This window comes from Engystomops pustulosus, unplaced genomic scaffold, assembly GCF_040894005.1.
Source record: "Engystomops pustulosus unplaced genomic scaffold, aEngPut4.maternal MAT_SCAFFOLD_94, whole genome shotgun sequence".
Lineage (NCBI taxonomy): Eukaryota > Metazoa > Chordata > Amphibia > Anura > Leptodactylidae > Engystomops > Engystomops pustulosus.
This window is the reverse complement of record NW_027284980.1, coordinates 290,138-403,786: the sequence shown is the minus strand read 5'-3', so window position 1 is coordinate 403,786 and position 113,649 is coordinate 290,138. Positions and strand designations below refer to the sequence as shown.

At 49.9% G+C, this 113,649-nt stretch overlaps 1 protein-coding gene across 3 annotated transcripts; it reads right to left on the bottom strand.

Moving 5' to 3' along the window:
- Positions 1–20,086: 20,086 nt before the first annotated feature.
- LOC140106988 (V-type proton ATPase catalytic subunit A-like) lies at positions 20,087–94,571 on the bottom strand. Of its 3 annotated transcripts, none has more exons than XM_072131580.1 (15): positions 94,497–94,571; positions 51,037–51,122; positions 48,616–48,744; positions 48,188–48,402; positions 47,898–48,035; positions 47,647–47,798; positions 44,223–44,385; positions 43,960–44,068; positions 43,716–43,838; positions 43,379–43,493; positions 42,944–43,007; positions 42,569–42,772; positions 42,138–42,232; positions 29,657–29,828; positions 20,087–21,620 (listed from the first exon to the last, which is right to left on the bottom strand). In XM_072131580.1, the coding sequence occupies exons 2-15, from the start codon at positions 51,116–51,118 to the stop codon at positions 21,528–21,530; spliced, it is 1,854 nt and encodes a 617-aa protein (XP_071987681.1). In that variant the 5' UTR covers positions 51,119–51,122; positions 94,497–94,571; the 3' UTR covers positions 20,087–21,527. The 3 variants fall into 3 exon arrangements, with proteins under 3 accessions (XP_071987681.1, XP_071987679.1, XP_071987680.1); XM_072131578.1 differs by lacking the exon at positions 94,497–94,571 and adding an exon at positions 88,396–88,476 and having other exon boundaries at positions 51,037–51,119; XM_072131579.1 differs by lacking the exon at positions 94,497–94,571 and adding an exon at positions 88,396–88,413.
- Between the last annotated feature and the right edge of the window lie 19,078 nt (positions 94,572–113,649).

Here is a 113,649-nt window from a genome sequence, read left to right as displayed (position 1 = left end):
TTGTGCCCCCATGTGATGTGTGGACGTGCCGGTGCAGTTCTCTTTCTCTCCCCGTGTTGGTCTCTTTATCTTGTGCCACCATGTGATGTGTGGACGTGCGGTGCAGTTCTCTTTCTCTCCCCGTGTTGGTCTCTTTATCTTGTGCCACCATGTGATGTGTGGACGTGCGGTGCAGTTCTCTTTCTCTCCCCGTGTTGGTCTCTTTATCTTGTGCCACCATGTGATGTGTGGACGTGCGGTGCAGTTCTCTTTCTCTCCCCGTGTTTGTCTCTTTATCTTGTGCCACCATGTGATGTGTGGACGTGCGGTGCAGTTCTCTTTCTCTCCCCGTGTTGGTCTCTTTATCTTGTGCCCCCATGTGATGTGTGGACGTGCGGTGCAGTTCTCTTTCTCTCCTCGTGTTGGTCTCTTTTATCTTGTGCCCCCATGTGATGTGTGGACGTGCGGTGCAGTTCTCTTTCTCTCCTCGTGTTGGTCTCTTTTATCTTGTGCCCCCATGTGATGTGTGGACGTGCGGTGCAGTTCTCTTTCTCTCCCCGTGTTGGTCTTTTTATCTTGTGCCCCCATGTGATGTGTGGACGTGCGGTGCAGTTCTCTTTCTCTCCCCGTGTTGGTCTTTTATCTTGTGCCCCCATGTGATGTGTGGACGTGCGGTGCAGTTCTCTTTCTCTCCCCGTGTTGGTCTTTTTATCTTGTGCCACCATGTGATGTGTGGACGTGCGGTGCAGTTCTCTTTCTCTCCCTCGTGTTGGTCTCTTTATCTTGTGCCCCCATGTGATGTGTGGACGTGCGGTGCAGTTCTCTTTCTCTCCTCGTGTTGGTCTTTTTATCTTGTGCCCCCATGTGATGTGTGGACGTGCGGTGCAGTTCTCTTTCTCTCCCCGTGTTGGTCTTTTTATCTTGTGCCACCATGTGATGTGTGGACGTGCGGTGCAGTTCTCTTTCTCTCTTCGTGTTGGTCTCTTTATCTTGTGCCACCATGTGATGTGTGGACGTGCGGTGCAGTTCTCTTTCTCTCCCCGTGTTGGTCTTTTTATCTTGTGCCCCCATGTGATGTGTGGACGTGCGGTGCAGTTCTCTTTCTCTCCTCGTGTTGGTCTCTTTATCTTGTGCCACCATGTGATGTGTGGACGTGCGGTGCAGTTCTCTTTCTCTCCCCGTGTTGGTCTTTTTATCTTGTGCCCCCATGTGATGTGTGGACGTGCGGTGCAGTTCTCTTTCTCTCCCCGTGTTGGTCTCTTTATCTTGTGCCACCATGTGATGTGTGGACGTGCGGTGCAGTTCTCTTTCTCTCCTCGTGTTGGTCTTTTTATCTTGTGCCCCCATGTGATGTGTGGACGTGCGGTGCAGTTCTCTTTCTCTCCTCGTGTTGGTCTTTTTATCTTGTGCCACCATGTGATGTGTGGACGTGCGGTGCAGTTCTCTTTCTCTCCCCGTGTTGGTCTCTTTATCTTGTGCCCCCATGTGATGTGTGGACGTGCGGTGCAGTTCTCTTTCTCTCCCCGTGTTGGTCTTTTTATCTTGTGCCACCATGTGATGTGTGGACGTGCGGTGCAGTTCTCTTTCTCTCCCCGTGTTGGTCTCTTTATCTTGTGCCACCATGTGATGTGTGGACGTGCGGTGCAGTTCTCTTTCTCTCCCCGTGTTGGTCTCTTTATCTTGTGCCACCATGTGATGTGTGGACGTGCGGTGCAGTTCTCTTTCTCTCCTCGTGTTGGTCTCTTTATCTTGTGCCCCCATGTGATGTGTGGACGTGCGGTGCAGTTCTCTTTCTCTCCTCGTGTTGGTCTCTTTATCTTGTGCCACCATGTGATGTGTGGACGTGCGGTGCAGTTCTCTTTCTCTCCTCGTGTTGGTCTCTTTATCTTGTGCCCCCATGTGATGTGTGGACGTGCGGTGCAGTTCTCTTTCTCTCCCCGTGTCGGTCTTTTTATCTTGTGCCACCATGTGATGTGTGGACGTGCGGTGCAGTTCTCTTTCTCTCCCCGTGTTGGTCTCTTTATCTTGTGCCCCCATGTGATGTGTGGACGTGCGGTGCAGTTCTCTTTCTCTCCCCGTGTTGGTCTCTTTATCTTGTGCCACCATGTGATGTGTGGACGTGCGGTGCAGTTCTCTTTCTCTCCCCGTGTTGGTCTCTTTATCTTGTGCCCCCATGTGATGTGTGGACGTGCGGTGCAGTTCTCTTTCTCTCCCCGTGTTGGTCTCTTTATCTTGTGCCACCATGTGATGTGTGGACGTGCGGTGCAGTTCTCTTTCTCTCCCCGTGTTGGTCTCTTTATCTTGTGCCACCATGTGATGTGTGGACGTGCGGTGCAGTTCTCTTTCTCTCTCCTCGTGTTGGTCTCTTTATCTTGTGCCACCATGTGATGTGTGGACGTGCGGTGCAGTTCTCTTTCTCTCCCCGTGTTGGTCTTTTTATCTTGTGCCCCCATGTGATGTGTGGACGTGCGGTGCAGTTCTCTTTCTCTCCCCGTGTTGGTCTCTTTATCTTGTGCCCCCATGTGATGTGTGGACGTGCGGTGCAGTTCTCTTTCTCTCCCCGTGTTGGTCTTTTTATCTTGTGCCACCATGTGATGTGTGGACGTGCGGTGCAGTTCTCTTTCTCTCCCCGTGTTGGTCTCTTTATCTTGTGCCACCATGTGATGTGTGGACGTGCGGTGCAGTTCTCTTTCTCTCCCCGTGTTGGTCTCTTTATCTTGTGCCCCATGTGATGTGTGGACGTGCGGTGCAGTTCTCTTTCTCTCCTCGTGTTGGTCTTTTTATCTTGTGCCCCATGTGATGTGTGGACGTGCGGTGCAGTTCTCTTTCTCTCCCCGTGTTGGTCTTTTTATCTTGTGCCACCATGTGATGTGTGGACGTGCGGTGCAGTTCTCTTTCTCTCCCCGTGTTGGTCTCTTTATCTTGTGCCACCATGTGATGTGTGGACGTGCGGTGCAGTTCTCTTTCTCTCCCCGTGTTGGTCTCTTTATCTTGTGCCCCATGTGATGTGTGGACGTGCGGTGCAGTTCTCTTTCTCTCCCCGTGTTGGTCTCTTTATCTTGTGCCCCATGTGATGTGTGGACGTGCGGTGCAGTTCTCTTTCTCTCCCCGTGTTGGTCTCTTTATCTTGTGCCACCATGTGATGTGTGGACGTGCGGTGCAGTTCTCTTTCTCTCCTCGTGTTGGTCTCTTTATCTTGTGCCACCATGTGATGTGTGGACGTGCGGTGCAGTTCTCTTTCTCTCCTCGTGTTGGTCTCTTTATCTTGTACCACCATGTGATGTGTGGACGTGCGGTGCAGTTCTCTTTCTCTCCCCGTGTCGGTCTTTTTATCTTGTGCCCCCATGTGATGTGTGGACGTGCGGTGCAGTTCTCTTTCTCTCTCCTCGTGTTGGTCTCTTTATCTTGTGCCCCCATGTGATGTGTGGACGTGCGGTGCAGTTCTCTCTCTCTCCCCGTGTTGGTCTCTTTATCTTGTGCCACCATGTGATGTGTGGACGTGCGGTGCAGTTCTCTTTCTCTCCCCGTGTTGGTCTCTTTATCTTGTGCCACCATGTGATGTGTGGACGTGCGGTGCAGTTCTCTTTCTCTCCTCGTGTTGGTCTTTTTATCTTGTGCCCCCATGTGATGTGTGGACGTGCGGTGCAGTTCTCTTTCTCTCCCCGTGTTGGTCTTTTTATCTTGTGCCCCCATGTGATGTGTGGACGTGCGGTGCAGTTCTCTTTCTCTCCCCGTGTTGGTCTTTTATCTTGTGCCCCCATGTGATGTGTGGACGTGCGGTGCCGTTCTTTCTCTCCCCGTGTTGGTCTCTTTATCTTGTGCCCCCATGTGATGTGTGGACGTGCGGTGCAGTTCTCTTTCTCTCCCCGTGTTGGTCTTTTTATCTTGTGCCCCCATGTGATGTGTGGACGTGCGGTGCAGTTCTCTTTCTCTCCCCGTGTTGGTCTTTTTATCTTGTGCCCCCATGTGATGTGTGGACGTGCGGTGCCGTTCTTTCTCTCCCCGTGTTGGTCTCTTTATCTTGTGCCACCATGTGATGTGTGGACGTGCGGTGCAGTTCTCTTTCTCTCCTCGTGTTGGTCTTTTTATCTTGTGCCCCCATGTGATGTGTGGACGTGCGGTGCAGTTCTCTTTCTCTCCCCGTGTTGGTCTTTTTATCTTGTGCCACCATGTGATGTGTGGACGTGCGGTGCAGTTCTCTTTCTCTCCCCGTGTTGGTCTTTTTATCTTGTGCCACCATGTGATGTGTGGACGTGCGGTGCAGTTCTCTTTCTCTCCTCGTGTTGGTCTCTTTATCTTGTGCCCCCATGTGATGTGTGGACGTGCGGTGCAGTTCTCTTTCTCTCCCCGTGTTGGTCTCTTTATCTTGTGCCCCCATGTGATGTGTGGACGTGCGGTGCAGTTCTCTTTCTCTCTTCGTGTTGGTCTCTTTATCTTGTGCCACCATGTGATGTGTGGACGTGCGGTGCAGTTCTCTTTCTCTCCTCGTGTTGGTCTTTTTATCTTGTGCCCCCATGTGATGTGTGGACGTGCGGTGCAGTTCTCTTTCTCTCCTCGTGTTGGTCTTTTTATCTTGTGCCACCATGTGATGTGTGGACGTGCGGTGCAGTTCTCTTTCTCTCCCCGTGTTGGTCTCTTTATCTTGTGCCCCCATGTGATGTGTGGACGTGCGGTGCAGTTCTCTTTCTCTCCCCGTGTTGGTCTCTTTATCTTGTGCCACCATGTGATGTGTGGACGTGCGGTGCAGTTCTCTTTCTCTCCCCGTGTTGGTCTTTTTATCTTGTGCCACCATGTGATGTGTGGACGTGCGGTGCAGTTCTCTTTCTCTCCCCGTGTTGGTCTCTTTATCTTGTGCCACCATGTGATGTGTGGACGTGCGGTGCAGTTCTCTCTCTCTCCCCGTGTTGGTCTTTTTATCTTGTGCCACCATGTGATGTGTGGACGTGCGGTGCAGTTCTCTTTCTCTCCCCGTGTTGGTCTCTTTATCTTGTGCCACCATGTGATGTGTGGACGTGCGGTGCAGTTCTCTTTCTCTCCTCGTGTTGGTCTCTTTATCTTGTGCCCCCATGTGATGTGTGGACGTGCGGTGCAGTTCTCTTTCTCTCCTCGTGTTGGTCTTTTTATCTTGTGCCCCCATGTGATGTGTGGACGTGCGGTGCAGTTCTCTTTCTCTCCCCGTGTTGGTCTTTTTATCTTGTGCCACCATGTGATGTGTGGACGTGCGGTGCAGTTCTCTTTCTCTCCCCGTGTTGGTCTCTTTATCTTGTGCCACCATGTGATGTGTGGACGTGCGGTGCAGTTCTCTTTCTCTCCCCGTGTTGGTCTCTTTATCTTGTGCCACCATGTGATGTGTGGACGTGCGGTGCAGTTCTCTTTCTCTCCCCGTGTTGGTCTCTTTATCTTGTGCCACCATGTGATGTGTGGACGTGCGGTGCAGTTCTCTTTCTCTCCCCGTGTTGGTCTCTTTATCTTGTGCCACCATGTGATGTGTGGACGTGCGGTGCAGTTCTCTTTCTCTCCTCGTGTTGGTCTTTTTATCTTGTGCCCCATGTGATGTGTGGACGTGCGGTGCAGTTCTCTTTCTCTCCTCGTGTTGGTCTTTTTATCTTGTGCCCCCATGTGATGTGTGGACGTGCGGTGCAGTTCTTTCTCTCCCCGTGTTGGTCTTTTTATCTTGTGCCCCATGTGATGTGTGGACGTGCGGTGCAGTTCTCTTTCTCTCCCCGTGTTGGTCTTTTTATCTTGTGCCCCCATGTGATGTGTGGACGTGCGGTGCAGTTCTTTCTCTCCCCGTGTTGGTCTTTTTATCTTGTGCCCCATGTGATGTGTGGACGTGCGGTGCAGTTCTCTTTCTCTCCTCGTGTTGGTCTTTTTATCTTCTGCCACCATGTGATGTGTGGACGTGCGGTGCAGTTCTCTTTCTCTCCTCGTGTTGGTCTTTTTATCTTGTGCCACCATGTGATGTGTGGACGTGCGGTGCAGTTCTCTTTCTCTCCCCGTGTTGGTCTCTTTATCTTGTGCCCCCATGTGATGTGTGGACGTGCGGTGCAGTTCTCTTTCTCTCCCCGTGTTGGTCTCTTTATCTTGTGCCCCCATGTGATGTGTGGACGTGCGGTGCAGTTCTCTCTCTCTCCCCGTGTTGGTCTTTTTATCTTGTGCCACCATGTGATGTGTGGACGTGCGGTGCAGTTCTCTTTCTCTCTCCCCGTGTTGGTCTCTTTATCTTGTGCCACCATGTGATGTGTGGACGTGCGGTGCAGTTCTCTTTCTCTCCTCGTGTTGGTCTTTTTATCTTGTGCCCCCATGTGATGTGTGGACGTGCGGTGCAGTTCTTTCTCTCCCCGTGTTGGTCTCTTTATCTTGTGCCACCATGTGATGTGTGGACGTGCGGTGCAGTTCTCTTTCTCTCCTCGTGTTGGTCTTTTTATCTTGTGCCACCATGTGATGTGTGGACGTGCGGTGCAGTTCTCTTTCTCTCCCCGTGTTGGTCTTTTTATCTTGTGCCCCATGTGATGTGTGGACGTGCGGTGCAGTTCTCTTTCTCTCCTCGTGTTGGTCTTTTTATCTTGTGCCACCATGTGATGTGTGGACGTGCGGTGCAGTTCTCTTTCTCTCCCCGTGTTGGTCTTTTTATCTTGTGCCACCATGTGATGTGTGGACGTGCGGTGCAGTTCTCTTTCTCTCCCCGTGTTGGTCTCTTTATCTTGTGCCACCATGTGATGTGTGGACGTGCGGTGCAGTTCTCTTTCTCTCCCCGTGTTGGTCTCTTTATCTTGTACCACCATGTGATGTGTGGACGTGCGGTGCAGTTCTCTCTCTCTCCCCGTGTTGGTCTTTTTATCTTGTGCCACCATGTGATGTGTGGACGTGCGGTGCAGTTCTCTTTCTCTCCCCGTGTTGGTCTCTTTATCTTGTGCCACCATGTGATGTGTGGACGTGCGGTGCAGTTCTCTTTCTCTCCTCGTGTTGGTCTCTTTATCTTGTGCCCCCATGTGATGTGTGGACGTGCGGTGCAGTTCTCTTTCTCTCCTCGTGTTGGTCTTTTTATCTTGTGCCCCCATGTGATGTGTGGACGTGCGGTGCAGTTCTCTTTCTCTCCTCGTGTTGGTCTCTTTATCTTGTGCCACCATGTGATGTGTGGACGTGCGGTGCAGTTCTCTTTCTCTCCCCGTGTTGGTCTCTTTATCTTGTGCCACCATGTGATGTGTGGACGTGCGGTGCAGTTCTCTTTCTCTCCCCGTGTTGGTCTCTTTATCTTGTGCCACCATGTGATGTGTGGACGTGCGGTGCAGTTCTCTTTCTCTCCCCGTGTTGGTCTTTTTATCTTGTGCCACCATGTGATGTGTGGACGTGCGGTGCAGTTCTCTTTCTCTCCCCGTGTTGGTCTCTTTATCTTGTGCCACCATGTGATGTGTGGACGTGCGGTGCAGTTCTCTTTCTCTCCCCGTGTTGGTCTCTTTATCTTGTGCCACCATGTGATGTGTGGACGTGCGGTGCAGTTCTCTTTCTCTCCCCGTGTTGGTCTCTTTATCTTGTGCCACCATGTGATGTGTGGACGTGCGGTGCAGTTCTCTTTCTCTCCCCGTGTTGGTCTTTTTATCTTGTGCCACCATGTGATGTGTGGACGTGCGGTGCAGTTCTCTTTCTCTCCTCGTGTTGGTCTTTTTATCTTGTGCCACCATGTGATGTGTGGACGTGCGGTGCAGTTCTCTTTCTCTCCCCGTGTTGGTCTCTTTATCTTGTGCCCCCATGTGATGTGTGGACGTGCGGTGCAGTTCTCTTTCTCTCCTCGTGTTGGTCTTTTTATCTTGTGCCACCATGTGATGTGTGGACGTGCGGTGCAGTTCTCTTTCTCTCCTCGTGTTGGTCTCTTTATCTTGTGCCACCATGTGATGTGTGGACGTGCGGTGCAGTTCTCTTTCTCTCCTCGTGTTGGTCTTTTTATCTTGTGCCACCATGTGATGTGTGGACGTGCGGTGCAGTTCTCTTTCTCTCCTCGTGTTGGTCTTTTTATCTTGTGTCACCATGTGATGTGTGGACGTGCGGTGCAGTTCTCTTTCTCTCCTCGTGTTGGTCTCTTTATCTTGTGCCACCATGTGATGTGTGGACGTGCGGTGCAGTTCTCTTTCTCTCCCCGTGTTGGTCTTTTTATCTTGTGCCACCATGTGATGTGTGGACGTGCGGTGCAGTTCTTTCTCTCCCCGTGTTGGTCTTTTTATCTTGTGCCCCCATGTGATGTGTGGACGTGCGGTGCAGTTCTTTCTCTCCCCGTGTTGGTCTCTTTATCTTGTGCCCCCATGTGATGTGTGGACGTGCGGTGCAGTTCTTTCTCTCCCCGTGTTGGTCTTTTTATCTTGTGCCACCATGTGATGTGTGGACGTGCGGTGCAGTTCTCTTTCTCTCCTCGTGTTGGTCTCTTTATCTTGTGCCACCATGTGATGTGTGGACGTGCGGTGCAGTTCTCTTTCTCTCCTCGTGTTGGTCTTTTTATCTTGTGTCACCATGTGATGTGTGGACGTGCGGTGCAGTTCTCTCTCTCTCCTCGTGTTGGTCTTTTTATCTTGTGCCCCCATGTGATGTGTGGACGTGCGGTGCAGTTCTCTTTCTCTCCCCGTGTTGGTCTCTTTATCTTGTGCCACCATGTGATGTGTGGACGTGCGGTGCAGTTCTTTCTCTCCCCGTGTTGGTCTTTTTATCTTGTGCCCCATGTGATGTGTGGACGTGCGGTGCAGTTCTCTTTCTCTCCTCGTGTTGGTCTCTTTATCTTGTGCCACCATGTGATGTGTGGACGTGCGGTGCAGTTCTCTTTCTCTCCTCGTGTTGGTCTCTTTATCTTGTGCCACCATGTGATGTGTGGACGTGCGGTGCAGTTCTCTTTCTCTCCTCGTGTTGGTCTTTTTATCTTGTGTCACCATGTGATGTGTGGACGTGCGGTGCAGTTCTCTCTCTCTCCTCGTGTTGGTCTTTTTATCTTGTGCCCCCATGTGATGTGTGGACGTGCGGTGCAGTTCTCTTTCTCTCCTCGTGTTGGTCTTTTTATCTTGTGCCCCCATGTGATGTGTGGACGTGCGGTGCAGTTCTCTTTCTCTCCTCGTGTTGGTCTCTTTATCTTGTGCCCCCATGTGATGTGTGGACGTGCGGTGCAGTTCTCTTTCTCTCCCCGTGTTGGTCTTTTTATCTTGTGCCACCATGTGATGTGTGGACGTGCGGTGCAGTTCTCTTTCTCTCCCCGTGTTGGTCTCTTTATCTTGTGCCCCCATGTGATGTGTGGACGTGCGGTGCAGTTCTCTTTCTCTCCCCGTGTTGGTCTTTTTATCTTCTGCCTTGTCATTATTTGTGTCTTTAATATTACGTTGATTATACATCATATTATGGGGCAGATTTATCAAGGTGTCTGAAAGTCAGAATATTTCTAGTTGCCAATGGCAACCAATCACAGCTCAGCTTTCATTTTACCAGTGCTCATGAATATTTTAAAGGGAAGCTGTGATTGGTTGCCATGGGCAACTGGAAATATTCTGACTTTCAGACTGCTTGATAAATCTGCCCCATTATGTGTCATGGGAGTGGCTTGTTACAGTACCTACGTACCAGAGGCGTCTTACTCATAATCCCGGATGGACCAACTGTTGGCCGCAGGGATACAAGGGTTAATTGTTTAATTCTTTCCTCGCCGTTTATCTAGAGCGCCGCACTGGCTACGAGCATTCGGCCTCCGCTGTGCAATTCATCGCCTTACACGTGGTTTTTATGCCTGGTACTTATTTCCTTCTTAAATAATATTTTCTCCTTGGCGCTATAGACAGATGGTTTGTGTCGGGTCCGGAGCGCTCATCGCGTCTGTGTTGGTTTCCGTAAAATATGCAAAGTTTTCCAGGATGGGATAAGGAAAACCGCGCCTCTTTTAGCTCCTTGTAAGGCAGCTCCCTTGACATCAAGGTTTCCGTAAGGATTTCCCTTGGTAACGCGGCCGGACACCTGTCATGGGCCGTACACTAGTACTTGGCTTGTGTTCTGCTCATGCGGGTGCAGGTAAGCGCGTGTAGTAGTACCCCCCTATGTGTCTATGTACTAGTACTTCGATATTTCATATGTATTGCATCATCTTGCACCAATTGATGCATTTAGATTCTTAAAACCCCTGTATAATGATATTATGACGTAATATGTTAATTAGGGGGTGGGAATTACATGACCATGTGATCACTTACTTTTGAGATATATATGCTGTTCACCCACATCACTTGGCTTGAAAAAGGCTCCTTGGAGCCGAAACGTCGCGGTTGTACCTTATTGTACCTCTGAACATGGAATAAAGAACCTCACTTATTTACCACTTACATCGGATGTCTCGGAATACTGCTTACCTTATATATATTTATAGTTATGTGTGTAGATGGATAGTGATGTGTGTGTAGATGGATAGTGGTGTGTGTGTAGATGGATAGTGATGGGTGTGTAGATGGATAGTGATGTGTGTGTGTGTAGATGGATAGTGATGTGTGTGTAGATGGATAGTGGTGTGTGTGTGTGTAGATGGATAGTGGTGTGTGTAGATGGATAGTGATGTGTGTGTGTAGATGGATAGTGGTGTGTGTAGATGGATAGTGATGTGTGTAGATGGATAGTGATGTGTGTGTAGATGGATAGTGGTGTGTGTGTGTGTAGATGGATAGTGGTGTGTGTAGATGGATAGTGGTGTGTGTAGATGGATAGTGATGTGTGTGTGTGTGTGTGTAGATGGATAGTGGTGTGTGTAGGTGGATAGTGATGTGTGTGTGTGTAGATGGATAGTGGTGTGTGTAGATGGATAGTGATGTGTGTGTGTGTGTGTGTAGATGGATAGTGGTGTGTGTAGATGGATAGTGATGTGTGTGTGTGTGTAGATGGATAGTGATGTGTGTGTAGATGGATAGTGATGTGTGTGTGTGTGTGTGTAGATGGATAGTGGTGTGTGTAGATGGATAGTGATGTGTGTGTAGATGGATAGTGATGTGTGTGTGTAGATGGATAGTGATGTGTGTGTGTAGATGGATAGTGATGTGTGTGTGTGTGTGTAGATGGATAGTGATGTGTGTGTGTAGATGGATAGTGATGTGTGTGTGTGTAGATGGATAGTGATGTGTGTGTGTAGATGGATAGTGATGTGTGTGTGTGTAGATGGATAGTGATGTGTGTGTGTGTAGATGGATAGTGATGTGTGTGTGTGTAGATGGATAGTGATGTGTGTGTGTGTGTAGATGGATAGTGATGTGTGTGTGTAGATGGATAGTGATGTGTGTGTGTGTAGATGGATAGTGATGTGTGTGTGTGTAGATGGATAGTGATGTGTGTGTGTGTAGATGGATAGTGATGTGTGTGTGTGTGTAGATGGATAGTGATGTGTGTGTGTGTGTAGATGGATAGTGATGTGTGTGTGTGTAGATGGATAGTGATGTGTGTGTGTGTAGATGGATAGTGATGTGTGTGTGTGTAGATGGATAGTGATGTGTGTGTGTGTGTGTAGATGGATAGTGATGTCTGTGTGTGTGTGTAGATGGATAGTGATGTGTGTGTGTGTAGATGGATAGTGATGTGTGTGTGTGTGTGTGTAGATGGATAGTGATGTGTGTGTGTGTAGATGGATAGTGATGTGTGTGTGTGTAGATGGATAGTGATGTGTGTGTGTGTAGATGGATAGTGATGTGTGTGTGTGTAGATGGATAGTGATTAGAGATGAGCGAACATGCTCGTCCGAGCTTGATGCTCGGTCGAGCATTAGGGTACTCGAAACTGCTCGTTACTCGGACGAATACTTCGCCCGCTCGAGAAAATGGCAGCTCCCGCCGTTTTGCTTTTTGGCGGCCAGAAACAGAGCCAATCACAAGCCAGGAGACTCTGCACTCCACCCAGCATGACGTGGTACCCTTACACGTCGATAGCAGTGGTTGGCTGGCCAGATCAGGTGACCCTGGGATAGACTAGCCGCTGGCCGCGCTGCTCGGATCATTCTGTGTCTGGATGCCGCTAGGGAGAGAGCTGCTGCTGGTCAGGGAAAGCGTTAGGGTGTTCTATTAGCTTACTGTTAGGCAGGAGTGATTCTACAACAACCCAACAGCCCTTCTTAGGGCTACAATAACGTTATACTTTTTTTATTTTAATTTGCATCTTTTACCATTTTGTGAGGAATTAGCAGGGGGACTTGCTACCGTTGTGTTTAGCTCTTAGTGGCACACATATCCATAGCAAAGACCGAAGTGGGAAAATTCAGTAGGGGTTGGATTTCTATTAGGCAATAACTCAGTGTCATCTCATCTGGCATAGTAGTGTGCTTCCTTTGATACTTGGCTAGAAAATAGCCATAGGAGAATACAAACAGCTTCTTGAAGCCTACAGTAGCGTTCTATATATTTGATTTCTGGTTGATCTGCTGGTGGCTGTACTTTCTGCAGTGCATGTACTTGCCAATTCTGAGCAATTTGTAGTGAGACTTGCGACCGCTGTGTTCTGCGCTTAGTGGCGCACATATCCATAGCAAAGGCCGAAGTGGCAAAATTCAGTAGGGGTTGGATTTCTATTAGGCAATAACTCAGTGTCATCTCATCTGGCATAGTACTGTGCTTCCTTTGATACTTGGCTAGAAAATAGCCATAGCAATAGGATAGCATTGTTTGGTTTTAAAAACTCAAAAAAAAACAAAAAACACAAAAAAAAATAAAAAAACACAAAAAAAAACAAAAAAAAGTAAAAAAAAAAATAAAGTTATAACTCTCATTTTAAAAATGTTTAACCCGAGGGCTAGGGGTAGAGGACGAGGGCGGGGACGTGGGCGTCCAACTACTGCAGGGGTCAGAGGCCGTGGTCCTGGGCGGGGTGAGACACCACCTGCTGATGAGGGAGCAGGGGAACGCCGCAGAGCTACACTCCCTAGGTTCATGTCTGAAGTTACTGGGACTCGTGGTAGAGCACTGTTGAGGCCAGAACAGTGCGAACAGGTGATGTCGTGGATTGCCGACAATGCTTCGAGCAATTTGTCCACCAGTCAGTCTTCCACGCAGTCCACCCATGTCACCGAAATCGGCACTCCTCCAGCTCCTGCACCTCAGCCTCCTCCCCCCCAGTCTGCCCCCTCCCAGCAAAATTTGCCATTTGAACCGGCATACTCTGAGGAACTGTTTTCTGGACCCTTCCCACAGTCACAAACCACTTGTCCGGTTGCTGATGAGCAATTTTCCGATGCCCAGGTTTTCCACCAGTCACAGTCTGTGGGTGATGATGACCTTCTTGACGTAGTGGAAGTGTGTAAAGAGGTGTCCGACGATGAGGAGACACGGTTGTCAGACAGTGGGGAAGTTGTTGTCAGGGCAGGAAGTCCGAGGGGGGAGCAGACTGAGGGATCGGAGGATGATGAGGTGACAGACCCAAGCTGGGTTGAGAGGCCGGGTGAACACAGTGCTTCTGAGACGGAGGAGAGTCCTCGACCTGAACAGGTTGGAAGAGGCAGTGGTGGGGCCAGACGGAGAGGCAGGGCCAGAGCTGGTGCATCAGCGCCACTGTCAACTAGTGAAGCTCCCGTGGTGAGGGCTCTTGCGGCGAGGGCTAGATCTTCAGAAGTGTGGAGGTTCTTTAAGGAAACACCGGATGACCGACGGACTGTGGTGTGCAACATTTGCCAAACCAGGCTCAGCAGGGGTTCCACCACTACTAGCTTAACTACCACCAGTATGCGCAGGCATATGAATGCTAAGCACCCCACTCAGTGGCAACAAGCCCGTTCACCTCCGGCCGTGCACACCACTGCTCCTTCCCCTGTGTCAGCTGCTAGTCAGCCCCCTGCCCAGGACCCTGGCACAAAAACCCCATCGTCGCCTCCACGATCCTCCACAGCATCCACCAGCGTTCAGCTCTCCATACCCCAGACGCTGGAGCGGAAACGCAAATATAGTGCAACCCACCCGCACGCCCAAGCCCTTAATGTGCACATCTCCAGATTGCTTAGCCTGGAGATGCTGCCCTATAGGCTAGTAGAGACCGAGGCCTTTCGCAACCTCATGGCGGCGGCCGCCCCTCGGTATTCGGTCCCCAGCCGCCACTACTTTTCCCGATGTGCCGTCCCAGCCCTGCACCAGCACGTGTCAGACAACATCATCCGTGCCCTGACCAACGCCGTTTCTGACAAGGTCCACCTGACCACGGACACGTGGACGAGTGCTGCCGGGCAGGGCCACTATATATCGCTGACGGCACATTGGGTTAACTTGGTGGAGGCTGGGACCGAGTCTGACCCTGGGGCTGCTCATATACTGCCGACGCCGAGGATTGCGGGGCCTACCTCGGTCCAGGTGTTTCAGGCCTACTATGCCTCCTCCTCCTCCCACCCCTCCTCCACCTCCTCCTCCGAACTACCATCCGTGGGCACGGCGCCATCAGTCGGTAGCTCTAGGCACAGCAGCAGTGCCGTCGCTAAGCGACAGCAGGCGGTGCTCAAACTGCTGAGCCTAGGCGACAAAAGGCACACCGCCCAAGAGCTATTACAGGGCATCACGGCGCAGACTGATCTGTGGCTGGCACCGCTGAACCTCAAGCCGGGAATGGTTGTGTGTGACAACGGCCGTAACCTGGTGGCGGCTCTGCAACTCGGCAGACTGACACATGTGCCATGCCTGGCCCATGTGTTAAATCTGATAGTGCAGCGTTTCCTCAAGACATACCCCAATCTGTCTGATTTGCTCACGAAGGTGCGCCGCATCTGTGCGCATTTCAGGAAGTCCAGCCCAGATGCTGCCACTCTCAGGGCAGCGCAGCGCCGCCTCCAACTGCCCGCTCACCGACTGTTGTGCGACGTGCCCACGAGGTGGAATTCAACACTGACCATGTTATCCAGAGTTTACCAGCAGCGCAGAGCGATTGTAGACTGCCAGATGTCAACTTCCACCAGAACTGGTAGTCAGGTCAGTCAGCTTCCTCAAGTCTACAATGAGGAGTGGACGTGGATGTCTGATATCTGTCAGGTGCTGAGTAACTTTGAGGAGTCAACACAGATGGTCAGTGGCGATGCCGCCATCATCAGCCTCACCATCCCGCTGCTTGGCCTGTTGAAAAACTCTCTGGTCAGCATGAAGTCGGAAGCTTTGCGCTCGTCACAAGAGACGGGGGAAGAATATTCCCTTGTTGATAGCCAAAGCACCCTGAGGTCTGTTTCTCAGCGCATATCGGAGGAGGTGGAGGAGGATGAGGAGGAAGAGGAGGAGAATGTTGGCGAGACACAAGAGGGGACCATTGTTGAGTCCTTCACTGTTCAGCGTGTATGGGCAGAAGAAGAGGAGTTGGAGGAGTTGGAGGAGGAGGAAATGGACAGTCAGGCCAGTGAGGGGAGTGAATTCTTACGCGTTGGTACTCTGGCGCATATGGCAGATTTCATGCTAGGCTGCCTATCCCGTGACCCTCGCGTTCAAAGAATTTATTCCAGCACCGATTACTGGGTGTTCACTCTCCTGGACCCACGGTACAAGCAAAATCTTTCCACTCTCATCCCTGCAGAGGAAAGGAGTGTGAGAATGCATGAATACCAGCAGGCCCTGGTGCACAAGCTGAAACAGTATTTCCCTTCTGACAGCGCTAGCGGCAGAGTGCGTAGTTCTGCGGGACAAGTAGCGAGGGAGAGTAGGCGACCAGGCAGCTTGTCCAGCACTGGCAAGGGTACGCTTTACAAGGCTTTTGCCAGCTTTATGTCACCCCAGCAAGACACTGTCACCTGTCCCCAGTCTCGGCAGAGTAGGGCTGATCTTTACAGAAAGATGGTGAGGGAGTACGTAGCTGACCATACCATCGTCCTAAATGATCACACAGCTCCCTACAACTACTGGGTTTCAAAGCTGGACATGTGGCACGAACTGGCGCTGTACGCCTTGGAGGTTCTTGCCTGCCCTGCCGCTAGCGTCTTGTCTGAGCGGGTTTTCAGTGCAGCTGGTGGCATCATCACCGATAAGCGTACACGCCTGTCGACTGACAGCGCTGACAGGCTGACGCTTATTAAAATGAATAAAGGCTGGATTTCTCAGAATTTCCAATCTCCACCAGGTGAAGGAAGCTCAACCTGAATAATTGATCCACTCCTCCTCCTCCTCCTCATTTTCCTCCTTCTCCTCCTCTTTGTACAGTAAAGCAGAGGAAAATGGCTATTTTTTGACAGGGCCCACTGGCTCTTGCTATAGTACTTCATGCATTTAATTTTTCTGGAGGGCCACCTACCCGGTCCTCTGTTTGAACAATTTTTGTGAGTGCCACATACAGGCACTCAATCTATTCCATTTTTCTGGAGGGCCACCTACCCGGTCCTCTGTTTTAAAAAATTTTTGGGACTGCCACATACAGGCACTCAATCTATTCCATTTTACTGCAGGGCCACCTACCTGCTCCTCTGGTTTGAACAATTTTTGGGACTGCCACATACAGGCACTCAATCTATTCCATTTTACTGGAGGGCCACCTACCTGCTCCTCTGGTTTGAAACATTTTTGGGACTGCCACATACAGGCACTCAATCTATTCCATTTTACTGCAGGGCCACCTACCTGCTCCTCTGGTTTGAACAATTTTTGGGACTGCCACATACAGGCACTCAATCTATTCCATTTTACTGCAGGGCCACCTACCTGCTCCTCTGGTTTGAAAAATGTTTGGGACTGCCACATACAGGCACTATCCAAATTAAATTGTCTCCATAGCAGCCTCCACACGTTGTCTCCATTGCTACCTCCAAAAGTCGTCCATATAGCTGCCTCCATACATCGTCCCTTTATCAAACGAGGTGTGTCAGGCAGAAATTTGGGTTGTTTTCATGGATTCCACATCAAAGTTGTTAACTTTGTCGCCACCCTGCTGTGTTATCCACAAAATATACTGGCAAACTTTTACCATTTAGGGATATTATTTCAGCGCTTCTTGCGCATCTGTTTACATTCCCCTCACCCGGCATATCCTAAACTTATAAGAACGCTACTACACTTAACTTGGTGCAGGCTGGGACCGAGTCTGACCCTGGGGCTGGTCATATACTGCGGACGCAGAGAATTGCGGGGCCTACCTCGGTCCAGGTCTCAAAGGCCTACTATACCTCCTCCTCCTCCTACCCCTCCTCCACCTCCTCCTCCTCCGAATTACCATCCGTGGGCATGGCGCCATCAGTCGGTAGCTCTAGGCACAGCAGCAGTGCCGTCGCTAAGCGACAGCAGGCGGTGCTGAAACTGCTGAGCCTAGGCGATAAAAGGCACACCGCCCAAGAGCTATTACAGGGCATTCCACATCAAAGTTGTTAACTTTGTCGCCACCCTGCTGTGTAATCCCCAAAATATACTGGCAAACTTTTACCATTTAGGGATATTATTTCAGCGCTTCTTGCGCATCTGTTTACATTCCCCTCACCCGCCATATCCTAAACTTATAAGAACGCTACTACACTTGATCTTATACAAAAGGTTCTTAGAATTGCTGTTTGGGGAGTAGCCTAGAGACACGGGCTTGGATTGGCGAAAGCTCGCCTGGCAGCGGAGCGCCAGCTCCATGCCAAGATCCAACTAACATAGTTTTAACTGCAGCACCTTTAATCTACTACTAGTTCACTGCCTCCATACATGGTCCCCTTATCAAACGAGCTGTGTCAGGCAGAATTTTGGGTTGTTTTCATGGCTTCCATGTTAACTTTGTCGCCACCCTGCTGTGTAATCCACAAAATATACTGGCAAACTTTTATCATGTACCGATATTATTTGAGCGCTTCTTGCTCACCTCCTTTGGTTCCTCTCTGCCACCCATTGGTTTGAAGCCTGAGTCCATTTAGGGTATGTCGCCATGACACTCTCTAGCCTGCCGCTGCTGCCGCTGCCTCTGCATGCCGTCCCCTATAGTGTCAGGGTCAATTATTGCATGTTTTAGATGCTATCTAGCCTCATTCGGTCACTCTGTCATGGCCATGCTGTTGCCCATAATTTTGGCATAATGGTGCGATTATGCAGCCTCAGAGGCATCCATGCATGCTGCCCCTGCTGTTTCCTGTCCATTTCCGTGGTGTTTCCATCCTTTTCTGAGGTTCCCAGGTGTTTGGCCAAGCTTCCCTGTGCAGAGCCTTGGTCCCCTTGAAAAATGCTCGAGTCTCCCATTGACTTCAATGGGGTTCGTTATTCGAGACGAGCACTCGAGCATCGGGAAAAGTTCGTCTCGAATAACGAGTACCCGAGCATTTTAGTGTTCGCTCATCTCTAATAGTGATGTGTGTGTGTGTAGATGGATAGTGATGTGTGTGTGTGTAGATGGATAGTGATGTGTGTGTGTGTAGATGGATAGTGATGTGTGTGTGTGTAGATGGATAGTGATGTGTGTGTGTGTAGATGGATAGTGATGTGTGTGTGTGTGTGTGTAGATGGATAGTGATGTGTGTGTGTGTGTGTGTAGATGGATAGTGATGTGTGTGTGTGTGTGTGTAGATGGATAGTGATGTGTGTGTGTGTGTAGATGGATAGTGATGTGTGTGTGTGTAGATGGATAGTGATGTGTGTGTGTGTAGATGGATAGTGATGTGTGTGTGTGTAGATGGATAGTGATGTGTGTGTGTGTGTGTAGATGGATAGTGATGTGTGTGTGTGTAGATGGATAGTGATGTGTGTGTGTGTAGATGGATAGTGGTGTGTGTGTGTGTAGATGGATAGTGATGTGTGTGTAGAAGGATAGTGGTGTGTGTGTAGATGGATAGTGGTGTGTGTGTAGATGGATAGTGGTGTGTGTGTAGATGGATAGTGGTGTGTGTGTAGATGATAGTGGTGTGTGTGTAGATGGATAGTGGTATGTGTGTAGATGGATAGTGATGTGTGTGTGTGTAGATGGATAGTGATGTGTGTGTGTGTGTGTAGATGGATAGTGATGTGTGTGTGTGTGTAGATGGATAGTGATGTGTGTGTGTAGATGGATAGTGATGTGTGTGTGTGTGTGTGTAGATGGATAGTGATGTGTGTGTGTGTGTGTAGATGGATAGTGATGTGTGTGTGTGTAGATGGATAGTGATGTGTGTGTGTGTAGATGGATAGTGATGTGTGTGTGTGTAGATGGATAGTGATGTGTGTGTGTGTAGATGGATAGTGATGTGTGTGTGTGTAGATGGATAGTGATGTGTGTGTGTGTGTGTAGATGGATAGTTGTGCTAGAGTAAAAACATCCAGTCTGGTGGTACACATAAAACAAACAGCGGAGGACCATGAAGTTTTGGTAGAAATGTTTGTTCTTCATAGTAGTAACCACATATATATATATATATATTCATCATTCTGCTGAAGGTTTTGGGTTCCTTTTCCCTTCTGTCCTTACCAGAGACATTGGGGGTCATTTACTAAGGGCCCGATTCGCGTTTTCCCGACGTGTTACCCGAATATTTCCGATTTGCGCCGCTTGTACATGAATTGCCCCGGGTTTTTGGCGCACGCGATCGGATTGTGGCGCATCGGGGCCGGCATGCGCGCGACAGAAATCGGGGGGGCGTGGCCGAACGAAAACCCGACGTATTCGGAAAAACCGCCGCATTTAAAAACCGCAAATGTGTCGCTTGGGGAGCGCTCACCTTCACCTTCTATGGGATGGTGCATTCCGGGGCGTTAAGATTATTTTCGGCGCTGCAGCGCCACCTGGTGGACGGCGGAGGAACTACCATCTTAAATCCCAGCCGGACCCGAATCCTGTGCAGAGAACGCGCCGCTGGATCGCGAATGGGCCGGGTAAGTAAATGTGCCCCATTGGGCCCATTGTGCCCATTGGGGCACATTTACTTACCCGGCCCATTCGCGATCCAGCGGCGCGTTCTCTGCACAGGATTCGGGTCCGGCTGGGATTTAAGATGGTAGTTCCTCCGCCGTCCACCAGGTGGCGCTGCAGCGCCGAAAATAATCTTAACGCCCCGGAATGCACCATCCCATAGAAGGTGAAGGTGAGCGCTCCCCAAGCGACACATTTGCGGTTTTTAAATGCGGCGGTTTTTCCGAATACGTCGGGTTTTCGTTCGGCCACGCCCCCCCGATTTCTGTCGCGCGCATGCCGGCCCCGATGCGCCACAATCCGATTGCGTGCGCCAAAAACCCAGGGCAATTCATGTACAAGCGGCGCAAATCGGAAATATTCGGGTAACACGTCGGGAAAACGCGAATCGGGCCCTTAGTAAATGACCCCCATTCTCTCTTGTCTCAAATATCCATCTCATTAATGGGGGTCTCCTCTAGTGGAGACCCTGGAAGAGATCTCTGATGGGGTCTTCTACAGTGAAACCATAAATGATTGTTAGGTTGGGGTCTTAAATGAGGTCTTCTACAGTGGAACCATACATGAGTGAGGGTGGAGGTCTCAGTTGGGGACATCTAGAGTGGTACCATATATAAGAGTGGGGGTGGAGGTCTCATTTGTTGACTTCTACAGTGGAACCATATATGAGGGTGAAGTTCTCAGTTGGGGACTTCTACAGTGGAACAATACATGAGTGAGGGTGAAGATCTCAGATGGGGTCTTCTACAGTGGTACCATATATGAGAGTGGGGGTGAAGGTCTCAGACTGGGTCTTTCAAAGTGGTACCATATATGAGAGTGGGGGTGGAGGTCTCATTTGTTGACTTCTACAGTGGTACCATGTATGAGGGTGGAGGTCTCAGTTGGGGACTTCTACAGTAGAACAATACATGAGAGTGGGGGTGAAGGTCTCAGATGGGGTCTTCTAGAGTGGTACCATATATGAGAGTGGGGTTGAAGGTCTCAGACTGGGTCTTTCAAAGTGGTACCATATATGAGAGTGGGGGTGGAGGTCTCAGTTGGGGACTTCTACAGTGGTACCATGTATGAGGGTGGAGGTCTCAGTTGGGGACTTCTACAGTAGAACAATACATGAGAGTGAGGGTGAAGATCTCAGATGGGGTCTTCTAGAGTGGTACCATATATAAGAGTGGGGGTGGAGGTCTCATTTGTTGACTTCTACAGTGGTACCATGTATGAGGGTGAAGGTCTCAGTTGGGGACTTCTACAGTAGAACAATACATGAGAGTGAGGGTGAAGATCTCAGATGGGGTCTTCTAGAGTGGTACCATATATAAGAGTGGGGGTGGAGGTCTCATTTGTTGACTTCTACAGTGGTACCATGTATGAGGGTGGAGGTCTCAGTTGGGGACTTCTACAGTAGAACAATACATGAGAGTGGGGGTGAAGGTCTCAGATGGGGTCTTCTAGAGTGGTACCATATATAAGAGTGGGGGTGGAGGTCTCAGTTGGGGACTTCTAGAGTGGTAGCATATATGAGGGTGGAGGTCTCAGACTGGGTCTTCCAATGTGGTACCATATATGAAAGTGAGGATGAAGGTCTCAGATAAGATCCCCTCAGCTTTTCAGCCTTTAGAGTCCAGGGCAGATTCAGGGCTGTCCACCGCCGGCCTGCCTCCTATAACCCCAGTACATGAAGAGAGTCCTCTACGGAGAGCCCGTCACAGTCTATACTTCAGGGAAATGTTGCATTAAATAATCTGTACATAGAGGGTCCCAGCAGCCTCTTCTTAGTCCTCCAGGCTGCGGAAAGCCGTCTGCATCTCCTCGTACAGCTGGGCATAATCGGTCTTGATCTTGGCTTCTCCATCCTTCACGGGGTCCTAAGTGGATGTGAATATAGAAACTTGGTCATGACTGGAATCAACCAACCAGGGTACAGGATCATAGTGATGCCACCTGTGGTCCCTACTGGATCCATCATGTTTCTGTGGTGCTCTGTGTATAGCGCCCAACACGGCGCTGCCCTCTATAATATTCTCAGTTCCCACATTGACCTCTTACTGCAATGCCTTCCACCTACTACCCACGACCTCCTCCATGATACCCAACATGTTGCCAACATTACCTCCTATTTCATAGTCCTCAATTTAGTACCCACCACATTTCCACATTAGCCTCCTGCTGCAGTACTTTCCAAATACAACCCACCATCAATGTTCCTTCTATAACCTCCTGCTGCAGTGCCCTCCTTACAGTGCCCCCATGTTCCTCTATGACCTCCTGCTGTAGTGCCCTCCTTATGGTGCCCCCATGTTCCCTCTATGACCTCCTGCTGTGGTGCCCTCCTTATGGTGCCTCCATGTTCCCTCTATGACCTCCTTCTCCAGTGCCCTCCTTATGGTGCCCCCATGTTCCCTCTATGACCTCCTGCTCCAGTGCCCTCCTTATGGTGCCCCCATGTTCCCTCTATGACCTCCTGCTGTAGTGCCCTCCTTATGGTGCCCCCATGTTCCCTCTATGACCTCCTGCTGTAGTGCCCTCCTTATGGTGCCCCCATGTTCCTAAAATGACCTCCTGCTGCAGTACTTTCCAAAATACCCACCATCAATGTTCCGTCTATGACCTCCTGCTGTGGTGCACTCCTTATGGTACCCCCATGGTTCCTCTATGACCCCGTGCTGCAGTGCCCTCCTTATGGTGCCCCCATGTTCCCTCTATGACCTCCTGCTCCAGTGCCCTCCTTATGGTGCCCCCATGTTCCCTCTATGACCTCCTGCTCCAGTGCCCTCCTTATGGTGCCCCCATGTACCCTCTATGACCTCCTGCTGTAGTGCCCTCCTTATGGTGCCCCCATGTTTCCTCTATGACCTCCTGCTGTAGTGCCCTCCTTATGGTGCCCCCATGTTCCCTCTATGACCTCCTGCTGTAGTGCCCTCCTTATGGTGCCCCCATGTTCCTAAAATGACCTCCTGCTGCAGTACTTTCCAAAATACCCACCATCAATGTTCCGTCTATGACCTCCTGCTGTGGTGCACTCCTTATGGTACCCCCATGGTTCCTCTATGACCCCGTGCTGCAGTGCCCTCCTTATGGTGCCCCCATGTTCCCTCTATGACCTCCTGCTCCAGTGCCCTCCTTATGGTGCCCCCATGTTCCCTCTATGACCTCCTGCTCCAGTGCCCTCCTTATGGTGCCCCCATGTACCCTCTATGACCTCCTGCTGTAGTGCCCTCCTTATGGTGCCCCCATGTTTCCTCTATGACCTCCTGCTGTAGTGCCCTCCTTATGGTGTCCCCATGTTCCCTCTATGACCTCCTGCTGTGGTGCCCTCCTTATTGTGCCTCCATGTTCCCTCTATGACCTCCTGCTCCAGTGCCCTCCTTATGGTGCTCCCATGTTCCCTCTATGACCTCCTGCTCCAGTGCCCTCCTTATGGTGCCCCCATGTTCCCTCTATGACCTCCTGCTCCAGTGCCCTCCTTATGGTGCCCCCATGTTCCTAAAATGACCTCCTGCTGCAGTACTTTCCAAAATACCCACCATCAATGTTCTGTCTATGACCTCCTGCTGCAGTGCCCTCCTTATGGTGCCCCCATGTTCCCTCTATGACCTCCTGCTCCAGTGCCCTCCTTATGGTGCCCCCATGTTCCCTCTATGACCTCCTGCTCCAGTGCCCTCCTTATGGTGCCCCCATGTTCCTAAAATGACCTCCTGCTGTGGTGCCCTCCTTATGGTACCCCCATGGTCCCTAAATGACCTCCTGCTGCAGTGCCCTCCTTATGGTGCCCCGATGTTCCCTCTATGACCTCCTGCTGCAGTGCCCTCCTTATGGTGCCCCCATGTTCCCTCTATGACCTCCTGCTCCAGTGCCCTCCTTATGGTGCCCCCATGTTCCCTCTATGACCTCGTGCTCCAGTGCCCTCCTTATGGTGTCCACATGTTCCCTCTATGACCTCCTGCTCCAGTGCCCTCCTTATGGTACCCCCATGGTCCCTCTATGACCTCCTGCTGCAGTGCCCTCCTTATGGTGCCCCCTTATTTCTTCTATGACCTCCTGCTGTAGTGCCCTCCTTATGGTGCCCCCATGTTTCCTCTATGACCTCCTGCTGTGGTGCCCTCCTTATGGTGCCCCCATGTTTCCGCTATGACCTCCTGCTGTAGTGCCCTCCTTATGGTGCCCCCTTATTTCCTCTATGACCTCCTGCTGTAGTGTCATCCTTATGGTGCCCCCATGTTTCCTCTATGACCTCCTGCTGCAGTGCCCTCCTTATGGTGCCCCCTTATTTCCTCTATGACCTCCTGCTGTGGTGCCCTCCTTATGGTGCCCCCATGTTCCCTCTATGACCTCCTGCTGCAGTGCCCTCCTTATGGTGCCCCATGTTTCCACTATGACCTCCTGCTGTGGTTCCCTCCTTATGGTGCCCCCATGTTCCTCTATGACCTTCTGCTGTAGTGCCCTCCTTATGGTGCCCCCATGTTTCCTCTATGACCTCCTGCTGCAATGCCCTCCTTATGGTGCCCCCATGTTCCCACTATGACCTCCTGCTGCAGTGCCCTCCTTATGGTGCCCCCATGTTTCCTCTATGACCTCCTGCTGTAGTGCCCTCCTTATGGTGCCCCCATGTTCCTCTATGACCTCCTGCTGCAGTGCCCTCCTTATGGTGCCCCCATGTTTCCTCTATGACCTCCTGCTGCAGTGCCCTCCTTATGGTGCCCCCATGTTTCCTCTATGACCTCCTGCTGTAGTGCCCTCCTTATGGTGCCCCCATGTTTCCTCTATGACCTCCTGCTGCAGTGCCCTCCTTATGGTGCCCCCATGTTTCCTCTATGACCGCCTGCTGCAGTGTCCTCCTTATGGTGCCCCCATGTTCCCTCTTTGATCTCCTGCTGTGGTCCCCTCCTTATGGTGCCCCCATGTTCCCTCTATGATCTCCTGCTGTGGTCCCCTCCTTATGGTGCCCCCATGTTCCCTCTATGACCTCCTGCTGCAGTGCCTTTCTTATGGTGCCCCCATGTTTCCTCTATGACCTCCTGCTGTAGTGCCCTCCTTATGGTGCCCCCATGTTTCCTCTATGACCTCCTGCTGCAGTGCCCTCCTTATGGTGCCCCCATGTTCCCTCTATGACCTCCTGCTGTAGTGCCATCCTTATGGTGCCCCCATGTTTCCTCTATGACCGCCTGCTGCAGTGCCCTCCTTATGGTGCCCCCATGTTTCCTCTATGACCTCCTGCTGTAGTGCCCTCCTTATGGTGCCCCCATGTTCCCTCTATGACCTCCTGCTGCAGTGCCCTCCTTATGGTGCCCTCATGTTTCCTCTATGACCGCCTGCTGCAGTGCCCTCCTTATGGTGTCCCCATGTTTCCTCTATGACCTCCTGCTGTAGTGCCCTCCTTATGGTGCCCCCATTTTCCCCCTATGACCTCCTGCTGTAGTGCCCTCCTTACGGTGCCCCCTTATTACCTGTGACCTCCTGCTGCAGTGCCCTCCTTATGGTGCCCCCATGTTCCCTCTATGACCTCCTGTTGCAGTGCCCTCCTTATGGTGCCCCCATGTTTCCTCTATGACCTCCTGCTGTAGTGCCTTCCTTATAGTGCCCCCATGTTTCCTCTATGACCTCCTGCTGTGGTGCCCTCCTTACGGTGCCCCCTTATTTCTTCTATGACCTCCTGCTGTAGTGCCCTCCTTATGGTGCCCCCATGTTCCCTCTATGACCTCCTGCTCCAGTGCCCTCCTTATGGTGCCCCCATGTTCCCTCTATGACCTCCTGCTCCAGTGCCCTCCTTATGGTGCCCCCATGTTCCTAAAATGACCTCCTGCTGCAGTACTTTCCAAAATACCCACCATCAATGTTCTGTCTATGACCTCCTGCTGTGGTGCCCTCCTTATGGTACCCCCATGGTTCCTCTATGACCCCGTGCTGCAGTGCCCTCCTTATGGTGCCCCCATGTTCCCTCTATGAACTCCTGCTCCAGTGCCCTCCTTATGGTGCCCCCATGTTCCCTCTATGACCTCCTGCTCCAGTGCCCTCCTTATGGTGCCCCCATGTTCCTAAAATGACCTCCTGCTGTGGTGCCCTCCTTATGGTACCCCCATGGTCCCTAAATGACCTCCTGCTGCAGTGCCCTCCTTATGGTGCCCCGATGTTCCCTCTATGACCTCCTGCTGCAGTGCCCTTCTTATGGTGCCCCCATGTTCCCTCTATGACCTCCTGCTCCAGTGCCCTCCTTATGGTGCCCCCATGTTCCCTCTATGACCTCCTGCTCCAGTGCCCTCCTTATGGTGTCCACATGTTCCCTCTATGACCTCCTGCTCCAGTGCCCTCCTTATGGTACCCCCATGGTCCCTCTATGACCTCCTGCTGCAGTGCCCTCCTTATGGTGCCCCCTTATTTCTTCTATGACCTCCTGCTGTAGTGCCCTCCTTATGGTGCCCCCATGTTTCCTCTATGACCTCCTGCTGTGGTGCCCTCCTTATGGTGCCCCCATGTTTCCGCTATGACCTCCTGCTGTAGTGCCCTCCTTATGGTGCCCCCTTATTTCCTCTATGACCTCCTGCTGTAGTGTCATCCTTATGGTGCCCCCATGTTTCCTCTATGACCTCCTGCTGCAGTGCCCTCCTTATGGTGCCCCCTTATTTCCTCTATGACCTCCTGCTGTGGTGCCCTCCTTATGGTGCCCCCATGTTCCCTCTATGACCTCCTGCTGCAGTGCCCTCCTTATGGTGCCCCCATGTTCCCTCTATGACCTCCTGCTGTGGTGCCCTCCTTATGGTGCCTCCATGTTCCTTCTATAACCTCCTGCTGCAGTGCCTTCCTTATGGTGCCCCCATGTTTCCTCTATGACCTCCTGCTGCAGTGCCCTCATTATGGTGCCCCCATGTTTCCTCTATGACCTCCTGCTGTAGTGCCCTCCTTATGGTGCCCCCATGTTTCCTCTATGACCTCCTGCTGCAGTGCCCTCCTTATGGTGCCCCCATGTTTCCTCTATGACCGCCTGCTGCAGTGTCCTCCTTATGGTGCCCCCATGTTCCCTCTTTGATCTCCTGCTGTGGTCCCCTCCTTATTGTGCCCCCATGTTCCCTCTATGATCTCCTGCTGTGGTCCCCTCCTTTTGGTGCCCCCATGTTCCCTCTATGACCTCCTGCTGCAGTGCCTTCCTTATGGTGCCCCCATGTTTCCTCTATGACCTCCTGCTGTAGTGCCCTCCTTATGGTGCCCCCATGTTTCCTCTATGACCTCCTGCTGCAGTGCCCTCCTTATGGTGCCCCCATGTTCCCTCTATGACCTCCTGCTGTAGTGCCATCCTTATGGTGCCCCCATGTTTCCTCTATGACCGCCTGCTGCAGTGCCCTCCTTATGGTGCCCCCATGTTTCCTCTATGACCTCCTGCTGTAGTGCCCTCCTTATGGTGCCCCCATGTTCCCTCTATGACCTCCTGCTGCAGTGCCCTCCTTATGGTGCCCTCATGTTTCCTCTATGACCGCCTGCTGCAGTGCCCTCCTTATGGTGCCCCCATGTTTCCTCTATGACCTCCTGCTGTAGTGCCCTCCTTATGGTGCCCCCATGTTTCCTCTATGACCTCCTGCTGCAGTGCCCTCCTTATGGTGCCCCCATGTTCCCTCTATGACCTCCTGTTGCAGTGCCCTCCTTATGGTGCCCCCATGTTTCCTCTATGACCTCCTGCTGTAGTGCCTTCCTTATAGTGCCCCCATGTTTCCTCTATGACCTCCTGCTGTGGTGCCCTCCTTACGGTGCCCCCTTATTTCTTCTATGACCTCCTGCTGTAGTGCCCTCCTTATGGTGCCCTATGTTCCCTCTATGATCTCCTGCTGTGGTGCCTTCCTTATGGTGCCCCCATGTTTCCTCTATGACCTCCTGCTGCAATGCCCTCCTTATGGTGCCCCCATGTTTCCTCTATGACCTCCTGCTGCAATGCCCTCCTTATGGTGCCCCCATGTTTCCTCTATGACCTCCTGCTGCAATGCCCTCCTTATGGTGCCCTCATGTTCCCTCTATGACCTCCTGCTGCAGTGCCCTCCTTATGGTGCCCCCATGTTTCCTCTATGACCTCCTGCTGCAGTGCCCTCCTTATGGTGCCCCCATGTTTCCTCTATGACCTCCTGCTGCAGTGCCCTCCTTATGGTGCCCTATGTTCCTTCTATGACCTCCGTAGTGCCCTCCTTATAGTGCCCCCATGTTTCCTCTATGACCTCCTGCTGTAGTGCCCTCCTTATGGTGCCCCCATGTTCCTCTTTGACCTCCTGCTGTAGTGCACTCCTTATGGTGCCCCCATGTTCCTCTTTGACCTCCTGCTATAGTGCCCTCCTTATGGTGCCCCCATGTTTCCTCTATGACCTCCTGCTGCAGTGCCCTCCTTATGGTGCCCCCATGTTCCCTCTATGACCTCCTGCTGTAGTGCACTCCTTATGGTGCCCCCATGTTCCTCTTTGACCTCCTGCTGTAGTGCCCTCCTTATGGTGCCCCCTTATTTCCTCTATGACCTCCTGCTGCAGTACCCTCCTTATGGTGCCCCCTTATTCCCTCTATGACCTCCTGCTGCAGTGCCCTCCTTATGGTGCCCCCATGTTCCCTCTATGACCTCCTGCTGTAGTGCCCTCCTTATGGTGCCCCCATATTCCTCTTTGACCTCCTGCTGTAGTGCACTCCTTATGGTGCCCCCATGTTCCTCTATGACCTCCTGCTGTGGTGCCCTCCTTATGGTGCCCCCATGTTCCCTCTATGACCTCCTGCTGTAGTGCCCTCCTTATGGTGCCCCCATGTTTCCTCTATGACCTCCTGCTGCAATGCCCTCCTTATGGTGCCCCCATGTTTCCTCTATGACCTCCTGCTGCAATGCCCTCCTTATGGTGCCCTCATGTTCCCTCTATGACCTCCTGCTGTAGTGCCCTCCTTATGGTGCCCCCATATTCCTCTTTGACCTCCTGCTGTAGTGCACTCCTTATGGTGCCCCCATGTTCCTCTATGACCTCCTGCTGTGGTGCCCTCCTTATGGTGCCCCCATGTTCCCTCTATGACCTCCTGCTGTAGTGCCCTCCTTATGGTGCCCCCATGTTTCCTCTATGACCTCCTGCTGTAGTGCCCTCCTTATGGTGCCTCCATGTTCCTCTATGACCTCCTGCTGTGGTGCCCTCCTTATGGTGCCCCCATGTTCCCTCTATGACCTCCTGCTGTAGTGCCCTCCTTATGGTGCCCCCATGTTCCCTCTATGACCTCCTGCTGTAGTGCCCTCCTTATGGTGCCCCCATATTCCTCTTTGACCTCCTGCTGTAGTGCCCTCCTTATGGTGCCCCCATGTTTCTTCTATGACCTCCTGCTGTGGTGCCCTCCTTATGGTGCCCCCATGTTCCCTCTATGACCTCCTGCTGTAGTGCCCTCCTTATGGTGCCCCCATATTCCTCCTTGACCTCCTGCTGTAGTGCCCTCCTTATGGTGCCCCCTTATTTCTTCTATGACCTCCTGCTGTGGTGCCCTCCTCATAGTGCAGTGATGGGCAACCTTTTGAGCTTGGTGTGCCAAAATTCGCCAAAAAACCTAGCATAACTCGGGTGGTGTGTCACCATGACAAAAAAAAGCATGATTTTGTTATATTTATAGTTTAAATAACTATATGTATGTAATATGTATAATTATTTAACTTCTAGGGTACTTTAACCCTAGGTTGTCTGCAATCTCTCAGCCTCCCGGCTACTGCACCGCTACTCAGCTGTTATAGTGCCTCCTAGGTAACTCCTATGTGAGCAGGGTCAGGGCCTCTTCTCGCTACTTTCTTCTTTGATTTCTCTCATTTTGGGAGTCGCAGCTTATTTACACTGTTGAGTATTGACTAAGACATCTCACCCCCTACTCATCTGTGTTCTGCAGCAGCTGAGGCCTATGTAGCATCTTTCCTGGCACTCACCTTGAACTTCATGGAGCTGAGTTTGTAAAGGATGTCTCCAAGGTTCTCCCGGATGATGGACCATGTGATCTTATTCTCCGCCTGTGCGGTTGCCTCTACCGCGTGCCGGGCCATGTCGTAGAAGGCGATCATGTTCTGTAGCATCCCCACCGTCTTATAGAAGGGACAGTACCTGCCGAGGAGGAACATCATCCTAGGTACATCATACGGATACAGCGACACTCCACCGCAGACCTAGCACCCTCCAGGAATCCACCTGATACAGGGTCAATACTGTCCTACTTCCCATCACGTGCCTCCCTTGGTGCTCAGCTCCTCCAGATATGGAAGCTTTGGTATAACAGAGGGTCTCCACCACAAAATCCCCAATAATCAATCTCTCTTCTAGGACTCTTTGCTAGACATTTATGGTGGCACAATCCAGAGATTAGACCTTCCCAGAGTCTGGAGGATGATCCCAATCTAGGGGGGCTAGGAGTCTTTACATATGAGAAGTCTTAGTACTATGACCCCCAGGACTGATGTATATACGGATCTGGGACTACTTACAGCACACATTACAATATGACTGCTCTTCGGGGGTCGGATTCATATATTACAGTAAAACCCCGGGACAAGGGTGGAAACGTGGTGGTCCTTCATACAGATCCCACTCTCCGGTATAATGGTGGCCTTGGAGAATGGTCTCATCTTGGACCTGCCTCACTACGATAGTGACATTCTATACCCTGGGCCCATTGTATCGGGGGTTAACTCATTGTGTCATAGGACTTTATTATCAGTGCTAAGACCTTTTGTTCTTGCTTTCCATCCTATATTAAAGACTCAATGAATTGAAGGTATCTAAGGGGATGATGAGGGCACCGCAATGGGTGGTCCTTCAGCTCCCACCTGGACTGATGGGGGTGATAATCCACCTGAAGGACTGGATGGGGGGCTTATCCCGAGGTGTATTTATGACATATTCGTCTTGTGGATGCAGAGTCTTTCTGTTCCTTGGACCGGATTGGGTTCCGTTTTACGTGTGAGGCTCATCATGACCAACTACTAATGATTAAAAGGGCCCCACAAGGTCTGGTCCAAACATCGGTCTATAGAGAACCCTGCAATCCAAAGGGGCAACTTCTAAGACTGACAACAACAAAGACTTTAAGAGATTTCTAATGATCTTCCATGTAGGTTTAAGGAAAGAGGTCACAGGGTACGGGAAGTGTTTCCGCAGGAATCCCTGAGATCCAGCATAAAACAATGACTACAAGACTTGATAATGGTGCGGAGGTGGCCAGAGGCTTCCACGGGCCGGTGTGGACCCAGACCAACGTATCTGTGATGTTCAGACGAGGAAGATCTATACATGACAGGGCGGTTCATATCACCTTCCCAAATTCCCCAGGGATGTTGCTGGACCCAATGGCTGCTTTGAGTGCATTGCCTGCCCCTGGGAGTGATTATTAAGGCAATGTGCATCTGTGGGGCTAAAACCATACAAGAATTGGGGATGAATTGGTGATCATCTAGGGTGACGGTCTCCCACCGCCAGGCGGTGCCCCAAGACTGGACCATGGAACGCCTCTCCAGTGCTCCTCTTCATCCCACAGCTCCTCATGTTCTCCCCTCAGGTCCTGGGTAGAGGCGCGTCTCTGCCGTCTGATTACATCATAGAGGGTGCTCGCCAGCGGACGGGTGAGACGCACCTCTACCCAGAACCTGAGGGGAGCTCCAGAGGTAAGTGTTGTCTTTATTATTTTTATTGGGCCAGTGCTGTGGACATATAATTGGGGGGGACATTACTGGGGGCATTATATGGGGCCACTGCTGTGGACATTTTGTTGGGGAGGTGGAAGCACTGCTGGGGGCATTTTATGTGGGAAGAGCACTGCTAGGGGCACTATATGGGGGTAGGGGCACTGTTTGGTGCACTATACGGGGGTCAGAGCACTGCCAGGGACATATTATGTGGCCATAGCTGTGGACATAATATTGGGGAGAAGGAAGCACTGCTAGGGGGCATTTTATTACGGGGAGCACTGCTAGGGGCACTATATGGGGGTAGGGGCACTGTTGGGTGCACTATACGGGGGTCAGAGCACTCCAGGGACTTTATATGGGGGGGGCACTGCTTGGAGCATTATATGGGGGGCATTATATGGGGGACATTGCTGGGACCATTATATGGGGGGGTCGCTGCTTGGGGCGTTATATGGGGCCACTGCTGAGGGCTATTCATTTGGACGTAGCACTGCTGGGGACATTGGGGCTCATTTACTAAGGTTCCGAACGCAGCACTTTTGTCGGGTTTCCCGAATATTTCTCTTTTGCCCTGAATTGCCAAGGGTTTTTGTCGCACGCGATTGGATTGTGGAGCATCGGCATGCGACAGAAATGGGGCGCGTGGCCGTCCAGACAATCCGACGGATTCAGACAAACCTCACATGCACCAGCACTCACATGCACCAGGAAGAAGAAGGTGACGGGGCAGAAGCGACACAAGCAGGAACTCCGACGCATGATCTTAGTGAATCGCGCCGGACCCAAATCCTCGTCGCACTGGTGGGGGCATTGCATTAGGGGTGGGAAGCACTGGTGGGGGCCATTGCATTAGGGGTGGGAAGCGATGGTGGGGGGCATTGCATTAGGGGTGGGAAGCGCTGGTGGGGGGCATTGCATTAGGGGTGGGAAGCGCTGGTGGGGGGCATTGCATTAGGGGTGGGAAGCGCTGGTGGGGGGCATTGCATTAGGGGTGGGAAGCGCTGGTGGGGGGCATTGCATTAGGGGTGGGAAGCGCTGGTGGGGGGCATTGCATTAGGGGTGGGAAGCGCTGGTGGGGGGCATTGCATTAGGGGTGGGAAGCACTGGTGGGGGGCATTGCATTAGGGGTGGGAAGCACTGGTGGGGGCATTTGACACTGTTGGGAAACTTATAATTTATAGATGCAGCTGGTCCTCAGATACAAAAAGGTTGGGGAACACTGATCTAGGGGACATTGAAAATGTTCAGGATACCCCCATATCCCGACATATGCCAATATATATTCATGGACAAGCACAATTCTGAAATTTACTGGGATTGAACTGGTGGCTTTCCCACCTAGCGGAGTGGACAAGGATTGGGGGAGGGGTTCTTTACTTATTGAACACAAAGACCCAATGGGCCTGCACTTTGCTTATTTTGCATAATTTCTCTTGTTCTTCCCCTCTTTTGTGTTATGTAAGTGACGTTTTTCTGGTTCAGAATGTAAATATCTACTAGTCCATGTCACACTGTGGACCTTAATGTTAATGTCATGTTACGTACATCCTGCACCCCCTTTGGTTTGACTCTTTTGGGTCTTAACTGTGTATGTGGCATATTTCTATATGACCCAATTCCTAGATGCCGTATGGTTCCTGAAATCACACTTATGTGGAGTCTGGCACGCTTGCCCAGGGTTAAGTAATAACAGCGTTTATGCTCCACCTCGCTAGGCTCTAATACCTATGCTGTGGCTATGCCCCCTACTTTAGATGCTGTGAGCGTCTGCAGAACAGACAACGCACACCCATAGGTCGCCCATATGGTAACTTGTGCCGCCGCGCCCCAATGTGGTGACTGATAACTTCCAGGTCACATGTGAACGCCTTTACACACCAAATCATGAGCATCCTGCAGCCTAGTGGACCGGACGTCTTTCATAAAGTACATCACCGGCTTGGAAGGACTCAAGAGTATTTATTCATAGCTCAAGCCAAAGTATGGCGGCACACGCCGGGAAACAACTTGTGTGGGGTAGGGGGCATGGAGCCTAGACCTAGATGCTGAAGAGGGGGAGGACATGGGGTAGGGGGCATGAAGGATCCCCATCCCGGGTGTATACTGGACCTAGATGCTAAAGAGGGGGAGGACATGGGGTAGGGGACATGGAGGATCCCCATCCCGGGTAAATACTGGACCTAGATGCTGAAGATGGGAAAGACATGGGGTAGGAGACATGGAGGATCCAGTCCCGGGTGTATACTGGACCTAGATGCTGAAGAGGTAAAAGACATGAGGCAGGGGACATGGAGGATCCCATCCCGGGTGTATACTGGACCTAGATGCTGAATAGGGGGAGGACATGGGATAGGGGACATTGAGGATCCCATCCCGGGTATATACTGGTCCTAGATGCTGAAGAGGGGGAGGACATGGGGTAGGGGACATGGAGGATCCCATCCCGGTTGTGTGCTAGGCCTTGATGCTAAAGAGGGGGAGGATATGTGGTAGGGGACATGGAGGATCCCATCCCCGGTGTATACTGGACCTAGATGCTGAAGAGGGGGAGGACATGGGGTAGGGGACATGGAGGATCCCCATCCCAGATGTGTGCTGGGCCTAGATGCTGAAGATGGGGAGGACATGGTGTAGGGGACATGGAGGATCCCCATCCCGGGTGTATACTGGTCCTAGATGCTGAAGAGGGGGAGGACATGGGGTAGGGGACATGGAGGATCCCATCCCAGGTGTGTGCTGGACCTAGATGCTAAAAAGGGGGAGGACACGGGGTATGGGACATGGAGGATCCCATCTCAGGTGTATACTGGACCTAGATGCTGAAGAGGTGGAGCACATGGGGTAGGGGACATGGAGGTTCCCATCCCAGGTGTGTGCTTGGCCTAGATGCTGAATAGGGGGATGACATGGGATAGGGGACATTGAGGATCCCATCCTGGGTGTATACTGGACCTAGATGCCGAATAGGGTGAGGACATGGGGTAGGGGACATGGAGGATCCCATCCCCGGTGTATACTGGTCCTAGATGCTGAAGAGGGGGAGGACATGGGGTAGGGGACATGGAGGATCCCATCCCAGGTGTGTGCTGGACCTAGATGCTGAAGAGGGGGAGGACATGGGGTAGGGGACATGGAGAATCCCATCCCAGGTGTATACTGGACCTAGATGCTGAATAGGGGGAGGACAAGGGGTAGGGTACATGGAGGAACCCATCCCGAGTTTGTGCTGGGCCTAGATGCTGAAGATGGGGAGAACATGGTGTAGGGGACATGGAGGATCCCCATCCCGGGTGTGTGCTGGGCCTAAATGCTGAAGATGGGGAGGACATGGGGTAGGGGACATGGAGGCCCCCATCCCAGGTGTGTGCTGGACCTAGATGCTGAAGAGGGGGAGGACATGGGGTAGGGGACATGGAGAATCCCATCCCAGGTGTATACTGGACCTAGATGCTGAATAGGAGGAGGACAAGGGGTAGGGTACATGGAGGAACCCATCCCGAGTGTGTGCTGGGCCTAGATGCTGAAGATGGGGAGGACATGGTGTAGGGGACATGGAGGATCCCCATCCCGGGTGTGTGCTGGGCCTAGATGCTGAAGAGGGGGAGGACATGGGGTAGGGGACATGGAGGCCCCCATCCCAGGTGTGTGCTGGACCTAGATGCTAAAAAGGGGGAGGACACGGGGTATGGGACATGGAGGATCCCATCTCAGGTGTATACTGGACCTAGATGCTGAAGAGGTGGAGCACATGGGGTAGGGGACATGGAGGATCCCATCCCAGGTGTGTGCTTGGCCTAGATGCTGAATAGGGGGAGGACATGGGATATCGGACATTGAGGATCCCATCCTGGGTGTATACTGGACCTAGATGCCGAATAGGGGGAGGACATGGGGTAGGGGACATGGAGGATCCCATCCCGGGTGTATACTGGTCCTAGATGCTGAAGAGGGGGAGGACATGGGGTAGGGGACATGGAGGATCCCATCCCAGGTGTGTGCTGGACCTAGATGCTGAAGAGGGGGAGGACATGGGGTAGGGGACATGGAGAATCCCATCCCAGGTGTATACTGGACCTAGATGCTGAATAGGGGGAGGACAAGGGGTATGGTACATGGAGGAACCCATCCCGAGTGTGTGCTGGGCCTAGATGCTGAAGATGGGGAGGACATGGTGTAGGGGACATGGAGGATCCCCATCCCGGGTGTGTGCTGGGCCTAGATGCTGAAAAGTGGGAGGACATGGGGTAGGGGACATGGAGGCCCCTATCCCAGGTGTGTGCTGGACCTAGATGCTGAAGAGGGGCAGGACATAGGGTAGGGGACATGGAGAATCCCATCCCAGGTGTATACTGGACCTAGATGCTGAATAGTGGGAGGACAAGGGGTAAGGTACATGGAGGAACCCATCCCGAGTGTGTGCTGGGCCTAGATGCTGAAGATGGGGAGGACATGGTGTAGGGGACATGGAGGATCCCCATCCCGGGTGTGTGCTGGGCCTAGATGCTGAAGAGGGGGAGGACATGGGGTAGGGGACATGGAGGCCCCCATCCCAGGTGTGTGCTGGACCTAGATGCTAAAAAGGGGGAGGACACGGGGTATGGGACATGGAGGATCCCATCCTGGTTGTATAATGGACCTAGATGCTGAACAGGGGGAGGACATGGGGTAGGTGACATGAAGGATCCCATCCTGGGTGTGTGCTGGACCTAGATGCTGAAGAGGGGGAGGACATGGGGTAGGGGACATGGAGGATCCCATCCCGGGTGTATACTGGACCTAGATGCTGAAGAGGGGCAGGACATGGGGCAGAGGACACGGAGGATCCCATCCAGGGTGTATACAGGACCTAGATGCTGAAGAGAGGGAGGACATGGGGTAGGGGACATGGAGGATCCCTATCACAGGTGTGTGCTGGACCTAGATGCTGAGTAGGGGGAGGACATGGGATAGGGGACATGGAGGATCCCATCCCAGGTGTATACTGGACCTAGATGCTGAATAGGGGGAGGACATGGGGTAGGGACATGGGGGATCCCATCCCAGGTGCGTGCTGGACCTAGATGCTGAAGAGGGGGAGGACATGGGGTAGGGGACATGGAGGATCCCATCGCGGTTGTGTGCTGGACCTAGATGCTGAAGAGGGGGAGGACATGGAGGATTATGGAGGATCCCATCCCGGGTGTGTGCTGGGCCTAGATGCTGAATAGGGGGAGGGCATGGGGCAGAGGAAATGGAGGATCCCATCCCAGGTGTGTGCTAGGCCTAGATGCTGAAGAGGGGGAGGACATGGGGGAGGGGCATGGAGGATCCCCATCCCGGATGTATACTGGACCTAGATGCTGAATAGGGGGAGGACATGGGGTAGGGGACATGGAGGATCCCATCCCAGGTGTATACTGGACCTAGATGCTGAAGAGAGGGAGGACATGGGGTAGGGGACATGGAGGATCCCATCCCGAGTGTGTGCTGGGCCTAGATGCTGAAGAGGGGGAGGACATGGGGTAGGGGACATGGAGGATCCCCATCCCGGGTGTGTGCTGTGCCTAGATGCTGAAGATGGGGAGGACATGGGGTATGGGACATGGAGGATCCCATCCTGGGTGTATACTGGACCTAGATGCTGAAGAGGGGAGGACATGGGGTAGGGGACAAAGAGAATCCCCATCCCAGGTGTATACTGGACCTAGATGCTGAAGAGGGGGAGGACATGGAGTAGTGGACATGGATGATCCCATCCCGGGTGTATACTGGACCTAGATGCTGAAGAGGGGGAAGACATGGGGTAGGGGACATGGTGAATAACTTCCTGGGTGTATACTGGACCTAGATGCTAAAGAGGGAGAGGACATGGGGTAGGGGACATGGAGAATCCCATACTGGGTGTATACTGGACCTAGATGCTGAATAGGGGGAGTACACGGGGTAGGGGACATGGAGGATCCCATCTCAGGTGTATACTGGACCTAGATGCTGAATAGGGGGAGTAAACGGGGTAGGGGACATGGATGATCCCATCCCAGGTGTATACGGGACCTAGATGCTGAAGAGGGCGAGAACATGTGGTAGAAGACATGGAGGATCCGATCCTGGGTGTATACTGGACCTAGATGCTGAAGAGGGGGAGGACATGGGGTAGGGGACATGGATGATCCCATCCCGGGTGTATACTGGACCTAGATGCTGAAGAGGGGGAGGACATGGGGTAGGGGACATGGAGGATCCCATCCCGGGTGTACACTGGACCTAGATGCTGAAGAGTGTGAGCACATTGGGTAGAAGACATGGAGGATCCCATCCTGGGTGTATACTGGACCTAGATGCTGAAGAGGGAGAGGACATGGGGCAGGGGACATGGAGGATCCCGTCCCGGGTGTGTGCTAGGCCTAGATGCTGAAGAGGGGGAGGACATGGAGTAGGGGACATGGAGGATCCCATCTCGGGTGTATACTGGACCTAGATGCTGAAGAGAGGAAGGACATGGTAGGGGACATGGAGAATCCCCATCCCTGGTGTATCTTGGACCTAGATGCTGAATAGGGGGAGGACATGGGGTAGGGGCATGGAGGATCCCATCCCGGTTGTGTGCTGGACCTAGATGCTGAAGAGGGGGAGAAAAGGGGTAGGGTACATGGAGGATCCCCATCCCGGGTGTATACTGGACCTAGATGCTGAAGAGGGGGAGGACATGGGGTAGGGGACATGGAGGATCCAATCCCGGGTGTGTGCTGGGCCTAGATGCTGAAGAGAGGGAGGACATGGGGTAGGGGACACGGAGGATCCCATCCCGGGTGTGTTCTGGTCCTAGATGCTAAAGAGGGGGAGGGCATGGGATAGGGGCATGCAGCATCCCCATCCCGGGTGTGTACTAGACCTAGATGCTGAAGAGGGGGAGGACATGGGGTAGGGAAAATGAAGGATCCCATCCCAGGTGTATACTGGGCCTAGATGCTGAAGAGGGGGAGGACATGGGTAAGGGACATGGAGTATCCCATCCCGGGTGCGTGCTGTGTCTAGATGCTGAAGAGGGGGAGGAAATGGAGTAGTGGAAATGGATGATCCCATCCCGGGTGTATACTGGACCTAGATGCTGAAGAGGGGGAGGACATGGGGTAGGAGACATGGTGGATCCCTTCCCGGGTGTATACTGGACCTAGATGCTGAAGAGGGGGAGGACATGGGGTAGGTGACATGGAGGATCCTATCCCAGGTGTGTGCTAGGCCTAGATGCTGAATAGGGGAAGGACACGGGGTAGGGGACATGGAGGATCCCATCTCAGGTGTGTGCTGGGCCTAGATGCTGAAGAGGGGGAGGACATAGGGTATGGTACATGGAGGATCCCATCCCGGGTGTATACTGGACCTAGAAGCTGAAGAGGGGGAGGACATGGGGTAGAAGACATGGAGGATCCCATCCTGGGTGTATACTGGACCTAGATGCTGAAGAGGGGGAGGACATGGGGTAGGGGACATGGAGGATCCTATCCCAGGTGTGTGCTAGGCCTAGATGCTGAAGAGGCGGAGGACATGGGGTAGGGGACATGGAGGATCCCATCCCGGGTGTATACTGGACCTAGATGCTAAAAAGGGGGAGGACATGGGGTAGGGGACATGGAGGATCCCATCCCGGGTGTATACTGGACCTAGATGCTGAATAGGGGGAGGACACGGGGTAGGGGACATGGAGGATCCCATCTCAGGTGTATACTGGACCTAGATGCTGAAGAGGTGGAGCACATGGGGTAGAAGACATGGAGGATCCCATCCTGGGTGTATACTGGACCTAGATGCTGAAGAGGGGGAGGACATGGGGTAGGGGACATGGAGGATCCCATCTCGGGTGTATGCTGGACCTAGATACTGAAGAGGGGGAGGACATGGGGTAGGAGACATGGAGGATCCCATCCTAGGTGTGTGGTGGGCCTAGATGCTGAAGAGGGGGAGGACATGGGGTAGGGGACATGGAGGATCCAATCCCGGGTGTATACTGGACCTAGATGCTGAAGAGAGGGAGTACATGGGGTAGGGGACATGGAGGATCCCATCCCAGGTGTATACTGGACCTAGATGCTGAAGAGGGGGAGGACATGGGGTAGGGGACATGGAGGATCCCATCCCAGGTGTGTGCTAGGCCTAGATGCTAAAGAGGGGGAGGACATGGGGTAGGGGCATGGAGCATCCTCATCCCAGGTGTATACTGGACCTATATGCTGAAGAGTGGGAGGACAAGGTGTAGGGTACATGGAGGATCCCATCCCAGCTGTGTGCTGGACCTAGATGCTGAAGAGGGGGATGACATGGGGTATGGGCCATGGAGGATCCCATCCTAAGTGTGTGCTGGGCCTAGATGCTGAAGAGGGGAGGACATGGGGTAGGGTACATAGAGGATCCCCATCCCGGGTGTGTGCTGGGCCTAGATGTTGTACAGGGGGAGGACAATGGGTAGGTGACATGGAGGCCCCCATCCCGGGTGTGTGCTGGACCTAGATGTTGAAGAGGGGGAGGACAAGGGGTATGGGACATGGAGGATACCATCCCGGGTGTATACTGGACCTAGATGCTGAATAGGGGGAGGACATGGGGTGGGGCCATGGAGGATCCCTATCCCAGGTGTGTGCTGAACCTAGATGCTGAATAGGGGGAGGACATGGAGTAAGGACATGGAGGATCCCCATCCCAGGTGTGTGCTGGACCTAGATGGTGAAGAGGGGGAGGACATGGGGTCGGGGACATGGAGGATCCTATCCCAGGTGTATACTGGACCTAGATGCTGAATAGGGGGAAGACATGAGGTAGGGGCATGGAGGATCCTATCCCGGTTGTATACTGGACCTAGATGCTGAAGAGGGGGAGAACAAGAGGTAGGGTACATGGAGGATCCCCATCACGGGTGTATACTGGACCTAGATGCTGAAGAGGGGAGGACATGGGGTAGGGGACATGGAGGATCCCATCCCCGGTGTATACTGGACCTAGATGCTGAAGAGGCGGAGGACATGGTGTAGGGCACATGGAGGATCCCATCCCGGTTGTATACTGGTCCTAGATGCTGAAGATGGGGAGGACATGGGGTAGGGGACATGGAGGATCTCATCCCGGGTGTGTGCTGGGTCTAGATGCTGAAGAGGGGGAGGACATGGGGTAGGGGACATGGAGGATCCTATCCCAGGTGTATACTGGACCTAGATGCTGAATAGGGGGAAAACATGGGGTAGGGGCATGGAGGATCCCATCCCGGTTGTGTGCTTGACATAGATGCTGAAGAGGGGGAGAACAAGAGGTAGGGTACATGGAGGATCCCCATCACGGGTGTATACTGGACCTAGATCCTTAAGAGGGGGAGGACATGGGTAGGGGACATGGAGAATCCCCATCCCAGGTGTATACTGGACCTAGATGCTGAAGAGGGGAGGACATGGGGTAGGGGCATGGAGCAACCCCATCCCAGGTGTATACTGGACCTAGATGCTGAAGAGGGGAGGACATGGGGTAGGGGACATCGAGGATCCCATCCCCGGTGTATACTGGACCTAGATGCTGAAGAGGCGGAGGACATGGGGTAGGGGACATGGAGGATCCCATCCCGATTGTGTGTTGTGCCTAGATGCTAAAGATAGGGAGGACATGGGGTATGGGACATGGAGGATCCCATCCCGGGTGTGTGCTGGACCTAGATGCTGAAGAAGGAAGGACATGGGGTAGGGGACATGGAGGATCCCATCCCGATTGTATACTGGTCCTAGATGCTGAAGAGGGGGAGGACATGGGGTAGGGGACATGGAGAATCCCCATCCCAGGTGTATACTGGACCTAGATGCTGAAGAGGGGAGGACATGGGGTAGGGGACATGGAGGATCCCATCCCCGGTGTATACTGGACCTAGATGCTGAAGAGGCGGAGGACATGGGGTAGGGGACATGGAGGATCGCCATCCCGGGTGTATACTGGACCTAGATCCTAAATAGGGGGGGACATGGGGTAGGGGACATGGAGGATCCCCATCCCGGGTGTGTGCTGTGCCTAGATGCTGAAGATGTGGAGGACATGGGGTATGGGACATGGAGGATCCCATCCCCGGTGTATACTGGACCTGGATGCTGAAGAGGGGGAGGACATGGGTAGGGGACATGGAGGATCCCATCCCGGTTGTGTGCTGGACCAAGATGCTGAAGACAGGGAGAACAAGGGGTAGGGTACATGGAGGATCCCCATCCCGGGTGCATACTGGACCTAGATGCTGAAGAGGGGGAGGGCATGGGGTAGGGGACATGGAGGATCCCATCCCGGGTGTGTGCTGGGCCTAGATGCTGAATACAGAGCGGACATTGGGCAAGAGACATGGAGGAACCTCTTATTTTCCTTTATTACAGAAGCCTTTGTCACATCATCTACTGTAACTGTGTTGTAAGGTCCATGGAATTGTGTCATAGAGAAACCTCAGAGGCCTCCACGAGTCGCTTTGCCTGGGCTGGATTTCGCCATGGCACATGTTACACAACACAATAGTGAGATGGGTTCAGCTTGACTGGTTGATAACATAACATCTGATTCAGGGAAGAGCTGAAGAGCTTGGTGATGGCCTCATCCTCGTGTGGTATCAGCCCTCTACAATGAGTTCTCGTTACTGCTCCTGGTCGCATAATGCTTATACACAAGGGGTGCCAAAGAGCAACAAGACCCCACCCAGGTGACACAGGACTGACCTCCAGCTACTTCACAAGTTACAAGCACTTACCTGTCATAGGGAGAGTAACCATTCTGCTGCAGAAAGTCATCCTTTATCAATTTGGCCACTTCCAATGTGATTTTATCTGCTTCTGCCAGGGAACCCTGTGATGGGGTGAGAGAGGACAATGGATGTCAAGGACTTCTCACATAGTACTATCTGGACTGACACTTGGTTATAGATGGTGGGGGTAACAGGGGTTTATGTGTGAGAGGATATAAGTGTATGAGAAATGTGCCACCACAAAGGACTAACCTAATGCCAGAGAACCAAGAGCAGGACCAGCCTTACCCAGGCTTTGTACATCACCACTCCAACCCCACCCTTACCCCATAGGATTATATGTTTTCCTATGGATTCAGGGTAGAGCCAATGAGCACGGCACTATGGGTGTCCTCACAAACCATCACCAACCCAACACAAACCAGAAGTCTGCTCACCTTGCCGACCAGTTGGACAATCTCAGCCAAGTCCTCTTCTTCTTGCAGGATTTCCTTGGCCTTGGTCCTGAGAGGCACAAGTTCCTGGAAGTTCCTCTCATAGTACTCATCCAGGGCCCGCATGTACTTGCTGTAGCTGATGAGCCAGTTCACAGAGGGGAAATGTTTTCTCTGTGCCAACTTCTTGTCTAATCCCCAGAAGACCTGTGACAAGATAACAATGATGAGCTCCTCAGTTGTTCTTCCACCACTCTAGCACTGAGACCACAACCATATTCGGTGCCTCCTGGCAGCCATGACAGCACTGACGCATCATAGTGTGCCTCAATATCCTCTGCATGATGCCACAGCAAGGACTGGTGCTCAGGGCCTCACCTGTACGATTCCCAGAGTGGCCGATGTAACTGGGTCAGAAAAGTCGCCTCCTGGTGGTGATACTCTGTGAATGTAGAGAAGAGCCAGTCGTTACAGAGAACATTCATGGACAATTGTCTCCAGCTTTCCTTTTCTATGATCCTCAGTCGGAGGGTTTAGCCATTTTCTGGGTGTACTAGTTCCTTAAATCATGGTCTTCCTTCATGTACAAACCCAGTACAAAACTACTGAGCCATGTCTGTCTAAGTGTTGGGCATCTATGGGCCAAGGTGAGGGGTGTGTGACCCATGACAGGACGATGCGTGATGTGACACACTCTGGAGGACAACGCTATGCAATACTAATAATTATCACTTGTCTCCATCATTCCCTGGCTACAGCATCTTCCACAATCCAGTAATATGAGATACGCATTGGCCAAAAAGCAGAACTCACGCTCCAACAATGCTGACACTTCCTTCTCTGTCTGGGCTTCCGAGACACCGGACTCTTCCTGCCCGCTCGTAGAAGGAAGCCAACCGGGCACCAAGGTAGGCAGGATAGCCACTGTCTGTGAAATATCAGCCATGGTTAGGAGTCTGAACATTACCTGATTGTGATCAAGGACACAGGGATTCAAAAGGGAATAGCCAGCAATTCAAAGCCACAATAAAAATGATTCAAAATGGTGTCAAAGCTCCAGAACAGACAGAAGAGGCTGCACCCATCTACACACAATCATCTATGTGTCTGTCCTGTGGTGGACTCCAGTGAGATGTCACATGAATCTTACCAGCAGGCATTTCCGCCAGACGACCAGAGATTTCTCTCAAGGCTTCCGCCCATCGAGATGTAGAGTCAGCCATCATACTGACGTTGTAGCCCATGTCTCGGAAGTACTCTGAAAGGGTGATGCCTAGAGACGGGGAAACAACCCATGCAGTTATTAGAGGGTTAGCGGTCATGTGTTATAACACAGTGGACATAAGACAATATAGTCCTAATGGACAGACAGGACTGGACTTATGTCAGCTCACCTGTATAGATGGATGCCTCACGGGCAGCCACTGGCATGTTTGATGTGTTGGCCACCAAGGTTGTCCTCTTCATGATAGTCTCTGTTTTGCCATCCACCTCCATAGTAAGCTTGAAAAAATAATCACACAATCAGATCTTAGAATCAACAGTATGAAAAGCCAAAGTAACCGAGCCATCCGTATACAGCACGGGTGCAGATATACCAGCAGATGCCACCACCACATGGGCTTCTGGTGCAGCAAAGGACCTTGTACTGCCTTACCTCAGGGAAGTCTCTCAACACCTCAGACATTTCATTGCCTCGTTCTCCACATCCCACATACACTATGACATCACTGTTGGAGTATTTGGAAAGAGCCTGGGAGATTACAGTTTTCCCACAACCGAAGGCTCCTGGTATGGCGGTGGTCCCACCTTGAACACATCTATAACATATAGATATAATACACCCTACATGAATATCAAAGAACTATCAACATCCTCATTATGTCCATGACAGTTCATGGATGACATATGGACGGCTTGAGTTCTGATGGATCACTAGTGACGGTTTACATCCTCATTCACAGTTACTGATTGTCACCATGTGGGGGAGGGTGAGTAAGGAAACTCCTCACCAGCCAACACATTTTTCTGTGATTGCTATGGCCCATTAATGGCTTTATTTTATTTATCAGAATCCCCAGAACTGCACAAAGATGATGAATACTGCTGCCAATACAAGCCATGGATAAGAACGCCAAGAAGCGGCCCCAGGTAAACATGTATGTGAGATACAGGTACTACATGATATCATTATGGAGACTAATAGGACATCTTGCATGGAACGGCTTCTAGTAAATGGTAGATCGGGTATGTTATCAGCTTCACTAGCGCTACCCATAGTCAATCTGAAGCTATTAAAGGGCCATCTACTCAAGTGTACACTGCATAGTGCTGAGGAATATAATGCCCCTAGAATTTATCCCTCATTGGAATGATACCCCTAGACTTTATCCCTCGTTGGGATGACACTCCTAGACTTTATCCCTCGTTGGGATGACACCCCTAGACTTTATCCCTCATTGGGATGATACCCCTAGACTTTATCCCTCGTTGGGATGACACTCCTAGACTTTATCCCTCGTTTGGGTGACACCCCTAGTCTTTATCCCTTGTTGGGGTGATACCCATGGTCTTTATCCCTCATTGGGATGACACCCCTAGTCTTTATCCCTCGTTTGGGTGACACCCCTAGTCTTTATCCCTCGTTGGGGTGACACCACTAGTCTTTATCCCTCGTTGGGATGACACCTCTAGTCTTTATCCCTCGTTGGGGTGATACCTCTAGTCTTTATCCCTCGTTGGGGTGATACCTCTAGTCTTTATCCCTCGTTGGGATGACACTCCTAGTCTTTATCCCTTGTTGGGGTGATACCCATGGTCTTTATCCCTCATTGGGATGACACCCCTAGTCTTTATCCCTCGTTTGGGTGACACCCCTAGTCTTTATCCCTCGTTGGGGTGACACCCCTAGTCTTTATCCCTCTTTGGGATGATACCCCTAGTCTTTATCCCTCGTTGGGATGACACCCCTAGTCTTTATCCCTCGTTGGGGTGATACCTCTAGTCTTTATCCCTCGTTGGGGTGATACCTCTAGTCTTTATCCCTCGTTGGGATGACACCTCTAGTCTTTATCCCTCTTTGGGATGATACCCCTAGTCTTTATCCCTCGTTGGGATGACACCTCTAGTCTTTATCCCTCTTTGGGATGATACCCCTAGTCTTTATCCCTCGTTGGGATGACACCCCTAGTCGTTATCCCTCGTTGGGGTGATACCCCTAGTCTTTATCCCTCGTTGGGGTGATACCTCTAGTCTTTATCCCTCGTTGGGGTGATACCTCTAGTCTTTATCCCTCGTTGGGGGTGATACCTCTAGTCTTTATCCCTCGTTGGGGTGATACCTCTAGTCATTATCCCTCGTTGGGGTGATACCTCTAGTCTTTATCCCTCATTGGGATGACACCCCTAGTCTTTATCCCTCGTTGGGGTGATACCCCTAGTCTTTATCCCTCGTTTGGGTGATACCTCTAGTCTTTATCCCTCATTGGGGTGATACCCCTAGTCTTTATCCCTCGTTGGGATGACACCCCTGGTCTTTATCCCTCATTGGGGTGACATCCCTAGTCTTTATCCCTCGTTGGGGTGACACCCCTAGTCTTTATCCCTCGTTGGGATGACACCCCTAGTCTTTATCCCTCATTGGGATGACACCCCTAGTCTTTATCCCTCGTTGGGATGACACCCCTAGTCTTTATCCCTCGTTGGGGTGATACCTCTAGTCTTTATCCCTCGTTGGGGTGATAGCTCTAGTCTTTATCCCTCGTTGGGATGACACCCCTGGTCTTTGTCCCTCGTTGGGATGACAGCCCTAGTCTTTATCCCTCGTTGGGATGACACCCCAGGTCTTTATCCCTCATTAGGGTGACACCCCTAGTCTTTATCCCTCGTTGCGATGACACCCCTAGTCTTTATACCTCGTTGGGGTGATACCTCTAGTCTTTATCCCTCGTTGGGATGACACCCCTAGTCTTTATCCCTCGTTGTGATGACACCCCTAGTCTTTATACCTCGTTGGGGTGATACCTCTAGTCTTTATCCCTCGTTGGGATGACACCCCTAGTCTTTATCCCTCGTTGGGGTGATACCTCTAGTCTTTATCCCTCGTTGGGGTGATACCTCTAGTCTTTATCCCTCATTGGGGGTGATACCTCTAGTCTTTATCCCTCGTTGGGGTGATACCTCTAGTCTTTATCCCTCGTTGGGGTGATAGCTCTAGTCTTTATCCCTCGTTGGGGTGATACCCCTAGTCTTTATCCCTCGTTGGGATGACACCCCTGGTCTTTATCCCTCGTTGGGGTGACATCCCTAGTCTTTATCCCTTGTTGGGGTGACACCCCTAGTCTTTATCCCTCGTTGGGATGACACCCCTGGTCTTTGTCCCTCGTTGGGATGACACCCCTAGTCTTTATCCCTCGTTGGGATGACACCCCTAGTCTTTATCCCTCGTTGGGATGACACCCCTCATCTTTATCCCTCGTTGGGATGACACCCCTGGTCTTTATCCCTCATTGGGGTGACACCCCTAGTCTTTATCCCTCGTTGCGATGACACCCCTAGTCTTTATACCTCGTTGGGGTGATACCTCTAGTCTTTATCCCTCGTTGGGATGACACCCCTAGTCTTCATCCCTCGTTGCGATGACACCCCTAGTCTTTATCCCTCGTTGGGGTGATACCTCTAGTCTTTATCCCTCATTGCGATGACACCCCTAGTCTTTATCCCTCGTTGGGATGATACCCCTAGTCTTTATCCCTCGTTGGGATTACACCCCTAGTCTTTATCCCTCGTTGGGGTGATACCTCTAGTCTTTATCTCTCGTTGGGATGACACTCCTAGTCTTTATCCCTCGTTGGGGTGATACCTCTAGTCTTTATCCCTCGTTGGGGTGACACCCCTAGTCTTTATCCCTCGTTGAGGTGATGTCCCTAGTCTTTATCCCTCATTGGGGTGATATCCCTAGTCTTTATCCCTCATTGGGATGATACTGCTAGTGTTTATTCCTTGCTGGGATTATGCCGCTAGTCTACATGTTTTTAATGGGTTGGATCAAGACTTCCAAAATTGTAAGGGTGAAGAACATACGGAAAGAGCGCATCCAAGACTCTCTGTCCAGTCAGCAGGGGGTGATTTGCTGGAAGCTTCTCTGCTGTTGGGCGAATCTGTCGGACAGGCCACACTTGTACCATGGTCAACTTCTCTTTGACGCCTTCAAAGTCTAACTCCATAACCACATCCTGACAAGAAAGATAAATCAAGAGATTGTCCATATATTGTCCACATGTCTGGTCTCCACTTTACTGATGGCTATGTTATCTCTATATACCACTACGTACCGACACATCATAGTTCCCAGGTGGTGCAATGTATGTGACTGTCCCACAGCTTCGGGGAGGGACCATGATCTTGTGTTTGATGAGGGAGTTCTCCTGAACAAGTCCATAGATATCTCCTCCAGTAACATGACTCCCAGCCTGGAAGAAGCAGAAGGCCACTAAGTATCGCCAATATTTATGACCCATAAACCTGAAGTCAAGAGGGCTAATAGTAAGACCTTCCATCCCTGAAACAAAGTATTGAGATGAAGATAGTGGAAGATTCTTCTCATACAATGTGGCTAACTCACCCGGATGTTTTTGTCAGGAATAAACTCCCACTTGATATCACGAGACAAAGCGTTCACATTAACTCCTCGGGGGATGTAGATGCTTTTAGTCAGGTCAGCGATGTCTTTCAATGGACGTTGAATCCCATCGAAGATGTTCCCCATAATTCCTGGACCCAGCTCTACTGAAAGAGGTTTTCCAGTCCTCAGGACCGGGTCGCCCACAGACACTCCAGCTAAAGGCCTCAAATTAAGGAAGATTCCGGTCATTACCATCCGGTCAGGACTGATCATGGGCCATGTAATAAGAGGAGGTGGCTGAGCATTACCCACGTTTTGACCAGAAGCTCCATGGAATTGTATGTGGTTGGCTATGAAGCTATATATAGACACAATCATGGAATATCACAAGGTGCCTTTCAGGTCACTGTAGTCTATGAAAAGGATACAGGTCTCCTCATACACCTGAATAGTGGCCAGGTCTCCCTCCAGGCGGATAATTTCCCCAACAAGCTCTGAGTGACCCACACGCACCAGCTCATACATGGCCGCCCCTGCCATCTGCGCTGCAGTGACCACTGAAAGACACAAGTGGTGGATGGAGATAGGACAAAGAATGCAACTAAAAAGAGACACTACATCCCATATTCCAGTCTGAAAGAGGAGGGCAGATGGGTCTGGAGAAGGAGGACAGAGGAGGAGGACAGAGGAGTCTGGAATAGGAAGAGGAGGAGGACAGAGGAGTCTGGAAGAGGAGGACAGAGGGGTCTGGAGAAGGAGGACAGAGAAGTCTGGAGGAGGAGGAGGACAGAGGGGTCTGGAGGAGGAGGACAGAGGGGTCTGGAGGAGGAGGACAGAGGGGTCTGGAGGAGGAGGACAGAGGAGTCTGGAGGAGGACAGAAGAGTCTGGAGGAGGACAGAAGAGTCTGGAGGAGGAGGAGGACAGAAGAGTCTGGAGGAGGAGGAGGACAGAGGAGTCTGGGGGAGGAGGACGACAGAGGAGTCTGGAGGGGGAGGACGACAGAGGAGTCTGGAGGAGGAGGAGGACAGAGGAGTCTGGGGGAGGAGGAGGACAGAGGAGTCTGGGGGAAGAGGACGACAGAGGAGTCTGGAGGGGGAGGACGACAGAGGAGTCTGGAGGAGGAGGAGGACAGAGGAGTCTGGAGGAGGAGGAGGACAGACGAGTCTGGAGGAGGAGGAGGACAGACGAGTCTGGAGGAGGAGGAGGACAGACGAGTCTGGAGGAGGAGGAGGACAGACGAGTCTGGAGGAGGAGGAGGACAGACGAGTCTGGAGGAGGAGGAGGACAGACGAGTCTGGAGGAGGAGGAGGACAGACGAGTCTGGAGGAGGAGGAGGACAGACGAGTCTGGAGGAGGAGGAGGACAGACGAGTCTGGAGGAGGAGGGGGCAGAGAGATCTGAAGAAGGGGAACAGGGGTCATGATTTGTAGGACACAGGGCTCTAGAGGAGGACAGGGGGTCAGAAGGGAGGACAGAAGAGTCTAGAGGAGGAGGATGACAGAGGAGTCTGGAGAAGGACTGAGAAGTCTGGAGGATATGGACAGAAGGTTTTGGAGGAGAAGCCTGAGGATAGAGGAGTCTGCAGAAAAGGGAAAGAGGAGCCTCGAGGAGGAGGACAGAGGAGTCTGGGGGAGGACAGAGGAGTCTAGTGGAGAACAGAGGGATCTGGGGGAGGACAGAGGAGTCTGGAGGAGGAGGACAGAGGAGTCTGGGGGTGGAGGATAGAGGAGTCTGTAGCATGAGAACATTGGAGTCCAGAGAGAGGACATAGGAGTCTAGAGGGAGGACAGAGGGGTCTGGAGGAGGAGGACAGAGAGGTCTGGAGGAGGAGGACAAAGGGGTCTAGTGGGAGGACTGAGGAGTCTGGGGGAGGAGGACAGAGGAGTCTGGGGGAGGAGGATAGAGGAGTCTAGAGGACAGAGGAGTCTGGAGGAGAAGGGATAGTGGGGTCTGGAGGAGCACAGAGGAGTCTGGAGGAGGAGGAGAGAGGAGTCTGGAGGAGGACAGAGGAGTCTGTAGGAGGAGTAGGACTGAGGAGTCTGGAGGAGGAGGAGGACAGAGGAGTCTGGAGGAGGAGGAGGACAGAGGAGTCTGGGGGAGGAGGATAGAGGAGTCTGGGGGAGGAGGACAGAGGAGTCTGGGGGAGGAGGATAGAGGAGTCTGGGGGAGGAGGACAGAGGAGTCTGGGGGAGGAGGATAGAGGAGTCTGGGGGAGGAGGACAGAGGAGTCTGGGGGAGGAGGATAGAGGAGTCTGGAGGACAGAGGAGTCTGGAGGAGGAGGGATAGTGGGGTCTGGAGGAGCACAGAGGAGTCTGGAGGAGGAGGAGAGAGGAGTCTGGAGGAGGAGTAGGACTGAAGAGTCTGGAGGAGGAGTAGGACTGAGGAGTCTGGAGGAGGAGGAGGAAAGAGGAGTCTGGAGGAGGACAGAGGAGTCTGGAGGAGGAGGACAGAGGAGTCTGGAGGAGGAGGATAGAGGAGCCTGGAGGAGGAGGAGGACAGAGGAGCCTGGAGGAGGAGGAGGACAGAGGAGTCTGGAGGAGGAGGAGGACAGAGGAGTCTGGAGGAGGAGGAGGACAGAGGAGTCTGGAGGAGGAGGAGGACAGAGGAGTCTGGAGGAGGAGTAGGACTGAGGAGTCTGGAGGAGGAGGAGGACAGAGGAGTCTGGAGGAGGAGGAGGACAGAGGAGTCTGGAGGAGGAGTAGGACTGAGGAGTCTGGAGGAGGAGGAGGACAGAGGAGTCAGGAGGAGGACAGAGGAGTCTGGAGGAGGAGGAGGACAGAGGAGTCTGGAGGGAGGACAGAGGGTTGAGAGACGTCAGTGTGTAGCATCACAATCTTCATCTTGTACCTGGTCCAGAGACCCCATGGACAAATCCCAGCATGCTCTCCTGCTCCATATCACTGAGCCGCGGAAGCTTGGAGAAGTCCATCCTGCTGGAGGTGGAAGGGGAGATGATGAGTGAGAACATCTAATATCCTGGACATATGTTACACAGAGCTGTGCATACTGATATGTGTAGTGTTATATGAGGTTTAATATATTTCTATAAGGAACATACTAAAATGTGTAGTAATGTATGTAGAGATGTATAGGTGTGGTAATGTATATATTGATGTATATAGTGATGTATATAGTGATGTATAGGTGTGGTGATGTATATAGTGATGTATAGATGTAGTAATGTATGTAGAGATGTATAGATGTAGTAATGTATGTAGAGATGTATAGGTGTGGTAATGTATATATTGATGTATATAGTGATGTATATAGTGATGTATAGGTGTGGTGATGTATATAGTGATGTATAGATGTAGTAATGTATGTAGAAATTTATAGGTGTGGTGATGTATATAGTGATGTATAGGTGTAGTAATGTATACAGTGATGTATATAGTGATGTATAGGTGTGGTAATGTATATAGTGATGTATATAGTGATGTATATAGTGATGTATAGGTGTGGTGATGTATATAGTGATGTATATAGTGATGTATAGATGTAGTAATGTATGTAGAAATTTATAGGTGTGGTGATGTATATAGTGATGTATAGGTGTACTAATGTATATAGTGATGTATATAGTGATGTATAGGTGTAGTAATGTATATAGTGATGTATATAGTGATGTATAGATGTAGTAATGTATGTAGAAATTTATAGGTGTGGTGATGTATATAGTGATGTATAGGTGTAGTAATGTATATAGTGATGTATATAGTGATGTATAGGTGTGGTAATGTATATAGTGATGTGTATAGAGATATATAGGTGGGGTAATGTATATAGTAATGTATATAGAGATGTATAGGTGTGGTAATGTATATAGTAATGTGTATAGTGATATATAGGTTAGGGCAATGTATATAGAGATGTATAGGTTTGGTAATGTATATAGAGATGTATAGGTGTGGTAATGTATATAGTAATGTATATAGAGATGTATATAGTGATGTATAGGTGTGGTAATGTATATAGTGATGTATAGGTGTGGTAATGTATATAGTAATGTACATAGTGATATATAGGTTAGGGCAATGTATATAGAGATGTATAGGTTTGGTAATGTATATAGAGATGTATAGGTGTGGTAATGTATATAGTGATGTATAGGTGTGGTAATGTATATAGTAATGTACATAGTGATATATAGGTTAGGGCAATGTATAGGTGTGGTAATGTATATATTGATGTATATAGTGATGTATATAGTGATGTATAGGTGTGGTGATGTATATAGTGATGTATAGATGTAGTAATGTATGTAGAGATGTATAGATGTAGTAATGTATGTAGAGATGTATAGGTGTGGTAATGTATATATTGATGTATATAGTGATGTATATAGTGATGTATAGGTGTGGTGATGTATATAGTGATGTATAGATGTAGTAATGTATGTAGAAATTTATAGGTGTGGTGATGTATATAGTGATGTATAGGTGTAGTAATGTATACAGTGATGTATATAGTGATGTATAGGTGTGGTAATGTATATAGTGATGTATATAGTGATGTATATAGTGATGTATAGGTGTGGTGATGTATATAGTGATGTATATAGTGATGTATATAGTGATGTATAGATGTAGTAATGTATGTAGAAATTTATAGGTGTGGTGATGTATATAGTGATGTATAGGTGTACTAATGTATATAGTGATGTATATAGTGATGTATAGGTGTAGTAATGTATATAGTGATGTATATAGTGATGTATAGATGTAGTAATGTATGTAGAAATTTATAGGTGTGGTGATGTATATAGTGATGTATAGGTGTAGTAATGTATATAGTGATGTATATAGTGATGTATAGGTGTGGTAATGTATATAGTGATGTGTATAGAGATATATAGGTGGGGTAATGTATATAGTAATGTATATAGAGATGTATAGGTGTGGTAATGTATATAGTAATGTGTATAGTGATATATAGGTTAGGGCAATGTATATAGAGATGTATAGGTTTGGTAATGTATATAGAGATGTATAGGTGTGGTAATGTATATAGTAATGTATATAGAGATGTATATAGTGATGTATAGGTGTGGTAATGTATATAGTGATGTATAGGTGTGGTAATGTATATAGTAATGTACATAGTGATATATAGGTTAGGGCAATGTATATAGAGATGTATAGGTTTGGTAATGTATATAGAGATGTATAGGTGTGGTAATGTATATAGTGATGTATAGGTGTGGTAATGTATATAGTAATGTACATAGTGATATATAGGTTAGGGCAATGTATATAGAGATGTATAGGTTTGGTAATGTATATAGAGATGTATAGGTGTGGTAATGTATATAGTGATGTATATAGTGATGTATAGGTGTGGTAATGTATATAGTGATGTATATAGTGATGTATAGGTGTGGTAATGTATATAGAGATGTATAGGTTTGGTAATGTATATAGAGATGTATAGGTGTGGTAATGTATATAGTAATGTATATAGAGATGTATATAGTGATGTATAGGTGTGGTAATGTATATAGTGATGTATAGGTGTGGTAATGTATATAGTAATGTACATAGTGATATATAGGTTAGGGCAATGTATATAGAGATGTATAGGTTTGGTAATGTATATAGAGATGTATAGGTGTGGTAATGTATATAGTGATGTATAGGTGTGGTAATGTATATAGTAATGTACATAGTGATATATAGGTTAGGGCAATGTATATAGAGATGTATAGGTTTGGTAATGTATATAGAGATGTATAGGTGTGGTAATGTATATAGTAATGTATATAGTGATGTATAGGTGTGGTAATGTATATAGTAATGTATATAGTGATGTATAGGTGTGGTAATGTATATAGTAATGTATATAGTGATATATAGGTTAGGGCAATGTATATAGAGATATATAGGTGTGGTAATGTATATAGAGATGTATAGGTGTGGTAATGTATATAGTAATGTATATAGAGATGTATATAGTGATGTATAGGTGTGGTAATGTATATAGAGATGTATATAGAGATGTATAGGTGTGGTAATGTATATAGTAATGTATATAGAGATGTATAGGTGTGGTAATGTATATAGAGATGTACATAGAGATGTATAGTTGAGGTGATGTACATAGAGCTGTATATGTGAAGTGATGTATATCGTAATGTATATAGTGATGTATATAGAGATATATAGGTGCAGTGATGACTTGATGCCGGTGTGTGGTGTCAGTCCTTCGCATGACCTTATGGTGACACACTGTGACGGATCTGCAGTGCTGACTGTAAATACTGTAGAACCGGCTCAGCAGGTGATTGTTTTGTGTGAGGTCAGACAGCCCTTCCCCCTCTACTACTGGAGACTATCCACAAGAGCTAGCACTCACCCAGGGGTGAACCTGAGCTCTCTGCGGCCTGAGGCCCCTCCACCACCCACCAGCTATCTAATGTTACCTTTAGTTCATCTCTCCCATCAGTGTCCTCCATCCACATCTGTTCTTCCATCCTTCCTCCACCACTGTCCTCCTCTCACGTTCTCCATACTTTATCTAGCCCCCATCCTCCATCCACATCTGTTCTTCCATCCTTCCTCCACCACTGTCCTCCTCTCACGTTCTCTATACTTTATCTAGCCCCCATCCTCCTCCACATCTGTTCTTCCATCCTTCCTCCACCACTGTCCTCCTCTCACGTTCTCCATACTTTATCTAGCCTCCATCCTCCTCCACATCTGTTCTTCCATCCTTCGTCCACCACTGTCCTCCTCTCACGTTCTCTATACTTTATCTAGCCCCCATCCTCCATCCACATCTGTTCTTCCATCCTTCGTCCACCACTGTCCTCCTCTCATATTCTGTATACTTTATCTAGCCTCCATCCTCCATCCACATCTGTTCTTCCATCCTTCCTCCACCACTGTCCTCCTCTCACGTTCTCCATACTTTATCTAGCCTCCATCCTCCATCCACATCTGTTCTTCCATCCTTCCTCCACCACTGTCCTCCTCTCACGTTCTCTATACTTTATCTAGCCTCCATCCTCCATCCACATCTGTTCTTCCATCCTTCCTTCACCACTGTCCTCCTCTCACATTCTCCATACTTTATCTAGCCCCCATCCTCCATCCACATCTGTTCTTCCATCCTTCCTCCACCACTGTCCTCCTCTCACGTTCTCTATACTTTATCTAGCCTCCATCCTCCATCCACATCTGTTCTTCCATCCTTCCTCCACCACTGTCCTCCTCTCATGTTCTGTATACTTTATCTAGCCCCCATCCTCCATCCACATCTGTTCTTCCATCCTTCCTCCACCACTGTCCTCCTCTCATGTTCTGTATACTTTATCTAGCCTCCATCCTCCATCCACATCTGTTCTTCCATCCTTCCTTCAGCACTGTCCTCCTCTCACGTTCTACATACTTTATCTAGCCTCCATCCTTCATCCACATCTGTTCTTCCATCCTTCCTCCACCACTGTCCTCCTCTCACATTCTCTATACTTTATCTAGCCTCCATCCTCCATCCACATCTGTTCTTCCATCCTTCCTCCACCACTGTCCTCCTCTCATGTTCTGTATACTTTATCTAGCCCCCATCCTCCATCCACATCTGTTCTTCCATCCTTCCTCCACCACTGTCCTCCTCTCATGTTCTGTATACTTTATCTAGCCTCCATCCTCCATCCACATCTGTTCTTCCATCCTTCCTTCACCACTGTCCTCCTCTCACGTTCTCCATACTTTATCTAACCCCCATCCTCCATCCTCATCTGTTCTTCCATCCTTCCTCCACCACTGTCCTCCTCTCACGTTCTGTATACTTTATCTAGCCCCCATCCTCCATCCTCATCTGTTCTTCCATCCTTCCTTCACCACTGTCCTCCTCTCACGTTCTCCATACTTTATCTAGCCCCCATCCTCCTCCACATCTGTTCTTCTATCCTTCCTCCACCACTGTCCTCCTCTCACGTTCTCCATACTTTATCTAGCCTCCATCCTCCATCCACTTCTGTTCTTCCATTCTTCCTCCACCACTGTCCTCCTCTCACGTTCTCCATACTTTATCTAGCCCCCATCCTCCATCCACATCTGTTCTTCCATCCTTCCGTCACCACTGTCCTCCTCTCACGTTCTCTATACTTTATCTAGCCTCCATCCTCCATCCACATCTGTTCTTCCATCCTTCCTCCACCACTGTCCTCCTCTCACGTTCTCCATACTTTATCTAGCCCCCATCCTCCATCCACATCTGTTTTTCAATCCTTCCTTCACCACTGTCCTCCTCTCACATTCTCCATACTTTATCTAGCCCCATCCTCCATCCACATCTGTTCTTCCATCAATCCTCCACCACTGTCCTCCTCTCACGTTCTCCATACTTTATCTAGCCCCCATCCTCCATCCACATCTATTCTTCCATCCTTCCTCCACCACTGTCCTCCTCTCACGTTCTCTATACTTTATCTAGCCCCCACCCTCCATCCACATCTGTTCTTCCATCCTTCCTCCACCACTGTCCTCCTCTCACGTTCTCCATACTTTATCTAGCCCCCATCCTCCATCCACATCTGTTCTTCCATCCTTCCTCCACCACTGTCCTCCTCTCACGTTCTCCATACTTTATCTAGCCTCCATCCTCCATCCACATCTGTTCTTCCATCCTTCCTTCACCACTGTCCTCCTCTCACGTTCTACATACTTTATCTAGCCCCCATCCTCCATCCACATCTGTTCTTCCATCCTTCCTCCACCACTGTCCTCCACTCATATTCTGTATACTTTATCTAGCCTCCATCCTCCATCCACATCTGTTCTTCCATCCTTCCTCCACCACTGTCCTCCTCTCATGTTCTGTATACTTTATCTAGCCCCCATCCTCCATCCTCATCTGTTCTTCCATCCTTCCTCCACCACTGTCCTCCTCTCACGTTCTCTATACTTTATCTAGCCCCCATCCTCCATCCAGATCTGTTCTTCCATCCTTCCTTCACCACTGTCCTCCTCTCACGTTCTCCATACTTTATCTAGCCCCCATCCTCCTCCACATCTGTTCTTCTATCCTTCCTCCACCACTGTCCTCCTCTCACGTTCTCCATACTTTATCTAGCCTCCATCCTCCATCCACATCTGTTCTTCCATTCTTCCTCCACCACTGTCCTCCTCTCACGTTCTCCATACTTTATCTAGCCCCCATCCTCCATCCACATCTGTTCTTCCATCCTTCCTTCACCACTGTCCTCCTGTCACGTTCTCCATACTTTATCTAGCCTCCATCCTCCATCCACATCTGTTCTTCCATCCTTCCTCCACCACTGTCCTCCTCTCACGTTCTCCATACTTTATCTAGCCCCCATCCTCCATCCACATCTGTTCTTCCATCCTTCCTCCACCACTGTCCTCCTCTCACGTTCTCTATACTTTATCTTGCCCCCACCCTCCATCCACATCTGTTCTTCCATCCTTCCTCCACCACTGTCCTCCTCTCACGTTCTCCATACTTTATCTAGCCCCCATCCTCCATCCACATCTGTTCTTCCATCCTTCCTCCACCACTGTCCTCCTCTCACGTTCTCCATACTTTATCTAGCCTCCATCCTCCATCCACATCTGTTCTTCCATCCTTCCTCCACCACTGTCCTCCTCTCACGTTCTCTATACTTTATCTAGCCTCCATCCTCCATCCACATCTGTTCTTCCATCCTTCCTTCACCACTGTCCTCCTCTCACGTTCTCTATACTTTATCTAGCCTCCATCCTTCCTCCACCACTGTCCTTCTCTCACGTTCTCCATACTTTATCTAGCCTCCATCCTCCATCCACATCTGTTCTTCCATCCTTCCTCCACCAGTGTCCTCCTCTCACGTTCTCCATACTTTATCTAGCCCCCATCCTCCATCCACATCTGTTCTTCCATCCTTCCTCCACCACTGTCCTCCTCTCACGTTCTCCATACTTTATCTAGCCCCATCCTCCATCCACATCTGTTCTTCCATCCTTCCTCCACCACTGTCCTCCTCTCACGTTCTCCATACTTTATCTAGCCCCCATCCTCCATCCACATCTATTCTTCCATCCTTCCTCCACCACTGTCCTCCTCTCACGTTCTCCATACTTTATCTAGCCCCCATCCTCCATCCACATCTGTTCTTCCATCCTTCCTCCACCACTGTCCTCCTCTCACGTTCTCCATACTTTATCTAGCACCATCCTCCTCCACATCTGTTCTTCCATCCTTCCTTCAGCACTGTCCTCCTCTCACGTTCTGTATACTTTATCTAGCCCCCATCCTCCATCCACATCTGTTCTTCCATCCTTCCTCCACCACTGTCCTCCTCTCACGTTCTCCATACTTTATCTAGCCCCCATCCTCCATCCACATCTGTTCTTCCATCCTTCCTTCACCACTGTCCTCCTCTCAGGTTCTCCATACTTTATCTATCCCCATCCTCCATCCACATCTGTTCTTCCATCCTTCCTCCACCACTGTCCTTCTCTCACGTTCTCCATACTTTATCTAGCCTCCATCCTCCATCCACATCTGTTCTTCCATCCTTCCTCCACCACTGTCCTCCTCTCACGTTCTCCATACTTTATCTAGCCTCCATCCTCCATCCACATCTGTTCTTCCATCCTTCCTCCACCACTGTCCTCCTCTCACGTTCTGTATACTTTATCTAGCCCCCATCCTTCTCCACATCTGTTCTTCCATCCTTCCGTCACCACTGTCCTCCTCTCACGTTGTACATACTTTATCTAGCCCCCATCCTCCATCCACATCTGTTCTTCCATCCTTCCTTCACCACTGTCCTCCTCTCACGTTCTACATACTTTATCTAGCCCCCATCCTCCATCCACATCTGTTCTTCCATCCTTCCCCCACCACTGTCCTCCTCTCACGTTCTCCATACTTTATCTAGCCCCATCCTCCTCCACATCTGTTCTTCCATCCTTCCTTCAGCACTGTCCTCCTCTCACGTTCTGTATACTTTATCTAGCCCCCATCCTCCATCCACATCTGTTCTTCCATCCTTCCTCCACCACTGTCCTCCTCTCACGTTCTCCATACTTTATCTAGCCCCCATCCTCCATCCACATCTGTTCTTCCATCCTTCCTCCACCACTCTCCTCCTCTCACGTTCTCTATACTTTATCTAGCCTCCATCCTCCATCCACATCTGTTCTTCCATCCTTCCTTCACCACTGTCCTCCTCTCACATTCTCTATACTTTATCTAGCCCCCATCCTCCATCCACATCTGTTCTTCCATCCTTCCTCCACCACTGTCCTCCTCTCACGTTCTCCATACTTTATCTAGCCCCCATCCTCCATCCACATCTGTTCTTCCATCCTTCCGTCACCACTGTCCTCCTCTCACATTCTCCATACTTTATCTAGCCCCCATCCTCCATCCACATCTGTTCTTCCATCCTTCCTTCACCACTGTCCTCCTCTCAGGTTCTCCATACTTTATCTAGCCCCATCCTCCATCCACATCTGTTCTTCCATCCTTCCTTCACCACTGTCCTCCTCTCAGGTTCTCCATACTTTATCTAGCCCAATCCTCCTCCACATCTGTTTTTCCATCCTTCCTTCAGCACTGTCCTCCTCTCACGTTCTCCATACTTTATCTAGCCCCCATCCTCCATCCACATCTGTTCTTCCATCCTTCCTCCACCACTGTCCTCCTCTCACGTTCTGTATACTTTATCTAGCCCCCATCCTCCTCCACATCTGTTCTTCCATCCTTCCTTCACCACTGTCCTCCTCTCACGTTCTACATACTTTATCTAGCCCCCATCCTCCATCCACATCTGTTCTTCCATCCTTCCTCCACCACTGTCCTCCTCTCACGTTCTCCATACTTTATCTAGCCTCCATCCTCCATCCACATCTGTTCTTCCATCCTTCCTCCACCACTGTCCTCCTGTCACGTTCTCCATACTTTATCTAGCCTCCATCCTCCATCCACATCTGTTCTTCCATCCTTCCTTCACCACTGTCCTCCTGTCACGTTCTCCATACTTTATCTAGCCTCCATCCTCCATCCACATCTGTTCTTCCATCCTTCCTCCACCACTGTCCTCCTCTCACGTTCTCCATACTTTATCTAGCCCCCATCCTCCATCCATATCTGTTCTTCCTTCCATCCTTCCTTCACCACTGTCCTCCTCTCACGTTCTCCATACTTTATTTAGCCCCATCCTCCTCCACATCTGTTCTTCCACCCTTCCTTCAGCACTGTCCTCCTCTCACGTTCTGTATACTTTATCTAGCCCCCATCCTCCATCCACATCTGTTCTTCAATTCTTCCTCCACCACTGTCCTTCTCTCACGTTCTCCATACTTTATCTAGCCTCCATCCTCCATCCACATCTGTTCTTCCATCTTTCCTTCACCACTGTCCTCCTCTCACGTTCTCTATACTTTATCTAGCCTCCATCCTCCATCCACTTCTGTTCTTCCATTCTTCCTCCACCACTGTCCTCCTCTCACGTTCTCCATACTTTATCTAGCCCCCATCCTCCATCCACATCTGTTCTTCCATTCTTCCTACACCACTATCCTCCTCTCACGTTCTCTATACTTTATCTAGCCTCCATCCTCCATCCACATCTGTTTTTCCATCCTTCCTTCACCACTGTCCTCCTCTCACGTTCTCTATACTTTATCTAGCCCCCATCCTCCATCCACATCTGTTCTTTCATCTTTCCTTCTCCACTGTCCTCCTCTCAAGTTCTCCATACTTTATCTAGCCTCCATCCAAATCTGTTCTTCCATTCTTCCTCCACCACTGTCCTCTCACGTTCTCCATACTTTATCTAGCCCCATCCTCCTCCACATCTGTTCTTCCATCCTTCCTTCAGCACTGTCCTCCTCTCACGTTCTGTATACTTTATCTAGCCCCCATCATCCATCCACATCTGTTCTTCCATTCTTCCTCCACCACTGTCCTCCTCTCACGTTCTCTATACTTTATCTAGCCTCCATCCTCCATCCACATCTGTTCTTCTATCCTTCCTCCACCACTGCCCTCCTCTCACGTTCTGTATACTTTATCTAGCCCCCATCCTCCATCCACATCTGTTCTTCCATCCTTCCTCCACCACTGTCCTCCTCTCACGTTCTACATACTTTATCTAGCCTCCATCCTCCATCCACATCTGTTCTTCCATCCTTCCTCCACCACTGTCCTCCTCTCACATTCTCCATACTTTATCTAGCCCCCACCGTCATCCACATCTGTTCTTCCATCCTTCCTCCACCACTGTCCTCCTCTCACGTTCTCCATACTTTATCTAGCCCCCATCCTCCATCCACATCTGTTCTTCCATCCTTCCTTCACCACTGTCCTCCTCTCACGTTCTCCATACTTTATCTAGCCCCCATCCTCCATCCACATCTGTTCTTCCATCCTTCCTCCACCACTGTCCTCCTCTCACGTTCTCCATACTTTATCTAGCCCCCATCCTCCATCCACATCTGTTCTTCCATCCTTCCTTCACCACTGTCCTCCTCTCACGTTCTCCATACTTTATCTAGCCCCCATCCTCCATCCACATCTGTTCTTCCATCCTTCCTTCACCACTGTCCTCCTCTCACGTTCTCCATACTTTATCTAGCCCCCATCCTCCATCCACATCTGTTCTTCCATCCTTCCTCCACCACTGTCCTCCTCTCACGTTCTCTATACTTTATCTAGCCTCCATCCTCCATCCACATCTGTTCTTCTATCCTTCCTCCACCACTGCCCTCCTCTCACGTTCTGTATACTTTATCTAGCCCCCATCCTCCATCCACATCTGTTCTTCCATCCTTCCTCCACCACTGTCCTCCTCTCACGTTCTCCATACTTTATCTCGCCCCATCCTCCTCCACATCTGTTCTTCCATCCTTCCTCCACCACTGTCCTCCTCTCACGTTCTCCATACTTTATCTAGCCTCCATCCTCCATCCACATCTGTTCTTCCATCCTTCCTCCACCACTGTCCTCCTCTCACGTTCTCCATACTTTATCTAGCCTCCATCCTCCATCCACATCTGTTCTTCCATCCTTCCTCCACCACTGTCCTCCTCTCATGTTCTCCATACTTTATCTAGCCCCCATCCTCCATCCACATCTGTTCTTCCATCCTTCCTTCACCACTGTCCTCCTCTCAAGTTCTCCATACTTTATCTAGCCCCCATCCTCCATCCACATCTGTTCTTCCTTCCTTCCTTCACCACTGTCCTCCTCTCACGTTCTCTATACTTTATCTAGCCTCCATCCTCCATCCACATCTGTTCTTCCATCCTTCCTCCACCACTGTCCTCCTCTCATGTTCTGTATACTTTATCTAGCCCCCATCCTCCATCCACATCTGTTCTTCCATCCTTCCGTCACCACTGTCCTCCTCTCACGTTCTCCATACTTTATCTAGCCCCCATCCTCCATCCACATCTGTTCTTCCATCCTTCCTTCACCACTGTCCTCCTCTCACGTTCTCCATACTTTATCTAGCCTCCATCCTCCATCCACATCTGTTCTTCCATCCTTCCTCCACCACTGTCCTCCTCTCACGTTCTCCATACTTTATCTAGCCCCCATCCTCCATCCACATCTATTATTCCATCCTTCCTCCACCACTGTCCTCCTCTCACGTTCTCCATACTTTATCTAGCCCCCATCCTCCATCCACATCTGTTCTTCCATCCTTCCTTCACCACTGTCTTCCTCTCATGTTCCGTATACTTTATCTAGCCCCCATCCTCCATCCACATCTGTTCTTCCATCCTTCCTCCACCACTGTCCTCCTCTCACGTTCTCCATACTTTATCTAGCCCCAATCCTCCATCCACATCTGTTCTTCCATCCTTCCTTCACCACTGTCCTCCTCTCACGTTCTCTATACTTTATCTAGTCCCCATCCTCCATCCACATCTGTTCTTCCATCCTTCCGTCACCACTGTCCTCCTCTCACGTTGTACATACTTTATCTAGCCCCCATCCTCCATCCACATCTGTTCTTCCATCCTTCCTTCACCACTGTCCTCCTCTCACGTTCTACATACTTTATCTAGCCCCCATCCTCCATCCACATCTGTTCTTCCATCCTTCCCCCACCACTGTCCTCCTCTCACGTTCTCCATACTTTATCTAGCCCCATCCTCCTCCACATCTGTTCTTCCATCCTTCCTTCAGCACTGTCCTCCTCTCACGTTCTGTATACTTTATCTAGCCCCCATCCTCCATCCACATCTGTTCTTCCATCCTTCCTCCACCACTGTCCTCCTCTCACGTTCTCCATACTTTATCTAGCCCCCATCCTCCATCCACATCTGTTCTTCCATCCTTCCTCCACCACTGTCCTCCTCTCACGTTCTCTATACTTTATCTAGCCTCCATCCTCCATCCACATCTGTTCTTCCATCCTTCCTCCACCACTGTCCTCCTCTCACGTTCTCCATACTTTATCTAGCCCCCATCCTCCATCCACATCTGTTCTTCCATCCTTCCGTCACCACTGTCCTCCTCTCACATTCTCCATACTTTATCTAGCCCCCATCCTCCATCCACATCTGTTCTTCCATCCTTCCTTCACCACTGTCCTCCTCTCAGGTTCTCCATACTTTATCTAGCCCCATCCTCCATCCACATCTGTTCTTCCATCCTTCCTCCACCACTGTCCTCCTCTCACGTTCTCCATACTTTATCTAGCCTCCATCCTCCATCCACATCTGTTTTTCCATCCTTCCTTCAGCACTGTCCTCCTCTCACGTTCTCCATACTTTATCTAGCCCCCATCCTCCATCCACATCTGTTCTTCCATCCTTCCTCCACCACTGTCCTCCTCTCACGTTCTGTATACTTTATCTAGCCCCCATCCTCCTCCACATCTGTTCTTCCATCCTTCCTTCACCACTGTCCTCCTCTCACGTTCTACATACTTTATCTAGCCCCCATCCTCCATCCACATCTGTTCTTCCATCCTTCCTCCACCACTGTCCTCCTCTCACGTTCTCCATACTTTATCTAGCCTCCATCCTCCATCCACATCTGTTCTTCCATCCTTCCTCCACCACTGTCCTCCTGTCACGTTCTCCATACTTTATCTAGCCTCCATCCTCCATCCACATCTGTTCTTCCATCCTTCCTTCACCACTGTCCTCCTCTCACGTTCTACATACTTTATCTAGCCCCATCCTCCATCCACATCTGTTCTTCCATCCTTCCTCCACCACTGTCCTCCTCTCACGTTCTCCATACTTTATCTAGCCCCCATCCTCCATCCATATCTGTTCTTCCTTCCATCCTTCCTTCACCACTGTCCTCCTCTCACGTTCTCCATACTTTATTTAGCCCCATCCTCCTCCACATCTGTTCTTCCACCCTTCCTTCAGCACTGTCCTCCTCTCACGTTCTGTATACTTTATCTAGCCCACATCCTCCATCCACATCTGTTCTTCAATTCTTCCTCCACCACTGTCCTTCTCTCACGTTCTCCATACTTTATCTAGCCTCCATCCTCCATCCACATCTGTTCTTCCATCTTTCCTTCACCACTGTCCTCCTCTCACGTTCTCTATACTTTATCTAGCCTCCATCCTCCATCCACTTCTGTTCTTCCATTCTTCCTCCACCACTGTCCTCCTCTCACGTTCTCCATACTTTATCTAGCCCCCATCCTCCATCCACATCTGTTCTTCCATTCTTCCTACACCACTATCCTCCTCTCACGTTCTCTATACTTTATCTAGCCTCCATCCTCCATCCACATCTGTTTTTCCATCCTTCCTTCACCACTGTCCTCCTCTCAAGTTCTCCATACTTTATCTAGCCTCCATCCAAATCTGTTCTTCCATTCTTCCTCCACCACTGTCCTCTCACGTTCTCCATACTTTATCTAGCCCCATCCTCCTCCACATCTGTTCTTCCATCCTTCCTTCAGCACTGTCCTCCTCTCACGTTCTGTATACTTTATCTAGCCCCCATCATCCATCCACATCTGTTCTTCCATTCTTCCTCCACCACTGTCCTCCTCTCACGTTCTCTATACTTTATCTAGCCTCCATCCTCCATCCACATCTGTTCTTCTATCCTTCCTCCACCACTGCCCTCCTCTCACGTTCTGTATACTTTATCTAGCCCCCATCCTCCATCCACATCTGTTCTTCCATCCTTCCTCCACCACTGTCCTCCTCTCACGTTCTACATACTTTATCTAGCCTCCATCCTCCATCCACATCTGTTCTTCCATCCTTCCTCCACCACTGTCCTCCTCTCACATTCTCCATACTTTATCTAGCCCCCACCGTCATCCACATCTGTTCTTCCATCCTTCCTCCACCACTGTCCTCCTCTCACGTTCTCCATACTTTATCTAGCCCCCATCCTCCATCCACATCTGTTCTTCCATCCTTCCTTCACCACTGTCCTCCTCTCACGTTCTCCATACTTTATCTAGCCCCCATCCTCCATCCACATCTGTTCTTCCATCCTTCCTCCACCACTGTCCTCCTCTCACGTTCTCCATACTTTATCTAGCCCCCATCCTCCATCCACATCTGTTCTTCCATCCTTCCTTCACCACTGTCCTCCTCTCACGTTCTCCATACTTTATCTAGCCCCCATCCTCCATCCACATCTGTTCTTCCATCCTTCCTTCACCACTGTCCTCCTCTCACGTTCTCCATACTTTATCTAGCCCCCATCCTCCATCCACATCTGTTCTTCCATCCTTCCTCCACCACTGTCCTCCTCTCACGTTCTCTATACTTTATCTAGCCTCCATCCTCCATCCACATCTGTTCTTCTATCCTTCCTCCACCACTGCCCTCCTCTCACGTTCTGTATACTTTATCTAGCCCCCATCCTCCATCCACATCTGTTCTTCCATCCTTCCTCCACCACTGTCCTCCTCTCACGTTCTCCATACTTTATCTCGCCCCATCCTCCTCCACATCTGTTCTTCCATCCTTCCTCCACCACTGTCCTCCTCTCACGTTCTCCATACTTTATCTAGCCTCCATCCTCCATCCACATCTGTTCTTCCATCCTTCCTCCACCACTGTCCTCCTCTCACGTTCTCCATACTTTATCTAGCCTCCATCCTCCATCCACATCTGTTCTTCCATCCTTCCTCCACCACTGTCCTCCTCTCATGTTCTCCATACTTTATCTAGCCCCCATCCTCCATCCACATCTGTTCTTCCATCCTTCCTTCACCACTGTCCTCCTCTCACGTTCTCCATACTTTATCTAGCCCCCATCCTCCATCCACATCTGTTCTTCCTTCCTTCCTTCACCACTGTCCTCCTCTCACGTTCTCTATACTTTATCTAGCCTCCATCCTCCATCCACATCTGTTCTTCCATCCTTCCTCCACCACTGTCCTCCTCTCATGTTCTGTATACTTTATCTAGCCCCCATCCTCCATCCACATCTGTTCTTCCATCCTTCCGTCACCACTGTCCTCCTCTCACGTTCTCCATACTTTATCTAGCCCCCATCCTCCATCCACATCTGTTCTTCCATCCTTCCTTCACCACTGTCCTCCTCTCACGTTCTCCATACTTTATCTAGCCTCCATCCTCCATCCACATCTGTTCTTCCATCCTTCCTCCACCACTGTCCTCCTCTCACGTTCTCCATACTTTATCTAGCCCCCATCCTCCATCCACATCTATTATTCCATCCTTCCTCCACCACTGTCCTCCTCTCACGTTCTCCATACTTTATCTAGCCCCCATCCTCCATCCACATCTGTTCTTCCATCCTTCCTTCACCACTGTCTTCCTCTCATGTTCCGTATACTTTATCTAGCCCCCATCCTCCATCCACATCTGTTCTTCCATCCTTCCTCCACCACTGTCCTCCTCTCACGTTCTCCATACTTTATCTAGCCCCAATCCTCCATCCACATCTGTTCTTCCATCCTTCCTTCACCACTGTCCTCCTCTCACGTTCTCTATACTTTATCTAGTCCCCATCCTCCATCCACATCTGTTCTTCCATCCTTCCGTCACCACTGTCCTCCTCTCACGTTGTACATACTTTATCTAGCCCCCATCCTCCATCCACATCTGTTCTTCCATCCTTCCTTCACCACTGTCCTCCTCTCACGTTCTACATACTTTATCTAGCCCCCATCCTCCATCCACATCTGTTCTTCCATCCTTCCCCCACCACTGTCCTCCTCTCACGTTCTCCATACTTTATCTAGCCCCATCCTCCTCCACATCTGTTCTTCCATCCTTCCTTCAGCACTGTCCTCCTCTCACGTTCTGTATACTTTATCTAGCCCCCATCCTCCATCCACATCTGTTCTTCCATCCTTCCTCCACCACTGTCCTCCTCTCACGTTCTCCATACTTTATCTAGCCCCCATCCTCCATCCACATCTGTTCTTCCATCCTTCCTCCACCACTGTCCTCCTCTCACGTTCTCTATACTTTATCTAGCCTCCATCCTCCATCCACATCTGTTCTTCCATCCTTCCTTCACCACTGTCCTCCTCTCACATTCTCTATACTTTATCTAGCCCCCATCCTCCATCCACATCTGTTCTTCCATCCTTCCTCCACCACTGTCCTCCTCTCACGTTCTCCATACTTTATCTAGCCCCCATCCTCCATCCACATCTGTTCTTCCATCCTTCCGTCACCACTGTCCTCCTCTCACATTCTCCATACTTTATCTAGCCCCCATCCTCCATCCACATCTGTTCTTCCATCCTTCCTTCACCACTGTCCTCCTCTCAGGTTCTCCATACTTTATCTAGCCCCATCCTCCATCCACATCTGTTCTTCCATCCTTCCTCCACCACTGTCCTCCTCTCACGTTCTCCATACTTTATCTAGCCTCCATCCTCCATCCACATCTGTTCTTCCATCCTTCCTTCACCACTGTCCTCCTCTCACGTTCTCCATAAGTTATCTAGCCTCCATCCTCCATCCACATCTGTTCTTCCATTCTTCCTCCACCACTGTCCTCCTCTCACGTTCTCCATACTTTATCTAGCCCCCATCCTCCATCCACATCTGTTCTTCCATCCTTCCCCCACCACTGTCCTCCTCTCACGTTCTCCATACTTTATCTAGCCCAATCCTCCTCCACATCTGTTTTTCCATCCTTCCTTCAGCACTGTCCTCCTCTCACGTTCTCCATACTTTATCTAGCCCCCATCCTCCATCCACATCTGTTCTTCCATCCTTCCTCCACCACTGTCCTCCTCTCACGTTCTGTATACTTTATCTAGCCCCCATCCTCCTCCACATCTGTTCTTCCATCCTTCCTTCACCACTGTCCTCCTCTCACGTTCTACATACTTTATCTAGCCCCCATCCTCCATCCACATCTGTTCTTCCATCCTTCCTCCACCACTGTCCTCCTCTCACGTTCTCCATACTTTATCTAGCCTCCATCCTCCATCCACATCTGTTCTTCCATCCTTCCTCCACCACTGTCCTCCTCTCACGTTCTCCATACTTTATCTAGCCTCCATCCTCCATCCACATCTGTTCTTCCATCCTTCCTTCACCACTGTCCTCCTCTCACGTTCTACATACTTTATCTAGCCCCATCCTCCATCCACATCTGTTCTTCCATCCTTCCTCCACCACTGTCCTCCTCTCACGTTCTCCATACTTTATCTAGCCCCCATCCTCCATCCATATCTGTTCTTCCTTCCATCCTTCCTTCACCACTGTCCTCCTCTCACGTTCTCCATACTTTATTTAGCCCCATCCTCCTCCACATCTGTTCTTCCACCCTTCCTTCAGCACTGTCCTCCTCTCACGTTCTGTATACTTTATCTAGCCCCCATCCTCCATCCACATCTGTTCTTCCATTCTTCCTCCACCACTGTCCTTCTCTCACGTTCTCCATACTTTATCTAGCCTCCATCCTCCATCCACATCTGTTCTTCCATCTTTCCTTCACCACTGTCCTCCTCTCACGTTCTCTATACTTTATCTAGCCCCCATCCTCCATCCACATCTGTTCTTCCATCCTTCCTTCACCACTGTCCTCCTCTCACGTTCTCCATACTTTATCTAGCCTCCATCCTCCATCCACTTCTGTTCTTCCATTCTTCCTCCACCACTGTCCTCCTCTCACGTTCTCCATACTTTATCTAGCCCCCATCCTCCATCCACATCTGTTCTTCCATTCTTCCTACACCACTATCCTCCTCTCACGTTCTCTATACTTTATCTAGCCTCCATCCTCCATCCACATCTGTTTTTCCATCCTTCCTTCACCACTGTCCTCCTCTCACGTTCTCTATACTTTATCTAGCCCCCATCCTCCATCCACATCTGTTCTTTCATCCTTCCTTCTCCACTGTCCTCCTCTCAAGTTCTCCATACTTTATCTAGCCTCCATCCAAATCTGTTCTTCCATCCTTCCTCCACCACTGTCCTCCTCTCACGTTCTCCATACTTTATCTAGCCCCATCCTCCTCCACATCTGTTCTTCCATCCTTCCTTCAGCACTGTCCTCCTCTCACGTTCTGTATACTTTATCTAGCCCCCATCCTCCATCCACATCTGTTCTTCCATTCTTCCTCCACCACTGTCCTCCTCTCACGTTCTCTATACTTTATCTAGCCTCCATCCTCCATCCACATCTGTTCTTCTATCCTTCCTCCACCACTGTCCTCCTCTCACGTTCTGTATACTTTATCTAGCCCCCATCCTCCATCCACATCTGTTCTTCCATCCTTCCTCCACCACTGTCCTCCTCTCACGTTCTACATACTTTATCTAGCCTCCATCCTCCATCCTCATCTGTTCTTCCATCCTTCCTCCACCACTGTCCTCCTCTCACATTCTCCATACTTTATCTAGCCCCCACCGTCATCCACATCTGTTCTTCCATCCTTCCTCCACCACTGTCCTCCTCTCACGTTCTCCATACTTTATCTAGCCCCCATCCTCCATCCACATCTGTTCTTCCATCCTTCCTTCACCACTGTCCTCCTCTCACGTTCTCCATACTTTATCTAGCCCCCATCCTCCATCCACATCTGTTCTTCCATCCTTCCTCCACCACTGTCCTCCTCTCACGTTCTCCATACTTTATCTAGCCCCCATCCTCCATCCACATCTGTTCTTCCATCCTTCCTTCACCACTGTCCTCCTCTCACGTTCTCCATACTTTATCTAGCCCCCATCCTCCATCCACATCTGTTCTTTCATCCTTCCTCCACCACTGTCCTCCTCTCACGTTCTCTATACTTTATCTAGCCCCCATCCTCCATCCACATCTTTTCTTCCATCCTTCCCCCACCACTGTCCTCCTCTCACGTTCTCCATGCTTTATCTCGCCCCATCCTCCTCCACATCTGTTCTTCCATCCTTCCTCCACCACTGTCCTCCTCTCACGTTCTCCATACTTTATCTAGCCTCCATCCTCCATCCACATCTGTTCTTCCATCCTTCCTCCACCACTGTCCTCCTCTCACGTTCTCCATACTTTATCTAGCCCCCATCCTCCATCCACATCTGTTCTTCCATCCTTCCTCCACCACTGTCCTCCTCTCATGTTCTCCATACTTTATCTAGCCCCCATCCTCCATCCACATCTGTTCTTCCATCCTTCCTTCACCACTGTCCTCCTCTCACGTTCTCCATACTTTATCTAGCCCCCATCCTCCATCCACATCTGTTCTTCCTTCCTTCCTTCACCACTGTCCTCCTCTCACGTTCTCTATACTTTATCTAGCCTCCATCCTCCATCCACATCTGTTCTTCCATCCTTCCTCCACCACTGTCCTCCTCTCATGTTCTGTATACTTTATCTAGCCCCCATCCTCCATCCACATCTGTTCTTCCATCCTTCCGTCACCACTGTCCTCCTCTCACGTTCTCCATACTTTATCTAGCCCCCATCCTCCATCCACATCTGTTCTTCCATCCTTCCTTCACCACTGTCCTCCTCTCACGTTCTCCATACTTTATCTAGCCTCCATCCTCCATCCACATCTGTTCTTCCATCCTTCCTCCACCACTGTCCTCCTCTCACGTTCTCCATACTTTATCTAGCCCCCATCCTCCATCCACATCTATTATTCCATCCTTCCTCCACCACTGTCCTCCTCTCACGTTCTCCATACTTTATCTAGCCCCCATCCTCCATCCACATCTGTTCTTCCATCCTTCCTTCACCACTGTCTTCCTCTCATGTTCTGTATACTTTATCTAGCCCCCATCCTCCATCCACATCTGTTCTTCCATCCTTCCTCCACCACTGTCCTCCTCTCACGTTCTCCATACTTTATCTAGCCCCCATCCTCCATCCACATCTGTTCTTCCATCCTTCCTTCACCACTGTCCTCCTCTCACGTTCTCTATACTTTATCTAGTCCCCATCCTCCATCCACATCTGTTCTTCCATCCTTCCTTCACCACTGTCCTCCTCTCACGTTCTCCATACTTTATCTAGCCTCCATCCTCCATCCACATCTGATCTTCCATCCTTCCCCCACCACTGTCCTCCTCTCACGTTCTCCATACTTTATCTAGCCTCCATCCTCCATCCACATCTGTTCTTCCATCCTTCCTTCACCACTGTCCTCCTCTCACGTTCTCCATACTTTATCTACCCCCATCCTCCATCCACATCTGTTCTTCCATCCTTCCTTCAGCACTGTCCTCCTCTCACGTTCTCCATACTTTACCTAGCCCGCATCCTCCATCCACATCTGTTCTTCCATCCTTCCTTCACCACTGTCCTCCTCTCACGTTCTCTATACTTTATCTAGCCTCCATCCTCCATCCACATCTATTCTTACATCCTTCCTTCACCACTGTCCTCCTCTCACGTTCTCCATACTTTATCTACCCCCATCCTCCATCCACATCTGTTCTTCCATCCTTCCGTCACCACTGTCCTCCTCTCACGTTCTCCATACTTTATCTAGCCTCCATCCTCCATCCACATCTGATCTTCCATCCTTCCTCCACCACTGTCCTCCTCTCACGTTCTCTATACTTTATCTAGCCTCCATCCTCCATCCACATCTATTCTTACATCCTTCCTCCACCACTGTCCTCCTCTCACGTTCTCTATATTTTATCTAGCCCCCATCCTCCATCCACATCTGTTCTTCCATCCTTCCTTCACCACTGTCCTCCTCTCACGTTCTCTATACTTTATCTAGCCCCCATCCTCCTTCACATCTGTTCTTCCATCCTTCCTCCACCACTGTCCTCCTCTCACGTTCTCCATACTTTATCTAGCCTCCATCCTCCATCCACAGCTGTTCTTCCATCCTTCCTTCACCACTGTCCTCCTCTCACGTTCTCCATAAGTTATCTAGCCTCCATCCTCCATCCACATCTGTTCTTCCATCCTTCCTCCACCACTGTCCTCCTCTCACGTTCTCCATACTTTATCTAGCCTCCATCCTCCATCCACATCTGTTCTTCCATCCTACCTTCACCACTGTCCTCCTCTCACGTTCTCCATACTTTATCTAGCCCCCATCCTCCATCCACATCTGTTCTTCCATCCTTCCTTCACCACTGTCCTCCTCTCACGTTCTCCATACTTTATCTAGCCCCCATCCTCCATCCTCATCTGTTCTTCCATCCTTCCTCCACCACTGTCCTCCTCTCACGTTCTCCATACTTTATCTAGCCCCCATCCTCCATCCACATCTGTTCTTCCATCCTTCCTCCACCACTGACCTCCTCTCACGTTCTCCATACTTTATCTAGCCCCCATCCTCCATCCACATCTGTTCTTCCATCCTTCCTCCACCACTGTCCTCCTCTCACGTTCTCCATACTTTATCTAGCCCCCATCCTCCATCCACATCTGTTCTTCCATCCTTCCTCCACCACTGACCTCCTCTCACGTTCTCCATACTTTATCTAGCCTCCATCCACCATCCATATCTGTTCTTCCATCCTTCCGTCACTGTCAAGGAAATATTATTCTTGAATGTGTAAGATTTGTTGAACTATTGGGCAATTACAAACTTTGTAGAAATATATGGCATCCATTGAAGCGTCCAGGCCTCATTTACAACATCCTGGAGATCCTTACAACCTGATAAACTCTGACCTGCAGAATGTTCTCTGGTGACCTCAAAAGCCATTTGGTCACCTCTCCCCTGCACCTACCCCCACCCCTGCATCTAGGAATTTGGAAACAAAGAACTGTTTAAATATTCCTGGACTCTCCCCCCTCATTAACACTTTGCCCAATTGTGAATGACCCTCTGGACTAACTAATGAATGGGAGGTTCTGAAATCTGAACCAAACTGTAAAGATATAAAATAATATGGAATCCAGGAATTGGCGTTCACATTTTGGGGGCTGCTTGACAAGCTGAGTGTGTCCCTTATTTCTCCCACCTCCAGGGATCAGGATTTACTTTAAGTTGTAAGTTTCTGTTATTTTTCTCCCTTTTTATTTTATAACTGTTTTGCCGTGTTGTGTGTCATTTAATTTTGTAATTCTTTTGTTTTTAATATCTTTTTATGCACTGATCAACTTTTTGTAATTAAAGCTTTTCACTTTAATTTTGGTCCCTGTATGCTCTGCGAACTCATAGCCTTGTGAAGTGTGGTTAGCTGTGTTACTACTAAGGTGCTGAGTGTGACAAGGTGACTGCTTGAGAGCAAGAGTTGATGTAGAGTGGGATACTTATTGGTCCCGGTATAAATGCAATAAGTGGTGGCAGCGGGTCTGGTGCTGGTGCTGGAGCTGTATGAGGTGTGATTTATGCTCAATTTGTGTCCTGAGTGAAAGGTGAGCGCAAGTTTGAGTAGGCTAAATTAACCCGTACAGTTGCACCCCACGTCACGTGACGAGGCGGCGGCGTCTTCGCCGTGACAAATTGGTGGCAGCGGTGGGATAAATTCATTTTTGTCAGAGCATTAAGTGTTGGGATTAAGTAACTAACCCCTGCACTTAAGGACTAGTGGAATCCTTGCGAGGAGTACCCTAGTTTTACACGGACCAAATCAGTGCTGTTCTAAGACACACGTGCAAACAGTTCCCCTACCCCATTTTTCTTTTCTATCTTTTATTTGGCAAAGGTTGCACTCAGTGATGGCAACCATCTACAAGAGACAGAGCAAGGAGGCTCTAGTCCACCTCTGTGAGCAGAGAGGTATCGACCCGGCTGACAAGTCCAAAGAGCTGCTGGTTTGTGCTTTGATGGAGCAAGATGCAGAACAAGGATCTGGCACGGCTCAAGGGAGCCAAGATATGGACATTAATCCTGGAAGAGTTTCCCCTGAGGCTACCCACAGCAGGAGCCCTCAGGAAGGCATGGATTTATCCTTACAAATGGCCCTACAGCAGCTAGGTGACTGTGATCCTAGCCTGCGCCTGCAGCTTATCCTTCAGTTCAATCAGGCGGCCGCAGAGCGAGAGAAGGAGAGAGCAGCTGCAGCACGAGAGGAGAGAGCAGCTGCAGCACGAGAGGAGAGAGCGGCCGCAGAGCAAGAGAAGGAGAGAGCGGCTGCAGAGCGAGAGAAAGAGAGAGGGGCTGCAGAGCGTGAGCGCCAGGCTGATAGAGAATTCAGGCTGGAAATGGCGCGTATTGAAAGGGGTATCAATTCTGTGCAACCCCAATCCCAAGATGTAGACCCCAAGAGACCTCGTCAAGAACGTTTTCCAGTACTGGACAAGGATGGGGACTTGGACATCTTTCTGCGGTCTTTTGAGAAGACCTGCAGACAATACCATCTGCCCCGTGAGCAGTGGGCACAGTATTTAAGCCCAGGGTTAAGAGGCAAAGCCCTGGAAGTATTTGCTGACCTTCCTCTTGAGCTTGATGAGGACTATGATGCTATAAAAGCTGCTTTGATTAAAAAGTACAACCTAACTCCAGAGGTGTACCGCAAGAAGTTCCGGAGCGTAAAGCGGGGACCAACTGACAGCTACGCTGATACAGTAGGCAACTTACGGACTACCTTTCTACAGTGGACCCGAGGACTTTCTGTCAACAGCCGTGAGGACCTGGAGGATCTCATGATAAAAGATCAATTTCTGCACATTTGTCCTGTGGATGTACGACAGTTTGTTTGTGACAGGGAGCCTAAAACTGCGGATGAAGCTGCGCAGATTGCGGACACCTATGCTGCCAACAGGATGTCAGAACCCCGAAAGGCTGTTGCAAACAGCTGGAATGGAGGTAAGCCGGTGGGGAATTCCCCTTTTTCTGCAAACCAACCACCAGGGCGACCTTTTTCTGGTGCTCCAGGGACTAAAACTGTTATTGACAATCGCAAATGTTTCACCTGTAACCAAGTGGGACATCTCAGTGTTGCATGTCCCAACAAGAAGAATACTCCCAGAACACTGTCTGGATCATCACCCTCTGTTTTATTTGTGGCTGGGACAGTGGGGAAAAACAATGATAATCTTCAGTCTGTTACCGTGGGCAATAGGGTCACTGTTGGATTAAGGGACACTGGAGCAGAAGTGACCCTTGTACGTCCAGAAATGGTGGACTCAAATGACATTATTCCAGGAAAAACATTGTCTGTAATAGGGGTTGGGGGAGCTAGCCCTGCTGTACCAATGGCCCATGTGTATCTAGACTGGGGGGCAGGAAGGGGTTTGAGGACTGTGGGCGTATCCAACACTATTCCAACTAATGTGTTATTAGGCACTGACCTTGGCAGAATGGTATCTCAATATGTTCCTACTAACCCCTTGATAACAATTGAGGAACACTGCTCTCCTCAAGTAGATTGTAATGAATTTGAGAAAAGTAATGATGTGAAGGGAGGGCTAAACTCAGATCCCCCTCCAACTGCTATACTAGACTTGCCTGTAGGGGATGCTGGGGAAACTTCATATGTTGCAGCTGTGACTCGCAGTCAAAGCGAATTTAATCCTCAAACTGTGGTGTCCACAGTAGAAGAGGATGAATCGTGTAACCTTCTGCCTGGGGTTCAGCTAGTACACCCAGAGAATCAAGCCTCTAGCTCTGGTCCAGCGCTTGCATCAGGCCTTGACTTCCATACTGATAGTCAGAGCTTTATGCAGGCACTGCAGACAGATACTACCTTGGAGAAGTTAAAACTTCTTGTAGGTAAACCTCATGCTGAGTCTGACAAAGAACGGGTGTTCTGGGAAGAAGGAAAGCTCTATATGGAGGGTATTCCCACTGATAAACAAAAATTCTGGGATTGTGAGAAACGCCTAGTTGTTCCCTATAAGTTCAGAGAAAGATTGCTGAAGGTTGCCCATGAAATCCCTCTAGCTGGGCACCTAGGGATACAAAAAACCAAAGCTCGCTTGACGCACAATTTTTATTGGCCCAAGATGGGCACTGACATTGCTAATTACTGTCGGTCTTGCACAGTTTGCCAAAGGGTGGGAAAAACTGGGAATATTCATAAGGCTCCACTGATTCCTCTACCAGTAATCGATGAGCCTTTCCAGCGGGTGGCTGTAGATATCATTGGACCCCTTAAAATACCTAGCAGCTCAGGAAAGAAATTTATTCTTACAGTAGTGGACTATGCCACTAGATACCCAGAAGCTGTAGCCCTGTCTTCCATACGTGCAGATAAGGTAGCAGATGCATTATTGACTGTTTTCTCTCGTGTTGGGTTTCCCAGGGAAATGTTGACTGATCAAGGTACACAGTTCATGTCTAATTTGATGCAAAGCCTCTGTAAGAAAATGCAGGTAGAACATTTGGTAGCCACCCCCTATCACCCTCAGACTAATGGTTTGTGTGAACGTTTTAATGGGACCCTGAAACAAATGCTTAAAATGCTCATTGAGACTGTAGGGAGAGACTGGGAGCGGTACCTTCCCCATCTCTTGTTTGCTTACCGGGAAGTACCACAAGCATCCACCGGTTTCTCCCCATTTGAGCTTATTTATGGGAGAAGAGTAAGGGGGCCTCTTGATCTGATTAAGGACACTTGGGAAGGTAACGTAGGGACACAAGGAGTCTCTGTTGTAGAATATGTACTGAGACTCAGGGAGAAGATGCAGACCTTGAGTAACTTAGTGCATGAAAATATGTCCATAACCCAGACCAATCAGAAACTTTGGTATGACCGCAATGCCAGACAGAGGATATATGAAGAAGGTCAGAAGGTCTGGGTGCTGGTTCCCATGTTGCAAAACAAACTACAGGCTGCATGGGAGGGCCCCTATACTATATGCAAACGATTAAATGATGTTAACTATGTTGTGGCCCTTGATGAGGCAAATAAACGCCAAAAGGTTTTTCATGTTAACATGTTAAAAGCACATCATGACAGGGGAGCTTGTGTGATGCCTGTTTGCAGTTTGCCAGAGGAGGGGGAGGGGGATCCCCTATTAGACCTTGTGTCTGAGCCACAAAGCAAATGGTCCCTTGAGACTGCACAATTCAACCCCCAACTCTCCCATACTCAGAAGTGTGAGCTCAGGGAGGTACTCAATGCCTTCACAGATACCTTCACCCAGAAGCCTGGGAGAACTCATTTAGCTATTCACAGGGTGGACACTGGCAATCACCTGCCAATAAGGCAATCTGCTTATCGGGTTTCAACTGAGGTCAAATCTAATATGAAGGATCAAATAGAAGAGATGTTGGCCCTGAGCGTGATACAAAAATCTCAGAGTGCATGGGCCTCCCCTGTAGTCCTTGTGCCAAAGAAGGACAGAACCACACGGTTCTGTGTGGATTACAGGAAGCTAAACCTAATTACCACATTTGATGCTTACCCCATGCCAAGAATAGATGAATTATTAGATCAGCTGGCTAGTGCTTCCTACCTTACCATTATGGATCTAAGTAGGGGGTACTGGCAAATCCCTATGACAAAGGACGCTCAGGAAAGGTCTGCCTTCATAACTCCCTTTGGGCTGTATGAATTTTTGGTCATGCCATTTGGTATGAAAAATGCCCCTGCCACCTTCCAAAGGTTGGTCAACCAACTCCTGGAGGGACTGGATAGCTTTGCAGTTGCATACCTTGATGACATAGCCATTTTCAGCAACTCCTGGGGGGAACACCTGCAACATCTGACACAGGTGCTGGAAAGACTCAAAAGGGCAGGTTTGACTGTCAAACCGGAGAAATGTCAGATAGCAATGTCAGAAGTGCAATATCTGGGACACTGTGTCGGAGGTGGGGTGCTACGGCCTGAACAGGGGAAAGTAGATGCCATAACCACATGGCCCACCCCTAGAACTAAGAAACAAGTCATGTCTTTCCTAGGGACAGCCGGCTATTATAGGAAATTTGTGCCAAACTACAGTGCGCTGGCTAAAGCCTTGACAGACTTAACCAAGAAAAAACTTCCCCAAATTGTTGCATGGACCAATCAGTGTGAGGAATCATTTTCAGCCTTGAAAGCTGTATTGGCCAGTTCACCTGTTCTCCAGGCCCCAGATTTCACCCGCAGATTTTTGGTACAAACTGACGCCAGCACATACGGACTAGGTGCAGTCCTTAGTCAGGTAAACCCGAAAGGAGAAGAGCACCCAATCCTTTACCTAAGTAGGAAACTGTTGCCCCGGGAGGTTGCATATGCCACAATTGAAAAAGAGTGTCTGGCAATTGTGTGGGCTCTGCAAAAACTGCAGCCATATCTGTATGGGCGTAACTTCACTGTGATCACAGATCATAATCCACTTAGCTGGCTTAATAGGGTGGCTGGGGACAATGGGAAACTGCTCAGATGGAGCCTGGTCTTGCAGCAATATGATTTCACAATTCAACACAAGAAAGGTAGTGAGCATGGGAATGCAGACGGCCTCTCTCGCCAGGGAGAGCCAGAGGTAGAAGTGCGCCAAGAAGATGGCAAGTGAGCCAATCTCCTAGGCACAATCAAAAAAGGGGAGGTGTCAAGGAAATATTATTCTTGAATGTGTAAGATTTGTTGAACTATTGGGCAATTACAAACTTTGTAGAAATATATGGCATCCATTGAAGCGTCCAGGCCTCATTTACAACATCCTGGAGATCCTTACAACCTGATAAACTCTGACCTGCAGAATGTTCTCTGGTGACCTCAAAAGCCATTTGGTCACCTCTCCCCTGCACCTACCCCCACCCCTGCATCTAGGAATTTGGAAACAAAGAACTGTTTAAATATTCCTGGACTCTCCCCCCTCATTAACACTTTGCCCAATTGTGAATGACCCTCTGGACTAACTAATGAATGGGAGGTTCTGAAATCTGAACCAAACTGTAAAGATATAAAACAATATGGAATCCAGGAATTGGCGTTCACATTTTGGGGGCTGCTTGACAAGCTGAGTGTGTCCCTTATTTCTCCCACCTCCAGGGATCAGGATTTACTTTAAGTTGTAAGTTTCTGTTATTTTTCTCCCTTTTTATTTTATAACTGTTTTGCCGTGTTGTGTGTCATTTAATTTTGTAATTCTTTTGTTTTTAATATCTTTTTATGCACTGATCAACTTTTTGTAATTAAAGCTTTTCACTTTAATTTTGGTCCCTGTATGCTCTGCGAACTCATAGCCTTGTGAAGTGTGGTTAGCTGTGTTACTACTAAGGTGCTGAGTGTGACAAGGTGACTGCTTGAGAGCAAGAGTTGATGTAGAGTGGGATACTTATTGGTCCCGGTATAAATGCAATAAGTGGTGGCAGCGGGTCTGGTGCTGGTGCTGGTGCTGGAGCTGTATGAGGTGTGATTTATGCTCAATTTGTGTCCTGAGTGAAAGGTGAGCGCAAGTTTGAGTAGGCTAAATTAACCCGTACAGTTGCACCCCACGTCACGTGACGAGGCGGCGGCGTCTTCGCCGTGACAGTCACCACTGTCCTCCTCTCACTTTCTACATACTTTATCTAGCCTCCATCCTCCATCCACATCTGTTCTTCCATCCTTCCACCACCACTGTCCTCCTCTCACGTTCTCTATACTTTATCTAGCCTCCATCCTCCATCCACATCTGTTCTTCCATCCTTCCACCACCACTGTCCTCCTCTCACGTTCTCTATACTTTATCTAGCCTCCATCCTCCATCCACATCTGTTCTTCCATCCTTCCTCCACCACTGTCCTCCTCTCACGTTCTCCATACTTTATCTAGCCCCCATCCTCCATCCACATCTGTTCTTCCATCCTTCCTCCACCACTGTCCTCCTCTCACGTTCTCCATACTTTATCTAGCCCCCATCCTCCATCCACATCTGTTCTTCCATCCTTCCTTCAGCACTGTCCTCCTCTCACGTTCTCCATACTTTATCTAGCCTCCATCCTCCATCCACATCTGTTCTTCCATACTTCCTCCACCACTGTCCTCCTCTCACGTTCTCCATACTTTATCTAGCCTCCATCCTCCATCCACATCTGTTCTTCCATCCTTCCTTCAGCACTGTCCTCCTCTCACGTTCTCCATACTTTATCTAGCCTCCATCCTCCATCCACATCTGTTCTTCCATACTTCCTCCACCACTGTCCTCCTCTCACGTTCTCTATACTTTATCTAGCCCCCATCCTCCATCCACATCTGTTCTTCCATCCTTCCTCCACCACTGTCCTCCTCTCACGTTCTCCATACTTTATCTAGCCTCCATCCTCCATCCACATCTGTTCTTCCATACTTCCTCCACCACTGTCCTCCTCTCACGTTCTCCATACTTTATCTAGCCCCCATCCTCCATCCACATCTGTTCTTCCATCCTTCCTTCAGCACTGTCCTCCTCTCACGTTCTCCATACTTTATCTAGCCTCCATCCTCCATCCACATCTGTTCTTCCATCCTTCCTTCACCACTGTCCTCCTCTCATGTTCTGTATACTTTATCTTGCCCCCATCCTCCATCCACATCTGTTCTTCCATCCTTCCTCCACCACTGTCTTCCTCTCACGTTCTCTATACTTTATCTAGCCCCCATCCTCCATCCACATCTGTTCTTCCATACTTCCTCCACCACTGTCTTCCTCTCACGTTCTCCATACTTTATCTAGCCTCCATCCTCCATCCACATCTGTTCTTCCATCCTTCCTTCAGCACTGTCCTCCTCTCACGTTCTCCATACTTTATCTAGCCTCCATCCTCCATCCACATCTGTTCTTCCATACTTCCTCCACCACTGTCCTCCTCTCACGTTCTCCATACTTTATCTAGCCTCCATCCTCCATCCACATCTGTTCTTCCATCCTTCCTTCAGCACTGTCCTCCTCTCATGTTCTGTATACTTTATCTAGCCTCCATCCTCCATCCACATCTGTTCTTCCATACTTCCTCCACCACTGTCCTCCTCTCACGTTCTCCATACTTTATCTAGCCTCCATCCTCCATCCACATCTGTTCTTCCATACTTCCTTCAGCACTGTCCTCCTCTCACGTTCTCCATACTTTATCTAGCCTCCATCCTCCATCCACATCTGTTCTTCCATACTTCCTCCACCACTGTCCTCCTCTCACGTTCTCCATACTTTATCTAGCCTCCATCCTCCATCCACATCTGTTCTTCCATCCTTCCTTCAGCACTGTCCTCCTCTCACGTTCTCCATACTTTATCTAGCCTCCATCCTCCATCCACATCTGTTCTTCCATACTTCCTCCACCACTGTCCTCCTCTCACGTTCTCTATACTTTATCTAGCCCCCATCCTCCATCCACATCTGTTCTTCCATCCTTCCTCCACCACTGTCCTCCTCTCACGTTCTCCATACTTTATCTAGCCTCCATCCTCCATCCACATCTGTTCTTCCATACTTCCTCCACCACTGTCCTCCTCTCACGTTCTCCATACTTTATCTAGCCTCCATCCTCCATCCACATCTGTTCTTCCATCCTTCCTTCACCACTGTCCTCCTCTCACGTTCTCCATACTTTATCTAGCCTCCATCCTCCATCCACATCTGTTCTTCCATCCTTCCTCCACCACTGTCCTCCTCTCACGTTCTCCATACTTTATCTAGCCTCCATCCTCCATCCACATCTGTTCTTCCATCCTTCCTCCACCACTGTCCTCCTCTCATGTTCTGTATACTTTATCTAGCCCCCATCCTCCATCCACATCTGTTCTTCCATCCTTCCTCCACCACTGTCCTCCTCTCACGTTCTCCATACTTTATCTAGCCTCCATCCTCCATCCACATCTGTTCTTCCATCCTTCCTCCACCACTGTCCTCCTCTCACGTTCTCCATACTTTATCTAGCCTCCATCCTCCATCCACATCTGTTCTTCCATCCTTCCTCCACCACTGTCCTCCTCTCACGTTCTACATACTTTATCTAGCCTCCATCCTCCATCCACATCTGTTCTTCCATCCTTCCTCCACCACTGTCCTCCTCTCACGTTCTCTATACTTTATCTAGCCCCCATCCTCCATCCACATCTGTTCTTCCATCCTTCCTCCACCACTGTCCTCCTCTCATGTTCTCCATACTTTATCTAGCCTCCATTCTCCATCCACATCTGTTCTTCCATCCTTCCTCCACCACTGTCCTCCTCTCACGTTCTCCATACTTTATCTAGCCCCCATCCTCCATCCACATCTGTTCTTCCATCCTTCCTTCACCACTGTCCTCCTCTCACGTTCTCTATACTTTATCTAGCCCCCATCCTCCATCCACATCTGTTCTTCCATACTTCCTCCACCACTGTCCTCCTCTCACGTTCTCTATACTTTATCTAGCCCCCATCCTCCATCCACATCTGTTCTTCCATCCTTCCTCCACCACTGTCCTCCTCTCACGTTCTCCATACTTTATCTAGCCCCCATCCTCCATCCACATCTGTTCTTCCATCCTTCCTTCACCACTGTCCTCCTCTCATGTTCTCCATACTTTATCTAGCCTCCATTCTCCATCCACATCTGTTCTTCCATCCTTCCTCCACCACTGTCCTCCTCTCACGTTCTCCATACTTTATCTAGCCCCCATCCTCCATCTGGTTCTACCTTCTCATAAATCACTTACTCATCTTCTCCTCCTCCTAGCAGCAGGTGATATCTCTCCAAACCCTGGCCCTCCTTCTTTCAATTCCAAACTTTCTACCCCTTATAGGAACCCTGCTAAGCTCCTCAGTATCCAGTGCATCCACTGACTCTCCCCTTCCCGTCCTACAACTCCTTTCATATGTGACCTCTGGAACGCAGGCTGAGGATGAGGGGGTGACACAAGAACTTACAGTCTATGAGGATGAGGGGAGACACAAGAGCTTACAGTCTATGAGGATGAGGGGGTGACACAAGAGATTACAGTCTATGAGGATGAGGGGGGACACAGGAGCTTACAGTCTATGAGGATGAGGGGGTGATACAAGAGCTTACAGTCTATGAGGATGAGGAGGTGACACAAGAGCTTACAGTCTATGAGGATGAGGAGGTGACACAAGAACTTACAGTCTATGAGGATGAGGGGAGACACAAGAACTTACAGTCTATGAGGATGAGGGGGTGACACAAGAGATTACAGTCTATGAGGATGAGGGGGGACACAGGAGCTTACAGTCTATGAGGATGAGGGGGTGATACAAGAGCTTACAGTCTATGAGGATGAGGAGGTGACACAAGAGCTTACAGTCTATGAGGATGAGGGGGGACACAAGAGCTTACAGTCTATGAGGATGAGGGGTTGACACCAGAGCTTACAGTCTATGAGGATGAGGGGGTGACACAAGAGCTTAGAGTCTATGAGGATGAGGGGTGACACAAGAGCTTACAGTCTATGAGGATGAGGGGAGGACACAAGAGCTTACAGTTTATGAGGATGAGGGGGTGACACAAGAGCTTACAGTCTATGAGGATGAGGTAGTGACACAAGAGCTTACAGTCTCCGAGGATGAGGGTGGTGACACAAGAGCTTACAGTCTATGAGGATGAGGGGGTGACACAAGAGCTTACAGTCTATGAGGATGAGGGGGACACAAGAGCTTACAGTCTATGAGGATGAGGGGGGGGGACACAAGAGCTTACAGTCTATGAGGATGAGGGGAGGACACAAGAGCTTACAGTCTATGAGGATGAGAGGAGACACAAGAGCTTACAGTCTATGAGGATGAGGAGGACACAAGAGCTTACAGTCTATGAGGATGAGGGGATGACAAGAGCTTACAGTCTATGAGGATGAGGGGGAGACACAAGAGCTTACAGTCTATGAGGATGAGGGGGTGACACAAGAGCTTACAGTCTATGAGGATGAGGGGGGACACAAGAGCTTAAAGTCTATGAGGATGAGGGGGTGACACAAGAGCTTACAGTCTATGAGGATAAGGGGGTGACACAAGAGCTTACAGTCTATGAGGATGAGGGGGGACACAAGAGCTTACAGTCTATGAGGATGACGGGTTGACACCAGAGCTTACAGTCTATGAGGATGAGGGGTGACACAAGAGCTTACAGTCTATGAGGATGAGAAGGTGACACAAGAGCTTACAGTCTATGAGGATGAGGGGGTGACACAAGAGCTTACAGTTTATGAGGATGAGGGGGACACAAGAGCTTACAGTCTATGAGGATGAGGGGGTGACACAAGATCTTACAGTCTATGAGGATGAGGGGGGGACACAAGAGCTTACAGTCTATGAGGATGAGGGGGTGACACAAGAGCTTACAGTCTATGAGGGGGACACAAGAGCTTACAGTCTATGAGGATGAGGGGGTGACACAAGATCTTACAGTCTATGAGGATGAGGGGGTGACACAAGAGCTTACAGTCTATGAGGATGAGGGGGTGACACAAGAGCTTACAGTCTATGAGGATGAGGGGTGACACAAGAGCTTACAGTCTATGAGTATGAGGAGGTGAAACAAGAGCTTACAGTCTATGAGGATGAGGGGGGACACAAGAACTTACAGTCTATGAGGATGAGGGGAGGGACACAAGAGCTTACAGTCTATGAGGATGAGGGGAGGGACACAAGAGCTTACAGTCTATGAGGATGAGGGGGACACAAGAGCTTACAGTCTGAGGATGAGGGGGGACACAAGAACTTACAGTCTATGAGGATGAGGGGAGGGACACAAGAGCTTACAGTCTGAGGATGAGGGGGAGGACACAAGAGCTTACAGTCTATGAGTATGAGGGGGGCACAAGAGCTTACAGTCTATGAGGATGAGGGGGAGGACACAAGAGCTTATAGTCTATGAGTATGAGGGGGGACACAAGAACTTACAGTCTATGAGGATGAGGGGAGGACACAAGAGCTTACAGTCTATGAGGATGAGGGGGAGGACACAAGAGCTTACAGTCTATGAGGATGAGGGGGTGACACAAGAGCTTACAGTCTATGAGGATGAGGGGGAGGACACAAGAGCTTACAGTCTATGAGTATGAGGGGGTGACACAAGACCTTGCAGTCTATGAGGATGAGGGGAGGAGTAGTAGTACTGTGCTGTGCCCATATATACAGGATAGGAGTAGTAGTACTGTGCCCATATATACAGGATAGGAGTAGTAGTACTGTGCCCATATATACAGGATAGGAGTAGTAGTACTGTGTTTTGCCCATATATACAGGATAGGAGTAGTAGTACTGTGCTGTGCCCATATATACAGGATAGGAGTAGTAGTACTGTGCTGTGTCCATATATACAGGATAGGAGTAGTAGTACTGTGCTGTGTCCATATATACAGGATAGGAGTAGTAGTACTGTGCTGTTTCCGTATATACAGGATAGGAGTAGTAGTACTGTGCTGTGTCCATATATACAGTATAGGAGTAGTAGTACTGTGCTATGCCCATATATACAGGATAGGAGTAGTAGTACTGTGCTGTGTACATATATACAGGATAGGAGTAGTAGTACTGTGCTGTGCTCATATATACAGGATAGGAGTAGTAGTACTGTGCTGTGCCCAAATATACAGGATAGGAGTAGTAGTACTGTGCTGTGCCCATATATACAGGATAGGAGTAGTAGTACTGTGCTGTGACCATATATACAGGATAGGAGTAGTAGTACTGTGCTGTGCCCATATATACAGGATAGGAGTAGTAGTACTGTGCTTTGTACATTTATACAGGATAGGAGTAGTAGTACTGTGCTGTGCCCAAATATACAGGATAGGAGTAGTACTACTGTGCTGTGCTCATATATACAGGATAGGAGTAGTAGTACTGTGCTGTGTACATATATACAGGATAGGAGTAGTAGTACTGTGCTGTGTCCATATATACAGGATAGGAGTAGTAGTACTGTGCTGTACCCACACATACAGGATAGGAGTAGTAGTACTGTGCTGTGTCCTTATATACAGGATAGGAGTAGTAGTACTGTGCCCATATATACAGGATAGGAGTAGTAGTACTGTGCCGTGTCCATATATACAGGATAGGAGTAGTAGTACTGTGCCATGCCCATAGATACAGGATAGGAGTAGTAGTACTGTGATGTGCCCATGTATACACGATAGGAGTAGTAGTACTGTGCTGTGTCCATATATACAGGATAGGAGTAGTAGTACTGTGCCGTGCCCATATATACAGGATAGGAGTAGTAGTACTGTGCCGTGCCCATAGATACAGGATAGGAGTAGTAGTACTGTGCCGTGTCCATATATACAGGATAGGAGTAGTAGTAGTGTGCTGTGTCCATATATACAGGATAGGAGTAGTAGTACTGTGCTGTGCTCATATATACAGGATAGGAGTAGTAGTACTGTGCTGTGTCCATATATACAGAATAGGTGTAGTAGTCCTGTGCTGTGCCCATATATACAGGATAGGAGTAGTAGTACTGTGCTGTGCCCAAATATACAGGATAGGAGTAGTAGTACTGCGCTGTGTCCATATATACAGGATAGGAGTAGTAGTACTGTGCTGTGTCCATATATACAGGATAGGAGTAGTAGTACCGTGCTTTGTCCATATATACAGGATAGGAGTAGTAGTACCGTGCTGTGTACATATATACAGGATAGGAGTAGTAGTACTGTGCTGTGTCCATATATACAGGATAGGAGTAGTAGTACTGTGCTGTGCCCACATATACAGAATAGGTGTAGTAGTACTGTGCTGTCCCCATATATACAGGATAGGAGTAGTAGTACTGTGCTGTGCCCATATATGCAGGATAGGAGTAGTAGTACCGTGCTGTGTACATATATACAGGATAGGAGTAGTAGTACTGTGCTGTGTCCATATATACAGGATAGGAGTAGTAGTACTGTGCTGTGCCCATATATACAGAATAGGTGTAGTAGTACTGTGCTGTCCCCATATATACAGGATAGGAGTAGCAGTACTGTGCTGTGCCCATATATACAGGATAGGAGTAGTAGTACTGTGCTGTGCCCATATATACAGGATAGGAGTAGTAGTACTGTACTGTGCCCATATATACAGGATAGGAGTAGTAGTACTGTGCTGTGCCCACATATACAGGATAGGAGTAGTAGTACTGTGCCCATATATACAGGATAGGAGTAGTAGTACTGTGCTGTGCTCATATATACAGGATAGGAGTAGTAGTACTGTGCTGTGCCCATATATACAGGATAGGAGTAGTAGTACTGTGCTTTGTACATATATACAGGATAGGAGTAGTAGTGCTGTGCTCTGTACATATATACAGGATAGGAGTAGTAGTGCTGTGCTGTGAACATATATACAGAATAGGAGTAGTAGTACTGTGCTGTGTGCATATATACAGGATAGGAGTAGTAGTACTGTGCTGTGCCCATATATACAGGATAGGAGTAGTAGTACTGTGCCGTGCCCATATATACAGGATAGGAGTAGTAGTACTGTGCTGTGTCTAAATATAAAGGCTAGGAGTAGTAGTACTGTGCTGTGTCCATATATACAGGATAGGAGTAGTAGTGCTGTGCTCTGTACATATATACAGGATAGGAGTAGTAGTGCTGTGCTGTGTACATATATACAGAATAGGAGTAGTAGTACTGTGCCCATATATACAGGATAGGAGTAGTAGTACTGTGCTGTGCCCATATATACAGGATAGGAGTAGTACTACTGTGCTGTGCTCATATATACAGGATAGGAGTAGTAGTACTGTGCTGTGCCCATGTATACAGGATAGGAGTAGTAGTACTGTGCCGTGCCCATATATACAGGATAGGAGTAGTAGTACTGTGCTGTGTCCAAATATACAGGCTAGGAGTAGTAGTACTGTGCTGTGTCCATATATACAGGATAGGAGTAGTAGTACTGTGCTTTGTACATATATAAGGATAGGAGTAGTAGTCCTGTGCTGTGTACATATATACAGGAGAGGAGTAGTAGTACTGTGCTTTGTACATATATAAGGATAGGAGTAGTAGTCCTGTGCTGTGTACATATTTACAGAATAGGAGTAGTAGTCCTGTGCTGCGTACATATATATAACAATAGTAGTTGTTCTCACCTGTGTGTTCCTCTTGTGTGTTCCTCTTGTGTCAGGCTGTGACGCATGTGGACCCATCTTTATATGGTGGGTGTAGGGTGGGTTGGTGGGGTGAGTGTAGGGCAGGTTTGGGGGTGGGTATGTGGTGGGGTAGTTGTAGACTGTGATGGCACAGACCAGTCTTGTCCGCCTCGCCCTGTAACCCGTGAAGGTGAACACAAAGCTGGAGCGTTGACAGTAAACAGTAGTGTTTGTGTACATCACGTACCTGGTGCCCGACCCCTCCTGACATATGTACAGTGATGACACAAAGTAAGTGACCCCCCCAAGGTATATCACACAAACAAATACTGCCATTATCTGGGGCAGCACAATCTCCTGTGGTAATAATTCCTCTATATATGATATATCAGCCATGTCTGCAGTGTATGAGGTGACTGGAGCAGATACATGAGGAGACATGGTGACTACATGACCTCCTGTGGTAATAATTCTCCTATATATGATATATCAGCCATGTCTGCAGTGTATGAGGTGACTGGGAGCAGGTACATGAGGAGACATGGTGACTACATGATCTCCTGTGGTAATAATTCTCCTATATATGATATATCAGCCATGTCTGCAGTGTATGAGGTGACTGGGGCAGATACATGAGGAGACATGGTGACTACATGATCTCCTGTGGTAATAATTCTCCTATATATGATATATCAGCCATGTCTGCAGTGTATGAGGTGACTGGAGCAGATACACGAGGAGACATGGTGACTACATGATCTCCTGTGGTAATAATTCCTCTATATATGATATATCAGCCATGTCTGCAGTGTATGAGGTGACTGGAGCAGATACATGAGGAGACATGGTGACTACATGATCTCCTGTGGTAATAATTCCTCTATATATGATATATCAGCCATGTCTGCAGTGTATGAGGTGACTGGGAGCAGATACATGAGGAGACATGGTGACTACATGATCTCCTGTGGTAATAATTCCTCTATATATGATATATCAGCCATGTCTGCAGTGTATGAGGTGACTGGGGCAGATACATGAGGAGACATGGTGACTACATGATCTCCTGTGGTAATAATTCCTCTATATATGATATATCAGCCATGTCTGCAGTGTATGAGGTGACTGGAGCAGATACATGAGGCGACATGGTGACTACATGATCTCCTGTGGTAATAATTCTCCTATATATGATATATCAGCCATGTCTGCAGTGTATGAGGTGACTGGGAGCAGATACACGAGGAGACATGGTGACTACATGATCTCCTGTGGTAATAATTCCTCTATATATGATATATCAGCCATGTCTGCAGTGTATGAGGTGACTGGGAGCAGATACATGAGGAGACATGGTGACTACATGACCTCCTGTGGTAATAATTCTCCTATATATGATATATCAGCCATGTCTGCAGTGTATGAGGTGATGGAGCAGATACATGAGGAGACATGGTAACTACATGATCTCCTGTGGTAATAATTCCTCTATATATGATATATCAGCCATGTCTGCAGTGTATGAGGTGACTGGGGCAGATACATGAGGAGACATGGTGACTACATGATCCCCTGTGGTAATAATTCCTCTATATATGATGTATCAGCCATGTCTGCAGTGTATGAGGTGACTGGAGCAGATACATGAGGAGACATGGTGACTACATGATCTCCTGTGGTAATAATTCCTCTATATATGATATATCAGCCATGTCTGCAGTGTATGAGGTGACTGGAGCAGATACATGAGGAGACATGGTGACTACATGATCTCCTGTGGTAATAATTCTCCTATATATGATATATCAGCCATGTCTGCAGTGTATGAGGTGACTGGAGCAGATACATGAGGAGACATGGTGACTACATGATCTCCTGTGGTAATAATTCCTCTATATATGATATATCAGCCATGTCTGCAGTGTATGAGGTGACTGGAGCAGATACATGAGGAGACATGGTGACTACATGATCTCCTGTGGTAATAATTCCTCTATATATGATATATCAGCCATGTCTGCAGTGTATGAGGTGACTGGGAGCAGATACATGAGGAGACATGGTGACTACATGATCTCCTGTGGTAATAATTCTCCTATATATGATATATCAGCCATGTCTGCAGTGTATGAGGTGACTGGAGCAGATACATGAGGAGACATGGTGACTACATGATCTCCTGTGGTAATAATTCTCCTATATATGATATATCAGCCATGTCTGCAGTGTATGAGGTGACTGGAGCAGGTACATGAGGAGACATGGTGACTACATGATCTCCTGTGGTAATAATTCCTCTATATATGATATATCAGCCATGTCTGCAGTGTATGAGGTGATGGAGCAGATACATGAGGAGACATGGTGACTACATGATCTCCTGTGGTAATAATTCCTCTATATATGATATATCAGCCATGTCTGCAGTGTGTGAGGTGACTGGAGCAGATACATGAGGAGACATGGTGACTACATGATCTCCTGTGGTAATAATTCCTCTATATATGATATATCAGCCATGTCTGCAGTGTATGAGGTGACTGGGAGCAGATACATGAGGAGACATGGTGACTACATGATCTCCTGTGGTAATAATTCCTCTATATATGATATATCAGCCATGTCTGCAGTGTATGAGGTGACTGGGGCAGATACATGAGGAGACATGGTGACTACATGACCTCCTGTGGTAATAATTCCTCTATATATGATATATCAGCCATGTCTGCAGTGTATGAGGTGACTGGGAGCAGATACATGAGGAGACATGGTGACTACATGACCTCCTGTGGTAATAATTCCTCTATATATGATATATCAGCCATGTCTGCAGTGTATGAGGTGACTGGAGGAGATACATGAGGAGACATGGTGACTACATGATCTCCTGTGGTAATAATTCTCCTATATATGATATATCAGCCATGTCTGCAGTGTATGAGGTGACTGGGGGCAGATACATGAGGAGACATGGTGACTACATGATGTCCTGTGGTAATAATTCTCCTATATATAATATATCAGCCATGTCTGCAGTGTGTGAGGTGACTGGGGCAGATACATGAGGAGACATGGTGACTACATGATCTCCTGTGGTAATAATTCCTCTATATATGATATATCAGCCATGTCTGCAGTGTATGAGGTGACTGGGGCAGATACATGAGGAGACATGGTGACTACATGATCTCCTGTGGTAATAATTCTCCTATATATGATATATCAGCCATGTCTGCAGTGTATGAGGTGACTGGGGCAGATACATGAGGAGACATGGTGACTACATGATCTCCTGTGGTAATAATTCTCCTATATATGATATATCAGCCATGTCTGCAGTGTATGAGGTGACTGGGAGCAGATACATGAGGAGACATGGTGACTACATGATCTCCTGTGGTAATAATTCCTCTATATATGATATATCAGCCATGTCTGCATACCTCCCAACTTTTGGACAAGAGAAAGAGGGACAAAAGCCCCTCCCCTTTTTCTAAACCACGCCCATTGACTCACCCACAAGCATAGTATAATATCAACCTTGACGGTCCCCGCATAGTAAAGTGCCCCTTACTTTGGCCCCCCACCCCACCCCCATGGACCCGTATAATATCCCATAAAGCAAATCTGCAACATATAAAACCCATCTTTAATTTTATCCTCCCTTGACATTTTGTTTTTCACTTTTATTTATCTCCCCAAACTTACACATAATATTATCTGTACCCCCACCCCTCCTCACATGGTCCCTGTTCTCTATCCTCCTCATAATGTAACCTCCTGTCCTACAGCCTCCTCCAGTAGCCTCCTGTCCTCCAGCCTCCTCCTGTAGCCTCCTGTCCTCCAGCCTCCTCCTGTAGCCTCCTGTCCTCCAGCCTCCTCCTGTAGCCTCCTGTCCTCCAGCCTCCTCCTGTGGCCTCCTGTCCCCCAGACTCCTCCTGTCCTCCAGCCTCCTCCTGTAGCATCCTGTCCTCCAGCCTCCTCCTCCAGCATCCTCCACCTGTCTTCCAGTCCCACAGTCCCCTCTAGAATCCTCCTGTCCTCCGACCTCCCCCTCAAGCATCCTCCTGTCCTGCAGCCTCCTCCTGTCCCCCAGCCTCCTCCTCCTGTCCCGCAGCAGCCTCCACCTGTCCCCCAGCCTCCTCCTCCTGCCCTTTAGCCTCCTTCTGTCCCCCAGCCTACTCAAGCATCCTCCTGTCCTCAGCCTCCTCCTGTCCCCAGCCTCCTCCTCCTGTCCTCCAGCCTCCTCCTCCTGTCCTCCAGCCTCCTCCTCCTGTCCCGCAGCAGCCTCCTCCTGTCCCCCTGCAGCCTCCTCCTGTCCCCCTGCAGCCTCCTCCTGTCCCCCTGCAGCCTCCTCCTGTCCCTCTGCAGCCTCCTCCTGCCCACTTGCAGCCTCCTCCTGCCCACCAGCAGCCTCCTCCTGTCCTCCTGTAGCTTCCAGCCCCCCCTGTCCTGCTCCTGTGCCCCAGCCCTCCCTGTCCTCCTGTAGCCTCCAGCCCCCCTGTCCTCCTCCTTCAGCATCCTCCACCTGTCCTCCAGTCCCACAGTCCCCTCCAGAATCCTCCTGTCCTCCGACCTCCCCCTCAAGCATCCTCCTGTCCTTCAGCCTCCTCCTCCTGTCCCCCAGCCTCCTCCTCCTGTCCCGCAGCAGCCTCCACCTGTCCCCCAGCCTCCTCCTCCTGCCCTTTAGCCTCCTTCTGTCCCCCAGCCTACTCAAGCATCCTCCTGTCCTCAGCCTCCACCTGTCCTCCAGCATCCTCCTCCTGTCCCCAGCCTCCTCCTCCTGTCCCCCAGCATCCTCCTCCTGTCCCCCAGCAGCCTCCTCCTGTCCCCCAGCAGCCTCCTCCTGTCCCCCACGAGCTTCCTCCTCCTGTCCTCCAGCATCCTCCTCCTGTCCCCCAGCAGCCTCCTCCTGTCCCCCAGCAGCCTCCTCCTGTCCCCCAGCCGCCTCCACCTGTCCCCCAGCCGCCTCCACCTGTCCCCCAGCCGCCTCCTCCTCAAGCCTCCTCCTCCTGTCCTCCTGCAGCCTCCTCCCGCCTCCACCTGTCCCCCAGCAGCCTCCACCTGTCCCCCAGCCTCCTCCTCCTGCCCTCCAGCCTTCTTCTGTCCCCCAGCCTACTCAAGCATCCTCCTGTGCTCAGCCTCCACCTGTCCTCCAGCATCCTCCTCCTGTCCCCCAGCCTCCTCCTCCTGTCCTCCAGCATCCTCCTCCTGTCCCCAGCCTCCTCCTCCTGTCCTCCAGCATCCTCCTCCTGTCCCCCAGCATCCTCCTCCTGTCCTCCAGCATCCTCCTCCTGTCCCCAGCCTCCTCCTCCTGTCCTCCAGCATCCTCCTCCTGTCCCCCAGCATCCTCCTCCTGTCCTCCAGCATCCTCCTCCTGTCCTCCAGCATCCTCCTCCTGTCCTCCAGCCTCCTCCTCCTGTCCCCCAGCAGCCTCCTCCTGTCCCCCAGCAGCCTCCTCCTGTCCCCCAGCAGCCTCCTCTTGTTCCCCAGCAGCCTCCTCTTGTTCCCCAGCAGCCTCCTCCTGTCCCCCACGAGCCTCCTCATGCCCACCAGCACCCTCCTCCTGTCCTCCTGTAGCCTCCAGCCCCCCTGTCCTGCTCCTGTAACCTCCAGCCCCCCCTGTCCTCCTGTAGCCTCCAGCCCCCCCTGTCCTGCTCCTGTAACCTCCAGCCCCCCCTGTCCTCCTGTAGCCTCCAGCCCCCCTGTCCTGCTCCTGTAACCTCCAGCCCCCCCTGTCCTCCTGTAGCCTCCAGCCCCCCCTGTCCTCCTGTAGCTTCCAGCACCCCCTGTCCTCCTCCAGTAGTCTCCAGCCCCCCCTGTAGCCTCCAGCACCCCCCTGTCCTCTTCCTGTGCCCCAGCTCCCCCTTTCCTCCTCCTGTAGCCTCCAGCCCCCCCCCCTGTAGCCTCCAGCCCCCCCCCTGTAGCCTCCAGCACCCCCCTGTCCTCTTCCTGTGCCCCAGACCCTCTTTCCTCCTCCATTAGCCTCCAGCTCCCCCTTGTAGCCTCCAGCTTCCCCTGTCCTGCTGTAGCCTCCAGCACCCACCTGTCCTCTTACTGTGCCCCAGCCCTGTGGCCCCCCTGTCCCCTCAATCTCTTACCTTCTGTCATTCTTCTCCCCTGGACGCGCGGAGGGGGCGTGGCCAGCCGGGGGCGGAGCTCGCTCCTCACATGATTGGTGCAGACATCATGTGAGGAGGGAGCAGGGGCTGGTCCCGCCTCCTCCCGGCCCCCATGCCTTGGCTGCTCTGCAGCTCTAAACTACGGGGGCTGGAGGAGGCGGGACAAAGTGGAAAAAGTGGGCGGGGCCCGGGACATTATCTCCCCTTTCCGTGGCAGCATGACAGAGCCCATAAAACGGGACTGTCACGCTGAAAGCGGGACGGTTGGGAGGTATGCACACAGTGTATGAGGTGACTGGGGCAGATACATGAGGAGACATGGTGACTACATGATGTCCTGTGGTAATAATTCTCCTATATATGATATATCAGCCATGTCTGCAGTGTGTGAGGTGACTGGGAGCAGATACATGGGGAGACATGGTGACTACATGATCTCCTGTGGTAATAATTCTCCTATATATGATATATCAGCTATGTCTGCAGTGTATGAGGTGACTGGAGCAGATACATGAGGAGACATGGTGACTACATGATCTCCTGTGGTAATAATTCCTCTATATATGATATATCAGCCATGTCTGCAGTGTATGAGGTGACTGGGGCAGATACATGAGGAGACATGGTGACTACATGATCTCCTGTGGTAATAATTCTCCTATATATGATATATCAGCCATGTCTGCAGTGTATGAGGTGACTGGGAGCAGATACATGAGGAGACATGGTGACTACATGATCTCCTGTGGTAATAATTCTCCTATATATGATATATCAGCCATGTCTGCAGTGTATGAGGTGACTGGAGCAGATACATGAGGAGACATGGTGACTACATGATCTCCTGTGGTAATAATTCCTCTATATATGATATATCAGCCATGTCTGCAGTGTATGAGGTGACTGGGGCAGATACATGAGGAGACATGGTGACTACATGATCTCCTGTGGTAATAATTCTCCTATATATGATATATCAGCCATGTCTGCAGTGTATGAGGTGACTGGGAGCAGATACATGAGGAGACATGGTGACTACATGATCTCCTGTGGTAATAATTCCTCTATATATGATATATCAGCCATGTCTGCAGTGTATGAGGTGACTGGGGCAGATACATGAGGAGACATGGTGACTACATGATCTCCTGTGGTAATAATTCCTCTATATATGATATATCAGCCATGTCTGCAGTGTATGAGGTGACTGGGGCAGATACATGAGGAGACATGGTGACTACATGATCTCCTGTGGTAATAATTCTCCTATATATGATATATCAGCCATGTCTGCAGTGTATGAGGTGACTGGAGCAGATACATGAGGAGACGTGGTGACTACATGATCTCCTGTGGTAACAATTCCTCTATATATGATATATCAGCCATGTCTGCAGTGTGTGAGGTGATGGAGCAGATACATGAGGAGACATGGTGACTACATGATCTCCTGTGGTAATAATTCTCCTATATATGATATATCAGCCATGTCTGCAGTGTATGAGGTGACTGGGGCAGAAACACGAGGAGACATGGTGACTACATGATCTCCTGTGGTAATAATTCCCCTATATATGATATATCAGCCATGTCTGCAGTGTATGAGGTGACTGGGGCAGATACATGAGGAGACATGGTGACTACATGATCTCCTGTGGTAATAATTCCTCTATATATGATATATCAGCCATGTCTGCAGTGTATGAGGTGACTGGAGCAGATACATGAGGAGACATGGTGACTACATGATCTCCTGTGGTAATAATTCCTCTATATATGATATATCAGCCATGTCTGCAGTGTGTGAGGTGACTGGGAGCAGATACATGAGGAGACATGGTGACTACATGATCTCCTGTGGTAATAATTCTCCTATATATGATATATCAGCCATGTCTGCAGTGTATGAGGTGACTGGGGCAGATACACGAGGAGACATGGTGACTACATGATGTCCTGTGGTAATAATTCTCCTATATATGATATATCAGACATGTCTGCAGTGTATGAGGTGACTGGGGCAGATACATGAGGAGACATGGTGACTACATGTTCTCCTGTGGTAATAATTCCTCTATATATGATATATCAGCCATGTCTGCAGTGTATGAGGTGACTGGGGCAGATACACGAGGAGACATGGTGACTACATGATCTCCTGTGGTAATAATTCTCCTATATATGATATATCAGCCATGTCTGCAGTGTATGAGGTGACTGGGAGCAGATACATGAGGAGACATGGTGACTACATGATCTCCTGTGGTAATAATTCTCCTATATATGATATATCAGCCATGTCTGCAGTGTGTGAGGTGACTGGGGCAGATACATGAGGAGACATGGTGACTACATGATCTCCTGTGGTAATAATTCTCCTATATATGATATATCAGCCATGTCTGCAGTGTATGAGGTGACTGGGGCAGATACATGAGGAGACATGGTGACTACATGATCTCCTGTGGTAATAATTCCTCTATATATGATATATCAGCCATGTCTGCAGTGTATGAGGTGACTGGGGCAGATACATGAGGAGACATGGTGACTACATGACCTCCTGTGGTAATAATTCCTCTATATATGATATATCAGCCATGTCTGCAGTGTATGAGGTGACTGGGGCAGATACATGAGGAGACATGGTGACTACATGATCTCCTGTGGTAATAATTCCTCTATATATGATATATCAGCCATGTCTGCAGTGTATGAGGTGACTGGGAGCAGATACATGAGGAGACATGGTGACTACATGATCTCCTGTGGTAATAATTCCTCTATATATGATATATCAGCCATGTCTGCAGTGTATGAGGTGACTGGGGCAGTTACATGAGGAGACATGGTGACTACATGATCTCCTGTGGTAATAATTCCTCTATATATGATATATCAGCCATGTCTGCAGTGTATGAGGTGACTGGGAGCAGATACATGAGGAGACATGGTGACTACATGATCTCCTGTGGTAATAATTCCTCTATATATGATATATCAGCCATGTCTGCAGTGTATGAGGTGACTGGGGCAGTTACATGAGGAGACATGGTGACTACATGATCTCCTGTGGTAATAATTCTCCTATATATGATATATCAGCCATGTCTGCAGTGTATGAGGTGACTGGAGCAGATACATGAGGAGACATGGTGACTACATGATCTCCTGTGGTAATAATTCCTCTATATATGATATATCAGCCATGTCTGCAGTGTATGAGGTGACTGGGGCAGATACATGAGGAGACATGGTGACTACATGACCTCCTGTGGTAATAATTCCTCTATATATGATATATCAGCCATGTCTGCAGTGTATGAGGTGACTGGGGGCAGATACATGAGGAGACATGGTGACTACATGATCTCCTGTGGTAATAATTCTCCTATATATGATATATCAGACATGTCTGCAGTGTATGAGGTGACTGGGGGCAGATACATGAGGAGACATGGTGACTACATGATCTCCTGTGGTAATAATTCTCCTATATATGATATATCAGACATGTCTGCAGTGTATGAGGTGACTGGAGCAGATACATGAGGAGACATGGTGACTACATGATCTCCTGTGGTAATAATTCCTCTATATATGATATATCAGCCATGTCTGCAGTGTATGGGGTGACTGGGGCAGATACATGAGGAGACATGGTGACTACATGATCTCCTGTGGTAATAATTCCTCTATATATGATATATCAGCCATGTCTGCAGTGTGTGAGGTGACTGGAGCAGATACATGAGGAGACATGGTGACTACATGATCTCCTGTGGTAATAATTCCTCTATATATGATATATCAGCCATGTCTGCAGTGTATGAGGTGACTGGAGCAGATACATGGGGAGACATGGTGACTACATGATGTTGCAACATCCCCCACCGGGGCCTAGCCCTTGAGGTGAGGCCTGGAGACAGCCGGGGCCCGCGGTACCGGAGTGGCTGGCGGTTGCGGCCTAAGCACGCTATGTCACGGTGCTTGGTACGGGGTAACCGGAGGGCTGTCCTACAGCCTGGCAGGTCTCCAGCAGGGTGGTGTTGGCAAGAAATGATGAGGGAGAGGCTGCTATAGCGGATCTCCCTGGGGCAACCCCTTAATGTCCCGAGTGTGAGTCTCTGGGTGATGGACAGGGTGCCGGTGATGAAGGCAGCCGTATTAGCAGGGACCAGACGGAGACAGAAGTTGAAGAAAACAACTTACAGTTCTTTATTTGAACCGCAGGAACCGCAGCAAACGTGCCTTTAACAGGTGGAGTACTGGAGAGGTATTTGGAGGGAGCCACAGGATGTAGATCACCAGCCTGGATGTATAGGGCAGGCTGGGAGGCAGCTGTGTCCTTAGAGGATGCTTCAGCTCGGTCCTGGATCTCTTCAGGTATCACCCTTGAAGGTAGGAATGATACCCCTTTCCTCACTACACTAGCTCTAGTCTTATCTTCCACTTCAGGCAGGGGCTAGGCTCTTCCTGCACTGGTCTGGTGTGCTAGAGACTCTGAGCTGCTGCTCAGCTAACTGCTCTCTGCTTGTGTCCTACAGACCCAGAGGGCCTGACTAGGACCGGTCTATTCTCCCTTCTGGGAGAGACTGCTCTCTTCTCTCTCTTGGGAGAGACTTCTCTAGAACATTCCTGGCCAGAGGTTTTATTACCTCCCTTTGGTCAGGTGGTGGCTGCTCCTCCAATTACCTCTCAGTGCACAAAGACAGGATGTAACGCAGACATTGGTTGACATAATTACATCACAAATTAACATCTGCCTTGCCAGGCAGGATTAACCACTGCAATTTCCCCTTGATCCTATAAGGACCATGTAGTGTAATGTGATGTTACCTACAGGTGGGACGTATTCGCAAGCACTACCTCGCCATTGCATCGGCGAGGGTGTTGCATACCCCGGGGGCAATTGAAAGAGCCGCCCTCGGCTCGACTACAGTTGTTTTGGGGCACAGAGGGGGCTAAGGGCACTTCTGGGAAGTGCAGGCTGTGTGAGGTGTAGGGACAAACCGCCCCTGGTCCTGGAGACAGGCACCTGGGTTGGTGTCGGACTAAGACAAAAATATAGCTGTATGACAGTTGGTCGCTGACGCCATTAAACCGAACTGTACAGTAGGAAAGGTGTGGTGTCATGTCCTGTAATCCACTCCTTGCACCAAGGCCTGTATATTTGTTTTATCAACGCTTCTTCCCTGGCGGCAATTATATAAGGTGTCTATCTGCATTGCGTTAGCATATGCGACACGAGTACCTCCTGACTGGTATCCTTACCCATGTATGGGTGGCATCCAGGTGCTAACTGTGTAACACCCCCGGTCCCCTTAAGACCCGCAGTTTACGGACTACCCCCACGTGCAAACCTCAGTTTGAGGGATCAGGTAGCGGTCAGTGTTTTACATAGAAAGACGGTCCGACACAGCCACACTACAACCTGAAAAGCCTATGAAAGGGTTAATGCAGACTACTGGCAGATATGACAGTGTGCAACAGGTTAGCAAAATCACATTGGCTTAGCAGCCCAATGGGTACACATCTTATAACATAACGTTACAGATAGATAGGCTACTCAGAGTAGCACGGTAGCAAATGTCTCTTTTCCTGCAAAGGAAAGGCATAAAAAGTGCAAACAGAATGTCCGTACCTAAAAAGGAAGGCATTAAGTGCAAAATAATAGTCAATAGTAATAGCAACTTTTCCTTGGAATTTCTGGCAAAAGTCTCACAGAAGGTCTCTACTGACAAAGTCCATCTTCTGGGTACAGCCCTTGATGTGGGGGAAAAGTGCAATGAAGAAGCAAAGGGTCTCCTCTTTTTGCAGAGGGACAGAGTCCTTTGGTAGGGGTCTCTGCTGTGGCAGAGGAAGGGTGCTATCATAGCACATAACAGTGTATAATCTCTTGACTGAGATAAATAAGGGTAAGAGTCTCAGGAAAGTCTCTGGCTCTATAGGGATATGGAGATAAATACACAATATGTACAGTGGACATAGTACCTGGAGAGGGCGACAGCCCTTCAGGGATTAGTCAGTATCGCTGGGTTCAGCAAAGACAGGATCCAGCTCCTGCAGGGAATCCTGTGCATCCTCAGCGGGAGTAGGTACCGGCTGGGGACACCCAGTGGCAGTAGTGGGTACTGCAGGTGCAGCAACATCCTCCGGACCTTCAGGGGGAGGAGCGCTGTCGCCCGGGGTGTCGGCTGTTCCAGCCGGGGGCTCAACTGAGCCAGGGACCACAGAGGGGTCCAGGAAAAAATAAACAGAGTCCAGCGGCCGCGCCGCGGCTCCTTCCAGCTCCGGTTCTTCCGGGGCCAGGTCATCACCCCATTGGTAACCGGCAAGGGGAGATGCGGGCCTAGATGGAACCTCCGGACAAGGTTCACTAGCCGGGATGTCTTCTCCCACAGAAGAGCCGCGGGACCTGGCAATGCTCCCGGCAGGGGAGCCGGTGGGGGTGGCGCCCTGTATCATGCCCGGCCCATGGATGGCAATGGGACCCGTACTCACAATTACTGTGGATGGGGCATTCACGTGGGTCACCGCCCGGGGACTTGCCGCCGAGGAAGAAGAAGTGTTCGGAGACTCCGGCCACTCGTCGTCCTCATACCAGTCATCCTGCGGGAAGTAACGGTCCTCGTCGGAGTCGGGGATCCGGATCACTCCAGCCGCCCAGGGTCCTCGAGGTCCTTCCTGCAGGGAGAACTCGATACACTCTCCCGGCTTCAGGTTGTGCAGGCTCTCTGGCAGATCAGGCCTCTTGACAGACCGGCGGGGTATAAATACTTCCCGTCCGGTGTAGTCCTGGGTGGCGAAGCCATAGGCCTTCCGCTTGTCGAAGAACCGGACCATGCCGGTGGTGCGATTCTTCTCGACCCAAGCTCCAGCTGTGGATCGGCCGGCCATATACCGCTGGGCCTCCTTCTCTCGGCGTCGCTGGTCCGAGACAGCGTCTCGGAGTCGCCGGCGGGCGGCCTCACCTCGGCCTTGAGGCTGCGGAGGTTTCGGTGCTGGGGCTCGTGGCTCCGGTTCAGGCTCGGATCTCCTTGGACGACAGGTAGGTGCCGGAACAGGAGCAGGAACCACCGGAGGGTCAGGAACCACTACAGCGGGGCTAGCAGGCCGCGCAGCAGGAGTAGTAGGCCTCGGAGCAGGTGGAGCGGCCACACTAGGCCCAGGCGTTGGCTCAGCAGGAGTCGGGGCCTCCCCACGTGGCGCCTCCACGTGGACCCGCGGTACCGGGATGGTAGCCGGGATAGGGACGAGGAACCGCCCGGGTGGGATTTGGTACTGCGTCACCGTTTGGTAGCATGTCCTGGTGACGAAGGCCCGAGTCAATCCTCGGTGCAGCCGATGTCCAGCGGAGGGTCTTCGGACGGGCTGCGCAGAGACCACCACCATAGTCTCTAGGACCTCGTAAAACTCCGGACGCTCCACAGGAGGGAAAGGCGGAGGACCCCACATGGCGTTATCCTCTCTGTCCAAAGTCCACTCCAGTTCTGGCGCTTCTCTGAGGCAGGGCAGGAAGTCCGCCTCGAGCCAGTGGGAGGAGTCCAAGTCCTTCCCGCCAAGAGCTGTGGCGGGCTCTAATTTTTCCTGCGCCACAGGAGGCGGGGTTCGCGCCCTTCGCGCGTGGGTGGAGCTTGATGCGTCATCTGGGTTTCCCGCCAGTGAAGGTTTTGGCGGGCTGGAATTATTTGCTGCGCCACAGTTTCTGAGGTAAAAATCTTTAGGCGCGGCAGCGCCGGATGTAGCAGAGCTGGTACAGTTCTTGCCAGGATTAACCTCTGGAGTGCGGGAGCGGCGCTCGACAGCACGTGGCAGCAGTATAACACAGTTCATTCCAGAAACGTACAAGTCCTTAGGCCTAAACCCGGATGGCAGCAGGGTTAGGCAGCACAGTCTTTTAATAAAGGAAAGTCTTTAATGCCGTAATAAGGCACAGAAGTCTATATCCTGTTCGTGACGCCACTTGCAACATCCCCCACCGGGGCCTAGCCCTTGAGGTGAGGCCTGGAGACAGCCGGGGCCCGCGGTACCGGAGTGGCTGGCGGTTGCGGCCTAAGCACGCTATGTCACGGTGCTTGGTACGGGGTAACCGGAGGGCTGTCCTACAGCCTGGCAGGTCTCCAGCAGGGTGGTGTTGGCAAGAAATGATGAGGGAGAGGCTGCTATAGCGGATCTCCCTGGGGCAACCCCTTAATGTCCCGAGTGTGAGTCTCTGGGTGATGGACAGGGTGCCGGTGATGAAGGCAGCCGTATTAGCAGGGACCAGACGGAGACAGAAGTTGAAGAAAACAACTTACAGTTCTTTATTTGAACCGCAGGAACCGCAGCAAACGTGCCTTTAACAGGTGGAGTACTGGAGAGGTATTTGGAGGGAGCCACAGGATGTAGATCACCAGCCTGGATGTATAGGGCAGGCTGGGAGGCAGCTGTGTCCTTAGAGGATGCTTCAGCTCGGTCCTGGATCTCTTCAGGTATCACCCTTGAAGGTAGGAATGATACCCCTTTCCTCACTACACTAGCTCTAGTCTTATCTTCCACTTCAGGCAGGGGCTAGGCTCTTCCTGCACTGGTCTGGTGTGCTAGAGACTCTGAGCTGCTGCTCAGCTAACTGCTCTCTGCTTGTGTCCTACAGACCCAGAGGGCCTGACTAGGACCGGTCTATTCTCCCTTCTGGGAGAGACTGCTCTCTTCTCTCTCTTGGGAGAGACTTCTCTAGAACATTCCTGGCCAGAGGTTTTATTACCTCCCTTTGGTCAGGTGGTGGCTGCTCCTCCAATTACCTCTCAGTGCACAAAGACAGGATGTAACACAGACATTGGTTGACATAATTACATCACAAATTAACATCTGCCTTGCCAGGCAGGATTAACCACTGCAATTTCCCCTTGATCCTATAAGGACCATGTAGTGTAATGTGATGTTACCTACAGGTGGGACGTATTCGCAAGCACTACCTCGCCATTGCATCGGCGAGGGTGTTGCAATGTCCTGTGGTAATAATTCTCCTATATATGATATATCAGCCATGTCTGCAGTGTATGAGGTGACTGGGGCAGATACATGAGGAGACATGGTGACTACATGACCTCCTGTGGTAATAATTCTCCTATATATGATATATCAGCCATGTCTGCAGTGTATGAGGTGACTGGGGCAGATACATGAGGAGACATGGTGACTACATGATCTCCTGTGGTAATAATTCCTCTATATATGATATATCAGCCATGTCTGCAGTGTATGAGGTGACTGGAGCAGATACATGAGGAGACATGGTGACTACATGATGTCCTGTGGTAATAATTCTCCTATATATGATATATCAGCCATGTCTGCAGTGTGTGAGGTGACTGGGGCAGATACATGAGGAGACATGGTGACTACATGATGTCCTGTGGTAATAATTCCTCTATATATGATATATCAGCCATGTCTGCAGTGTATGAGGTGACTGGAGCAGATACATGAGGAGACATGGTGACTACATGATCTCCTGTGGTAATAATTCCTCTATATATGATATATCAGCCATGTCTGATGTGTATGAGGTGACTGGGGCAGATACATGAGGAGACATGGTGACTACATGATCTCCTGTGGTAACAATTCTCCTATATATGATATATCAGCCATGTCTGCAGTGTATGAGGTGACTGGAGCAGATACATGAGGAGACATGGTGACTACATGACCTCCTGTGGTAATAATTCCTCTATATATGATATATCAGCCATGTCTGCAGTGTATGAGGTGACTGGGGCAGATACATGAGGAGACGTGGTGACTACATGATCTCCTGTGGTAATAATTCTCCTATATATGATATATCAGCCATGTCTGCAGTGTATGAGGTGACTGGAGCAGATACATGAGGAGACATGGTGACTACATGATCTCCTGTGGTAATAATTCCTCTATATATGATATATCAGCCATGTCTGCAGTGTATGAGGTGACTGGAGCAGATACATGAGGAGACATGGTGACTACATGATGTCCTGTGGTAACAATTCTCCTATATATGATATATCAGCCATGTCTGCATTGTATGAGGTGACTGGGAGCAGATACATGAGGAGACATGGTGACTACATGATCTCCTGTGGTAATAATTCTCCTATATATGATATATCAGCCATGTCTGCAGTGTATGGGGTGACTGGGAGCAGATACATGAGGAGACATGGTGACTACATGACCTCCTGTGGTAATAATTCTCCTATATATGATATATCAGCCATGTCTGCAGTGTATGAGGTGACTGGGGCAGATACATGAGGAGACATGGTGACTACATGATCTCCTGTGGTAATAATTCTCCTATATATGATATATCAGCCATGTCTGCAGTGTATGAGGTGACTGGAGCAGATACATGAGGAGACATGGTGACTACATGATCTCCTGTGGTAATAATTCCCCTATATATGATATATCAGCCATGTCTGCAGTGTATGAGGTGACTGGGAGCAGATACATGAGGAGACATGGTGACTACATGATCTCCTGTGGTAATAATTCCTCTATATATGATATATCAGCCATGTCTGCAGTGTATGAGGTGATGGAGCAGATACATGAGGAGACATGGTGACTACATGATCTCCTGTGGTAATAATTCCTCTATATATGATATATCAGCCATGTCTGCAGTGTATGAGGTGACTGGGGCAGATACATGAGGAGACATGGTGACTACATGATCTCCTGTGGTAATAATTCCTCTATATATGATATATCAGCCATGTCTGCAGTGTATGAGGTGATGGAGCAGATACATGAGGAGACATGGTGACTACATGATCTCCTGTGGTAATAATTCCTCTATATATGATGTATCAGCCATGTCTGCAGTGTATGAGGTGATGGGGCAGGTACATGAGGAGACATGGTGACTACATGATCTCCTGTGGTAATAATTCTCCTATATATGATATATCAGCCATGTCTGCAGTGTATGAGGTGACTGGGAGCAGATACATGAGGAGACATGGTGACTACATGATCTCCTGTGGTAATAATTCCTCTATATATGATATATCAGCCATGTCTGCAGTGTATGAGGTGATGGAGCAGATACATGAGGAGACATGGTGACTACATGATCTCCTGTGGTAATAATTCCTCTATATATGATATATCAGCCATGTCTGCAGTGTATGAGGTGACTGGGGCAGATACATGAGGAGACATGGTGACTACATGATCTCCTGTGGTAATAATTCCTCTATATATGATATATCAGCCATGTCTGCAGTGTATGAGGTGATGGAGCAGATACATGAGGAGACATGGTGACTACATGATCTCCTGTGGTAATAATTCCTCTATATATGATGTATCAGCCATGTCTGCAGTGTATGAGGTGATGGGGCAGGTACATGAGGAGACATGGTGACTACATGATCTCCTGTGGTAATAATTCTCCTATATATGATATATCAGCCATGTCTGCAGTGTATGAGGTGACTGGGGCAGATACATGAGGAGACATGGTGACTACATGATCTCCTGTGGTAATAATTCCTCTATATATGATATATCAGCCATGTCTGCAGTGTATGAGGTGACTGGGGCAGTTACATGAGGAGACATGGTGACTACATGATCTCCTGTGGTAATAATTCTCCTATATATGATATATCAGCCATGTCTGCAGTGTATGAGGTGACTGGGAGCAGATACATGAGGAGACATGGTGACTACATGATCTCCTGTGGTAATAATTCCTCTATATATGATATATCAGCCATGTCTGCAGTGTATGAGGTGACTGGAGCAGATACATGAGGAGACATGGTGACTACATGATCTCCTGTGGTAATAATTCCTCTATATATGATATATCAGCCATGTCTGCAGTGTATGAGGTGACTGGAGCAGATACATGAGGAGACATGGTGACTACATGATCTCCTGTGGTAGTAATTCCTCTATATATGATATATCAGCCATGTCTGCAGTGTATGAGGTGACTGGGGCAGATACATGAGGAGACATGGTGACTACATGATCTCCTGTGGTAATAATTCCCCTATATATGATATATCAGCCATGTCTGCAGTGTATGAGGTGACTGGGAGCAGATACATGAGGAGACATGGTGACTACATGATCTCCTGTGGTAATAATTCCTCTATATATGATATATCAGCCATGTCTGCAGTGTATGAGGTGACTGGGGCAGATACATGAGGAGACATGGTGACTACATGATCTCCTGTGGCAATAATTCCTCTATATATGATATATCAGCCATGTCTGCAGTGTATGAGGTGACTGCGGGCAGATACATGAGGAGACATGTGCAACATCCCCCACCGGGGCCTAGCCCTTGAGGTGAGGCCTAGAGACAGCCGGGGCCCGCTGTACCGGAGTGGCTGGCGGTTGCGGCCTAAGCACGCTATTGTCACGGTGCTTGGTACGGGGGAACCGGAGGGCTGTCCTACAGCCTGGCAGGTCTCCAGCAGGGTGGTGTTGGCAAGAAATGATGAGGGAGCGGCTGCTATAGCGGATCTCCCTGGGGCAACCCCTTAATGTCCCGAGTGTGAGTCTCTGGGTGATGGACAGGGTGCCGGTGATGATGGTAGTTGTAGTAGCAGGGACCAGACGGAGACAGAAGTTGAAGAAAACAACTTACAGTTCGTTTATTGCAACCGGCAGGAACTGCAGAAAACGTGTCTTTAACAGGTGGAGTACTGGAGAGGTATTTGGAGGGAGCCACAGGATGTATTTCACCAGCCTGGATGTATAGGGCAGGCTGGGAGGCAGCTGTGTCCTTAGAGGAGGCTTCAGCTCGGTCCTGGATCTCTTCAGGTATCACCCTTGAAGGTAGGAATGATACCCCTTTTCCTCACTACACTAACTCTAGTCTTATTGCTCCACTTCAGGCAGGGGCTAGGCTCTTCCTGCACTGGTCTGGTATGCTAGAGACTCTGAGCTGCTGCTCAGCTAACTACTCTCTGCTTGCGTCCTGCAGACCCAGAGGGCCTGACTAGGACCGGTCTCCTCTCTCTCCTGAGAGAGACTTCTCTCTAAGACCTCTAGAACGTTCCTGGCCAGAGGTTTTATTACCTTCCCTTGGTCAGGTGGTGGCTGCTCCTCCAATTACCTCTCAGTGCACAAAGACAGGATGTAACACAGACATTGGTCAATAGCATCTTGCATTATACAAAATACTTAACCTCTGCCTTGCCAGGCAGGATTAACCACTGCAATTTCCCCTTGATCCTATAAGGACCATGTAGTGTAATGTGGTGTTACCTACAGGTGGGACGTATTCGCAAGCACTACCTCGCCATTGCATCGGCGAGGGTGTTGCATACCCCGGGGGCAATTGAAAGAGCCGCCCTCGGCTCGACTACAGTTGTTTTGGGGCACAGAGGGGGCTGAGGGCACTTCTGGGAAGTGCAGGCTATGTGAGGTGTAGGGACAAACCGCCCATGGTCCTGGAGACAGGCACCTGGGTTGGTGTCGGACTAAGACAAAACATGTAGCTGTATGACAGTTGGTCGCTGACGCCATTAAACCGAACTGTACAGTAGGAAAGGTGTGGTGTCATGTCCTGTAATCCACTCCTTGCACCAAGGCCTGTATATTTGTTTGATCAACGCTTCTTCCCTGGCGGCAATTATATGGTGTCTATCTGCATTGCATGAGCATATGCGACACGAGTACCTCCTGACTGACAACCTTACCCATGTATGAGTGGCATCCAGGTGCTATCTGTGTAACACCCCCGGTCCCCTTAAGACCCGCAGTTTACGGACTACCCCCATGTGCAAACCTCAGTTTGAAGGATCAGGTAGCGGTCAGTGTTTTACATAAAAGACGGTCCGACACAGCCACACTACAACCTGAAAAGCCTATGAAAGGGTTAATGCATACTTCTGGCATATATTGACAGTGTGCAAACATTTGGCAAAATCACATTGGCATAGGAGCCCAATGGGTACACATCTTATAACATTGCAAACGTTACAGAGGTGGATAGGCTACTCAGGGTAGCACGGTAGTAAATGTCTCTTTTCCTGCAAAGGAAAGGCATAAAAGTGCAAACAGAATGTCCATACCTAGAAAGGAAGGCATTAAGTGCAAAATGATAATAAATTACATTGCAACTTTTCCTGGAGGTTGGCAAAAGTCTCTCAGAAGGTCTCTAGTAACAAAGTCCATCTTCTGGGTACAGCCCTTGATGTGGGGAAAAGTGCAATGAAGAAGCAAAGGGTCTCCTCTATGTGTAGAGGGACAGAGTCCTTTGATGACATCTCTGCTATGGCAGAGGAAGGGTGCTATCATAGCACATGACAGTGCATAATCTCTTGACTGAGATAAATAAGGGTAAGAGTCTCAGGACTGTCTCTGGCTCTTTGGGGAAAATGGAGATATACACAATATTTACAATGGACAAAGTACCTGGAGAGGGCGACAGCCCTTCAGAGGTTAGTCAGTATCGCTGGGTTCAGCAAAGACAGGATCCAGCTCCTGCAGGGAATCCTGTGCATCCTCAGCGGGAGTAGGTACCGGCTGGGGACACCCGGTGGCAGCAGTGGGTACTGCAGGTGCAGCAACCTCCTCCGGACCTTCAGGGGGAGGAGCGCTGTCGCCCGGGGTGTCGGCTGCTCCAGCCGGGGGCTCAACTGAGCCAGGGACCACGGAGGGGTCCAAGAAGAAATAAACAGAGTCCAGCGGCCGCGCCGCGGCTCCTTCCAGCTCCGGTTCTTCCGGGGCCGGGTCATCACCCCATTGGTAACCGGCAAGGGGAGATGCGGGCCTAGATGGAACCTCCGGACAAGGTTCACTAGCCGGGATGTCTTCTCCCACAGAAGAGCCGCGGGACCTGGCAATACTCCCGGCAGGGGAACCGGTGGGGGTGGCGCCCTGTATCATGCCCGGCCCATGGATGGCAATGGGACCCGTACTCACAATTACTGTGGATGGGGCATTCACGTGGGTCACCGCCCGGGGACTTGCAGCCGAGGAGGAAGAGGTGTTCGGGGATTCCGGCCACTCGTCGTCCTCATACCAGTCATCGTGCGGGTAGTAGCGGTCCTCATCGGAGTCGGGGATCCGGATCACTCCAGCCGCCCAGGGTCCTCGAGGTCCTTCCTGCAGGGAGAACTCGATGCACTCGCCTGGCTTGAGGTTGTGCTGGCTCTCCGGCAGATCAGGCCTCTTGACGGACCGGCGGGGTATAAATACTTCCCGTCCGGTGTAGTCCTGGGTAGCGAAGCCATAGCCCTTCCGCTTGTCGAAGAACCGGACCATGCCGGTGGTGCGGTTCTTCTCGACCCAAGCTCCCGCTGTGGATCTGCCGGCCATATACCGCTGGGCCTCCTTCTCTCGGCGTCGCTGTTCCGAGACAGCGTCTCGGAGTCGCCGGCGGGTGGCCTCACCTCGGCCTTGAGGCTGCGGAGGTTTCGGTGCTGGGGCTCGTGGCTCCGGTTCAGGTCCGGATCTCCTCGGACGACAGGTAGGTGCCGGAACAGGAGCAGGAACCACCGGAGGGTCAGGAACCACTACAGCGGGGCTAGCAGGCCGCGCAACAGGAGTAGTAGGCCTCGGAGCAGGTGGAACGGCAACACTAGGCCCAGGCGTTGGCTCCGCAGGAGTCGGGGCCTCCCCACGTGGCGCCTCCACGTGGACCCGCGGTACCGGGATGGTAGCCGGGATAGGGACGAGGAACCGCCCGGGTGGAATTTGATACTGCGTCACCGTTTGGTAGCATGTCCTGGTGACGAAGGCCCGAGTCAATCCTCGGTGCAGCCGATGTCCAGCGGAGGGTCTTCGGACAGGCTGCGCAGAGACCACCACCATAGTCTCTAAGACCTCATAAAACTCTGGACGCTCCACAGGAGGGAAAGGCGGAGGACCCCACATGGCGTTGTCCTCGCTGCTCAAAGTCCACTCTAGTTCTGGCGCTTCTCTGAGGCAGGGCAGGAAGTCCGCCTCGAGCCAGTGGGAGGAGTCCAAGTCCTTCCCGCCAAGAGCTGTGGCGGGCTCTAATTTTTCCTGCGCCACAGGAGGCGGGGTTCGCGCCCTTCGCGCGTGGGTGGAGCTTGATGCGTCATCTGGGTTTCCCGCCAGTGAAGGTTTTGGCGGGCTGGAATTATTTGCTGCGCCACAGTTTCTGAGGTAAAAATCTTCAGGCGCGGCAGCGCCGGATGTAGCAGAGCTGGTACAGTTCTTGCCAGGATTAACCTCTGGAGTGCGGGAGCGGCGCTCGACTGCACGTGGCAGCAGTATAACACAGTTCATTCCAGAAACACACAAGTCCTTGGGCCTAAACCCGGATGGCAGCAGGGTTAGGCAGCACAGTCTTTTAATAAAGGAAAGTCTTTAATGCCGTAATAAGGCACAGAAGTCTATATCCTGTTCGTGACGCCACTTGCAACATCCCCCACCGGGGCCTAGCCCTTGAGGTGAGGCCTAGAGACAGCCGGGGCCCGCTGTACCGGAGTGGCTGGCGGTTGCGGCCTAAGCACGCTATTGTCACGGTGCTTGGTACGGGGGAACCGGAGGGCTGTCCTACAGCCTGGCAGGTCTCCAGCAGGGTGGTGTTGGCAAGAAATGATGAGGGAGCGGCTGCTATAGCGGATCTCCCTGGGGCAACCCCTTAATGTCCCGAGTGTGAGTCTCTGGGTGATGGACAGGGTGCCGGTGATGATGGTAGTTGTAGTAGCAGGGACCAGACGGAGACAGAAGTTGAAGAAAACAACTTACAGTTCGTTTATTGCAACCGGCAGGAACTGCAGAAAACGTGTCTTTAACAGGTGGAGTACTGGAGAGGTATTTGGAGGGAGCCACAGGATGTATTTCACCAGCCTGGATGTATAGGGCAGGCTGGGAGGCAGCTGTGTCCTTAGAGGAGGCTTCAGCTCGGTCCTGGATCTCTTCAGGTATCACCCTTGAAGGTAGGAATGATACCCCTTTTCCTCACTACACTAACTCTAGTCTTATTGCTCCACTTCAGGCAGGGGCTAGGCTCTTCCTGCACTGGTCTGGTATGCTAGAGACTCTGAGCTGCTGCTCAGCTAACTACTCTCTGCTTGCGTCCTGCAGACCCAGAGGGCCTGACTAGGACCGGTCTCCTCTCTCTCCTGAGAGAGACTTCTCTCTAAGACCTCTAGAACGTTCCTGGCCAGAGGTTTTATTACCTTCCCTTGGTCAGGTGGTGGCTGCTCCTCCAATTACCTCTCAGTGCACAAAGACAGGATGTAACACAGACATTGGTCAATAGCATCTTGCATTATACAAAATACTTAACCTCTGCCTTGCCAGGCAGGATTAACCACTGCAATTTCCCCTTGATCCTATAAGGACCATGTAGTGTAATGTGGTGTTACCTACAGGTGGGACGTATTCGCAAGCACTACCTCGCCATTGCATCGGCGAGGGTGTTGCACGTGGTGACTACATGATCTCCTGTGGTAATAATTCTCCTATATATGATATATCAGCCATGTTTGCAGTGTATGAGGTGACTGGGAGCAGGTACATGTGGAGACATGGTGACTACATGATCTCCTGTGGTAATAATTCCTCTATATATGATATATCAGCCATGTCTGCAGTGTATGAGGTGACTGGGGCAGATACACGAGGAGACATGGTGACTACATGATCTCCTGTGGTAATAATTCTCCTATATATGATATATCAGCCATGTCTGCAGTGTATGAGGTGACTGGGAGCAGGTACATGAGGAGACATGGTGACTACATGATCTCCTGTGGTAATAATTCCTCTATATATGATATATCAGCCGTGTCTGCAGTGTATGAGGTGACTGGAGCAGATACATGAGGAGACATGGTGACTACATGATCTCCTGTGGTAATAATTCTCCTATATATAATATATCAGCCATGTCTGCAGTGTATGAGGTGACTGGAGCAGATACATGGGGAGACATGGTGACTACATGATCTCCTGTGGTAATAATTCCTCTATATATGATATATCAGCCATGTCTGCAGTGTATGAGGTGACTGGGGCAGATACATGAGGAGACATGGTGACTACATGACCTCCTGTGGTAATAATTCTCCTATATATGATATATCAGCCATGTCTGCAGTGTATGAGGTGACTGGGGCAGATACACGAGGAGACATGGTGACTACATGATCTCCTGTGGTAATAATTCCTCTATATATGATATATCAGCCATGTCTGCAGTGTATGAGGTGACTGGGGCAGATACATGAGGAGACCTGGTGACTACATGATCCCCTGTGGTAATAATTCCTCTATATATGATATATCAGCCATGTCTGCAGTGTATGAGGTGACTGGAGCAGATACACGAGGAGACATGGTGACTACATGATCTCCTGTGGTAATAATTCCTCTATATATGATATATCAGCCATGTCTGCAGTGTGTGAGGTGACTGGGAGCAGATACATGGGGAGACATGGTGACTACATGACCTCCTGTGGTAATAATTCCTCTATATATGATATATCAGCCATGTCTGCAGTGTATGAGGTGACTGGGGGCAGATACATGAGGAGACATGGTGACTACATGATCTCCTGTGGTAATAATTCCTCTATATATGATATATCGGCCATGTCTGCAGTGTATGAGGTGACTGGGGCAGATACACGAGGAGACATGGTGACTACATGATCTCCTGTGGTAATAATTCCTCTATACAGGCGGTCCCCTACTTAAGGACACCCGACTTACAGACAACCCATAGTTACAGACGGACCCCTCTGCCCACTGTGACCTCTGGTGAAGCTCTCTGGATGCTTTACTATAGTCCCAGACTGCAATGATCAGCTGTAAGGTGTCTGTAATGAAGCTTTATTGAGAATTCTTGGTCCAATTACACCAAAAATTTTGAAACTCCAATTGTCACTGGGGCAAAAGAAAAAAAATTGTCTAGAACAGTATACAGTTTCGACTTACATACAAATTCAACTTAAGAACAAACCTCCAGACCCTATCTTGTATGTAACCCGGGGACTGCCTGTATATGATATATCAGCCATGTCTGCAGTGTATGAGGTGACTGGAGCAGATACATGAGGAGACATGGTGACTACATGATCTCCTGTGGTAATAATTCCTCTATATATGATATATCAGCCATGTCTGCAGTGTATGAGGTGACTGG

Bases quoted from the DNA above. Each gene is read 5' to 3' on its own strand.
- LOC140106988 (XM_072131578.1), bottom strand. From the start codon at position 88,442: ATGCGTCACAGCCTGACACAAGAGGAACACACAAGAGGAACACACAG. The intron at 48,403-48,615 runs GTATCCTTTTCA...TGAGGCCTTTAG, and splicing joins TCAGGTGTATGAGGAGACCT to CTGGAGTGTCTGTGGGCGAC. The intron at 43,008-43,378 runs GTGAGTTCTGCT...CTACATTCACAG, and splicing joins AGTGTCAGCATTGTTGGAGC to AGTATCACCACCAGGAGGCG.